Source organism: Manihot esculenta, chromosome 12, assembly GCF_001659605.2.
Source record: "Manihot esculenta cultivar AM560-2 chromosome 12, M.esculenta_v8, whole genome shotgun sequence".
In the NCBI taxonomy this organism is placed as follows: domain Eukaryota; kingdom Viridiplantae; phylum Streptophyta; class Magnoliopsida; order Malpighiales; family Euphorbiaceae; genus Manihot; species Manihot esculenta.
In genome coordinates this window covers 3,828,878-3,973,056 of record NC_035172.2, presented here as the reverse complement: position 1 = coordinate 3,973,056, position 144,179 = coordinate 3,828,878, and the positions used below count along the sequence as shown (strand labels likewise).

Here is a 144,179-nt window from a genome sequence, read left to right as displayed (position 1 = left end):
ACATGCTCATGCTGTTGGTATCAAACTGCAGTGTGCTTTGTAATGGATCATACCATAAAAGGTGAAGTGAAGGAACTGTCACTGCAGATCGTACCCTTTACTATGCTGCTTCCTGCAAATCCGGAGCTCTGCTTTGCTTTGCTTTTGCTGATAAAAGGTCTAAAAAAAAAGGAACAAAATGAGTTTTTTTTCCCCTTTTTATTATGGACATTTTGGTTCACATTCACTTTATTCTCTCTGCCTTCCTTACGGTTAAAGCAATTTGCTTTTGCCAATAATTTCCATAGCAATGATAGCATGCTACAAAGTACCAAGCATTGGACTAAATCTAAAATAGTGGGCTGACGTTAAAATCCTAAATAAATGAAAAATTACTATTATATCTCTAGAGTAAAAACAAAAGTCATTAATTATTTTCTTTATTTTAAAAAATACATTAAATTTTAATAATTTAAAAATTTTATTAATTAATCTTTTCATTACATTTAGCGATTAAATATTATAAAAAAATTTAAACATTCTCAATACAAAAAAATTAATTAATAAATTTTTATAAAATTAATAGATTAATTAATAAATTTTTTAAAATTATATAGATTAAATAATAAAATATTTAATTGTTAAAATTACCAGAATAATTAATTAATAAATTTTAAAAAATTTTAAAAATTTTTTTAATATATTTTTTAAAATTAAATGACTATTTAATGAGTTTCAGAATATAAAAATTAAATAATAAATTTTCTTAAATAATTGTAGTTATAAAATATTTAAGGATATAAATTCAGTTTTTTTAGTTTAATTTTTATTAATTTTTAATCAAGAAAAACTTCACCAAATTAAGTCCAAACTAAATCCATTATAGCAAGTAATAAAAAAAAATAATTTAGTATAATTATATTAAATTTAAATTTATTAAATATGTATTTTACTCTATTAAATGTAAATACTATATTAATAAATACGTTAACTATTAAATATAAATACTGTATTTATTATTGTATGCTGCACAGTTTACCAAATGGAGACCTAAGTTTAAACTCTATTCCACATCAAGTTTAAAAGCAGTTTTTAACTGATTATTTAGTGGTTGAAATCTGTATAATATTAATCAAAATAATTTTTCACTAATACAACAATGGTTAACCGTCAGTTGCTAATTATATTCATAATTTACTATAAAAAAAAAAAAAAAATCACCACTAACTTGATGAGAAAGCTGGTCGGGGATGATAGTCACATCCAGTTAAGATGGATATGACACAAATACTCCCCCTTTGTCTTTTCAATAACAATCATATTATATTTTTTTCAGGAAATTAATATAAAGTAAGGTTTGATTCAAAATACTTTATTTTTTTAAAATATATTTTAAATATCTTCATTCTGGATAGATCATAATAAGATCAATGGAAGAATTTTTCTATTTGATTTCAATAGCACCTTAAATTTGGATTAATCAAAATCAATTATTAAAAAATATATATATATTTAATATAAATAAAAAATAAATTAATCTCTTATTCCACTACAGAATCCATGATTAACAGCTACTAAGCAAATAGAGATAAGCATGCATTGCAGAAATAATTGAATGGCATTATATATCAAACAAAACAAAAATAATGAATAGTTTTGCTTTAAACATGGGTTTGTGAAAGTATCATCACTTTCCTCTCCTTGAAGAAAAGCAAAGAGAAATATAGGGAGATGGTCAAAACATTGGAAAGGGAAAGTGGATAGGAAGATAAGAGAGTGGGAGGAGGTGTGGGTAGTGCCTACTTTACAATAATTTTATATGATTACCCACCACCCTTACCTTAATGTAGGTGGGCTCCACCTTTGAATTTAATTATTTTAATAACATATTATATCAATGATATGATATCTTCCACTCCACCCCCATTCCTTTCATGTAGATAGGAACAAAAATATTTTGAGTCAAAATCTTTAGGTCATGTCTGCCTCACATTACCATGCATTTATACTTTTTCCCCCAAATGTATAAAGTGTAGATAAATTTTAAAAATTAAATTACTAAATTTTATGGAGTATATTATAAACTGACTTTTTTAAAGTACATCAATGCATATTGTAAAGTATTAGAAAAAAAGGGCAAAAGAAAACGGCGGTGGATAGTTGAGGGGAAAAACATAAAAGTCCAACAAAAAAATGGGCCAAAAAGTGTGGATAGGCCCAAATGTACTGACGAGGGATGTCCAAGGTAATAGTACAACATAGTACTTACTACACAGAACGTAATAGGTTTCGAAATCCTGCAATTACCTGCCAATGCCACTGTGCTCAGGGACTGATTTTCGACTTGGACGCATTAAAAACACCAAATCAAATCTAATTTCATTGGAATCGATTTTCAATATTATAAAATTTAGAATTTAAATTTTAATTAGAGTTAATTATATTTATAAAAAATCTTGTTAGCTGAGAAAGAGGGAGCTAGTGGAGCTACTTTTAGTGATGAAATTCTGAGCTTCCGCTGCTGCCTGCAATTGCATCCGGCCTCGGCTCAGGAGATCACCCCGAAATTTTTATAGTGTAATACTAATTTGAATATTTAATATTTTTAAGGGTAATAAAATAAATATATATTTATAATAATTTACGTTTTAAATTTTGATGATAAAATTAAATTTTTTTAATTTATCATAATTATAATTAAAAAAATAAATTTAATCTGAAAAATTAATAATAACTTATAATATAATCTTTAAAGTTTTATATTATTAATAAAAAAAATATTTTTTTAATTTAAATTTTATATTAAAATTAAAAATATTTTATATTTATTATATGTAATATTAAACATATTATATTAAATAAATATTTATTATAAATAAATCTCTATTATATATACTATTATATATAAATAATATATATATATTAAAGTATTTTATTAAAAGTTTATATTAAATATTATAAATTATGTGTGTAATATATATTTTAAATTATAAAGTTTTGTTTTTTTATATTTTAAGTTTTTATTAATATCTAAGCGAAAATAAAAAGTGAATAATGAAATAAATAAAAAATAATATTATTGTAATAAAAATATGTATTTAATGATTATTTTATTATTTAAATAATATTTTAAAAATTATATTATAATTTATCGTTTGTTTATTTTTTTCGTAGCAAATTGAAAGATTTATTATTAATATCAAGATTTAAAGTGAAGCAAATGAAATATCGTAAATATTTTGATTTTTTTATTAAATAACTCTATTTTTAATATACAGCTCATATCAAATTTAATGAGACATTTGACGCTCCAGCATTTAATTCTTAGGAATTTATTACTGATTTTACATGAAAAAAACACTAGAAATTCAACATAATGATGCTAAGTGTGAAATGTCACATCCTCTTATTAAAACACCAAAAAAAATCAAGCCGCCTTTGGGCATTGGCTCTTGACTCTTCTTCCTCATTAATTCCTCTTTACTATCTCCTATTCCAGTGAATTCACAATTACCAACTCTTATTATTTCAAATTTAAATTGTTGGACAAAATTATGAAATGGAGGTCTATCATAGTTTTCATAATTTTTTTCAGTTTAAAATATTAATGGTTTTATTCTAATGATCTCATTGTTATTTTTGAAATCACCTCCTTAGAACAAGAAATTTCATATATAATAATAAAAAAATTTTTAAAAAAATCTCTTTAAGAATTTCTTATTCTTTACTTTTTCTTTAAAAAGAAATAAATGGATGTACAACAGTACATATCAAAAAGTGAAATCATTTCTGAAAACTTGCTTTATCAGGCAACTCATTCAGTAATTCAAAAGTGTTCATCTCATACTGCATTAAGTTCTGATTTTTAAAAAAAAATTGCATGAAGTTAGATTTTTTTTTAAATTCAAATTAAAAAGGAATTTAAAAAAAAAAAAAAAAAGACTTGCACCCAAACATATACCCACAATAAAATCATTATGATCATTCTCACAGGAGAATGAATCTTTGTCATGAGCACTTGTTTACTTTCAGAAGAAATCGAGCCAAAAATAATCAAAATTCAAGTAATAAAGAAGCAAATGGCCTGAGAAGAAGAGAAAAGTTTTCAGGCAACTTGCAGTCATGAACAAAAACCCATAAGCAAAAAATTGAAAAAACAAAGAAAGAATACAGTGAAAACTCAAGAATAGAAGAAAGAAAAAGACACTATATAATCTATGTTGAAAATGTTGTCTTCAACCTCCGATGCAAAACTTTGCAGAACCGTACAATGTTCCCATGTGAATAGGCAAATTCACCAATGCAAAGGTCTGTCCATTAATGCAAATTCAATAAATGCTCCATTGACAAGCTCAACAAAATTACCACCACTAGTAACAGAGATAGGGAGAGATAAAAAAGAAAACCCAACAAATTTTAAACAAATATAAATATAATGAAAAAGTATGCTGCCAAAAAGAACCTGAACCTCTGAAGTAAGATTCTACAGAACAATCCAAGGCTGCAACCTGCAAAAACCCCACCACCACCATCTCTACCACCTGTGAGTTTGAAATCTAAATGTCCATAGCATGATGGGGCCAGTTTCCTGTTCAACTAACGGAGACCATGATGAAAAATAATAATGAAATTTTAAGTGAAGGAGAAAAGGGGAAAATAAAGTAAAATTAAATAAAAAGTTTATGCAAAATTATGATTTTCCCTGTCCATAAAGAAAGACATAAATAGATATAAAGAAGGGAGAGAGAGGATATAGTACTGTCAAGCCTAGAGCTTTTGGACAGGTAGTTGAATAGTGTGGTCCTGTACAGAATAAATTTATGAACAAGGAAAATTTTCAAGTACTTAACTACTTAAACTAACAATTAGTCCAAATTAATCTATCAAAGCAACTGTCATTGACAACATAGAGCCATAGACCACCGCAGTTCAGCACCACACATAAGGTCGAGTGGGACAAAAAATGATCTTACTCAGATTTACAGGCTTGGAGACATCACAATCAAAACTTAAAATTGAATACTTATGATGTTTTCTTGCATAATATGTATAATGGAAAATCTAGGGAACAAAACAAAGAAAAAGACGAGCATGTGTAATGAGAAATGAGTTACATTTATTTCCAAAAAGAACATTCATAGTTCATCCCTACGTATGGACAAAAGTAAAATTTCATAATTTAATAATAATAAAAAAAAGAAAATAAAATCTAGCAATTAGATATACCTCCTAAAAATTACAATAGTGAACATCTAATCCTAAATTATCAGTTGTTCTCCATTCTCCTTTTAAATGATTCCTTTGCCTCTCAATTTAAGCAAATAATCTTGATTTGGCATCTGGCTAATGTGTAATTCATCAGCACTGTTACAAATTCAGAACTTCTAATTTTGCATCTTCCATGTCTCCAATTCTCTTCACATAAGCTTGGAAAGATGACAGAACATACCCCACCAACCAATATTACTACCTCCTTCAAAACCCTTTAGCATAAAATCAAAGGAGTCAGGGATATCCTAGTGATAAGATGCTTATTTTGGAATCACTTGGACCCATTCGTAGCGTCCAGGAAGGGGCAAATCATTTACAACATCAAAGTTGTACCTGCAAAATTCCAGTAAACAAATTAGAATACTAACCTAAGTTAGTTGGAAGTGCAATCTGGTTGAAATAATCAGTTTCATTTTTCATTTCCTTGGATCACTAAAACTGAAATGTACCTATAAGAACAAATATGCATGAACTATAGCATAATTTTGATGGGGAAAAAGCATAAGATCATACTTCTCAATGAACAGTCTCTGCTGCTTCTGTTCTGCACAGGCAAAAAATTCCTCCATGTCTTCTGTTGTTGGGTTATTTCTCTGTATGACATTCCTAACTCTTCGGTTAGTTGTAGTTGAGCTGCCCTGCCTTGTGGTGGAACCTGGGGTTCCAATGGTATTTGAATCCCTTATCAAGCTGCATGGTGTGCTTTCTCTAGTGCTTCTGCTTATCAAAATATCACAAAAAATAACCCCATTAAATACAATTAACGGTAATGGGAAATTCAGATACTCATTTTGTGGTACATTAAATAGCTTCATCAAATTTCTTTCCAATGAATAATTGAAAATGTTAAGATATAAATACAGTATTAAACTAAAATAAATTGACATCACCATTATTTTGGAAAAGGAACTTATGCAAAGAAAGTAAGTCGCACTATTTACAAGGACAACATCCAATTTGAAAGTCAGGAGCCATACAGTGAAAGAAAGAAAGAAAACTGAAACTTTTTGTCACCTACTATAGCCCTAAAACAGAGTCTCCCAAATAAATGCATCAGTCTGTAAATAGGCCCCATGAATATGATATATCATTATCCTCTAATATGCTAAACCCAAAAGAGGCTGAAGAGTTATTGGAACTGGCATTGCACTTAAAAAAAATTAAAAATAAAAAATGAAATCCAGCTTGAGTCATAGCAGTTAGCACCCTTTTTTTTTGTGATAAAGCTCTTAAAAAGAAAAGGATTCATAAAGTTATATTGCCAACAAACCAAAAATACCAAGATCATTCACAGACTAGTGATATTTAAGGAAAACTGAGATGATAAATCAGAAAAAGAAAATCTTTATTCAAGTTCTGTGTACCCTTGAAAAAGAAAAGGCTTAAACTAAATTTTCACAGTAGACAGAAACGCAAAGTTGAAACATTAATAACTCTGCTGATGGGCACATGTTGCATAATGGAAACCTGTGTAAAATATAAATTAAAGGAACCACATCTCACAAGTCACACACATCACTAACCTTTTGTGAAAGCAATGCAATAATATTAATGTATCACATGAAAATGAAAGCTCGGAAAGAAATAAATAAACAATAGAGCACCCCCCACCGCCTCAAAAATTCGACCAAAAAAGCCCTAAAAAATAAATAAATAATAAAGACTTCTTTTACATATATACCCTTTCTCGTTGCAGAAAAAAAAATGAACCATATAAACACCCATCATCTCTGCACAAGTTCTCAGCTCGTGTTGTACTAGTAGCCCAGTTACCAAACTAAAGCTATGCAGACAGCACAATTAATCACCAAGACAAGACACCCCATTGACCAAGCAAAAATATGAAGGAAAAACCAACAAAATTTGAAATTTCTTTGAGGGGAGACTTGTAAAAAACAAAGAATTAAGCATGCATGGTTTTCTATTTAACCCTTCATACAAGTTAGGGAAGTGGCAAAATCAGCATCTCAGTACAATGAAATTTACTTTTCTTCCTCCTCTTTTGGAGAAAGGAAAGCACTTTACTGCTTCTTCTTTCCGTTTTTCCTGATAAAAAGGAAAATAAAAGAAAACAAATATATTAAGGTATCCTTTCTGGAGTAGCAGTCACATAGGCAGCTTGCTAGGCGAAAAGGAAGCTGCTTAGCTTATTACTTGAGAAAAGAAAAGAAAACAGAGGACATAAAAAAGGGGAGAAATCCCAAAATAAAAATCATAGAACAAACCCAAAGAAACGGCTACAAGTAGCAGCAGAAGAACATTACAGAATGAACAATAATATAAAAACCCAAATACAAAAAAATAAAATACAATAAAACTCAAAAAATTGGATAACTAAAAGGAAAGGGACCAGAAAACAGAGCTATATTGAAAATCCATACCCAAAAAAAAAAATTGGGGGGTATCGAAAAAGGAAACCATTCTGGATGAAGCAAAAGAGCAAGACAAGATCATACCTCTCTCTGGGTTCAAAGTCCAGATAGTTATCTCCAAAAGAACCCTCAAGACCCAAATCCTCTGCTTCACACTTCAAACCCAACACTTCCCCTTTGTTACTAAAACACACCTCTTCTTCTCCACCGTCACAATCACCGACAACCTTCATCGAACTCTTACTCAACCTAGAACTCCCCTTGGAGTTCAATTTTTTGCCAGAGCTAGAGTCTGGGTTCCGTTTAGCTTCTTGTAACAGTTGCGGCTTTTCAAGGCGGCGACTCCTGAGCTGAAGGTAAGAAAACGAAGAGGTATCAAGGTTAGGAGAAGCAGAAGGAGAAGGGGGTTGAAGACGCTGAAGAGCTAGGGTTTTAGCTCGAGTACGGACACCCAAGGTGGTGGATTGAGAGAGGTCCATGAGGGCAACGTCTCCAGTGATTTTAGACTTGTTCATGTACTTACCCATGAATGTGAAGCTTTGATTCTGATACTATAACTACGTAAGAGAGTGAGTAGGTGTCTAAGGTTTCATGGGGAAAGGGGACAGTGATGGTGGTGGTGCAGAAGAAAGAGTAGCAGAAAAGAGAGGGACCAGGCCAATTTTGTATCTGAAAGCCGAGGGGCGAGCCCTGGATTATAGAGAGGGAAAAAAATAAAATAAAAATAGAAATTTAGGGTTGGGATTAGGGAAACATTTCTCCCCCTTTTTATTTCATTTTCTTCGTTATGATAATTTTGAATTCCCACCTGTTTCTTTTTTTCAAAAAAAAATAATACACATGCAATTTTCGATTGGCTAAATACTTAAATCCGATGCCGTTTGTCAATTTCTAAAACATCCCTGCGAAAACTTAAATTTCATTAAATTCAATTTATAATTAAAAACTTTATAACAATATAATTCAATTAATTGTTTTATAATTTTTCACTCAAAATAAAATAAATTAATTTTTTAATTTAAACAATTTTATTTTAAAATAATTTGAAATTATATATAATTTTATATTAATTTATTTAAACTTTTTCTTACAAATTAAATTATAAACTAAGGCTAAGTGAAATTAATACAATCTTATGATCATTTTTGCAAGTATGCTGACATCAACTAATTACTCCATTTTTAAATGAGCATTTTTTAGATGATTAAAAACATTAATTATTTTTGTATTTTTTGAAATTATATTTTTTTAATTTTACTATTTATTAAACACCATAATTACTTTTATAATTATTTTTTATCATTTCAAGTTTTTGTTGGTAAATTAATAGAGGAATAATTATTGAATTTTAAATAATTAACTGAGATAAAATGATATGTAAGTTGGTTTGTTTTATATAAAACATTTTTTTTAAAAAAAATATTTTCTCATTTTTTGATATTTAGAGTATTTAAAAATTTTAATTAATAAAAATATTTTCTTAATTAAAGAAAAAAAATAAAAATGACTTGCTCACCTTGACATTTTTATTAATGTTTCACCATATAAATTTTTTAATAAAATTTATTTTTAAATTAAAATTAAGCAATAAAAAATAAATTATTTTATTAAAAAAATATTTTTATATTTTTAAATATAAATTATTTTCAGTGAAACCAATAAACCATATTATAATTATTTTATTAATTATTACAAAAAATTGTTACCTGAAGGGAGAGAATGTTAATTAATTTGTGTATATGAATATATATGATCTTTTCTCCTCCCATTTACTGTTTAATTATTATTTTTTGTATGATATGTGCAATGTCTCATCATTTTAAAATTAAGATTTTATTTATTTTATGAAAAATGTTTTTATATTTTTCAATATTTAGAATATTAAAAAAAATAATCAATATGATAAAAAAATAATATTCTCCTTAAAAAATAAAAAATTATTTTTCACACATTAAAATTTTTATTAAAATCTCCATATATAAATTTATTAATAAATTTTATTTTTTAAATTAAAATTAAATTACCGGTTTAGAAAAAAAAGTGGGAATTATAGAAAATAAAATTAAAATTAAAAAAGATGAGTCTCGTCCTAGAGTGATAAATTCATATTAATAATGTGTGTACTTCATCTCACTGCTATTGGTCTAGGCAAATATAGACCATTAATTAGAAATTTATAGTGTATGCTTCATTTAGTTGAGTTTTAGTTTTTTTTTATATTTTTTAAATTAAAATATAAAATTATCTCTAAATTTTATATTAAAATAAAAAAAATTATTTTATAATATAAATTTACTTTTAAATTATAAAAAAAAAAATTACACTGCCAACTTTTTCAACAATCATTTGCTCTATTGTTCGTTTGTCTATGCATATGGGTACTTAGAATAGTAAATTCAATTTATTTTAAAAACGTGAAAAATTTTCCCTTAGTTTTATAATAAATAAATTTATTATTTTTTTATTTATAGTTTTCTCACGTTATGCATATTTTTCTTTCTTCTGCCTTTGATAATCAAGCCTCCGCTGCCAATAGTAATGTAGTAGGGATTCCCTGCCAACAGAAATATTTTTATCAAAATGTTTAAAAAATTAACTACATATACATTTTTTAAAATATGAAAAAAGAAAAAATCAGAGTAATAGTAGAAGGGAAAATTGATGGAAACAAAAAGATTAGACGGTGTCAGAGGGAGAGTGTGCACTGTCACATCCTTTTACTTTCTCTTATAATTACTACTTTAAGCTAATTGATTCCACCCTTATCTCCACTTTTACTGATTTGAAATTTCATTCACTTCCCAACAATCATTGGCTTCTCTTTTTCCTTTTTTCTTTTTCTTTTTTTTTAATCACATAAATATATTAAAAAATATATGGTTAGCAATACGATTATTTTAATAAAATTAATATTAAATTATAAAAAAATTTTAATTTAATTTTTAATTATTATTATAATTAACAAATTAATTTTCATATTTTAAAAATCTATTAAATTTTTTTTTCATCAATAAAATAATCTTTCCATATATTTTTATCATAAAAAATATGATAAAAAATTAAATTACTCCATGTTTTTTTCTCCACCATCTCTTCTTTCGTCATTAATTTTTCATTAATTTTTCATCCTCTTATTTTTCTTTGGTTCTTTTTTATTCTTCTTTTTAATTCTACTTTGAATTTTTTTTGTTTTCAGGTGGAGGAAAAGGAATAAGAGATTTTTCTTTTTATTCTTCTTCATCTTCTATTCTTATTCTCCTTTGCTTTTTTTTCTTCTTCTTCTCCTTCATCGTCGTCATCATCTTTTTTTTTTTGTTTTAAGTAGGAAAAGAGGTGAGACTATTTTGTTAATAGAAAAAAAATTATAAGAATATTTTAATAGATATAAAAAAATATAAAAATATTTTAATAAATATGAAAAAAAATAATAATATTTTAATAAATTTTTAGAAACTTACTTATTAATAATAGTAATATATAATAATTAAATAAAGAGTTTTATTTGAGGGCAAAATTAGATTTTAAATTTTTTTTCTCTCATCTTTTATCTATTTTTAATGCAAAAGAGAACGGAATGACTATTTCGTTGACAGAAAAAAATGATAAAAACGTTTTAATAGATATAAGAAAATATAAGGATATTTTAATAAATATGAGAAAAATAATGATATTTTAATAGATTTTTAGAAATTGACTTGTTAATAATAATAATATATAATAACTAAATAAATAATTTTATTTGAGGGCAAATTTGAATTTTAAAATTTTTTTCTCTCATATTTTATTTACTTTTAATACAAAAGAAACGGAATAATTATTTCATTAACAGAAAAAAATAATAAAAATATTTTAATAGATATAGAAAAATATAAGGATATTTTAATAAATACGAAAAAAAATAATTATGTTTTAATAGATTTTTAGAGACTGACTTATTAATAATAGAAATGTATAAAAATTAAATAAAAAATTTTATTTGAGAGCAAAATTGGATTTAAAAATTTTTTTTTTCATTTTTTATCTATTTTTAATGCAAAAGAGAACGAAAATGGTTATTTCAATGAAAAAAAAATATAATTATATTTTAATAAATTTCTAAAAATGTAGAGATTGACTTGTTGATAATGATAATATATAGAAATTAAATTATAAATCTTTTAAATTATAATATAAAAATAATATTTTAAATTTAAAAGAAATAATTAATGGATCACACGACCATCAGGGCCTGCGGTTGAAAGGCTGCTTAATTCCTCATCTAATCTTAAGCCTTTGTTTGGATGTTCATGGAGGGAGATCCATTTTGTACATTAGAGCATGAACATTTTTAGGTATTTAATTAATTAAATTTGATTGATAAAAAAATTTGAAGAGAATTTTAAATTTATTTATTTTGATTGACTTTAGTATTAATTAAATATCTAAAGATAAAAAAATATGTAATTAACTATATATTAATTAAATTAAAACATTTATATTAATTTAAGAATTTTTTTTCTCTCACCTTTTTCTTTATTGCAGATAAATCAGAGGAGAAATTAAAAAAAAATATTTTAGTGGGCAGTTAAAATAAATAATATCATAAATGACATGTTTATCTCAATTTTTATTTTTTTAAATATTATATATTATTGAACCACAATTGAGGAAAAGTGAAAAATTAGATGCAATTAAATTCATACCATGTGTATCAAATACACAATTTAAAAATCAAATATTAAGTAGAGAAACCTGTAGATGCATCAACAAATAAAAATAATTAAAAAAATAGGGTAATTTTTACAAAGAAAATAAAATACAAAAATTAGAAATAATATATATATATATTATTTTTCTCCACTTTTTAATTTGTGTATATTGTTCTATGTGAAATTCATCTATGATCTTATTTGTACTAAAATTTCCATAAATTTTATTTAGATAGATAATTAATAATTGAAATATAAGATTTAATATGGAGTACTGAAATAAAAATTTTTCTAAAATATTCAAATGAATAATTAGTTTATTATTTTGTAATTTTTTATTAAAATTACTATAATTATTTTGTAATTTTTTATTAAAATTTTATTTTTAATATTTAAAATTTTAACATAATTTTTTAAAATTATTTATTTATTACGTAATTTAATTTTATACACTATTTTTATTATTAAAAAATAATTATCTCACTCAATTAGTTTTTAATTTATTCATATAATTAATTTATTGAACTATTTAAATTTAGAGAAATAAATTTTAAAATTTTATAAATAAAAGTATTTTATAAATAATATTTTATTAATTAATAGTTTTATGAATTATTTAAATTTTAAAAATATAAATTTAATAGATAATAAGTTAGATATTTTAAATTTAAAATTATTTAAATATAAATCAAGTATTATTTTTTTAGATAATTGATTAGATTATTTAAATTTTTAAAAAAATAAATGAAAATATTATTTTTATAACTAATGAATTAAATAATTTAATTTTAAAAAATTATAATAAATATAATATTAAATTATTATGTCACTTTAATAGTATTATTTTTTTTATAATTTCGTACATCACAGTCATATTTAATTATAATATTTTATTATTATTTTTTTAAATATTTAAATATATATTTTTTATTTTATATATATTTTATTTCCATTCACCTTTTATTAAAATTAAATCCTGAATAAAATTTTTAAATCATGCATAGCAGCTCTGTTTATATAAGGCGAGCTAAAAAAAAGCCTTGCTACCATAATAGTTGTATCAGAGCGAAAATAAAACCAGTAAAGTGAACTATGGATATAAATATATTTTATTTAAAAGGAAAGAAAAAAATAAATGTATATATAAAATTTCGACTTATTTCAAATAAAAAATTTCAAGTTAAAAAAAATTCTTTTATTTTAAACAGAAAATAATTAAAAAAATTATTTAAATTAAATTATTATAAAAATTTTTATTTTAAAAGATAAAAATAATTAGGTGATTTGTTTGGAGTCGACATTTTGTCTGTCTTCTTTAATATGCTTGCTTAATTAATTATGTGGGTTCTAGATTGGAAATTTGGTATTCAATTAATTCACCGAAATTGTTAGCATTAGGGATAAAATTGTACTTTTATACTATAAAATTATAAAATAAAAAATAAATATTTAAATAATTTACAAAAATATCAAATTTAAATGTTGAAATCTTAAAACTTTAGAGCTTATTGATTTTTAGAAAAATATCAAATTAGTTAGTGACTCATGTATTAAGACTTCTTAAGGAAAATATTTTTCTTATTTTTTAATATTTAAAAAATTAATTAATGAAAAATAATTTTTTATCAAAAAAAGTTAAATCATTTCTCATGTTTTTACAATTTTATTAATATTTTTATATATAAATTTGTTGATATATTTTTATTTTTAAATTAAAATTAAATAATAAAAATAAATTATTTTATTAAAAATATTTTTCCCATCAAACACAAATTATTTTCAGAAATAAATGGAACTTCTAAAAGTTATTATGTAAATAATGTCAAGAATAATTTGAAGGCTAATTAACTTAAATAATCTAAACATTTTCCTTATTTATATTTATATTTATATTTTAAATAACTAAATCAAATATTTAAAATTTATCATGATCTTACTAAAAACTCAAATTAATTTTTACCAAAATATGATATTGCTATTTTATCATCCTAATTGGTATTATTATTATTTTTATTTTTAACTTATTTACTAAAATTATTTAAATATTTTTATAATTTACATTTATATTTTAATATTTTTATTAGATAAAATAAATTCAAATCTTTTAAAAAATTTATATTTCTCACTATCTTTTGATATTGAATAGTGAACAAAATAATTATCAATGTACCTAGAAAAATAATGATTTGCATCATTAATCAATGAATTGGTCAAATACTTTTCTAAAATTTTGAAAAAAAATAATAAAAAAATTAATTTAAAGAATAACATTTATAGATTTAGTCTCATGATAGATGTATCTGAATAATATATGAGAGATGTCAGTTTTTACTCTACCAATTCTCAATTCTCATTTCCAAAAAAAAAATTTAATTTTCAATATTAAATTCCATTACTCATTATTTATTTATTCATTGTTATTCTATTTATTTAAATCCTATAATTTTCTTTTGTGGTTAGAATTATAAAGAAAGTTATTGATTAATGTTTTTTTTTCTCCATTTTTTTTTCATTTATTTTCATGTGGTCTTAGCATGCAGTCTCCACTATTTTGTCCCTGGAGTTTCCACTATTCAATATCTGAATATTGGAATACAAAGATGAGTTTAAGAAAAATGTTTAAATTATTTTATTTAATAAATAAGAAAAATTAGAATATAAATGTTAATTAATTAAAGAATTTGAATTATTTTATTAAATAAATTAAAAAATAATTAATTAAAAAATAATAAAAAAATTACATAGGATGAAAATTGATTATCAAATGAAGACGTTTGAATTATTTTAATAAGTAGACATTAAAGTTCTTTAGATGGAAAGAGTAAATAATTTGATTTTATAAAATGTTAATAGTTTAGTTGAGTAATTTTTTAATTAGAATGAGCTAATAAATTTTTAATGATATTGTAGATAATTCTTACTTTTAATTTTGATTCAATATTATTTTATAGATTTAAATAAGCTATTTCTTTTTTTAATTAATTTCTAGACTTTTATTTAAGTTTAAATTTGCCATGTTTCCATTTAAGTTTTAAAATTATTTATTATTTTTATTTAAAATAAAGTTATGAAAGAAGATAAAATAAATATATTTTACAAGTATGATGGCAACCCGACCGCTGGGTATTTTGAAGAATTTTATCCGACTGAATTTTAATATAGATTTTGATAATTATAATTTAGTTCGGGTGAATTTTCGGATTGAAATTCGTAAGTTTGAATTTAGAATATATATATATATTTTATTGTAATTTATTAATATATAAATTAAAAATCACGAAATATCCTTAATTTTTATATTCCTTACAATATCAAAAGCTATCTAATTTTCAAAAATCAATTTATGATATTTACAGAACTAAATCTGTTTATAAAAAAATTCATAATATGTTTCCAATAATAAATATGCTTAAATTTGGCCAACTTCCGTAAAATGTTTAGAATTCTTTTTTATAATTTTATATTGTGTTTGGCCAATTTCCATAAAGGTGTGAAATTACGTTTGGATCTCTAATTTATTATATTTTTATGTCTTTAGAAAAGTAAATTTAATTAATTAATTGATTTGGTATGTAGAAATACTGAAATTCATATAATTACTTTAATATCACATCAAATATAATGTATATTAAGCTTTTTTAAAATATATTTATTTATATATAATTTATTTATTTTAAAAATCAAAATTTTATTTATTATAAAAAATAAAATATTTAAAAATAAAATATTTTTCATATATAATTTATTTATTTTAAAAATAAAAATTTTATAAATTATAAAAAATAAATTATTTTATTTCAAACAATAAAATTAAAAGAAGAAGAATTAAATTAAATTATTTTAAAAAATTCAAATAAAAGGTAATATCAAAATTTCATAAAAATTTAATTCATTAGATTTATATATATTTTTTATCAATTTTTTAATTTGAAATGAGAGTTTTTTTTTAATTGTTAAAAAATTCATTTTAAAAATAGTTTAAATCATACATAATTTTGTAATTATTTATTTAAATTTTCTTTCTAATATCTAAATATACTCTTCATTTTGGAACAATTAATTAAAAAAAAAAACTACGAGAAATAGTAAAGATTTTATTTTTTTGTTTGGAAAGGGAAGAGAAAATAAAGGGAGAAATGAAAATAAATTTTATTTTTCTTTTATTATTTTTCATTTAATTTACTTAAGTAAATAAAAAAAATTATTATATGACCGCATAATCATCCTCAAAATTAAATTATGAATTGTGATTATAAAATAAAATAAAATGAATTCATCTAATATGCGGTTCCATTCATGAATATAAAAATTCAAATAATATAATATTTTATTTTTTATCAAGATTTATTCTTTTTTGAACAATATGAAATTTTACAAACAATTACCATTAGCATCAAATTCTATATTATTCATAACCAACTCCACTCCTTTACGATATAAAATTTAATGAACACAAAAATTAAAATACATATTTTTACATAATTATTAATATTAAATAATTTATTATATTTACCTATTTTTCTAATTTACTAATTATTAAAATAATTACCATATATATCATCTACCTCAAATTTCCTGAAATATATTTTTTACAAGCTAACTAATTACAGCTCAATTATATTTTAATCAAATCAATATAAATATCTACATCAGTAATAAAAAAATAAAAAGAATATGATGATAAATTTCTTGATGTAGGATTATTTTTCATTCATTTTTTTTATCTCTTATTATAAAATAAAAATAAAAATAAAAATATTTTATATTTTATATTTTATATTTTATTTTTCTATTTATTTAAATAAAAATTAAAAAAATAATCTCCTGTTATCTCTCTTTAAGTTTCCTTCCACTTTAAGGAATTTTTCAAAAGGAGTCACTAGCAAGTTGTTTCAACGTGCTTTCTTTAATTTATATAATAAAATTAGCCAGATATCAATTTTTTATTATATGGGCGGAAAAAAATATAGATAATATTAAAGATGTGTAACTTTTTACACTCTTAAGAATTTATATTTAATAATATGGTAATAGGTTGAAATTATTCGATGTTATAAAAAATTTTAAATAAATTATTATAAAATAATATAATTTTAATTTCCCTTTAAAATAAAATTTTTACAATAGCGAATGCCTGTTGGAGTGTGCGAGGGGTTGACGGTAGTGGGTCCACTTCTTCCTGCAAGCACACCCAACAAACAGTAGGAGCATCCACATTGGATTCTTATCATTTTACAAAATACCCACAGCTTTTTTAAAAGGAATCTCCTGAAACCCTGATATAATCCTAGGGACCCTACTCTACACTCACATATGAATTACTGTAAATTATTTAATTAATTAATTAATCACTATCTTTTTAACCTCTAAGTTATTATTATTTTTTAAAATTTCTCTAGTCCCTAGGCTTATAACGACCCGTACAAATGGCTAACGTGTGAATAATGATCTTCGCCCAATCATCACGCAGCTCAGATATCAACCATTTTTATTACTATTTAACTTAATACAATCGTTTTTTCACGTCCTCCCGCTTTTTTCTGTTCTGTTTTATTTTATTTTGTCTTTTTCAGGTGACTAAACTTTAATCACCGCGCGAGTTTCATCGGTTCAATACAAGTACATCGGTATTATAATAGTTGGCTAAAAAGTTTTTTTAATTATTTTTTAAATACTCACATTAACTTATATTTTAAATTTTAATTAATAAATTAAAATATTTTAATTTTATTACAATTATTTTTTTATCAAATGCAAAGTAAATTACATTTAAACATGATCTATTGAGCAAAAGTTACAGACCTATAAAAGAAATCCACATAAAACTCAAAGTCCAATAATAACCCCAAATTCAACCACATCACGCGGCCTACCTACAACTGCCGAAAATCAAAACCTGTGAAATTAAAGACCAGGAGTCTATAGTCTCAATCTGTTCATGAACAATACTCATCTGTGGTTTTTTATAAAAATACTTGGAACAATTTTAATAATTGAGATTAACACTTGATCATAAATCTGACGGATATTCGCCTTATAATTTTGTTATACAAACATTTTTAAAAATTTTTAATAAATAGAACTAACGCTTGGTTATCGAATTGGCGAAAACTCACCTTGTGGCCTAAAATTAAATAACTAAAATTATTAACAGGACTTAATATTTGATAATCAGTCCGCCAATTATTGGCTTTATAGCATTCGCATAAAATAATCTTAAAAATAATTTAATTAATAGGACTAACACCTAATTACAAGTCTGATGGACACTCACCTTATGGTTTAAATTTAAGTATAAAGTGGTTTGGATAATTTTATTAATAGAACTAACACCCGGTCATGAGTCTGGTGGATATCCGCCTTTTACCTGCATTGTAGCGTCAACATAAAATGCATTAAATAATTTTATTAGTGGAACTAACACTCGATCGCTTGCGATTACCCGTTTTATAGCTCGCCTAACGGTTATCTGCTTTGTGGCATCGGCATAAAATGTTTTGAATAATTTCATTAGCGGGACAAATACCTGATGTCTTAGATAATTTTATTAGCGGAGCAAATACCTGATCAAATGCCTGGCAGTTACTCACCTCGTGGTTTCAGCATAAAATACCTTAGATAATTTTATTAGTGAGACTAACATCGGTTTAAATGCCTAGCGGTTACCCGCTTTATGGCGATTTTTCTTTTCCCCACACTTTCATCAATTTTTCGATTTTGATAATTTTATTTAAACAACAAAAGACTTAAAAAAATAAATCATAATTTTATTGATAACATGTTTTTGAATTACAAAATACTCCAAAGAGTAAAAAGTAACTCAGCTATCTTATTCAATCAATTTATAAGAACCAGGACAAATAACCTTATGAATCTTAGGGTCCCTTTCAGTTCGCATCCAACTCACCAATTTTGGCATCTTCATTTTTATCATACTCTACGTTTAAAGACTTGGGGTTTGACTCAAGAGCTGAATATCTGTAACATTCTATTTCTGTAGACCCTTGTTACCACTTGGTCCTTTTGCAATTACGTGAATAACCCCTACGGGTTTATTTTCATCAGAATTGATGGATACTCTTATCTTAGATTCTGACCTCTTTTTTTTTCTCTATATTTTAAAGCAAACCTCCTTAGAATTCCATATCTAATGAGTCTTTCAGTTTTGTCCTTTAGTTGCCTGCATTCTTCTGTAGTGTGTCCATGATCTTCACACAATCGATAATGCTTTGTGCTATCTCGCATGCTTGATTTGTCCGAGTTAAGTTTGGCAGGCCATTTAACCTCTATGCTCTTTTTCTTGATCCATATAAGTATGTATGTTTGTGAGTAATTTAGTGGAGTATAATTTCTAAACTTACCTCAGTCATTCCTACTCCGTGACAAACTCATTTTACTTTCATACCATTGCTTATTTGACTTATGAGTCTTACTCTGACCCAACTTCTCGTCCTTTCTCAACACTTGAACTTCATCATCCAGCTGTATGTATTTCTAAGCCTTATCCATCAGTTGTTGATAAGTAGCAGTATGGTTATTGATCAAGGAGTCCATAAACTTGATGTTGCAAGTTTCATTTTTCAATGATTCGCACGCTATTTCATGATTTAGGTCTTCAATTTATATCGCTTTAGCATTAAAACATGAGATAAAGTCCCTTAAAGACTCACCCTCTCATTGGCGAAGCTTTTTAGGAGGTATGCATGCAATAAATCTATATTAAAACATCATAGTAAACTGTGTAAAATTTTGAATAGAACCTGAACTCAGATGTTGGTACAACTTCTAAAACAAACTTGTAAGTATGGACGAGAACACTCGGCCAACGCAAAATCATTGATGTCCTGAAGTTGCATCATTGTTTGGAAAATAGTCAGGTGGCTCCTAGGGTCTGGTGTCCCGTTGTACTTATTTAAACTGGGCAGCTTGAATTTGGTAGGAAATGTCTCTGTAAAGATTTCCTTTGACAAGGGTGAGGCATCGTCTAGGACGAGGCATCATTCAGGCTATAGTCCTCATCTTGCTCCTTTGGTATTTCTGTATAGCACAGACCAGCTTCTAGTCGACGTCTTTTGAGATCTTGTCCAACGATTCCTCATCCTCTAACTTGGCTTTTCCTTTGGACTGTGTTTGAATCAATTTCGTCCGAGTTCTTAGGGTCTCAATGGAAGCCTCCTCCCTTATTGTAGGAGTCATAAATGAGGCCTCCTCCCGAGGTTTATATTTCTCGAGAGTTGCTTGTAGCTTTTTAATGTATTGGAGTATCTGTTCATTATTCAGGTTGTTAAGCTCCGCCTCATTGACCATGGATAGAGTATTTTGCCCATTGCTAGGGGTGGAAGAAATGATAGTCTCTTTGTTAGAAGTGGACTTAGCAGCTCATGCATTGTCAGCCATTTGAAGAATAAAGAAAGGGTTTTTTAGGGTAAAGCGATTTAGAAAACTAGATTTAATCCAAATGAATAGAAATAATTTAATGCAATTTTCGGCAACGAAACTAAATGATGTGACTGGAAATAGAGCTGAACTATGATTGGTCAATCTGCAAAAGAGAAAAAATCAGATGGTTGACGCTTATAGACAGCCACTTCGATACTCAAGTTAGTAAATTAATAGAATAGGCGAATGTAATAGATTGCATTGAGCTTATAATGAGTGTGTAATAATGCGTACTTTGAACTATGTATCTATTTGTTTTTATACTGTAAGAGAATGAAGTTGCTTATTGAGTCTCCTGAAAATCTGACTGATACCGACTAGCAAATATAGTAGATAGGGGATCTCGCGTTTATAGATGTAATGGAGATCTGTTATATTATATCAATTAACGGTAACTTTCCATGAATATTCAACCTCCTCAGGAAAGGGCGAGTCTTGGCGAAACACCGAGTGTTACGATATGCTGATCTTCCTTTTTAAGAGTGAGACCTCTGCGATCACGTTTCAAATTATTAGACCATTGCCATATGACATTATGTCGTATCAATACTATTTTTTATTACATTATTAAAATTAATAAGGTGTATATTTTCATTATGTATTAAATAAAATATATTTAAAAAATAATAAATAAATTATTTATATTTGTGAAATAAATGAAGTATTACTTTAATTAGTAATAAAAATAATCTTATTGTTGTTACGATATCTTTAGTTTTAAGTTACTTTTTAATATATATAAGATCTAGTAACAAGTAAAAATGCACTGGCGATTCAAGAGTAGACTGATAAAGGCGGAGACATGCAACGCAGCGTTGCAACAAAGGAAGTTACCAATAAGCCTCATTAGTCATTATATTTACCGGCTAGCATGATATTTTTAGAGTTTTAAAATATCCAAAAGCTTCACTTTTTAACCTACCATAGAAAATATATCTTAATTTTTGAAAAACTTCTCTACACTCTGTTCAACTATACAAAATTCTAATATATTGCAAGATGTCTTGACACAACCTCTTCTGTTCTCCTATATTTCTCTATCACTACGTATCCACTGTCGTAGGAACGGAGAATTCATTACTGCCTTAGCTATACTATCGAAGATTTTGGAAAAGTTGAAATAAAAAAGCACTTATCCTAGAGTTTAAAGTTTAAGTCCTAAGATTTAGGACTTGTTTACCATAATTTTTACTTTAGCTTTTATAAAAAGCAATATGAAATCTTTCTTATAAGACCTTCTAAAACATAAAAACTTTTTTATAATTTTTTGAATATAATTTATTAATTTGAAAAGTCACTTTTTAAACATTATAAAAGTCTTATCAAACAGAGCCTTAGCATCATTTAAAACCTCTATGTCATGTCCCTGTAATTTATAATAGCCTTTTTGCAATTAGGGTTGCAAGTGCTCTGTGAATATAGGACTTTTGTGTGAAGACAATGGCAACACAAATTTGATGCTAATTAATAATTTTTAACTGCTCTTTATAAAATAAATAAATAAAATTCTGAGGCATTTAACTAGATTTCTATGGCATATTTTTTTTAGAAATTAAGATTTTATTGGTTCAGTCTAAAGGGTCGAGGCCTACAATGCCAATACAAACAAGAAGTGTCTAAGATCCAAGTTATACAGGCCCCCTTTTTGATCTAGATCTAACATAGGTAGCATCACAACCATCTTCTAAAATTTGTTTCTCTTCCTCTGGAATAGCGACCACTAAGAAGGCTACACTTATGGTGGCTTCATAAAACTCCACCAGTTGTACCCATGAAGGTTGTATGCCGACTGACCCAAGTGCAAGAAGTAAAGGAAAATCGCATGCAACCATCTCCACACAAAAATTTAGAGTCAGTTGATAGATAATGTAACAATCTGATAACCGAACTCCTACTAATATTAAAGTTTAAATCGATTTAAAGTCGTCGAAATCCGTAACGAACCTTCGGTACATAATATATATTTGATATAATTTCAATATAATCTATAAATCATAGATAAAACGTTTTCATAATATAAACCAAACTTAATATGTGCATAAATATAAACATATACTAAAGCTTTTATCAAATATAAATCTATATTAGGGAAAAAACTATAAATTACTATAATCTAGTGAGTAGAAATATAGCAAAAAACAGTTTAATAAAATATATGCTCGTATGTATGTATTACAATACAAATAAATCACAATAAGATGGACTTATCACTAAGATACTACTCAGAACTTTTTATTAAACATAACGTATTCATAGTGTCAGGGGCATTGAATGGGCACCCTAAACTTTCTCTTACATATGTCTCGACCTGAACTTTTATATCCGTTATAAATAAACATATAATATCATATCATGAGAACTAGTGGGTCAATCAATATTCATCCATAATAACAATTAAAAATGCAATACATTATATTCGTGATTCTAATGCAAAATAACGTGTTCAATATACATGGCATCCGTAATGCATGAACATATTTAAAACATTTGATTAGATTATTATAAAAATTCTAATTTAGTCCTACTCACTTCTTACTGACATGAGCCATGCTTTCCGACGATTATTTCACTGTTGGCTTTTACAGTCTACCAAATTTGATTTTATACAAATGGACTTAAATGAGAAATCAAACATAACTTTTACGACTCTTAAAACTACTTCAAGAAACCCCTTAAGGCATACTAGAAAACACATGAGAAATAAACTGAAAACAACTGAATAAGGAATTTTCAACGGCAGGTTGGACAGCCTAAAGTCTCCGAAAGTTCATTCCTTTAGGGCAGGTTAGACTACCAAAGGTGGTAGCCTACACGGGTAGGTTCAACAGTCAAATTTGGATTCTTTTATAATGCAGAATACAATTTTGCCTCTTCTTTACGGCCTCCAAACCACACTCAAAACTATAAACAACGGCCAACAATCATATTATATTAACTAAGGAGCCCTTAAACGATACAAATAATATATAAACATTAACATGTATCAATAAAATAGAAAATCATCCCAACATACTTTGAATTTACATTTTCAACCCTTGCATGCATTCTAATCAAATCCTAAAAATGACATACATTCACAGAAAGAGGTATAAAACTGTAGATTATCCAAGGAGAAATAAACTTACCTTAGAGAAATCTACCCTTAAAAGAGAAACTAAAGGTGAGAAAAGACGATTAGATAAACTTAAAAAAAAAATCTTAAATTTAATATCAAAACTTTAAAATAATATTAGTTTCTCTTAAATGCGAGTAAATTTAATACGGGAAAGGAAGAAAATATAAAAATGACTCATTCTCTCTCCATTTTGAGTTGACTATTTATAATTATATTGTAAAGATCATTTTTGATGGTCGAAGGTGAGATTTTAATAGAAAATCATTTCATTTATTCACTTTTATTTTTATATTCAAGATGTATTTTTAAAAGTACTTAGAATTTTTTTGTAAAAACTCCATTTTACCCTTCTTTAATTTACGGTTCCAAATTCTGATATCCAACTAAGATTTTTTTGAAATTTGAATTTCCAACACCAAAATTTAGTAAGTATTATAGAAAGTTTCGTTGCCATTAGATTGAGTTGAAACACAAAATTTTCATTAAAACTTTAAACAAGCATATCCTTTATCGAAATTAAGAGACACCCACATACAAAGAAATTACAAACTAAAAGTGAAGGTGTACTCTTCCTGTAGGGGTAGAGAAAGACCAACATAATGGTAAACGAAGGGAAACCAAGTTCCTAGAGAAGAAAAAACAAAGAAAACTGACTTTCTTATAGTTCAATGAGAAAAAACACAGATTAAAAAGGGTAGGGTTTTAATTTTCTTAGATAAAGAGTCTAAAGTTGTTATCTTTTTGCTTAAGTTTGGAGCTGTCAATAAATCAGAAAGGAAGACCTAACAGAAAGAGAGGCCGAAATTTGGTCATTAAGATTTGATGGTGGACAGTTAATAATTTTCATTGAAATTGATACTGAAGAAATAGTATGGCATGAAAAATTGATAATAAAACACATTTGTCCTTTGTTATCTTTCTCTTTTAGGGCTTTGACTTCATGCGTAAAAATTAGTTTATAAATATTTAATACGCATAAGTTAATTTAAATTTTTATATTAAAATAAAATAAAAAAGGCCGAGTTATGAGCTTGAAAAATACTACCACCATAAACAAACCACCATATTTTTAGTAAGCACCTATTTTTTAAAAAATAAAATTTTCTTTTAAAATTTAAAATTAAAAAATTATTGAGAACAATAAAATTCAATCTATTAAGTACTTTGTATTTTTCAATAACTTTTATTATTAAAATTATTAAGTTTTATTTAGATAATTCTCACCAAAGTAATTAATAATAATAATAATAATAGAAGAAGAAGAAGACGACGACGGCATTCTGCCAGCCCACTTCACTTGCCACGTCCAGTATCATTAAACTACTGTATACAATAAAAGGGCTCCATAATCTTAGACAGCAAATACACAAGCAAAACAATAATATATATAGCAAATCTACAAGCCCTGGTCTTCCAAATACATAAACCATGCATAAAGAATGAATGTTTACTAATTTAATTCACGACGATGCAAATGCCAATACTTGAAATGTTTATCAAGGATTCAGTTAGAGCTAGAAAGCAAGCAACATTCGATCAACTCTATTTATAGGAATTGCGAATATATGAGACAGCCAGAGCAGAATGCACCAAAATATACATTGAAAAATGCAACCCTTTTTCTTCTTCGGGTATAATTTGATAAACCAGCCCAATGCAATTGCACATATGGGGAAATTTAACTTCTTGATTCGGTCTCATTTTGATCATCTGCACTCTCAGTTTGGATAACAGAAGTATCCGAACTATTTCTGGTACTCTCATGAGTCTCAGGAGACAAAGTGGAGGTAGGGGATTCATTTTCTGAAACTTCTGAAGGATCCTCGTAGTCTGTGAACCCAACAGAAACATCCTCAAACTGGTCACTCACCAGCCTCAACAATACATGACGAAAGTTGGAGGATTTTACACGCTCAAGCCTGTGTTGCGGCGTATGCTGTTGATTGAACCTCCCAGGACGCTTGGAGCGAGTATTATAACAGTCTCCACAAAGGTCAAAACCGATTTTTTCAACACAATCTTTGCACTGGTATCTGTCCCCGACTATAGGATACATCTGTTGATACATGCATAGTGTTACAGTTCTGTGGATAATATTAAGCTAACAAAACAAAATACCAATTAGAAGTACCGCTATTTTTTATATTTGGAAAGATCCACACCACAGTTGTGGTATCTATCCCCGTTTGTACTGCTTTACAATTTGTAACAGGTAATATTCATTTTGAATACATAAAGAACAATCCAATAAGATTCAAATTATTACTGTGATAGAGTGAAGGACACAAGACTTTCGGCAACATGCAGTTTGCTTAAGCCACAAAGCAACAAGCACAACAGAGAGAGAGCGAGTGAGAAATTGAGGGAGAGAGAGATCCATCAATACTAAAGATTTCTATTGGCTCTCATGCCAATATACTGCAATCTTGATATGCTTATTAGACATTCCATATAATAAATGATAAAGTAATGAATAGTCCTAGCTAAACAAAAGCATCAATCACAGACATCATGCTGTGTCTAGAAATTCATCAAACATGGATAACTTCAACATTCTAGTTGATTGACACCTAAACGTCTCCACCTTGCAAAGACCATATTTGGCTAAAATTAAGTCAAATAGCCAAGTTGAGGTGCAATTGATGCAGAGTATGTCATGTCACTAAAACAAGGAAATCACCACAAAATCATGAAATGGACTAGAAATTACCCCACAATAATCGCAGCCAACGTTAATATGAACTTTTAACTCAGCAGGCGTAGCCCCCTGCTGCAAATGCTCTTCCTTTGGCACTGATGAAATAAGAGAAATTTTTTACTAGCTCCTCTAGAAACTGAAGCAGAGTATAACTCATAATGTTTCAAAAATTTAGAAATTAACAATACTTAGACATTGGGGTGAAGTAGCACTATAGAATAATGTTCTATTTTTATAATTAGACAAATTCTAGAAAAAAAAAATTAACAAAGTAGATGCCTTCTTGACTATTAATGAATGCAATTTTTCTTAGCAGGCATGTGAACCACTAGAAATGCATTCCGCCTCCCTAATATGTACTTTTCTTAGATTGGTAATCCAGCTTTTACACATTAAGTTAAGCATGTATCCAAGAAAAAATGACTGGAAGAAACATCATTGACGTATTAAAATCAAAGGGACCAACTGAGCAGATAGTTTTAGGATGGAAGGGGCAGACATACAGTCAGTCTGGTTCTCAATCTCCATGCATGCTTGTTTGAGCTGAACAACATCTCTTCTTGAGGCATACTCTTTAGGGAATTGCCTCTCCAAAAAACAATCAAGCTCCAAACAGACTTTTGGAGAAGTAGTTGGGTGTAAAAACTGACACATCTGACATTTAAGCCCCTTGTCAACTGAAGCCATGATGCAAGCCTCACAATACCCTCAAACAAGATAAAAACAGAAAAAGAAATATTTAATAAAGATCAATCCCAAAGATTTGTGATGTTAGGTGACAATACCTGATAGCATTTTAGGGGCTAATCGAAGTCCAAAAAGTTACCATGGCCACAATTGAGAACAACTGGACGAAAAAGCAGTTGCTTGCATGCAGTGCACTGTACATCAGTGATCGACACCATCTTGAAATTTCCATTTGGCACCTGTTGGCTGCTGAAGCAAGAATCTGAGACTGAGGTGGACTCCAAACTAGTAATTGATGGATGTTCAGTATCCTTGAGGGGATTATGTTCTTGATTGGCATTAGATCCACATGCACTGAAATCAAACTGTGGTGAAAAATAGCCTATTGCTTTTTCTTCCGCTGAAACATGCAAAGGCAACAATGTGATATCATTGAATTTTAATGATATTCCTGTTATTTGTAGAGAAACTTAGGTCTTTAGTACTCAAAACCCATGTTAGAGACACTAGCAGAATAAATACTACATGTGCCCACTATAGAAACTATTAAGAGTGAAATATCAGTAATTATTAAATGGAAAGACCTTTATTGAGGAATTAATGCTTAATATCATGTCAATCAAAAAATCATTACAATTTTATAAAGTTCTATGAATCGTTCCTGCCTATCAACAATAGGTAAGTATTGCCAATAGACTAGGGATGGCAACAAGGTAGGTCCCAACTAATGAACTAAAACTTGATTAGTATTTATCCTGAACTAACCAATCCTATAATAAACCCTATTACTATTACCTGAAAAATCTCCAGCTTGTTTAATTTATTGTATTTTAACTAATATTGTACATACACATCTTTAGTGATATTTTATATTTTATTTTAATAATTCTACAAATTTTATTTAAAATGTAATATATGAAATATAAATACCATTGTAAATAGTACATTCCTATATTTAATTATTTTACCCACTCACACCCTTGAATAGTCTGATTTTCCTCCACAACAATATATGACTAGCTTTGAGTCTCTCTTGACCCAAACCCAATAACAAAGCTTTAAATGAGTAACGCCGCACATGGGCTGCTCGAGGGCTTAGCAAAAGCCCAGCTCAACTCATTTTTTTGAACAAGCCAAAGTCAAGCTTATTAATAAGCTTTAGGACTTGCAAGCTAGCTCGTATAATGAACTCATAAGCTATTCTGTTAAACAAGTTCGCAAGTATGATCATAAATTAGGCTGGTGAACTATCTCGTTTACAAGTTCATTTATATTAATTTTTTACATTTTATACTATTGCAAATATATTAAACATTAGTTCACAGTTCTATAAAATTAATAACAAATATTTAAAACTATGATATAATTAAGTTATATAGAACATAGTTATTTATAATTTAAATTTAATTAATTTCATAAAAAACAATATATTTTTTAAATGACAAATAGAGTTATTAAACAAGTTACTAATTTAATTCGTATCATTTATTAATTTTATTATTAAATGAGTTTCAAATAATTATTATTTTTCTTGTGATCTAAAACAAGTCAAGCTTGAGTTTACAATCTTAATGAACAAGCTACATAGAGTTGAGAACGCAAGCTTGATAAATGAACCAAATACAAGCTGAGCCTCAAACACGATAAACAAGCTAATTGGAATCGAGACTGAACATGATAAACTCTAAAAGAGCAAAGCCTGAGCTTCAAATTTGATTTTGAGCTCAAGCTCAAAACAGATTTAATGAATCAAGCTTGAACTCTTCAAAACTTGACTTGGCTTGATGATGCACTAACAGATATGGGTACTATATGCTAAATGTGAACCCATGCCAAACCCACTATCCAAACATACTAATAGGCTTTTGCCGGATAAGTACCCTATACTTGACTGGCTGCCATTCCTATAATGCCTTCATTATTTAAAAAAAGTAATCATTTAATATAGAATTGAGACCACTAATCATTAACCAAGAGTTGTGTTCATTGTGTACTGCGCATCAGCACAAAGTAAAGAACTACACAAAGAATATGAAGCTTACCCAGAATTTGTTCTTCCCTTCTCTTATAGGTAATGGGATACATCTTCAAAAGCAAGAAGTGCAGCATCTCACAGATGGTTGGGAAGTGATTATATGGATGCCTACAAATTGGACAATGGGATTCACGTAGACAATTCATGGATTTATGGACGCACCAGAAACAGGACATGTGACCACAAGCTACAACCACAAAAAGATAATTAAGAAAAAAAGAAGTCTGAAACATATCGAAGTATTGTATTTTTCAAGCAGAAACAATGACTTACAGAGCACTATGGGTTTGTATAGAAGATCCCTGAAAACCAAAAAAAGAAAAAAAAAAATCAAATTTAGCATCAATTTAAAGAAATAATAATAAATAAATCATACATATCATAAAACAACAAATAGAAAGGACAATCAAGACTACAAGTCATCCACAACCCTCATCAAGCCATAGCGTTAAAGCTACATATATAAAGCTACGAAAATTCACATAATCGATCTAATCACAAAGCCAACATAAAAAAAAAAACCTTCGGTTTTCGATTATGAGGAATTCATTATTCATTTACAATTATATCATTACCCAGGACTTTATATTTGTCACAGATTTCATACAAATTTAGAGAGTTATCCAAACACTTGCGCAAAATTCCCCCCCAAAAAAAAAGATAATAATGTCCAAATCTATAATTCAATTTCCATGGACAAAAAAGGTCTCGTGAACGCTTTGAATAAACTCAGATCCACGACCCACAGCCTTAGTTATCGAGTAATATACATATATCCTCTAAATTAAGAGGAAAAATCAAGAAAGCAGCGAAAATTAAAGGAATGGAAGAGGAGGAGAGGGAAACTTACAGACAAATGCAACAGAGAAAAGAATCGGGAATGTCCTCCAATTTTTCAGCCATCTTGAAATGGTGGATTTGACTTTTGAGAAGAAACGGAGGATGGTGGTGCTTGAGATAATGTCCCAAAGAAACCCTGACCTTGAGAAAGGGGCAAGGCTGCAGGGTTGACGGCGACGGTAGCTTTAGAGCATCCGACTGCTTTGAGTCGGTTCGTGCAGGAATAGAATTACTTCCTGCGTCTCTTATGTTTTCTTTTATTATTATTATTATTATCAACATTTTTTAATATTATTTTAATTAAAATAATATTTAAAATTATGAAGATTATATTTTATCATTAAAATTATTTTATTTTACAAAATGCAAAACTGCGTTGCATTTTTTTAATGAAGCGGGCTTAGTTAGAAAAGTCCAGCTCAAATAAAGTCCAATAAGCCTAACCCAGAAGAAAAGACACTCCAGAATCAACTATCCATCGACTAGAAGTGTACCGCCCTACCCCCCTGAATTCGGCTGAATCGTTGTTTATCCTCCATCTAAATATGCCTCAGAACACAGCGAAATCGCCGCCATCACACGATGAAGCATTCGTTGAGATAGACACAAGGGAAGTAAGAAAATTAAAAACAACAATCTGCGTAAAAAACCCAACAAAAATAAACATGTAAAAGTCAAAAATACTTCTCCTATCAGAGTTTATCAAAAAGCAAATTAGTTCTGACATTTTCAATCTCATATAATTACAAAATCATTTTAAAAAAATTAAATACAAAACTCTGATATTATCACTTAAATATGATATAGTTGGATTTAGACTATGAATTGAATTAAAATTGAATTGATAATTAATTTTAATTTTTGAATTGGACCAAAATTTTAAATTAAAGAATCGATTATAGTTAAAACTCTCTTATATGAATTAATTTTTTAAATCAGCAATCTAATTTAATTTTAATTTAATTTTTTATTTTTAAATAAATTATTTTATAAAATTATGTGATTTAAAATTGATGTATAGATAAATTAAATTATTAAATAATTTATTTAAATGTATATATTATATGTAATATCATTTTATTTTTTATCATATAAATAAAAATATTTTATATAATTTACTTATTTAATAAAAATATATATTTAATAATATTTAAGATTTATATTTATTTTTATATTTTATTTAAATTTTTTATTTTTAAATATTTTTCAAATTGAAATTGGTCGTTCGTAATTTGAACTTGATAAAAATTAAAATTATAAAAAATCAGAATTATAACCGCTTCAAAATCCAACCGAAATTATTAAAAAAATTAAAATTACCTCCATCTATTTTAAATTAGACAATTAAACTGATTACGGCTCAATTTGAAAAATAAATTGAATCACCCATGCCCACGTCTATTATCACTAGCTTGCAACTATTCCGATCAGCATCAACCAGAGAAAATAGGAGAAAAACAAAATTCTACTCAACAAAAACCAAATAAAAATTTCTCAAACAAAATATTAAAAGGAACACAAGAAACCAAAGACCCATGTACTGCGAGGCAACTCCAACCGAAAGGCACAGGAGCCTCGTCCCACCGACTCAGGCTCCTTCTCGAATTGTTACCTCTCATTTTTTTTCTCCTTTCTCAACTCACTTGTTGTACAACCTTATTAATATTTTAATATGACATAACTTATTTTGCTTTTAACCTAAAGATAATGATTTATTTGATAAAAAAATTGAAATTAAAATCAATGTATTTCACTCTTAATAAATAAATATAAAAGTGAATTTAAATTTATTTTTTAATACAAAATATTATTAAGATTTATAATTTGTAAAAATATTATTATATAATGATGATATGAGATCCAGAAAATAAAATTTTACAAGATTTATGCGAACTTAGAAAAAATTTAGTCCATGAGAAGAGTGTTTCTCCTTTTATTCATTTCCTTTTGTCTGCTAGCGACGTGTAACAAAGTTTTTGTAATTAGACTACGTGTCTCTGCCATACGGATCTGGACGTACGAGAATATCAGATTCCTGCTACATGCGTAACGGCCACTTAATTTTTCTCTGACACGTGGACCTACCAGTCAGATGGGCTAGCCACTTTCCTTCTTCTGGGCCGGGATGGAAGATGTGGTTAAGGTTGAGTCTAGAGGAGGCCTGATCATTGGGCCGAAAAGGCTGGGCCGACCGGATTGAGGAATCTAGGTGGAGTCCGGTCCTACAACTGAGCGGGCTGGACTTGACTCTTACAGGAGATTTAGAAGTCTTCAGATTATGGGCTGTTTTTATGGGTCTGACCTTAGACCGAAGTGAAAAAATCTAGCGATCATAATGTAATATCATATATTTTGAATATATAAAGCTATTTTTTTTTACCATACAATAGAGCTTGGATTAGTTAGATTCATTGAGCAAAAAGGATATTACATGAAAACAAGAGCTTAGAAAAATAAAACAAAGAAATAACCACAAATCAAACCACTCAAATAATAAAAAGACAAAATAAACTATTCAGATCCAAATCAAATAAGACCCAAACGGTAAGAAAAGAAATGACTACCTCTTGAGAAACCCTCCACTAGTATCACTGCCACACAGAACAATAAAAATAGACATAAAAAATCCAATAGCAACCAACAACGATTTCAGAAAAATATAAATAAAAATAAACAAGTGATCAAGAAAACAAACAAGAATAGAATATAAAAATAAACAAGCGACCTAGAAAACAAACAAGAATAGAATGTTCACTGAACAACCACAAAGAACAGAATCTAACAACCGAAACAAACTCAGCAGCAACGAACTACAACATCAAACAGATGATAAAGAGCAAACATGCAATTCAGAAAAAACCCTTGGCAACAAGAAAAGCGAGAGTGTGGACCGATAGCTAGGAAGAGGCTGGCGATAGCTCTCATGGGAGCATTAGTCACCGAGCATCGTGGTGCGGTTCCGAGATATTGACATCTGTCGAAGAATTTCTCTAGATGGTAGAGCCGAGCAAATTCTCGGAGCAGAACCAAAAAAACCCTCCATTGAAAGCCACAAGGATCCGCAAAAAAGAAAAGGAAAACAAACAATGCAAAGAAAATTAAAAGAAAAAAAGAAAAAGAAAAATGAAACATCACTGCCCTAACAGGATCGATAAGGGACTCAAGCCAGAGCAAGAACAAAACCGAAAAACCATCAGAAGACCTTCCCTTGCCTAGAGATAGGGGAAGGCAGAAGCCAACCAAATGGGAAGCCTGCAACAACTGATGCAAAAAGACCCAAAGCAAAAGCCCTACCCTCATCCGATTACCACTTCCACTTCTCCAACCTCTTTTTTCGCTCTTTCTTTTTCTCTCTTCACATCGATATAATTACTTTTTAATATATAAAGCTATGCTAAGAAAAAAAAAAAAAAACCTTCATTCCCATGGAACTCTAACATTTTATTTCTTATATTTTTTTAATTTTTATTTTTTTTCCCGAAAGAGATTTTTCAAGTCAAAGTTTTTGATTTCTTTAGTATTAATCATAATTTTAAAAAGACTAAATTCATTGCATCCAGGTCCACGTCTACTAAAAAATTAATAGTCAATCTAAAGTTTAACAATACCTAGCGCTTACCAAAGAATTTGATTGATGATTTTGAAATAATTTTTCTAAATATAAAATAAGTCTTAATTTTTAAAAATTAGAATTAACTGATCGAAGAGTGTGTAAAAAATAGTGGTGATATTGATTACTTGTCCAATACTTATGTATTAATAATATATAATTTTTAATTTTCTCCTTTCTTTAATTGTTTCTCTTTCTTATACCCATAATCAAGCCTTCACTTTCTTTATTTTCTTTGTCTAGTTGCAGGAATCAAAATTATAAATTGCATCCTAATCATTTCTGATGACCGCCGGACTTCATTTGCCCTGAGCAAGACCGGGTCAAAGAGGAGAATAATAACCCAAAACCCATCAAGCCCTCCTTAAATAAGATCGACCCAGCGTTTCAAGTCTCGACCCGACGCGGGGGTAGGCTAGGTCCACCCTGAACCCGGATCCAATAAGAAGAAGTCCAGCCCAGTGAAGTGAGGTGGGAAAGAATAGTAGGCCCAAACATCTGGCAACCCTACCTGCATGTTCGCTGGAGAGAATTAAATGACCGTCTGGCATGGGAAGGAGTCCTGACACACCCGTACGTACGGTAGTATTGTAACAGAGAGGCAGATATACATAAGGGACAAAAAAAGAAAGGGCTCTGCTCTTTTTCCTTCTCCTTCCTGGACTCCATTTTTATTTTCTCTCTGCAACTCTTGCCTAAATATACTACTCTAATTCATAAAATCTGACTTGAACGTCGGAGGGTCTCCACCGGAGCATATTCGGTAGACCCTGACCTTTTTTTGTATTTTGCAGGTCCTTTCATTAAATAGAACATTAAGAGATCCATTTGATGGACTCATATGATGGAGCAAGAAAAAAGTCATCAGATCTATCATGCAGTAGGAGGAAAAAAAGATTTATCAATTTCCTCCTATCAACTTGATCCCTCAACTTCTTTGCTCTATAAAATAAATTAAAAAACAAAAGAACACAGTCCGGATGAAGTTTTTAAGCACTGAAAACGACAATACCCACAAAACTCAGTAAACACACAAAAATCGCTGAGTTGAGGGAGGCCGTATGATCATCAAATGAAAGGTTTTCTCATAATGGAATATGTGAGAGATGGTGAGTTATTTGCCAAAATTGAGAAGGAAATGCTCAAGGAAGATTTGCCCTAGCCATGGGGTTTCTCACCATGATTGAAGGCTTGAAAGTCTTCTTCTAAATGATAACGATAACTTGGAAGCTTGTAATATAAGAAACATGCACTTACGTTTTAGCTGAAAAGGCGAGATAAAAAATTTTGATTCCCTGGAGATACGGGATTTTAAATCCATAAGCAAGAGAAGATATAAGGAATTTTTTTTTTTTTTTTAAAATGGAGAAGATATAAGGAATTTGAAGAGTTTTTAATATTATTTTTTAATTTATCAATGCCCTGTCATCATTTATTTGCGTCTCACCTCGCTCAACATCAGGTTCATTCACGTACTTTACGTCGTACTAAGATAATAGAGATCTAACGATAAAAAATATAAATTGATTCAATTCAAAATCAAAGATATTTTTAAATTTATTAAGCTATTTTCAAATCTATTTAATTGAGAGAGTATATTTTATTCACACAAAATCGAATCATTAAAAAATAAAGTATGTTAATAAATTTTTATTTAATTTTTATATTTAATTTTATTTAAAAAAGATATTAAATCATTCATTTTAATATTTATTATGGAAATTGAATGGGCTGTATTCCCTGGGCTTCCTTTTTAGAATCGTGCGGTCGTATTTTTTTTTAATACATGTATGGGCCTGATATAAATACTATTTTTAGAGGTTGTCAAGGAACCATTTTAAGAAAGCTTATGGAAAATAGTTTAAATCAATAAATATTTTATTAATTAAATAAAATTTTAAAGATTATATTATAATTTATTATTAAATAATATTTTATAATATCAAATTATTATATGATATGATGAGATGATACAAACTCATCATTTACATTATAATATATAATTAAAAATATCTATTAAATTACTAGTTTTTTTTAATTGACACATTATAATATGTAATAGTTTGAGAGTAGCAGATAATTCTAATACTTTTTATGCTAAAGATTGATAAATGAAATTTTTTGAAGTTATTTGCAAAAGAAAGCATAATTTAGACGTAGAAAAATTATTTATCATATTTAACAAGAACGATACCATAAATATAATTTTAAATAAAGTTGAAAAATTAAAAAACACAATTGTCAATTTAAGGTTTTATTTGATTTAAATGTATTGACTTTTTAAAAATAATTTAATTAAATTAAAGGAAATCTCATACACCAAAATAAGAAATATCTTTAATTTTCAAGAAATGAATTAACAGATAAAATTTCAACGTTTTCTGACAATTTGAAATTTTCAATTGAATTACCCAATTAAATAAGATTTTAAACTAAAGTGGTATTTTCTCTTTATTTTCTTTCAATCTGGTGAGAAAATAACTAAAACCTTTTTGTCACTTTTCAAACAGAGAAACTGGCATTTATTTTTCTTAATTTATTATTTTTTTCTCATAACTTTCGTCCAAGCAGGAAAATTAAAAAAATAATAATAATAAAAGGACCGCCAAGAAAAGGAATGTACATAATTGACACGTGGCAAAATACAATTGGATCCATTGTTCTAGAAGGTCATAGAAGAAAAATGGGAATTCAGGCTTTTGGCAGCGGACCCGCGGTGCCGATGTCGTTGTAGCCTTGTAGAGAACCTTTTGGATCTCATTTCCCAACTATAAAAGGCGAAGGTTACGTTTTTCTTGGCCACCGTTTACGCGAACAGTTCTGAAGGTTGCTGAAGCCAAAGGCCATAATTTATTCTCTGAGTGCGTTTTGCTCCTTATTAATTTTTTTTTCCTACTGGAAATGATTGTTTATATTGCATTCTATTTAGGTTTCTCAATCGATTAAATGCTGACCTTTTTGTTGAGGTTATTTTAGTTTTGTGCAATTTGGAGGGTATAGATTCTCTGGTGGTTAGAATTCGGGGTGGAAACCGTGTTTCTTGTTCACGCGGATGGGAATTGATTTAGATCTACTTGATTTGGAGTGACTGTTTATGATTATATTTGCTTTAACGGGACTGCCTAATTTCATTGTAAATTGTGATTTTGAATTTTTGATTTTTGGGATAAATTTATGCAACCTCTGGAATTTTGAGGTTTTTATTCGCTAGAAAGTCTCGGGAGGAAAATGTTAATGTTACTTTTGAATATCTTTCCCTATGAAACAGTTCCCTTATTATGCTAACTGAAGTTGCTTTTGCTTATTGTGATTTTGTGATCTGATATTGATAGCTTGATCTCTTTTTTGCTTAGATTTGGAGGGACTATCGTTATCTGTTGATTGATCTTTGCGGTGCTAAGGACTTTTAGTTGAACTTTATTTATTAGGGGATGGCTGAGGTATGCAATGCTGTTACATCCTAAAATTTTTAGTCTCTGCATGATTGAATAGCAATCTATTCCCAGCGGCATTTTTCAGTAATGCATTGATTACTGCTTATAAATTTTAAACTGGTGGCAGGAGGGTCACAGGGTTGCCTTGAATGTGTATGATCTCAGCCAAGGATTGGCACGCCAGCTTTCAACAACATTTTTGGGGAAAGCAATTGAGGGAATTTGGTAAGTTTTCTGTGAAGGGAGGGATATAAAGGCCTAGTGCCTGGATATGGTATCTCTGCATCTAGTAATCTGGAAATCCAAACCTATGCCAGTTGCCATCATAATTTCTGCTTCCATTCAATATTCTTATTTTGTTGAAAGATTGATGAAATGAATAAGTGTAAAGAGGAGCACTCGACTTAAATAAACCTTGGTAACTACAGTTACAGGTGTCAGATCCTGAAACTTCAAAGCTTAAATTTGAGAAAGAAGTGTATTATCAATCATCACTTTAAAACATCCCAAATTATATATTTATAGAATTGCAAAGAAATTTGTAGGGTAAGCTAATAACTTAATAGAAACACGCGTAGCACTTGTATATGTGCACAACATCCCAAATAGTGTTACACACTTGCACTGTTAGAAATTCTTAAACAAATAAATGACTCATCTCACCTTTTTAGCACCTGAATATGTGAAACAACATGCCAAATAGTGTTAGACACTTGCACTCTCAGAAATTCTCAAACGGATAAATGAGTCAAATGCACTAATTGAGGCTTGGTTAAGGACTTCTAGATGAAAAGTTTATTTTAGGCAGAGATTGGCAGATTGGTTAACTGTATGTTGGTTAGCCTCGTACAAAACTGAGAACATGTACCATTGCTATGCAATGCCAATAGGGCTAATATGTCCTATTATTAGCTGGACAAGCTTTTATCTAAATCGAGTATGGAAATGCTAATCTGTGTAAATGGGGGGCTAAAACTGTGATGTTAACTACAATTACACGTTCTAGGAATATTGACATCTCTTAATATATACCTTAAGCATGGGGTTGATGAAGTGCATGAAGGCTTTGGTGGAAAATGCACTGTTTTAGTTGGCTAACTTGTATGTTCCTGAATTATCTATGGCAGTGTCTTACATCAACATCCCACTTTTTGTACAACGATGAATTCTATTCACCAAACCATGGTTCTCATTCACTTAGCAGTTGCCTTTCTTCAACATGGGTGCCACACATGAGCTGTCAATCTCCAAAATAATTCTTCTACCATTCTTTTTCCCATGCAAGATACAAGCATTGAAAGACCCTCACATCAATCTCCAAAATCATGATTCTCATACCCAACTACAGTCCTTGAGTAAACTTGCATATGATCTCGCCAGCGGTGGCTATTCCCAAATCAACCTCAAAAGCACCATCTGTGTTGAGTTTACAAGAACCACGTTGAGGGATGTTCCGACTAATTAGCTTCTCTACTTATAGGAACATGCATTCAGTCAAGGGCCCTCTCATTGCCTTGCAGCACTGCAAGAGTAACCTCCTCAGCTCTTGCCAAAATTATACTAACTGGGTATCTTGATTGTTTATGAGCATGTTCTACTCTTTCCTTTTCTTTTCGTATCAAACTAGGAAGTGTTTTCTGGCATTTATTTGAGATGTGTAGTTTTTATGAGCTTAATTTTATTTTTGGTGGCCCTTTGCTTTATGAAGATATATTGGGGCAAAGTAATTTATCAATAGGACCAATATGATATCATAGTGTGTCGATGGTTGATACGGGTAAATTCCAACTTTTATTACTGGAAGTCACTAAGACTATTACTTGCAAAGGTTGTTAACCCGTTTCCTTCTTGTGTGCCATTAAACCTACAAGATTCATAGCATTCAATTATTGTATATTCCTTTTTCTTATTTGCAATCTGATTATTTTGTTCTTGTATGGTAGGCACACAGGAGTAGTGGTATATGGTAACGAATACTATTTTGGGGGAGGCATACAACATGACCCTGCTGGAAGAACCCCATATGGAACACCAATTAAAGTGGTAGATTTGGGTATCACACATGTACCGCAAGATGTATTTGAAGTGTATTTGCAGGAAATTAGTCCCCGTTATACTGCCGAAACATACAGTTTGCTTTCTCATAACTGCAACAACTTCAGTAATGAGGTTGCACAATTTTTGGTGGGTGTGACCATTCCAGAATATATTCTTCAGCTTCCTAATGAAGTTATGAGCAGTCCAATGGGTGCTCTTATAAGTGAGTTACTGCTTACCTTTATTCTTCGCCTACTTTGCTCCCCCCCCCCCACCAACCAAAATCCCCCTTCTCTTCTTTTTTTAATGCTGTAATATGGAAATATAGATTATCTTTTGAATGCTTTTTAACTGTGTTCTAGTCTTTTTATGATTTGAAATGAATAATCCTGATTCTGAAATTTTTCTTGATGACTGATCAAAGGCAATCAAATGCTTCCCTTACCTATTAAAAAAAAAGGACACTTATTTCGCTGGGGTGGGGTGGGGTGGGGGTTACATAGAGCAATTGGTTTTTGTTGTTTAAAATAGGCAAATTGGCTGATTGATTTCTCAGTTCTGTTGTATATTCTCGAAGTGAAAATTTCATCAAATTATATGTGCATTGTCATCATGAGTGCCTGATAAATTGTTGATTGGCTTGGTTAATTCCAGTGATTAACAGTCATGCTTCTTTTCTTATCGTTTGTTTTAGTGGTTGATCATCTAATGCCTGCTCTTCTGAATTGTAGTGCCTATGATACAAAATCTGGAGACAACATTAAGAGCCGGAGCTGTCCCTCAAGCTCCACAATTCAGGCCTCAGCCTTCAACAGTTATTAATAAATCCTTAGTTAACGGTCCTACTGCATCCGCAAACACAGTTGTCGGAGCGGCCAATAAAGCAGTGAAATCTGAAGACACCAAGTCTGAGGAGCCAACAGTATCAGAGAAGCCAGTAGCTGTCAAACCTTCAGGAGTAGAAAAGCAATCAGTGAATGGGATTGCAGGAGACCCTCTTGGGGATGCTAGGGGCAAGGTGCAGGAGGAGATAAGTCGTGAATTTGCAGCTATAATGGCTACTGGTACATTGCGTGCGAGTGAAGCTGCAGCCCTTGCGACTAGGAGAGTGATGCAAAGATATGGGAATCTGAATGTTGCAGTGAATCAGAGTTAGAAATTGGGACTGGAATTCGTAGTCAGCATTATTTTGGCTTGTTGCATGTAAAAGCCCTTGTACTTTTGGGAAACTTGCAATTTAGCCCTTCATGTTTTATTTTATTTAATTAAATACAATTCTGATTTTATGTTCCACCTTTAAAGAAATAATTTCAGGAAAGAAAACCTTTAAGAAAGAAGTCTTTCAACGCACGTGTCTCAGGTTTCCATAAATTGTTATGATTATATTTATATAAATAAATAAATTTTATTATAGTAAAAATTTATTTTAAAGGTTTAATTTAAAAAACTTTAAATTTAAATAATTCAAGCCAAAATTTTGAATTTTGGTATAATTTTATCCAATTGATCAAATTAGTATAAGATTTAGATTATTAATAATGATATAATTAAATTAAAAAATAAAAATGTTAATTAAATATCATTCTGATAAAATTGAACAGCCCAACAAATATGTATTGATTATAGTTAATATCACCAACCAATTGTATGGTTTGTTCGAGAGAAAGCGAGAGCGAAGTGAGAGGAGAGAGAAAGGAAACGGCAGCGTCAGCCGTTGGTCCTTCCTGCCCGAAAGGGAAGGTATTTTGTTGTTTTTGTACAGTTTTGGTACTTCAGTCTGGGGTTCGCTTTCAAACGAGATATGTTTGTGTTTCTTTCGATTTTTGGTGGTAGTGTTTTTGGGGGTTTGTTTCCAGGTCTGTGTTGTTACTCGGCGAAGGTTTTGCAGATTTGGTGTTGTGCTGTGGGAGTGGGCTCTGCTTCTTTTGCTCGGGAGGTCCATGCATGGTGTAGGTGATGCTATTTCCGGGGAGTGATCGGCCAAATCGGCCAAATGTTGTCGTTTTGGCTTCCCTCAGGCTACATGAGATTGAGACGCCGGTGAGATTTGCCCGCCGCCTCCTGGAGTTGGTCTTTGATGCTTCCTTGTCTGGAAATCTTATAACATCCTGTTTCGTTGATGCCGTTTTCTTGGTTTTTCGGGTTCTTCAACGCGTCTTGTTGGGTGCCTTGTTTTTTGCGGTTTCGACGTTTTTTCAGCCTTCTCTTCTTTTGGCGGTAATCGGCGTAGCAAGACGGTGGTCGGCGGTGCTGCTGGAATTCTGGAAGTATCTAGTTTCTGGATTTCTTGGTGGATGGTTCTGGTTGGATCGGGTCTGATTTGAGGAGTTTTTGGGTTGGATTTCTGGGCTTTTCTGGGTTGGGACGGGTTGTTTGTTTTGGGCTTTTGGGCTTATTTGCTTCGTAATTTTCCCTTGTGGGCCTTGATCAATGCAATCTGCCGGTAAAAAAAAAAATATAGTTAGTATCAAGGCTTAAATGGTGGACATGACATAAATATTAATATTTTATTTAATATTATCTACTAATTTAAAAGTTTTATAATAAAAAATTTAAAATTTTTTGATATTTGTTAATTATATTTTAATTTTAAATTATTAATTTAATTATAACTAATTGATTAATCTTTATTTAAATTATTTAAAATTAATATTTTCTTATTCAGTAAAATAAAAAATTAATATGTTTATTTACTTTATTTAGTATAATTTATAATTTTTTTATTTAATGTGTATTTTTAATATATTTATGAATAAAATAGATATAATATTTTATAATTAACAATATTATATTATTTGAAGTAATGTTTGAGATAATTTTTTATTTTTTAAATTAATTATTTTTTTAAAAAATTTAAGTAAGTATGTATAATTAATATTTTGAAAATATTAAATATTCTTTAGTGTGGATTGTAATTATGTAAAAAAAGTTAATTTTTATGGTGATATAAAAATATCTAAGTAAATATATATAAAAATTGTTTAATATAAAAGAATATAAAAAAATTTCTTAATATTTTTATTTTTTATATTTTTTAAAGAAATGGTAGCAATTATGTATTTTATTATTATTATTATTAATTATTTAGTGTTAATTATTATATTTTATACATTTTTTTAGAAATATTACTTATTACCATAAAAAAATATCTAAGTAAATATATAACAATGTCTTAATATTTTTATTTTTTTAATATTTTTTAAAGAAATAGTAATAATTATGTATTTTTTTTATTATAGGTAGTTATTTAGTATTAATTATTATATGTTATATATTTTTAAAAAAATTACTTATTATAATAAGTATAATAATTTTAACAATAATAAACAGACATAATTGGGTAGGGATTAATATTCGCCCGAAGTGAATTTCATTCTGCACTTAACTGTACAAATTATACCATTTAAAATATTTATATTTAAATATTTTTTAGAAAAATAAGCAGAAATTATGATCATTAATTAATATAATTAAATAAAAATATTATATTAAAATTGAATCGTATCAATAAAAATAATTTATTATGTGGTGATAAATTATATTTACTTATGTATCATATATAAAAATATATATATATTAAAATTTTATTATATTAAGTAATAAAATATTAATTTTAATTAATTTAAATTAAAATTAATCAGTTAGTTATAGTTAAAATAAAACTTTAAAATTAAATTAATAAAAATCTAAAAATTTTAGATTTTTTATTATAAAACTTTTATTTACGTCAGCAATATAATTAAAATATTAATATTCAATCAGTTGTTATACCAGTAATTCTCGATCTCAATTTTAACTTAAAATCAACATCAAAATTTTAAATTAGGTTAAAATTAATTAAAAAAAATCACTAAAATTAATAAAACACTAAAGTTTTAGAATTTTTAAACATTTAATCCTAAAATCAACGCCAAAATTTTAAATTAGGTTAAAATTAATAAAAAAATTGACTAAAATTAATAAAACACTAAAGGTTTAGAATTTCTTAACATTTAATCCTAAAATCAAATGCCCTATACAGAAAAGAAAAATGAAATACGCTTATTTTAATACTTAGTAGTATAATAAATAATTTTTTAAATCAATTATATATATAATACTGGTCCCTTAAGAAAAAGTTCTCCGTTCCGGATTTAAAAAAAAAAAAAAAAAAACTCTGAGAGAAATGTTGCATTGAGTTAATGGTAAATTATTATGGAGTACCTTAATTTTAGTAAAATTAACTAATTAGTTTTTATAACTTTTAATATCAATTAAAATATTATTTATTATTTTAAAATACAACCATTTAATCACCTTGAATGAAAAAATCATAAATGCCCTTGTTAATTGAGAAATTTAACTAGAAGTGAGTAATTAAATTGAAAATCTAACTGAATGAATTAAACTAATCGAATCAAACTGATTATATATATGTACAATCTTGAACAAATCCTATCTATCTCACTAACTAAATTTTCTCTCATCTCTTTTACCCTTCATTTTCTTTTTAATTTTATCTTCTCTCTCAATTTTCAATTTTCATGTGTCGTGTTGTTTTTTCTTTCTTTGCCTTTTAGCTATTTTAGTTTTCTTCGTCTTCATTGTTCGATGGTTGTTTCCTTTACTACTTGTCTCTCTTTTGCTGACGGACACTTCGTCGATGACCACTCTCTCCATCAATTGGATCGATGGGTGATGGTTATTTTTTTTGCTATTTTGATTTTCAAGATTTTTCGGTCTTTAAAACTTTAGAGATGTAGGATTATTTAGTTGAGTTGTTTGGATGTACAATAAATTTATGAGTTTATTGTTTGTAGAAGATTTCAATTATAGTTGTTTCCATATTTTATGTGTGCAGAATTTTATGGATTTAACTTGTATTTAAATTATTTATAAAATTTGGACGCTTAAACATAACATACATATCCATAATGTCCGGGCCGTAGAATGGGCAAGTCCTGATCTTTCCATATCCGTCATAACATATCATACTAGAGGGCTAGTGGATCATCCAATATCCATCCACATCAACAGTAAATTATGCAATGATCATATTCGTGAGTTCTAATGCAAACAGCCTAATACATAAACATGACATTCATGATGCGTGAACATGCTTAAAAAGTTTAGTTACTTTAAAAAAATAGTTCAGTTCTACTCACCTCTAGCTGACGCTCGCCTAAAACTAGTGCAGTTATCTCACTGCAGGCCTCTATGGTCTCCTAGGTCTGATCCTACACAGATGAACTCAAATGAGGGACCAAACATAACTATTACATGACTCTAAACAATTTCCCAAAAACTCCCCTAAAACATAACAAAACATGCACATAAAACAAGTAAAGGAAAGCTGGGCAGGGGACTTTCGGCGGCAGGTTTGGCGGCCAAAGGTCCCTCACAAATCCGAAAGTGAGGGACTTTCGAGGGCAGGTTCGGCGGCCTAAACGCCTTCACAAATTCGAAAGTCCATGCTTTTAGGGGCAGGTTAGATGGCCAAAAGGTTCTTAGATTATTGATCATATTGAATATAAGACGAGTGATGAGAAAGCACATCATAAAACCTGTGAATTAGAGAAATCTGAGCAAAAGGTTGATTATAACCCATTAAGACTGCTAGTTATGAGTCTCAAATCAAAGAGAAGAGGTGGAGGGTCTGCTCATTTTGGATTGGTGGGTTTCATAGAGGATAAACAAGTGAAGATTTTCAAGGAGAAGGTTTTTGGAATTTGAAAGTATTCTCTCTTTTTACCAACGGAATTCTTCAACGGAAGGACTAAATGGTTATAATAATAATAGACATTTTAATTAATTTTAAGAATTATAAAAATTAACTAATTAATTTCATTAAAATTTAGAGATTTATATAGTAATTTTTTCTTTTAAGTAATTTTCATAAACTTCATTCACTATTTCTATTTTCTTCACTATCTTTGGCGAGCAAGCGTTTCAGTTGGGTGAAGGATGTTAAGCTCCACTCTCTTGACACATGAATGCAACAACAATTAATTGAATCGTGACAAATTGAAATGATATTCCAATTAGAAATTTCCATAGTAACTTCATAGAATTTCTGAGGATTGGAAAAACAAGTGCAGAAGACAATAATATATTTCTAGAGAAAAACTATTTAGTTTTTATATTTTAATAAATTTTGAATATTTTTTATCTCTTCATTTCAAAAATTAATTTCTATTTTTTCAAAATTTTAACTATTTATTCATTTATTTATTTAAACTATGCATACTAAGAATGAAGATGGAGAGACAAGAGATTTTATTAAATTCGAATTGGGATAGAGACAATGTGCGGTTTTAAGCATTTCTCTTTTAATATGAATTAGTGCTGCACTCAAATTTAACATGTTTCAGACTCTTCTGATATTGAGCTTTTCATAAATATTTTTCGTTTTAATGTAATTCTGGATACGAAAAAAATGTATGTTGAATCCTTTGGGATATGAATAATGTGTTCCTTAAAACTGCGCCTCCTTCGGTTAGTCTTAGATAGTTAGTTTGGTTCAAATTTAATATATTTGAGAAGTTTAATGTAAAATTCATCAAGCTTCTGAGAGCAGAATAAGTGAAACCAACCAAAACTTTGGTCTTTCTGTAGTTCATATCTTATTTGATAGAACATTGATGAAGCATCCAATGAATGCTTGTAAAACATTATGCTTTTTCTCAGGTCTTCATCCTCATTTCATCTTTTTTCCTTTTTTTTTTTCAGCTCATGTTCCATTCTCTTCCCATCATCAGTAACTTCTTTACAAGTGGGTTAATTACATAGAACAATATATAAAAAATTTCTCCAAGCAAAACCCATATTCCATCCATATATTCGACAGACATATAATTAATTACAATGAAGAAGAACTTCCATACTGAGACCTTGCATGCCTTGAGTTTGAGCCCCATTCCATGGCTTCTGCCACTGCTAGTTGACGTTCTCGTGTGCTGTCTTCATCATCTCCGACATGTTCTGATGGCGGTGAAGGTAAAGAATCATGTGTAACAGCTCCTGCTTCAGCTGGACTTCCTCCAAGGCAACTCAGAGCACTAACTACATCGCTCATCAATGGCCGAACTCCTGCTTCCTCTTGTAGACACATTGCTGCTACTGCAACTGCTTGATTTAGCCCTTTAACTGGGAATTCTCCTAGCAGAAGTGGATCAGCGATTTCTGAGTATCTGTTTGGTTCCTTGAACAATGGTTGTGCCTGTTCACGTAAATAAATCACACAACCCCTAAATAACTTTTGGCTCAATTTCTACTTAAATTAACCGTTATTTAGTATTTCTGAACTAGGCGACTAGACAATGACAGATCTAAAAGGGAGGGTAAATTTAAGTTTTATGTTTAGTTACCCAGGCGACTAGATTTTGCTCGTCTGTCGGTCTGGTGGTGTCAATAACTCTTCTTCCTGTAATCAATTCCAGTAAAACAACTCCAAAGCTGTATACATCTGATTTAGTTGTCAATTTGCCTGTTCTTTGATACTCCGGAGCACAATAACCATATGTTCCCATTACTCTGGAAGAAACATGTGTGCTATCTCCGACAGGTCCCAGCTTGGCTAGTCCGAAATCAGACAGTTTCGCATTGTAGTTCTCGTCCAGCAAAATGTTTGATGATTTCATGTCCCGATATATCACTGGAGGGTTGGCATTATCATGCAAATACTCTAATCCCTTAGCAGCACCTAATGCGATTCTCATTCTTGAGAACCAATCCAATGCCTTTTGCTCTGGGAGAAGATCTGAAAATCAAATGACAACCGGTGATCCATTAACCCAGGCAGTGTTATACAGGAAAAGCATACCTACACCGGAGTTATATAAACTCACAGCTTAAATTGATAGTGTGATCCATATAAAACCTTATTCAAACTATGGATTTATTTACGCCGGATCTAAGTGGAATATGTAATATTCAGTTGAAATTAAAATAATTGACCAGATTGAATTAATTCAAAATTTTAAATCAATTTTATATTTTTTTTCAATTTGATTCGTTTTTAATTGTTAAAAAATTTGATTCTTTCGGTTTGGATCGATTTTGATCAGAAAAATTCGATAAAATTAAACTGAACTGATAATTTAGCAATACTACGTAGTTTGGATAATATAGGGAGATCAAACCCTAATCAAACTTGAAATAATTCAATTAAACCATAGAATTGTAAAAAATAAAAGGCCCATTAGAAATTTTAACTAATCGAACTGGACTGAATTGAATTAGATTGGTTCGATTCAAATTGATTTCTTTTCTTTTTGTGTTCGATTTTCATGAATATTTAAACCGATCAACCAAATGCACACCCTAGTTCTACGCAAGAAATGCTCGTGTTAACCCTAGTTCTAGGCAAGAAATGCTCGTGTTATATATATATATATATAGGTTTTGTGTGCACGTGTTATCTCATGTGGTTTGTATACCTAATAGATGGTCTTCAACGGATCCATATGCCATGTACTCGTATACCAGTAGCCTTTGATCTCCATCAGCACAATATCCAATAAGATTTACAAGATTCTGATGATGCAAGAGACTCAACATCAACACTTCTACCAGAAATTCTCTGTTTCCTTGCAACCCATTTCTATCAAGTTGCTTCACAGCCACTACCTGAATTAACCATTTACAAGAACTGACACCTTCAGGACAAGAATATTAATTATTTGTTAAAGAATAGACATGAAGCAAAGATTTGTCCTAATTACCTGGTTGCTCGTCTCAAGTTTTCCCTTATAAACTCTTCCAAACCCACCTTCTCCAATTAGACATTCTTGTCGGAAATTCTTTGTAGCAGTGGCCAGTTCACGGAAAGTAAAAGTCTCAGCTGCGATATTGTTGTTGCCACCTTCTTTGCTGTTATTATGTGGTTGATCAGCTTGAGGCTTTGGTTTAGGATTCTCTGTATATAAGCAAATAATCAATTAATCACTGATCTAGCTTATTATGCACGCTTATTTTCCAACAAGGATTCATAGCACGTATCGTCTAATAAGAGATAAATCGATCACTTTTAAATTTTAAAAGTGCTCTGCAACTCGGTTCAAATTCGATACATCTCGATCGAATACGATAAAAGAGAAGGGAGTTCATGCTAATTTTTCTTAATAAATTAAATAAATTTTATAGGGAAATACTTGATTGTACCAGTCTACCATGAATTAAGTAAAAATAAATGAGACCCACTTAAATAACTCTTGAATCCACGATGTGGAGGTTTATCTAAGAATTTTTCAAACTTTGTAAATGATAAGGGACCTGCATTACTGCTTTCTTTTTTACGAGGAGTAGATGCCGGAGGCAGGGACCGCGATCTTCTACTGCTACCCGAACTTCTGGCTGCTTTCTTGTCTTGAGAAGAGAGGCAAGAAAAGCAACTCATTTTTCAAGAGTGAAATATATCGAAATTTAATTGCCTTACGTTCCTCAAACTCAATTTGTTTTTATAGATTAACCCTCAAAAGATGAAGATACGTTAGAAACAAGCAAGTTCCTACAGAACAGAAAATTATTTTCTATTCGTAGGAACTTGCAAAACAAAGTGTGTCAACTTTGTTCAAATACCATGAAATGAGAATTCAATCAAATGAGCAAACCCAAGAAAAAGCTTCTGGTTTAAAAAAGCATCAAAAGAATGCCATGCACGTTCTATGACATCTGAAAGCAAGAAGAAGAAGGAGGAGGAGGAGGTTTTAGGAACAGCTTGGTCAAGAAACACCAGGCTAACCAAAAACCTAGAAACTAAAACGATCACGGAGGAATTTAATACCATGATTAAGAGAAAATTCAACCAAAGAAAATCAAAAACCGGGAAATGGGTACCGTTGAAATAGGACAGCAAGGTCAGCGAGTAATAAATTGGGTGTGATTTGTGTGGAGTCACCGTGGAATTTGCAGAAGAAAGTGATGAATGAGAGATTTTGAAGGGTTTTCTATTTCTAGGGGTTGTGATAACGTTCTGCATGTGTATGGTCATTTAATTTTAAGGTTGTATTAACAGCTGAATATTAATTTATTTTGTTTTTAACGGCCAATCCAAGTGGTGTCAATATTTCAATTTTGACTTACATATTTTTTTATTAAAAAATAAAAGCGAAACACTAATTTAATACAAGGAAAAATTTAAGGTTGTATTACGTAATTTTTTTTTAACTCACCGATCTATAAATATATAAATGATCAAGACACAGAGATTGATCAAGACCCCATAAAAATACAATATTTGCTGTAATTTTCTATATAGAAAGCAGTAATGGCAATCTTCAAGCCCCCATCACAGTGACCAGGAATGCTGCAGATGTAGTAATTTTCCCCCTTGTTCCATTTGACGCTATCTTTTCCACTGGAGTAAGTGATGGATCTTGGAGAAGCACTGCAGCTGTTGTAGCCATTAATATCTACAATTGCCACATTATGCAACGAAGGATCATAGTTGAAAACTGTTCCAAGGAAAGATTCTAAACATAACTAACGATCATAATTAATTAGACCAAAATTTGATAAAGAAAAAAGAAATAGAATAATGGGTTTTGGCCAGTTAATTACTTAGTGTGTCACCGGCCTTGAATTTTTCCCAGTTGTCCAGCTTTGGATGTTGAAAGTCCAGCCGGAAGTATCACCCACTGTGTAAGTAGCTGCTTGGGTGGCCTTGAAATGGAGCTTCAAGACTAAAAAGAGAAGGGTGGTAGCCATTAATGTACCTTGTTTTGCACTGAATCTTCCCTGGCGAGCCATTCTTGTACTGATAATACACAAATGGGATGCAGAAGCAGGGGAAATTTGCTCAGGGGAGCAGCTGCATGTGAAGGGAATGAGAATGGTAGATTTATCCTTTAATTTATTATATTTAAAATTATATTACGAATATTATTGTCTTTTATGAATTTATAAATAAAAAAAAATTTATACTCAATAATTATTCTCTCACAAATTTTTAGTTGCTTTAATTTTTTTGAAGTAAGTTTAAATTTAATCACAAAAGTAAATTAAAATTGATCGATGGAATACTGAATGAAGAGTCTGACTGCTGAACTTTTGAACTCTGAGCTTTGAGGCTCTGAAAATGATTCACAAATTTAAATTGAGGTTGAGATATTCTCAAAAACAATTCTACTCTTTTTAATTCATCACACAGACCAAGAAAATAATCGCTTTATTTTATTTTTACAAACTTTTAATTGTAAATTTATCTCAATACATTTGACATTAATTAATAAAATTTCATACTGCTTGATATTTATAATGTAAAATATTGATGACATCTAATATTAATAAAACAAAATAATAAAAAATTAATTGCTATTACAATTATCAACAATTTCGGATTGAATGAGTGGAACCAATGGAGGAATTAAACTATTAAAACTTGTGAAATGCATGAAAGAAATTAGTATTGTGGGACTTATTATATATAATTTTATTTAATTTATTATTTATTTATTAATCGAGAATATATACACTCCAAATGCTTGTATCGATTATAATAATTAATTATAGTATAAATTTTATGTACACTCAAAAGCTATTTTCCATAATTGATAAAAATTATTTTTTTAATTAGACGAAAATTAAATAATCTCTCCATTATATTTTTATTTATAGTTTTAAATCTTTATTTTAATTTAATTAATAATTTTATTATTTAAAAATAATATATTTTTTTAAAAAAAAAAACAAAACTGCTAGTTGTAAATTTTATCAAATAAAAAGGGATGTCATACCAAATAAAGAGACGATCATACCTAATAGATTCTCTAATCAAAATATAGTTAGACTGGCATTACGATAAATTCATCTAACAGAAATATCAGTTCTAAATTTTAATAAAAATTTACAATCATTCAAAATCAAACCTAGTTCATAAATGTTTAAATGTGAAGATTGAAGAGCTTAAATCACGTGCAAACAGTTCATAAGAATGCAGTCATTAAAAAGTAAAAATTCCGTCGCAAAAAATAAACAGTTACGAAAAATTAAAGTTTCAACAATTACCGACATACCATTATATTTGTAATAAAAAAATAATATATTTTATTTATCCATTTAACTATTTTTTTTATTTTAATTGGGAAAGAGTTTATTAATTATTAGGATTATTAGCCATCAATAAAACTGAGAATTTCATGTAAACATTATGCACCCATAATTAAATGAGAAAATATAATCAAAGAAAATCTTTAGGTACTTTCCTTGGAGTATTGTTGATCAAATCGAAAATGTCTAGATCTGTCCAAAAATCCATATTATAATGATATGATATGGGTAAATGCTAGACGGTTGTCATCAAATAAATAATATTCTTTTCATTTTCTATTTTTATTTATTTTATTTTCTCATTATATATTAAAAAAACATTTTTTATTAATTTTTTAATTATATTTCTCATTTCATTAAACAAACTTTTCAATTATTTTTTTAAAATTTTATTAAATATTAAAAAATATATTGAAAAAATTTTTAAAAATTAAATAAAATTATAATAATCAATTTATATGTGATTATTATATAAAAAATAAAAATAAAATAAAAAAGTTAAACAAAATTTATAAAATGAAATGATTATATATTATTAAATTAACTGTATACTTTTGTATTTATATTTTAATATTTTTTTATTATCAAATGCTTTAATTTTAATTATGATTTAATAAATATTTAAATTTTAAAAGATATTATTTTTAAATATTTACTAAAAAATAAAAATATATCAATAAAAATACCAACGATACAAAATTTGTTGGTAATTTTCTACTATTCACCGATATTTTTTTGACAAAGTGGAAAAATAAAATTTAATAAAAATAATTGCGATGACTTACCCACGATATATTGACGCCTATTTTAACGATGACAGACATTCATTGGTAAATCAGGCAACAGATATTAGCGATCAAAATAGCGACAAACTAATAAACATTTTCAACGTTTTGTGTTGTGCGTAAAATAAATAATAATTTCAATTAAAAAATATTTATTATATAACATCTACTGGCGATAATTTTTTTAGGTATTTTTTAGGCGTATTTTTATAATTTTATAAAAATAAATAATAAATATACCAATACAATATTTTTTATCAGTAAATTAAATTTTAAAAATAAATAATAATTTTATTAATAAAAGTGATCGTCGATAAATTAAATTAATATTTTAAATAAAAATTAAATAATTTTAATTATATATATTAATGAACATTTATTGTCGATAATATTAAAAATAGTTTAGAATATTTAATAGCTTATTTATTTTTATTTTAAATATTTATCGATAATAATTAATTGTTGGTAAAATAAAAAAATTAATAAAAATAAAAATAAAAAAGCTAATAATATGTACCAACTCATTTTTTGTTGATACCTTGTAAGGCTTATTTTAAGTTAAAATTTTATCAATGACAAATTTTGTCAGTAAAATAAATTTATAATTTAAATAAAAAATAAAAATATTTTAATAAATTAGACTGACGATCACTCCTGGGGCCAGCAAAGTCGGAGTCTGGACATGCGTTACGCGTCAGGGTCATAAAATTTCAGGGATCAAAACTATAATTTTCTAATATTGGAATTTTCATAAAGTAATTTTGAGATAAATTAATAGAAATTAATAGTAAAAAAAGAACCGTATCAGTTTTTTATAATTCATTTTTACCTATTTATTAAAGAGAGGTGTTACCTCAGACATATTAATGTCTCCTCCCACCATAATTCTACTTGTTCTTAAGGCTCTTTAGGGGGAGTGGCTAGTTTGCCACCAGTAAGAGCTGGGCCCGATTGGCCACCGTAGGCTTGTTGAGTTCTTAAATTGTACCTTCTCTCCTTGCATGCGTTTTTTCTGTTTGCAAGTTGGGAGATGATCATTGACATGATTGTGCAATGACTATTTTGTTCGTGTAATGACTATTTTATCTCTGTAATAAAATAAGTAGTCCATTCAATAAATTTTTGTGCCTAGTTGCTTGTTGATGTGCTTATATTGCTATAATTCTCTGATCATGATATTTTCACATGATAACTGTGGCTTTTCCCGTTTTTATGGGAATAGGGCTGGAGGTCCTAACTTTTATATTCGTTTGTTCAAGTGAACGCGTGAGAGTTTGGCGGAAGCCAAAGAGTTCAAACAAAGTATCACACAGTTTCAGACCGGTGTTAAAATCTAAAACTATGGATAAATTAAATAGATAATTTAAAGTAAAAATTAAAAAAAATATAAAATATAAAGGTATTTTTTAATACTTGTTATAATTAAACTTTAAAAATAAATTTAAAGTTACCAATAAAATTGTTTTGTTGATAAATTAAATTAATAATTTAAAATAAAAAATTAAATAATTTTTATTAAATAGTTTGAATTTGAAGTAAATAATACGAGTACAAAAAAATATATTTGAAATTCATGAAGCAAACTACATAGTTACAAAAACCAACGTAGTATTAAATTCAATTCAGCGCAATCCGTTCCCAATCCCACTCTCTATTCTTTGAGCTCCATCTCCGAGCCCTAGCCGCATCAACATGTTCCCTGAGTTTCATCGCCGCTTTCCCTGCATGCATCTAAAGCCTCTTGCCACTCCTTCCCCGCATTCCCTGAACAGATTGCATTTCTAGTGTCGCACGCCTCCTTCGATGAATGCAAGGATTGGAATTCATTCATAAAAATAGCATCATTGTGGGTGTAGGGCCAACATCTTCTCCACCACTCTCTTATTCGCTTCCATGTCTTGTCTAATCTAATTAAGGGTTGATTCTTTTTTTATCTCCTTAATTCCATTTCTCATCTATGGTTTATGAATTCTGATTTAAGGATTAAAATAATAGAGATTAGATGGGTATGATATTCGGGTTGTGAAATTTTATAGATATTCTGTTTCTTCAATTTCTGTTGAGGAAAGAAAAGTGGCATTTAACCATGTCGTTGAACAATTGATTTTTGTACATTCGTGGTTAATTCATGTACTCTCATGGTGAATCATTTTTGTAAATTGCTATTCTTAAGAACTGATTAATTGTGATACCGTGATTAATTGTTACAGATCAATTATCCGTTGATGGATATCGATTCTCTGTAGAAGCTAGCTCTTCCTCAACCTTTCTATAATTTAGCAGTATATGGTTTTTCTGTCAAAATTGTTACGGTTAATTTATTGAGTATCTCATTTCATTTTGAGATTTTATTAAACAGATGTTAATTTATTACACATGCAAATGAGAGAACAAAATTTCTCCAATACTGCTGAAGCATATCCATCCAATCTGATGAAGATAATAAAACGCCACTAAATATAGTTGAATTTTTATATACTTTTATAATTACTCTAAGAGACCTTATCTGTATTTATTTTGTTATATTTATTGTAGCATATTAAAATTAAGTAGATTTTATATTAACAACTTTGTTATTGAATATTTGATGGTATAATGATTAAATTTCATAATAATTATAATTTTTAAAATATTCATTGAACATTTGTTGATATAGATTAAAATTTTTTAAAATTTATATTGTAATTTTTTTAAAAAATAACCGACGTCTAAACACCGTTGGTAAAATTATAATTTAGAAAAATACTATGAATTATTACTGACAAAATATTTCGTCGCTGTTTCTAACCATATAAAAAAAGGTATCAAGGACAATTTTAATCGGTAAGAGCTGTCGCTATTTTGTCAATTATAAAATTATTCTGTGGAAGACGAAAGCTTTGCGTCGGTAAACATTCTGACACTCTGTCATCATTGATAAATTTTAGCGACGAGAGGAATACCAACATTGCTTTAATCGTCGCAATGCATCAATAAAATTAATTATCAATGAAATTTTAATTTTTAACTATGAAATAATTTATTGATTTTTTTATTTTCTTATAATCACCTAAACTTTAAAAAATATATATTTTAAACACCTAAATTTTTTATAAATCGTACTTTTAAACACAATTTTAAAACTATAAATTTAAAAAATTATTTTTAAATATAACTTTAAAAACTATAAATTTAACCATAAATTTAAAATTTTACTTTCAACGTAATTTTAAAAAAGATAAATTTAACCATGAATTAAAAATTTTACTTTAAATGTAATTTTAAAATTATAAATTAATAAAATTATGTGTAAAAATAAAAAATTTGCGATGAAAACTTTGCGTCGGTAAACATACCAATGCTCTGTGCGATGAGAGAAATACCAACAATGATTTTATCACCGCAAATGCATTGATAAAATTAATTATCAGTGAAATTTTAATTTTTATTAAGGAAATAATTTGTGAATATTTTTTAATTTTATCTAAACTTTAAGAAATATATATATTTTAAACGCTTAAATTTTTTTAAAAACTTACTTTTAAACATAACTGTAAAACTATAAATTTAAAAAATTATTTTAAATATAATTTTAAAAACTATAGATTTAATCATAAATTTTAAAAATTATTTTAAATATAATTTTAAAACTATAGATTAATAAAATTATGTGCAAAAATAATATTTTTAAAAAAAATTTAGATATTTATTAAATTACAATTAAAAATAAAATGTCTGATCAATAAAAATACTAAAATAAAAATATGCAAGTATGCATTTAATTATCTATATCATTATGATGAACAATTAATGAAATTAGGTAACAGTAAAGAGACAGCATAATCGTTATATGATTCTGATTAGGAATTAAATAACCTACTACTTTATGCAAGTTAAATCTACTTTATTGATAGGACAACTACACTAAATTCAGTAAAATCTAGGAAACAATTTGCAAGTGTGCTCCAGCAAACCCATATATTGATTGACATGACTAAATGTGTCCATGTGCTGCTGGAATTCAAATCCCCTCTTTTTCTTTCCATTATGTTCCTTAATAATTCTTAAAATAGTGTTGAATATTTTTTATGATTTGAGATTCAGAAAATATGGTTTTATCAGGATTCTGTAAACGTAGCAAAAAATTTAAGTTTAGAGGAGGGCAATCCTCCTTTTATATGTTTTCTTTTGTCTGCTAGTGACGTATAACAAACTGTCTATCATTGGACCACCTGTCCTGCCATGCTGATTCGGGCGTACGAAAATATCATATTCCTGCTACACGCGTAACGGCCTTTGATTCTCTATGGGCATGCATGCTGAGGGACCCACCAGACGGATGGGTCGGTCTCCTTCTAGGTTCTGAGCCGGGCCGGAAGATAAGATTTAAAACTGGGCCCAAAGAGGATCCGTTTGGTGAGCCGTACGGACTGGGCGAGCCTGATTGAGAAACTTAGGTAAAGCCCGGTCTCAAAGCTGAGTGGGCCGAACTGGGTCCATGTGGGAGATTTGAGAGCCTCCAAATAATGGACTATTGTCATGGGTTTGGTCCAGACCGAGTGAAAAAATTCAGCGGTCATCAATTTTAATTTAATTGAAACAGAGTGAATTATGACTATCAATTAATCACTATCAAAATAATTATCGAAAGTTATTAACTTATTAAAATAATTAACAATTATTAATAGCGAATAGGATATTTTTCTTCATATTTTCACTTTCCTCTATGTCTATAGGTAATTAGGTATTTGCTGCCTCCTAGCTTTCCTCGCCTCTGCTTATAGTCTTTCTTCTGGTTTCCATTATTTCCATGGAGATGGATGCAAGCTGGATGAGTTAAAATCCTCCCATGTTTCATTGACCCTAGGTAAGGTATTAGCTTCTCATAATTTAGGCTATGACATCATTGAGTATTTGGTTCACAGAGTCTTAGTTAAGATTATGAGTCGATATCTTTTCACCGAATGAGTAATTTAATAAAAATAAATAAATAATAAATAATATAAATAGTGTTTTAATTTAATTTCAATAATAAATACGATTAAATATATTGTGATTAAAAGAGAAAAAAATTAAATAAAATAATTTTTAAAAAGCCACAAAAGAAAATAGGTATTTCAAGTACCATGCATGTGACAATTATTTTCTAGCTTTTGATAGACATTTTTGCTTGCCATCCCATTATTAATTAATTAAAATTTATTTACAGAAATAAATTAAATGCAAAATCTGCCTTTTTTAGGAAGCATGATTTGCGGTTGAAAGTTTGAAAGTCTCAGTCTATGGATGAAATAAACTGAAGCAAGTCAAAAGTATAGCTCTTTGCACCTAGCCAGCTACTAGCTAAATGGTTGAATGAAGAACAAAATATAATTAATGAGGTGGATCTTGACAGGAGACACAACACCATCATAAAATCATATGATTGGTTGGTGGTGGTATGGCACACTGTTATTATTACCAAATCATTCTGATGAGTTGGTTGTGGTTTTGGCATCTCAGCTTTAATTTCTTGGATGACATGTGTTTCAGAAGACAAAAGCTAAGTCCAACGAGGGATCAAATAATTTCTCAGCCCAAAACAAAATGTCCCTCTTCCTTCTCTTCTTATCATCTATCTATCTATTTGCTTTTCCCTTGTTGCCTCAGCTTTTACAGCTAATTAGAATCAAAGCAAATCCATGTATTTACTAGCTAGCCTTCTTTTCCTTTTCTTGAATTAAAGTTTCCTTTGTTATTACATTCTTGAAGTCCAAGCTAAGACACTCATTTACACCTGTAAGGCTTAGAGGATATAACTTTTTCTGCTAAATTTCAAGACTATTAAAGGAGTAAAAAAGCAATCCCTTCAAGGGAAAAAAAAAATACCAAATTAAATCACTCTTCAAAATTTTATTCTATTCCAATTAAAACATTATTATTTATTGATTAAAGTAATAAATTATAAAAAAATATATTTTATTACGTTTAGCTAATTACTATTAAAATAACTAATATCCTCGAATAAAGTTTTAATTGCGGATAAAATAGAGTTTTAATTGCAAATCAATTTCAAATTGGGAAAAAATGTAAATCTAAGCAACTAAACACATTAAATTCTTGAAAACTTGAAATTATTGAGTCAACTGGCAAAGGAGAAGTAAGCCAATAAGTAAAGCATATGAACAGATTCACCAGCCAGATTTTCCAGTAAATAGATTCTCAATTAAGCTGCAAAAATTGAAACCCTTCAAGCAAACCTATGAACCAACTTAAAAAAGAAAAAGGCACATATCTAAGCTAAGGGGATTTGGGTTTTCAAGATTTTTGACCATATCTTGAGAAAAGCTCATCCACTAACAAATAATATATGAATCAAATCAAACCAAACCACTCTGATCTTTGAGATTATATTACCCACATCATCATCTTATCTCTATATATAATAATATAATAATAGAGTGTCTCTCTTGCTATACATTTCTAGTAATAAAAAAGAAATTCATCCTTCATTACCCCCCAAAACAAGAACCCAAAAAAAAAAAAAAAAAAAAAAACAAAGAAGGCTAAAGATGATGACATAACAGCAAACTTAACAAACTTCTCACTGAGGACAAGTAGTAGTAATTGGTGCACTAGAAACTATAACCATAAAGAAGACAAATTCGTAATAAATTCACCGTTACAACTCTAGCATCTTCATCGGCGGTGGTCTCTTGGTGCAGGTGCAAATCTATGATCACTTCCATACAACTTAACTTACCTGTTTGATATAGGGTTTGGCCCGCTAGGAACTTCATGAGCCTCTGCACCGAACTCTGAACCCTTAGATTTTGTTGAAGAAGAAGAAGAAGCACGCGAGGTTTGTGATTGTTTTGGGTGCAAGTTGTTCATGGTAGTTGAGGTTGATTCAGATGAGAATTCAAAGAGAACCCTTTTGATGGAAATTGAAGAGGATTGATTTATGGGTTTTGTAGGGATAATGAGTAAAAGAAAAATGAAGATGAGAAGAGCAAAGAAGAGAAAGAAATGGTGTGATTTGGTGTAATTGGTTTCAGAAATTGATGATTTTGAGTTTGGTTTTGCCATGCAAATAGAAAAAAGTAACCACCCCCCAAGAGCCCACAAGGGTTCAATATCCATGAACCAGCACCAAGGCTATTAAGAAGAAGGAGAGAGAGGGGAGAATAGGAGGAGAAGCTTCAGCAAAAGTTTGAAAGGAAAGGAAGTTTTGAAATTCGATACACACATTAGTTGAAGAACCAAAGGAACCAACTTAGCATGGAAATATATGAAAGGTGCTGCAAATCACTTTGTGTATTGACCAAGCAGCCCCTTCTTCAAGATTTCAAATTATTAGCATGGCCTAGGTTTAGATGGAAAAGTTATTTTGAATTATTATTCACCATCACCAATAAACTTTCAATTTTTTAATGTAATTATTAAGTGAAAAAAAAGAGCACTCACAGATTTAATCTGGTGGTAAATGCATCTGAATAAATCTAAAATATCTCATATTCTGCTTTTCGATCTCTAATTTTCATTTCAAAAAAAAATTAAAAAAAAATTAATTTTTAATATGGTGAAAGATATGTTTTTTTTTTTCCTTAACTAGATTGACTAATAAGATTCATGTGTGGAATAATTAATCAAATCCTAGGACATGTACATACATTCTATGTTTATATATATATAATTGAGAAGTTTTACGATTATATTTTAGAGTTTAAATAATATATTAATACTACTAAGGAAAAGTTCAAGATTTTTGTAAATAAATTTTTTTATTATATATAATAATATGTTTTAATAAATAATTTATTATTTAATAAAGTATAGTTTTAATAATAATTTTTTATTCTTTATAAAAAAATAAATAATTAAACTATTATGTTATATTATGCATCCAATACAAATGTAGTTTAAGTATATACAACAATAATTTGAGCATTTACATCAATAATTTACAGTAGTTGTGTTTTAAATGTATTTTATAATAAAATTTTAACTTTTAAATTAGCGATATTTTTGCATTAATTCATATACAATTATTACGTTAAGATCCAACACTCAGTTATTATAGTTCGTTAATATCTTGAATGATTTTATCCCGTTCCGCAAAAATAGCCCATTTCATTCCTTAGTTCTACATAATTTAATGATCCAGATGGCTTTAATATTCATTATAATAGTTTAGTTTAAATTAATTTAAATAATTTTTAAATTTATTTTTTATTTAAATTAAAATAATTAATTTAAATTATTTAGTAATTTTTTATTTTTTATTATATGTAATTTTAATTTTAGTAAATTTTTAATGTGAAACGTGATAAAAAAAAATTTAATAAAATAAAAATAATTCAGTGAAAAACAGAATCCAAGATAAATGGGTCAATCATTTTTAATAAATAAAAACAAATACCCGTGGATCAATGAAATCAAATATCCAATTTAAACATTTTTTTTAATAAAAAATTTCATAAAAATTTAATTTAGTTTTTAATAATTTTTTATTTAAAATAAAAAATTTAATTTTTTTAATTTAAAAAATATTTTAAAAAGATTTAAATCTTACACTACTTAATAAAAATTCATTTAAATTATTTTTTTTTCAAAATAAGTCATGTCAAAGGAAAAATATTAAAAAAATTAAATAAGAAGGATAAAAAATTGAATTATTGGTTCTGTTTGTCTTACCAATTCTATTTGGTGACAAGATCATTTATAAGGAAATTATGAGGTGAAATCTATAGGGGTATTATAGTCTTATTATGAAAAAGAAAAATAAAAATTATATTATTGCATGATTTATTAGTGATGGGGCCATGTTTTGTAAATCAAATATTAAAGAATCTTGAATGCTAAAGTCGACGGCACCAAACACAGAGGGAGAGAGAGAGTGGTGCTGCCTTTTTCTTGCTTGGCCGGTTCCCCAAGAAATCTTTTTTTTGACTTAGAGAACCATATGTGATTTAATTACTATTTTGTGTGCATTTTCTGCCAAGACTTTGCTTTCATAGCCCTTTTCTGGCGCGTTGCTAATGCTTCTAAGAATTAATTACTATGATTAAGCAGAATGGAAGAAGAAGAAGAATATACAGAAGAAGAGAGTGAGAGAAAGGAGGTGAAGAAGAGAGTGGGTCTAAGGTGAAAGCTAAGAAAGGCAATGTGAATTAATTGTTTTAGGGAAACGAAAATGAGAAAAGACACAAGAAAAGAAAAGAAAAGCATCCTATTCTCTTTAAAAAAATGAACACACTGCTGCTTCCCTCATTGTGAAAGGCCATTACATGTATTTGTCTCCCATGATGGGGGATGCATGGGCCACCACTACCTCAGTACTCATATATTTATATGTTTTAGATGAGAGAGAGAGAGAGATGGTACGTTAAGGCTAAGCTTGGAATTTCATCGAACACCTAATATTCAACTTTACAACAATGAATGGGTTGCCTCCCTCCTCCTTAACTATATGTGTGGGAGTGCCTCCTCCTTAATTTGGCAAAAATGGTTGAATTTAATTCTAAATTAAAAGATTTTGATATATAAATTGAATAAAAAATTTAATTTTAAATAAAATTAAATATCATCCCAGAATTTAGAGATAAAAAATAAGATTTATTCCAATTTTTTAAATATAATCTTTGTTTGGAATATGAGACATGCAAAAAGGTGGTAGAAAGAAAAAAAAAAGCATATAAATGTGAAGAATCAAATTTAATAGAAATGACAAAAAGCTATATAGCTATAAGGAGGCAATAACACTTGGTAGGAGTGATTGGACCTCGTTGAAGTAAGCTTCCTACCTACTCTCCTTCCTTTGTCTTGTAAAACCAACCAAAAATTAAAAAAAAGCTAGTTTTTTACTTACCCATAAATGCAAAGGTCATACATTATAGGAAAAATTAGAAATAATGATTTTCATTATTTATATTTTTTAAAAAAATAATTCTTCAACAGTAATATAAAATAAAATGTTTTGGAATCAATTAAAATGTGATAGAATCAATGTCCAAAGAAGCAAAGGGCGGTTCCAAGACAATTGGTACACAAAGTCAAAGGACGACCCAAAAAATTAGGATAATGATTTCAAAATTTTCAAACAAGAGTGTATTAAGTGCCATCTTTTCCTCTATTAGGTAAATTGTAACGGATTTGCACTCTGTGTTGTAATAAAATCTTTTGCGACTTCCAATTATGTAATATAATTATTTTTTATAAATAAATAAAAAAGGTTGTAACCTATGGTTGCGGTCACATATAATCATATTATAATGATTATGAAATTTATCGATACGCAGATATTAACAAAAAAAAAACTTATCAAACTTTTATAAATATATTCTACATTAAAATTTTTTATTAATATATGAAGATTTTTGGAAGAATATTGAGTATTCTTGTATTTCACTCTTAATTTGTACAATATGTCTACATGGCTATTTATACACAAAGAATCATATCTAAACAGGAAGCAAATAATCAAATAATAATTACAGAGATAATTAAGGATCCTAATCAAATCAAATCAAATCCCTAGAATCAATTAGGATTAGCAAATAAGTCAACACTCCCCCTCAAGTTGGTGCAAAGATGTCACACATGCCCAACTTGCAAATCAGATTATGATAGATCTTGTTGTTAAGCCCTTTAGTAAACACATCCGCAAGTTGCTCAGTAGAAGTCACATGAACTAGGCTCAAGACACCGTCTGTTAATTTTTCTTTAATGAAGTGCCGATCAATTTCAATGTGCTTCGTTCGGTCATGTTGGACTGGGTTTTGTGCTATACTTATAGCAGCTTTATTGTCACAATACAAGGTTATCTTGTCTCTCTCGGACAATCTCAACTCTTCCAATAACTTCTGCAACCATAAGAGTTCACACACTCCTTGGGCCATTGCTCTGTATTCTGCTTCCGCACTTGACCGAGCAACAACACTTTGTTTTTTGCTCCTCCAAGTGACAAGGTTTCCCCCCACAACTGTGCAGTAGCCAGATGTGGATCTCCTGTCATCGAGAGATCCTGCCCAATCTGCATCTGTAAAACTTTCAATTCGGAGATGACCATGTTTGGAATAAAGAAGCCCTTTCCCTGGCGCAGACTTTAGGTATCTCAAGATGCGAAGTACAGCTTGCATATGAGTCTCGCGAGGGTCATGCATGAATTGGCTGACTAAGCTAACAGCATAGGCTATATCCGGTCGAGTGTGTGAGAGATAAATCAACCTTCCTACCAATCTCTGATATCTTCCAATATCCACGGACTCACCAGTTCCTGCTTTCAGCTTGTGGTTACTTTCAATGGGAGATTCTGCTGGCTTACACCCCATCATACCAGTTTCTTTCAAAAGATCCAGAATGTACTTTCTTTGAGAGATGAAAATTCCTTTTTCTGATCTGGCCACCTCGATACCTAGAAAATATTGCAGTTTTCCCAGATCTTTGATTTCAAATTCCTGAGCTAACAACCTCTTTAGTTGAGCCATTTCCTCTTTGTCATCACCTGTCACCACTATATCATCAACATACACAATAAGAAGGGTGATCTTACCCTTATGATGTTTGATAAACAGAGTGTGATCAGCATTGCTTTGTTGGTAACCGAAGGACATCATGGCTCTGCTAAACCTGTCAAACCAAGCTCTGGGAGATTGTTTTAGCCCATACAAAGCCTTTTTTAACTTGCACACCTTTCCTTGTGTCTTCTCATCAGCGAACCCAGGAGGAATTTCCATGAATACTTCTTCCTCTAAATCTCCATGGAGGAAAGCATTCTTCACATCAAACTGTTGCAAGTCCCAGTCCAAGTTGGCCGCGCAAGATAACAGAACTCTGATTGAATTCATTTTTGCAACTGGGGCAAATGTCTCTTGATAATCCACTCCATAGGTTTGGGTGAAACCTTTAGCAACCAATCTGGCCTTAAATCGTTCAATTGTGCCATCAGCTTTATGTTTCACTGTGAATACCCATTTACAGCCAACGAGTTTCTTCTCAGGTGGAAGAGTGACAAGCTCCCAAGTTTCATTTTTAGCCAATGCTTTCATCTCTTCAATCATTGCTTTCTTCCATTTAGGATCTGCAAGAGCTTTCTTCCAATCCTGTGGAATAGACACAGAGGAAATAGACAAGGCAAAGGCTCTATAGGAAGGTGATAAAGATTCATAAGAAACAAAGTTAGAAATAGGGTGTTTAGTGCAAGATCTGACCCCTTTTCTTTGTGCAATAGGTTTATCTAAGTCATTGAAACATTCAAGAGTTGTGGGTAACTCACCAGAAGAAAGAGTTGTGGGTAACTCACCAGAAGAAGATTCATGACTAGGTAACTCACCAGGAGAAGATTCTTGACTCTGAGTAGACTGCATAATAGCTTCTTCTGCCTTGTCTCTTCTTGAATACCTTCTCAAATCTGGCTTGTCCAAACGACCAGTTCTCTCTCCCTGATTGGACATCTCCCCCTGTCTACTAGAACTCAAACTTTCTGGTTGAACCATATCACTCAAAATCACAGAATTCGGGATCACCTCTTCTTGCTCATTATTCTCCCCCTGAAGAGGTGAGGGGTTGGTACTGAAGTAGGGTTCAGTTTCTCGGAAGGTAACATCCATACTAACGAAGTATTTCCTAGAGGGAGGATGATAACACTTGTATCCTTTCTGTGTTGGAGAATATCCAACAAACACACATTTAAGGGCCTTGGGATCCAGTTTTCCTGCCGTCCTAGTATGGACAAAGCAAACACACCCAAATACTTTTGGTGGAACAATGTATGAATTCTTCCCTTGTAAAACCGCCAAAGGACTCATAAAGTCAAGGTTCTTGAGAGGCATTCTATTGATAAGATAAGCAGATGCAAGAATTGCATCTCCCCAATATGCTTTGGGTAGATTCATGGTGAACATAAGAGATCGAGCTACCTCCAATAGATGCCTATTTTTCCTCTCAGCAACGCCATTTTGAGCACTAGTATAAGGACAACTAGTCTGGTGTATTATCCCATTATTCTCCAAATAAGCAGAAAAGCTACTATCCATGTATTCTCTTCCATTGTCAGTTCTCAAAATTTTCACCTTAGTATTAAATTGAGTACAAACCATCTTATGAAAGGATTGAAAACAAGAAAAGACATCACTTTTAGCTTTAATCAAATAGACCCAAGTCATTCGAGTACAACAATCAATAAAGGTGACAAACCATCGATTACCAGACAATGAGACAGTTTGAGTAGGCCCCCAAACATCAGAATGAATAGTCGCAAAAGGAATTTGACTTTTATTATGACTCAAAGGATAGGATGTTCTAGTGTGTTTAGCATACTCACAAGCATCACAAAATAGAGAATCAAACTGAGTTCTAGCAAACAAATTAGGATAAAGTTTTTCTAAGGCAAAGAATGATGGATGTCCTAACCGTCTGTGCCACTGTATTATTTCCTGATTGACATCTTTATTTTCTCCAAAACAGGCTTGAGATATCGAAGAACCTGGATCACCCTCCAACATATATAAGCCATCATGCAGTCTACCATTGCCAATCCTCTTTCCTGTGTGAAGATCCTGAATAACACAATGATCAGGAAAGAATTCAATTTTACAATTAAGGGCATTGGTGATAGCACTAACAGATAAAAGGTTGACAGGAAAGTGGGGAACATGGAGGACAGATGATAATTTAATATTCGATGTGCAAATAACAGAACCTGTTCCGGATATGGGAGTAAAAGAGCCATCAGCAATTTTGACACTATCTTTGGTTAGGGAAGGAAAATAATTGAGAAGGCCTTTAGACGAACCTGTCATGTGTCTATTCGCACCAGAATCGATAATCCATGGAATATTATGGAGAGATGAAGTATTACCTGACTTTACAACGTCAGATGTGGCACTAAAGAATGAGGAATCAGAGTTAGGAATCGAGATTCTTGTACCTTCTGCTATCGACACCCTTTTACCTTCTGCCATTGACACCCTTTTACCTTCTGTCATGGTAAAGGTTTATAAACGGTGACAGAATAGGAGGTATTCAAGGGTGTACACACAAGAGAGCCCAATCGATTCACCAAAAGGACCGGGTAGCAGCACGGGAAGGCCGGAAAGATGATCGGAATCGTCGCCGGAGTGATCGGAGCAGCAAAGCAGTGGCAGATGATGGGTCACGCGCCGGGAAGCGCCAGGTCACGCGCCGGGAAGAGGTGGCGCGTGAGCCTCACGCGCAAGCTTTTCCGGCGTCGGGGCTGGTCGATCGGCCGGCGGCAGTCCGGCGGTTCTTCTGGTGCCGGCGGTGAGAGAGTGAAGGGCTCCTAAATGGGTTAGTACCAAAAAAGTAAATTTAGGGTTTTGAAACCCTGAAGAGGAAAAATTGAATTTGAACCCAAAAAATCAGGAAAAAGGCTCTGATACCATGAAGATTTTTGGAAGAATATTGAGTATTCTTGTATTTCACTCTTGATTTGTACAATATGTCTACATGGCTATTTATACACAAAGAATCATATCTAAACAGGAAGCAAATAATCAAATAATAATTACAGAGATAATTAAGGATCCTAATCAAATCAAATCAAATCCCTAGAATCAATTAGGATTAGCAAATAAGTCAACAATATATTTTATATTAAACATATAAATTTATTTTATATTTTATTATTAATTTAAACTATTAAATTTAATAAAAATGACATATTATTATTCTAATCAATATTTTAAATTAATATTTTAATATAATATAAAAGCAATAATTATAAAAAAATATAAATATTATCAGTTTCAATACTTATATTTTAATTTTTTTAATAAATATATTTTAAAGTTAATTTTTCAATTTAATTTGATTTGATTTACTTATAACCATTAACTTATTTTTTGATTTTTTTTTTGCATTATTATAAGTAATAGGTAGTATGATAATACTATCAATTAAAAATAAAGAATTATGATTCTTTTTATTTAAAAAATTAATTATATTTATCATAATTATTAAATTACTGAAATGGTTAAATACAGTTATAGTGAATATTATAAGTGTAATTAATTTTTTTATTATATAAAATTATAATTCTTGATTTTCTAAAAATATTATCATCATAACATTTATAAACTATAATAATATAAAAAATATTAAAAAAATTTATTGGCTTATAAATATATCATTCGAAATTATAAGTAAATCGAATTAAATTGAAAAATTAAATTAAATTAAAAAATTAATTTTAAAATATATTTATTAAAAAAATTACAATATAATAGTTAAAAATAATAAAATTAAGTTTTTATTTTTAAAAATTTTATATTAAATTTTATTAAAATATTAATTTAAAGTGTTGATCAAAATAATTTTCATTATATTTAACGGTATCAGTTAACGGTATATTATAAATAAATTTAAATAATTTGAAATATATATGTTACAATGAGAAAAGTTGATATAACGGCAGGCTCCACAATCATAATAAATAAATAAATTCATATAGTTTAGAAAGGGAAAGGGATAGTTTTATTCACATTCTGTTTCCACTTGCATGATTACTAATTACCAAAATAGAATGAATATACATGGGTAAATTACTGTAAAACCTTTAAATTTTTAAAAATTTATTAATTTTTTTTTATTTTAAAATTATTTAATTAAAATATTTCAATATTTTATAATATTTAACTCTTTAATTATTATATTAAAAAAATATTAATCACTTTAAAATATTTATAATATTTAATTTTTTATAGTTTTAATTATATGTATTATTTAATTTCTATAATTTTAAATATTCATGCTATTTAAATATTTATTTAATATTATATAGAATGAATATAAAATTAATGTATTTTTAATATAAAATTTTAAAGACTGTATTATAATTTTTTTTATTAATTTTTCTAGATTTAATTTAATTTTTTGATTTTAATTGTGATAAATTAAAATAAATAATTTTATTATTTAAAATTTAAAATTTAAAATATAAATATGAATTAACATAAAATTTTAAATTTTTTAATTAAATAAATTTTTTTAAAAATAATTTATAACACTGGATTATAATTTTTTTATTAAAATTAAGATAAACATAAAAATATTAATTTTATTATTTAAAAAATTAAAATTAAAATATAAATATAAAAAATTGTAAACGCGGTTTTTGAGAATAGAATTTTACCCATAACGAGCTTAGCAAAAGGCAGAACTGAAAAGTGGAAATAGGAGTTAGATATAGTGTAGCTGTATCCAACAACATCACCAAAAATCATAAGGTTGTAGGTAATGGATGACATCAACCTCTGTCTGTCAGACACTCCCTCTATCTGACTGTCTCCTCTACCTTCTCCTTTTTCCCCCCTTTGCATTTCTGTTTCAGATTTTGGGACCCATAATTTCTTCATCTTTAACATGCATGCCCCTCAAATAATCTCAATTTCTGGATTATACTTCAATTATTGATGGAAATCAAGCTATAGGCTATTAGTTGCACAAAATTCTTACCTACATGAACCCACGTGTTTATATAGTAACCAACAAGCTATTAATAATGGTGTTCTGAAATTTAGAGAATAGAATTTATAATAGTTATGTAAATTTTTTTTTTCCTCTCTTTAGAGAGGAAGGTGCTCCTCTCCTTTTATCTGCTAGTGATACTAACGGCCTCTTCTTATAGTGTCACTTATCATTTGTCTATCATGTAGGTCCGTAAGTATGGGAGTATCAGATGCTTTTTTCATGCCAGACGGCCATTTAACTCATTTCCGCGCTCTTGCGGATAGGGTTGCGAGGGGACCGAGCCTGCTGTCCCTCCTCATATCACGTCACCTGACTGGACTTCTTCTTGATGGACCTGGGCTTATGAGCCATCCGGTCCGCTCCACGAATCTGGATCAGAGTTGAAAATATTGAACCCATCTATCATGAAAGTTTCATGAGTTTTGAGCTAATGCCTGCTTTTATAAATCCGGCCTCCTCCTGAAACGCGTAAAATTCGCCGGACATCAAATATATTTTGAACAGACTCAGAAATAAAACTAAATAAATGAAGGAATATTTTGAGAATTAATAGTAACAGACTTTTATTTATTAGAATAAATAATTTATAAATTAATTATTATAATTTAATTTAATTTTTAAAATTTTTTAATATTTAATATATTTAAAATAAAAATAATTAAAAAAATTATTATAATAAATTATATTTTTAACATGTGTGAAAAAAGTATTATGTGACGGGACAATATAAGTTTATGTAGAATGGTTTAATAGAAGTACGGTTATACACTATAATTAATTCACAAAATAGCGCATGCACGTGCTGCACGCTGCCACACACTTGAAATGAAAATTTCTTTGGAAAATTATAAATGAATTCAACCACTTGAAATTCTAACTTAAACTTTTTGAAATCATGATTACTCATAATCAGACTACCAATAGTAAAATTGAGTTAAAAATGGGTAATTGAGATTCTATATTAGCTAGCTAGCTTTCATGCACTAATAAGATATTGAATTAGAAAATCCACAAAACAACCAATCAAACTGATGATCTGAGATCCAATAGAATAGGGTTTTTCAAGGGTTTTGTGTTACAGAATAAGGCTTAAAACTTTGGGACTCCTCTTTTATACATTGTCTTGCTTGCTGGTGACGTGTAAAGGTCTCTCCAGGATTGGGCCACGCGTCTCTGCCATACAGATTCGGGTGTACTAGGGTATCAGCTGCCTGTTACCTGCCTGTTACATGCGTAACGGTCTCTAATTCTCCTCATGCGTACGTTCGAGCGGATCTGCCAGGCTGTCTGGTGAGTACTGTTCTGGATCCCGGGCTGGGCCGAGAGTTGGGCTGGACGCTGGGCCTGAGAGGGGTCTGCTGGTCAGGGATCAGGCTGGACTGAGTGAGGAAGCTTGGTCGAGCCCGACCCGAAAGCTGGAATGAGCCAGGCTTGTTGGGGGTATCAAGTACGTGGGCCTCTGTGTCATGGGCCTTTGGCTGTGGTCAAGCCCCTGTTCTGGGGTGAAGAAATCCAGCGGTCATCACAAACACTTTTTGCATATATTCCTTCACCCCATAAAAATGGACTTCATCAAATTACTTTTGAATTTAATAAAATTATATTTTGGTTAAATTTAATATGTTTAATAATAAAATAATACGATTAATGGATATTATTAAAAACATTTAACTATATTTTATTAATCTATATGAAAAGAATCCTGGATGGAAGAAGTATTAAATAAAAATATTAGAAAGTTAATAAAAATGAATCACTATTTAAGAAAAAAAAAAGTAACTTATGATATAAAATGGATGAAATGAAAAATAAACATATTTTTATTTTTTTATAAAAACAGTTATTTAGAATTAAGAACCATTAGTAAGGTTTGGATAGTTTTTATCAATTAAATGAAACAGTTCACCAGGTGATTTCTTTAACAGTTAAAATAGATGTCCTGAGGCAGCAGCGACTATCTTGGTTAGTTCATCGGCACACTGGTTTACACTAGTTAAATCCTTGGAGTATCATGAATAAATAAAAAACTATCACCGAGCTAAAGCGAATTCCATATAGCACAAATAATACTGTTATAGTTATTGTGCACCTCCTATACTGCATTTAGCATGTTAATAACTTCTAAGTTGTTTCTTTTAACTATCACTTTCCTAAATTCATATTGTTTTGCAACTCTAACTTCATGCAGGATAGCTTCTAGCTCAACACTTACTATAGACGCTTTACCAAGCCCAGTGGTAAAGCTGTACAACCACTTGCCCATAGAATCTTGAAAAATGCTTCCTCCATAAGCAATGTTGTTCCTTTGGAAAATATATAGCAGTATCAATGTTGATTTTAACAATTCCATCAGTTGGTTTAGACCAATTTTCATCTCGTGATGATTTCACTCTGTTTTGACTCGACACTTGTAACTTTTTGAGTATAACAAAATTCAAGTGAGTTTTATTAAGCAAAAAATGAATAAAAGTCTCTAAATTAGAAAATCAGTACTCAAAGATAAAGGCATTCCTGTGTTGCCAAAATTTTCAACAATTCAGGCCGAAGACAAAAGTCCAAAAAATTCTATATATCTGGTTCCCATTATCATGCTGATGCAGTCACTCTTATAAAAAAACATAAAATTAGCTAGAAAATGTATAATTTAGTATCAATAATAATAAGAAAAATGTGCCTAATTTATGTTTGATTACTAACCCTCACACTTAAACCATACTTATCCTCATGCATTCAAATAATTTAAATAATCAATTTCACTTTTTCATCTAAACTTTTGGATTGAAGCACAACAATAATCCCAAAAAAATCTTTAACATAAATAGCAGAGTTCAAGCTATTTACACTCAATCATACAAATATATGACCAACTCTTCCACATTCATAACATATTTGCAGAATCCTTTCATATTCAATAAGTTGAACTTGCTCTTTTATATCCAATTTCGATATTAATGGCTTATTGAGGTTGATCGAGACAACTCTTACAAATTTTCTGTGCATCAACCTTGACCACTTTCCCTGCGTGGATGCAACCCTTCTTAGCATTTTTTTATGATACAAGTGTAAGGGAGACCCGGGAGCCTAACCCACGCCACCGCCATGTTCATGCATGTGGATTTTAAGTTAAAGGAAGATTTTCACGCCAAGAACAATCCAGGGGCCTTCAAGAATGTCCTTGTAATAACCTGCATCGCTATAAAAGTTAACAAGAAAAAAGTCATTACCTAAATTAAGAAGACTAAACCTTTCCTCTTTCCATAGGATTAGAAGGCGTGTTTCTGGAGTTTTAAACCCTATTTTGCGTCTCAAAAGGCGAACAACGAAGGCATTTTTCACTTTCTTGCTAACTCGTTTTCCAGAGCATCTGAAAAAGAGATGACAGGAACCGAACCAGACATGGTGATTGTAACCTCAGAATCATCAAAATCAATTTCCTCCGCCGGGATTTCAGTATGCTCAAAATCCATGATTGTGGCTCCGATTACATTGTCTTTGAAGGAAATATCCGCTTGTACAAAGGATGTGCTATTATCCCTGTGTTTTACCTTCTTTGTCGCCTGGATCGTTCTCAATTTCTAGTTCTTCAGAGCATGGAGAGAAGTTTTTCAATTTTCTTTCTTGAAAAATCTTGCAGAATCTTGGAGAGTTCTTTCACGTTAGCAAAAATAACTTGAATGGAGAAGGAATGAAATAAGCAAGTGTCACTATCGCCGGTCAGGGAAGGAAAACGGCGTCAATCAGAGGTGCGAGAAGAACGGCGCGAGACGGATCTGCTCGGAGAGGACTGTTGACGCAATCTGAAAATAGAGCCTGACGTTGCGATTTAGTTGTGGAGGCTGGACGGCGTTGCGATGTTAAAGACTGCTAGCCGTCTTTACCTCCTTTTTAAAATCAATAAATTTATAAAAATTCGTTTCGAATTAAAAAAAAAATTAATTAATTATTTTTAATTTCTAAAAATTTTTCATTTTAGAAGAAATAAAAATCATGGATGATTATCTGTAATCTCTTCATACAAATAATTTATTTTTAATAAAAATTATGGAATGAAATGAATAATTAATTAAGTAGAAAACTAATCAGAGTGAATATTGGGAGGTAGTGGCTCCTCCTGTTTACCTCTAATTAAAATGATTAAATTAATAGAGTCAAACAATCATATTGCAATCTCCTGTATGCCTTTTGCTTAATTCTATTCCTCTTTTAGTTTAATAATGAAATCTCCAAAGTGGAGATTACTAAAATGCAAAATGAAAAAGAGAGAATAGGGGGGTCCTTGTTTATTGTAAGCTTCTTTATTTCCACTATTTATCTAGATAGCTTTAATTTCAGAATATTCATGCACTGCATTCACACTAGAACCTCCAGTTTAGTTTTGGACTTTTTACTAAATAGAGGATCCCAAATATCCATCTTATCTCTGTATTTTAACAAATAAAATGTTTCTGAATTTAATTTAATTTAACTCTTGGTTGAAGTTCAGAATGAATCAGCCAAATATAAAAAATAATACAAATTCTCCATAATAATAATTACAAAAAAAAAAAACATGGGAAGATGGATATGATAAAGTAAAGGCCTATTAGTTATTAAAAAGTAAATATTTGCTTGTTTTAGTGATGTAACTCAATACTTTTAAATTTTGCCACAAATCGTTAATATTTTCAAAATTAGTTGCAATTTTATTTAATTTTGAAATTCAATTTGGAAAAAGTGTATGTAACAATACACATTTTTACCAAACTTTGTCGAATTCAATTAAATTAGATAAAATTGCAACCCATTTTGAAAGTTATGTCAAGATTTAATAATTAGATTAAATTGTTAAAACATATAAATATTTAGCTTTTTAATGCCAAATAAAGGTGGTTGGGTTATGGAATGATACATAGCTCCATGTATATATGCTTCATTACTATTAGTAATATTATGCAATTAAAAGATATTTCCTGCTATCATCACACACACCAACACGCGACACAAGCACATCTTACATTTTCATTTCTTATTAAGCAATGAAGGCAAAGCAAAATGCAAGAATTCTATGACATGATAGAAGAGAAGGCCCATTCCATCTACCTTACATAATTCTTCCACTAACTAGATTCCAACTTCAAATTTTCCTCATGAAGATCTTTTAACTTTATTATATCTTCTATTATTCTTTTGGGTACATGGCACAGATTAGACTGACTTTAACTAAATGCCAATCCAACTCAAAATTCTCCTTTTCTCCTGAATGACAAAAGATCTGGTTAAAAATGGATTTATATGCACAAATCACCTTGCCAGATAGGAAAAAGATATTATCCAAATTTACAACTATTCATGGCCAAAAACACCAAGCATCCCTCTAGCAAACTAAAAGAAATTGAAGTAGCAGCAAATAGATACAAGTGTGGAATACTAGTAAAGGGAAAATGATATTGGCATATATATCAAAAATAGAATAAAGTATAGATTTCCTACTCTATTTCTTAAGTTTTTCCCCTATGTTTTCTTTACCCTTCACGAATCATTTTTCAAAAAAAAAAAAATTAAATAAATTCTTATAAAATCATTCATGATTTCATTATTTTTTACCATTTTAAAAAAAATAAAAATTTTGAGTTAAAATAAAAATAAATTCTTACATTCTAAACAAAAAATTCGATAAAAAAAGAAATAAAATAAATTTTTGTGAAATCTTTTTGAAATCAAAAAGGGTAATGAAATCACAAACACTAGAAAATTCACTATTAATTATAAAATCAATATTGTCGCATGATATCTACCTGACCAGTCCCCATTCAGGGTCCTTTCCCCAGCCAAAACAATGAAATGAATAAAAGAATGTTAACGGGACAAAGAACAGAGTGGTCCACCCACACACAATAATAATATTTCACATCCTTTATGATTCCCTAATCATAAAATGCAAAAGGTAATGCTTGCTCAATTGGATAGTGAAGAAATGTGCATCATTATTAAAAACGGAATTTAAGCTTTTCTTTTCTTTTCTTGGGTCTGGATAGCCATGCTTCATCACTATAGCCCTTCAAACATGAATTCTTTTTTCCTCTTTTCAACAAGTAAATTTAATCCCTTATTGCAATTGAAGGACAGTACACTAATAGTCCCCCATGACTTTTCTCCACCTGGGTCACATTTTCTTGTCTACTCAAGGAACCACTTTTATAAGTGACGCTAAGAACAATCCCTGGCAAAGGCTAAGGGTTCAAAATTAAAACTGCGCATAAAAACATTAAACTTTGCAATAAGAAAACAGTTGTAGGAAAACTCCAAGCAAGGTATTCACCGGAGCTAATAGAACTTGCTTGATGACCCCAAGAACTCCAAATAACATCATTCCTCGTAACCAGGACAGTAAAAAAGTGGCAGTATCAAAGTGGGAAACCATCTTTACAAAAAGACGTGGACACCATGAATTGACCAATGCATAATAAGAAGTTCCTCTGCAAAAAGAGATAATCGTGTAAAGATGGTAGGACGCAAGGATTATCTTGAGAAATGCACTTTTACTTTTGCAAGATCTTTTAAAAAGTATTTTCCATCTGATGCCAGTCGCTATCTCATGTTTATGTGTTCCCACCATCATCTTCATGAGCACTTAAAAAGGATCAAACATGCAAAAAAAATATCCACCACACAATGCTATTGAGACACAGAGAGACATGTACAGAGAGTAATTAATCTTTGATCAATACCCCACTACATTATAATATCAAAGCATGTTGTGAAATGCTTGAAGGAAAGTTAGAAAATTGAATTTCAGGCTGGTTGGTATAAGGTACAGCCTTTCATGTGACCATCTGGATGTTGGGGGCAGTTTTGTACAATCTGAAATACAAAATCAGTCACAAAGGTAGACAAAAGACAAGTCACCTCTTAACCTTATCAGGAGATAATCGAGTCCCACTCCCCACCCCCTTCTCTCTCTCTCTCTCTCTCTCACACACACACACACACACACACACAGCGCCCTAAACTGCCTATATTTCACTAGCTATCTAACACGTCCTTGTTCCCTCCAGAAATGAGAACCCAAGGCCCTATATGCATGTAAACATTCCCAACAAAGCAGTAAGAATAATCAGATGCCTTTCTCCCCCATCAAGCAATTCTAAGCCCACGAAAGGATATGAGTGGTTCAGCACTAAAGCCTAGTCTTAATCTCACCTTAGGCCACATTCCAAATAAATTCAATTCAAAGAGTAACCAAGAGATAGAAGAAAGAAAAAAGTTTGGGTGAAAATGGATCCAAGCATCTACTGGTAGATGTATAGTGCCTTTGCAAGAGGCATATGTTGATTTCTGTGTTTCAATGCGTACTTGAAAACTCAATATGGTTTGTTTTCCATTAGTTAAGTTGAGACCAGACTCAAGGTTTTAGCAACAAACTGATGATGCTACTGAGGTTTATAACAAATAAGCCGAAGCCTCAAGCAACTCTGGCAAAATTGAAGGTTTCTTACTGCTTTAATTTAAAGTCATATTCTTCTTGTAGCTACTGCTAAATCAAGCAAAAAAGAAAAGGGCAAAGCAAGCAAAATAAAAAAGGAAACAAAAAATATACCCATGACATCTCACTTCCATCGCAGGGACTGCCTAATTCCAGTGTAGATGAGTCCTAATGATCTGCCAATCAAGGTACGTAGAAAGAATGATACTGCACTGCCAACTTTGTCAATGACAGCTCTAATCAGTGGCATGGAAATATCTGATAACTCAAGGTATAGACTAAAGTAGTATCTCCTGCAAATCAATTAAAGAAAATTTAGAAAAGACAGCAGAAAATTTTCAGTTTATAATCACTAGAAATCCTATAATAGTTGACGAATGCAGCAAAATGTATTATGGATGGTATGGGAAAAAACCTCAGCTCTACAGAAACAATTCTCGCAATAAGATTAAATTGCTAACAAAAACACTCAGCAAACTTCACCCAGATCTAAGAGAAGAGTGCGTAGGTACAAGGGGCTGGTGAATTTAAGCATACTTGTAAAGGATAAAAGAAAATAAGTTAGAATGCCTCTTCTCAAGGAGATCATAAGATGTATATAATTTTAGCAATTTTAAAACATGTCAAACCAATTTCTAAATCCAAGTGGTCTAAACCACTACTTGTTGACAGCATTAGTCCAGATCCAAAAGTATTACCTAACTGTGGCAAGCCATGTCCTATTAGCAACTCGTTACCTATAACTACTACTACTATCATTGTCCAGCTGTAGCGTGATCAAACTTACAGGATCAGCTAAATAATTACAGATCACCTCAAGATACTAACCTTTGCACCATTTTTCAGATGTAACGAGAAGTATTTTATCAGTTCCACTTCCATCCATCCACTTTGGTAAAAGTATTAAGTCCTACTATCCAAAATTCCCCAAAAAAGTTTCCACAAATATAGCCAAAAGTATAGTTGACTGAAACACTCCACTTCAGCCACCATCCGGTTTTGATCCCATAGGAAACAACATATTGAACAAAATACAGCATGGTTTTTACAATTTAAAGTTCAAGCCAGAATATTTTCTGGAGACATAATTTAATATAAAATAAAAGAGATATTTCACCATTATCTACTCAGTTCCACAACAAACTGGCAAACATTTTTATGTCATATGCAAGGGAAAAAAAAAGGCAGGTCAAAGATTAAAGACATACCACCCTGTCAAAGCCTTTAATTCCTTGGTCCGTTTTACAGAAATCGGAAACTGGCTTATGACAACATAACAGAATGAAGATGGCATCATTCCAGATTTTCTCCGAGTAAGATTCTTCCACCAACTAGGATTTCCAGTCTGATTCTGGCTTGTTTCCTCAATTATCATCGACTGTAGAGTGCATAGATCAAATCGATCCTCATACATTGAAACAACTGCCTCCACATTTTGATACAACCATTGATTTAAAGCCACCTGTTATCGAAATTTACAATGTCTCAACTCTCAACTACATTAGTGCTAAAATTACACACAACCTGGAATACCATATATAAACTGCACATCAAAAAATTCAACTTCGAACTTCTAGGACCAGTATTTTCCTTTTTTTTTGCTAAACCCCAAAAGGAGAATAGGACAAGGAAAAGAATAGGGAAAATGTATAAGCAATGTAAGATCTTTCCTTGGAGGATAAAGGAGGAATTCCTTGTTGAATTTCCTCTTTCAATCACCCAAACCAGTCTTGGGTAATTCTACTAAAAAAGTAAGCATTATCGTGTGAGAAGCAAACTCTAATATTTTTAATAGTATATTGTTAGCATTTTATGTAAATTATCAAATTTATCGGCATTTTTCTCTTGTATTCACACAATTCGGCGCAGTTGAAATCTAATAGTGAAACAGGAATAAAAATTTTTGAGTGAAAACAAAGGTTTTCATCTTATTTAAATACTTAACCTGCAACTTTCCATACGCATAGACATATAGATTTTGCAGGTTATAATATAAATCCATCTAAGAAAAGCTCCAACCAGCTGCAATGGGAAAATAAAAGGTAAAAGTCAAATATAATGACTGTCATACGTAATTAAGGCCAAACCACAACAGCAAGAAGCAATTAAATTAAAGAAACAAGAAACGATCTCATAAATTCAAGGACAAAATGAACCCTAACAATCATTCCACTTAAAGAACCAATTATGCATGAGGACAGTTGAGCAAATCATGGACAAAGACTACTATACCTCATTTCGCAATCTCTGGAGTGCTCGGGTTGACAAACTACACATGATCATTCCCAGGTTGTTCATTTCATTTGTCAAATTACCATCAACAGAAATAAGCTCCAAATACATACTGGCAATGCCATCTGCTAAAGTTATTACCAAATCTTCCAATATAGAATCTCCATGCAAAGTAAACAAAACCTGGTTGTAACAGCAATTCTTCCTGCTAAAACAAAGACAGTAATAAAGTGAATATGCATTGACAGAAAGATTAGGTTGGTCCAGAATGTAATATAAAGTAAAATTAGAAACAAGATATAGATGTGCCATTAGACATCCAAAAAAGCCTACCAAGCTCCTCTTTTATGTTGAACCTACTAAACCCTGGCCTGGACTTTGTTATTAGGCCAACTAAGTCCAACTCATACACGTCTGCACATGCATGTGGACATGCTCTGCCAAACAGACAATGGCTGCTTATTTGGTCAAAAAATACATAGATAAGCATTGCATGCCAGTGTGTGATGTGAAATTCCATTGCTGCCCCTTATCTCTCTCTGATCAAAACACTGATCTCCGTTTTACCACTAAATGTTATCATTAGCATGGCTTTGGCTTAGAAAGTTAGAAGCATAAACAAACACATTTAGAGTAATCTATCTCAAGTATAATTATTAACAGTTTTCATTCTTCAGATACAAATTAGTTGCCACCTCAAATTCATTCTCTTTGAATTTTCTTAACTTTTCCTAGCCATATAATTTAAAACAAACTATGAATTCAGATTTCAGAAAGAAATAATAATAAAAAACACAAGCAACAGAAAAGGAGGCATAGTCATCTATGATCAACTGTTGTCTTTGCTTTGAGAAGCAAAGTAAATAAATCAATAAACAAACAAACAAAACAAACTTCCTTAATTTTAGAAGTAGAGTTGCAACTTGCAACTGCTACGAGAGACCCCTCTAAGGGACTGATGAAAGAGAAATAGAGAGTTTAAGATAGGTTACTCAAAAGAAAAGGCATGTATAGTGTGGAAATTGATGGACTTCTTATGACTGATGGAACTCAAGGAAACAATTCAAATTGGCTTTCAAAGTTTTCAATTGACTGACAAGAAGATGATGGAAATTTAAAAATAAGAGAAAGAGGCCTTAGCTTTTTTTTTCTTTTATCAGAGGAGGAATGCTTCTTTTAAACTGCTGCGTGTCTACCACATCAGCAGTATTTACATTCAAGCTTTGACAAGTGTCACTAACAATAACATGTCCACAGCATACTAGGCTGGAGAACAGAAATCAAGCATCTAATTTCTGATCACAAGCGCTGTCTGGAATCTTGATAAAATTGATGACTAGATGATCAATGTTCACTAAGCAACCCTCATTACAACAAAATAAGTACATTATCCACTTTACCAACTACCTGCATTGCTGTATCTGCCTAGCAAATCTTTGCAATACAAAGAAAGCACAAAGCAGAATCAGTTTGAAAGTTAACCTCACTTTTAAATGACCAGCTTCCAAAGCTCACCAACTAGGGGTGAGCACTCATTGGTTTAAACTACAAACAACCAAACCGATTAATTTGATTTTTCAGTAAACTGGTTTGGTTCAGTTATTATTTGTTAAAGTAAAAAAACCAAAATAACTAAATGATAGAGCATAATTTAGTCCTTTTTATCTTGATATTATTGATGATAATTTGCATGTTTTCTGCTTAATTTAGTGCTTTTGATATTATTTTGCAGAAAATGGTGTAAAAGTGCAATTTGGAGAAAATAGCCCTAAAACTGCCTTAAATGGAGCAAAGGAGAGCAAGCCTGCCAAGTTGAAATCAAGTGAAGCTAAATAAGGAAAGTTCTAAATAAGGAAAGTGGCAAATAAGAAAAGAACATTCAGCTAAAGCAATTTGAAATTCAAATTTCAAATCTCCAAGTAGCATTTTCCTTATTCAAGAAGCCAAATCTCAAGTTGCCATAAATGAAGAGCCAAATAAGGAAAGTATTTTGAAATTCAAATCTCCAAGATTCACATTCAAATTTTGAATTTCAAAATCCAGTTATATAGGAAGCTAAATCCAAAGATCACATGCTTGCCACCTCATGCTTTGCACATTCAAAATTCAAATTGCAAAGAGAGGCTCCACTTCCTTATTTGTGCATGGGCGGCAAGGAATGTGTGAAGGGCAGCAACTTAATTCTTGGGCAGCCTTTTGAAAGCATATGGGCAGCCAAGAGACACTTGGGCAGCAAGTAAGAGAAGGGCAGCCCCACACTTTGCACATAAGGACCAAGCCACACGCCTCACTCTTCACATGTGCATGGGTGGCATGGAGACACATGCGCATGGGCAGCCGCTCAAGATTCACGTGGATAGCAACTTGAAGACCTAGGGCAAGCACCTAAATTCCTATATAAGGGCCCCTTAAGTGGCCGGCCACAAGGACACACAACTTCCCATTCTTCAAGTTCGGCCAGCGCGCAAGGAAGGATTCTCCAAGCTCCAATCGGTTCTTCATCCTCTTTTTTTTGTTTTCTTGTTTTGGTTCAGCCATGAGTGGCTGAAACCTTTTATTCTAGTTGAAGTTTGGTTGAAACTTTGATTGTTTAATAGATTGTGAGATCTGAACATAAATTGTTATTTTTGGTTATTTCAATATTTATGCAATCTCATGCTTGATTCCATTATTGCTTTGTTATTATAATCAATGTGGCCACTTGATTCTTGATTGCAAGATAATATATTGTTGTTTGGATAATTTTAAGTCCGTAATTGCTTGGATTGTTCAAACATAAGAACACTTGGTGCAAAAGCCAAGGAGATTGCATGATCTAGCAATATCACCATACGTTTGGATAGCTAGGATTAGATCTCTCTATCTCTTAATGCAATTGACAGTTGTTTGTTGTCTGAGGCCCAAGGACGTTCCTTGGCAACTTGTTGATTATTAATTAATTAGAGGACGTTCCCTAATTGGTTTATTCCTAAGGAGAGATAATGGTGGTGAGAAGCTTCTTCCATCTCCATAACTAATCTATTGAATCAATCAAAAGAAACTAAGTTTCAATGATCAATCCCAACAACTGAAGTGGATCCAATTCTTCGACTAGACCTTTCTCATAATTGTTTACTCTTTTATTTCATTATTGCTTTACTTTAATTGTTCTCAATATTAGTTTACTACAATCAATCTCAAAACCTCCCCCCTTTTTACTTTCAGTTATTCTACTTTCAGTTTATCTCGTTTCTGTTTACTTCTCTTTCAGTTTATTTTTGTTTCAATTCGTTCTCTTAGTCTTAATAAGGAAAATAGGTAAGTATTCAATTCTCTGTGGATTCGATCCTTTCACCACTATCTACAGTTGTAAATTGTTGATAACCAGAAAGGTTATTTTTGACCGGTTTCGACAACCGCGAGTCACTAAACCGAACCAATGTTACAAGTGTAACCTTAACCCATGTATCTAGCTGATCGATTGGTAACAGCTCTTCTTCCCTTTCTTCTTCTTCATCCATTCTACCTCTCTTCTCTTACTTCTTATCTATTCACCTTTTTTCTTTTCCTCCTTTTTCGTCTTCTTCTTCAATTCCTCTCTAGCTCTCCCTACTGACTGTAATAATCAGCTCCTCTCCAGCGTGGTTGATCGATTGCCATCACAAGTGATGTGAATTTAGCAAACGACAATCATGCTACTCTATGATGATCTTAATTGCCAGCACGTGAATCGCCTGTTTTCCAAGTCCTCTGCCATGATGACCATTCTGCCAAGTCCTCTTCCATCACAAAAGGATCGTGCTACCCTCTTCCATCATAGATAGACCAGCCAACTGCTATCCTTCCTCTCTTGAACTACTTGCATGTTCAAGTTTCAAACTTGATTTGTTATATATTATATATTTGGTAATTGAAACCCTTTCTTTTGTAATTGAACATTAGGTATTTGAATGTTGGGCAATTGAAATCTGAAACCCTTTGGATGTTAATCTCATTATATGTGTTAATCTTTTGCTTATTTTCCACATCAATTTAGTTTAAAGGTTCGGTATTCTGTGTTTATTGTGTGTGTGTTGATGAAATGAGAATTTGGGGAAAGGGTTTGGCTGAGGATTTGGGAGAGAGGGTTCAGCTTGTACTCATGGAGTGGGAGTGCTTTGGAACCAATTGACCAAACCGATTCTATTGTTATTTCAGTTTGATTTGATTTGGTCTCATTGTTATTTCAGTTTGGTTTGGTTGACAAAAATAAGTTATTTGGTTGTTCAATTTTCTATTTCAGTCCAATTCAGAGTCGAACCAACAGATGCAACCCTATCACCAACTACATTGATCAATTGATTTGAATGTGTTCCACTGTTGTGCCTCTTTTACAATATGTGAATTGTGATTGGCTTCCAAACACCATCAAAATCATTTGTATTCTCTCTATTTACTTCCAAACAGTAGAAAGCCAAACCCTATAAATAGTAATGCACTTTTAAGGCATGTAGTAAACCTTGCTTAGAAATAATTAGAAATCAGCCATAATAAAACTGTTTTTGTACATTTGTTTTACTCCTTTGTATTTCGTTTGTCTACCACAATTAGTCAATTTATTATATACACCTGTATACAAAATCCATTTTAAATCTAGAGAAATCAATAGAAGAGAGACCAAAAAAAATTAAAAAAAAGGGAATCATCTTAAAACACAAGTACATAAAATGTTAATAAGATAAGAAGCAATATATCACCAAGCAATACCAAGGGTTGTTCAACTTGTTATCGTTGACCATATTAATTGCAATCTGGAAACTCAATTGTAAAAAAACCTTAGAAGTAATCTTTCTTATATCTATTTCTACTTAGAAGCCAAAAATTTCCTTATAACAGCTTCCAACCAACAAGCAACTCATGAGCACATTTAAAAATACTCATACCAAGGCACTCACACAAAGTATCCAAATACAAAACAATCCTTAGAATTACACTTTCCTCTCCAAAGGCAATACTGGCGAGTAAACATCAACACAAAAATTTCTCTCCGAAGACAACACCGGCGAGAAAATATCACCACAAAACAACTCTTAGGATTGAACAAAACACACCAATCGAACACAAACGTAGGTGTGAATAGTGCCCATAAACAGTACTAATGAATAATGCCCATGAACAGTATCCGTGAACAGCACCCAAACAAAAATCTCAAAAAATTGAAGGCTCTGAGACCATGTAGAGAAATAATATTTCTTGTGTCTGTTACAATGGAGATCATAATATATTTATACATAAAAAATCTATCTAGAAAGGAAAGGGAATCCCTTTATCAAGTCTATAATTAAGCAATTCCTAAAATCAGGCAACTAACTGATTTATCCATATTTACTTTCTATATCAATATATTTACTTCCTATGACAATTCTAAATGCAACCAATATGAGAACATAAAGTGGTTTAGAAACATCAGACTAACTGAATTTACCTGAGAGAACCAAATCTAAGAAAGTACAATAATTCTCCATAAAGACCTTCCTTGCCTGACTTTCTTATAGTCTGTAAAACAGTTTCATCTCCTTTTAACTTCTGAATAATTAAAGAGAGAAGTTCCTGAAAAAGAGATAGAGAGAGAGCAGTATTTATCAAACCCAGTACTGTTTAATAAAATTCATATAAAAGAACGTTAAGCTTTTCCACTCTATAGTCTATACCTTATCCAGTTTCTTGTTTTCAAGACGAAGTTCCTCTACTAGCCAAGCCATGCAAATACAGTTACAAGATTTTAGAATAATTTCAGGAAAAACAGTCGGCCAATCATCCAAATTAAAATCCTCACAATCGCCAAAAATGGTATTCACCTGCAAAGAACAATTATTAAACTCTTAGCTTCCAAAACTAATGAATGGTAGTTAGATTAGATGCATACTTGAGTTGTATCAAACAGTCCCAGTCAAATATTTAACATGCCCTGTTTCGAGAGACCATTGCAAATAGACCAGATTCATGAGATATTGTTTGGCCCTAACATATTATGTAATACTTTCATGCTCCTGATGCCTGACTACAAGCAATTATATTCCATTGGCTTACCAAACTACTATTAGGAGTAGAGTGGTTTAAACCCCGCCCCCGCCCCTGCCCCCCCCCCCCCCACAAAGAAAAAAAAAAGGGAGAGGGAGAGAGAAAATAGTGACAGTGCCTGCCTCATCCTCAAGTTGTTTAAAAGAAGCCCAAAGTAGTCGAAACTTGGGACCCTCGGATATAGCATACAAACTTAAGGGTTGTTTTGCTCGCTGCTGCTCAATTTCACGGATTCTGTTTCCTATATTGCTTTTGTGTTCTATAGAATGAAGAGCATCCAAGAGTTTTTCCTTTACTGAATCCCAAGCATATTTTACGTTAGCATGGTCTTGATTCTTCTTAGCACTGGGAATAGAGAAAAATACCTTCATCAGGTAGAGAAAAAGAGAAAAAACAATAATAATAAAATCTCATACAAATAAAGAGATTTGCATTATTATCTTCAAAAGCAAAAAAACCTGTCATCTGTGGAAAGAAAAACCCTGAAACTGATTGTTTTTTTTCCATCTTCTTACCCTTACCTACCAGAAGAAGCTGCAGTTTCATGGACCACATTGTCATCTGCCATATTCCTCCAAGAATTCAAATTGGGCCTATCAGTAGGAATTACGCCGGCCATATATGTAAGAGCTATGCTGGCCATCAGAAGCAACTGGTCGCTAATAGAAACCAAACCAGATGCAGTTGCACCATCAGGGTCCACCAGAGCTCCCAAGCAACTACACCTCGAGGAAATTTCCCTTTTACAACGACTTGGTTTCAAATTTGAGAGTCCAGTGCTGGAAGTTTTCCAAAAAGGGAGCTTGACAACTTTACAACTGCCACAGGAATATTTTCTGCAGCCAAAACATACATGTAGAATATCATCTATAATACTGACAATGGTGATAATACGGTGGCAAGCAAACTCATATTTAAAAAACATTATTATCAAACTGGTTACAGCAACACCAATTTTATTGTTGACAAAATAGTACATTGTTCATCCAAGAGAAGCAAGAGTGCATATGACGCGTGTTAGTGAGCTAACCTCCTCGGTGATGTGTGATCATTGGGATTCCAAGAAAACAAACAAGTTGATCTCAACAGGGCCAATCAGATGTAGAATTAGATTTTCGCTTTTTTAGGTAATTTAGATTTCCACCAAAACGAAAGCCCATGTCATTTAACAATGCTAGTAATACCAAACAACCAAATGTTGCAAACGATCACTAGGCATTTGGCCAGTTGAATTACTCCTATTTCTAATTCAACCAAAAATCAAAATCCACCATATAACGTCAGAGAGACGGGAGTTCAAAATGAAGCAAAGAGGAGACCTCTGTGACGTCCTAAAATGTGAATCTCGGATTAAATAGCTCTTCTCTCTGACACAAGTAGTCCACATATGCAACTTAACACACGATGTTGAAGGTGCATACTCTGCCATAGCTAAAACTTTCTAGTCCACAAATCAACACATTGCTTGGCTATCAAATGTTCTGCAGCAAAATGGAAATCCAGAAGCGTTCAGCTGAGACACAAATATAACAACTACATTGAAAGAAGGGAAGTGAGAAGGAGGAAGTTAGGGTTAGGGTTGATGAAGTGGTTGAAAATGGAGAAGGATGAAGATTCGGATTGGAAATGTGCGTACCTGGTTTACGAAGCCGAAAAAGAATGTTGAATCGGTGGCTGGTCGTTATCGCTTATCACTATCAGTAGTACAAACCAGAGAGAGTCTGGTCCATAGTTATAACAAGAAGACAAACGTTAGCCTCAACAAAGAGCGAGGGGCTTGGCTCGCCCACTCACCTGGCTGCTCCTTTTTAAATATCGATCAGCGAGGTTTTGAAGTTTTTTCCCCTTTTTCTGTCGGAGAAAACGAGGATTTGAAGTTGCTTAAACATACGCTTCAATTCTTAAAATCTTATATAATTTAATCGATTTGATATTTTATATTATGATTTCAGCCATCACGGGGTGGTGGCGCAGTTGGCTAGCGCGTAGGTCTCATAGCTTCTGAGTTATCCTGAGGTCGAGAGTTCGAGCCTCTCTCACCCCATTTTCAACTTTTTTCTCCCCTTGCTTGGCTTCGACCCAGCCCCAGTCGGGTTTCAGCATTCTCACCTTGGCTCTCCATATGCCACACGCCACTGTACTCAAACCTGTCCCCTCCAAAAACCCTAGAAATTAATCCAAACTACTCCTCTCCTTCATCTGTACTTCCCCTCCATCTCTAGCATTCTCTCAATTGAATATCTCCTTTTCTTATCTTCTGTTTTTCCAATTGCAGGTTTCTCTAGTCACGGGGTGGTGGCGCAGTTGGCTAGCGCGTAGGTCTCATAGCTTCTGAGTTATCCTGAGGTCGAGAGTTCGAGCCTCTCTCACCCCATTTTTATTTTTTCCCCCCTTTGCTTGGCTTCGACCCAGCCCCAGTCGGGTTTCAGCATTCTCACCTTGGCTCTCCATATGCCACACGCCACTGTACTCAAACCTGTCCCCTCCAAAAACCCTAGAAATTAATCCAAACTACTCCTCTCCTTCACTACTTTCTCTGTTCTTCCCCTCCATCTATCTAGCATTCTCTCAATTCAATATCTCCTTTTATTAACTTCCGTTTTTCCAATTGCAGGTTTCTCTATTCATGGGGTGGTGGCGCAGTTGGCTAGCGCGTAGGTCTCATAGCTTCTGAGTTATCCTGAGGTCGAGAGTTCGAGCCTCTCTCACCCCATTTTTATTTTTTTCCCCCTTTGCTAGGCTTTCGACCCAGCCCCAGTCGGGTTTCAGCTAGGGCTGTAAATGAGCCAAACTATTCGTGAGCTACTCGAGACTCGACTCGATAAAAGCTCGACCGAGTTCGGCTTGTTTTTTAAACGAGCCAAGCTCGAGCTCAATTTTGAGGCTCATCACTTAAACGAGCTGAGCTTGAGCTCCATAGTATTCGGCTCGCGAGCAGGCTCGTTGAGAAGGCTCGCGAGCAGGCTCGTTGAGAAGGCTCGCGAGCAGGCTCGTTGAGAAGGCTCGTGAGTAATATTGTTTAAATAAATTGGTGAACCAATTCGTTAAATAAATTTATGAACAAATTCATATATTATTAAAAAAATAAAAATAACTATAAAGTTATAAAATTTAAACTATTATAAATATTTGAAAATTATAGTATTGAAAATTATAAATAATTAAGATTAATTATTATAATTAATATTCTTTAAAATTAAATTATAAAAATCTTTTGTATATAATTATTATAATAAGATTTCATAAAATTAATGTATAATCACAAATAATTAATATTAATTATTATAATAAGTATTCTTTAAAATTATAGTACTACATGATAAATTGAGTTGTAAAAATTATATACATTTTAAAATTAAAGTATAATTATAAAAAAAATTTTGTATATAATTAAGCATACAATATAAAAGATGATAATAATTATCAAAGTATATTAATAATAATTAATTAAGGTTATATGGATGTTGAAGTTGAAATTCAAGTTAACTAATTGAACAAGCATGAAGATGATTATGAAAATAATTAAATTATATTAGCTTGTTTCAACTGTTGGAAGTTGGAATCAACTTTATTCGTTTGATATTAAACTTTGTGTGTAATCTAATTTTATTATGTTGTTGAATTTATATTTATTTGTGTTATTTTAGTTATAAATTGTGTTACGTAATTTTTTTTATGTACACTCTCTTTTTTTTATATTATTTAAATTAATGATGATTAAAAACTGATTAAAGTGTAATTATTAATTCGTGCTCGAGCCTGAACTTGAGCTCAAACTAAACTTTTTAATTTTAAGCTCGGTCTCGAGCTTTTTTAATGAGTTTCTTAATCGAGTTTTTCGAGTTCGAGCTCGAGTTTTATTAACGAGTTTCTTAATCGAGCTTTTCGAGCTCGAGCTCGAATTAGGCTCGTTATTAAATCGAACGAGTCTTTCACGAGTCGAGCTCGATTATAATATTTAATTCTCGAGCCGAGCTCGAATCAAATATTAGAGCTCGAGTCGAGCTCGAGCTCGGCTCGGCTCCATTACACCCCTAGTTTCAGCATTCTCACCTTGGCTCTCCATATGCCACACGCCACTATACTCAAACCTGTCCCCTCCAAAAACCCTAGAAATTAATCCAAACTAATCCTCTCCTTCACTACTTTCTCTGTTCTTCCCCTCCATCTATCTAGCATTCTCTCAATTCAATATCTCCTTTTCTTAACACCCGTTTCTCCAATTGCAGGTTTCTCTATTGTATATTTAGTTTGGTGCGTTTGTAATCTGTTTTGTGTTTTCTCACCCCATTATGATGATGGGTAGAGAGTAAGAGTAAGAGAATTCCATTGAGGCAGAAGTATAAGGTTTTAAGGAAGGTCAGGCAGCATCACAAAAAGAAGGCCAAGGAGGCGAAGAAGCTTGGATTGAATAAAAATCGTAAGCTCGAGAAGGATCCTGGTATTGCTAATGACTGGCCTTCCAAGGAACAGGAGCTCAAGGCTCTTGAAGCCCGCTGGACTCGTGTTCTTGAGTAATTGGAGGAAAAAAACTCTGCTCGCAATGAAAGGGTATTGACTCACTTTGCTTAATTTTTGGTATTGCTGTTACTGCATTTAAGAATTGATTTTGTTGCAGTGGTGGTTTATTCTTATAGATTCTATATCTCAGGTAGATTGAATTGTGTTACTAGTGGAGCATTTTTAGTCGTATAATTTAAATATCCCTTTCCCTTTCTTTTAGTCCTATAGTTTTGCCAAATGCGATCCATGCATGATCACAATTGAGTAATAGCCTTAGTTTCAAGGGAGGTAGATGGATTCAAAAAATGCAAAAGTGTTATTTTTCACGGTAGATAGATCATTTTGCATTTTCTAGGTGATTTTTCTTTTTTTGTCAACTTCCTGCTGTATGGATGCAAATATTTGCTCTTGCTGTCCTTATCTTTGGTCTCGCAATGGTAATGGATCTCCATGCACTTTTCCAGGATAAAAAGAGGAAATTGGGATTGCTCGAGGATGAGGGTATCTCTAATTTTGCTGATGTAGCTTCAGCAAAAAATCAAAATTTTGAAGCGCAAAATAGCAATGATGATTTTGGTGGAATTTCCAGAACCCGAGGTATTGCTGGTATTTATTGGTAGATTTGTTCTCTGTGAAAAGTATTTGAGTGTGTATATGCATTTCATCCTAATATATACTTGCATGTTTTCTTTTTCGTGCAGATAATGCAGATCGGACATTCTATAAGGAATTGGTTAAAGTCATTGAAGTATCAGATGTCATATTGGAAGTCCTTGACGCTCGAGATCCCCTTGTATCCGTTGTATTGTATTAGGTCCCAGTCAAAGCCAAGAAAAGAACAGAAATAGAATAAAAAGTTTCTTATAATTTTTTTCATTTCCTCAATGCTGCAGATACAAGTAATAAATAGAAAGGAGAAACAACCACTAAGTCCTATTCTCTTGGCCACAACTCGGCACTAAGAGATATTATTGTATGATTTTCTGCCAACCATTTGACTAGGAAAATAAATAAAATAAATAAATAAAATAAATAATATCAGCACTAATCCAAATACTTTCTATTTTTGAAAATGACTCTACTGGTACGTCGTAGTGGCCTATCAGTACCTTCCCCTTCAGAATGAACCTTGTCCTCAAGGTTCAAGTGTGGAAAACGGGCGGACAAATCAGCTGTAACTTCCCAAGTGGCATCTTCTTTCGGCAAATGCGTCCATTGGACCAAGCTTTCTTCAGTGAAGCGATTACCAAGTCGCACCCATCTCGTATCCAAAATTGCAGCAGGCTCAAAAACAAAGTACCTATCATCAGTAAGCTGTGGAATATCTGAAGAAATTGGAGCAGCATCGCCTACATATTTTTTTAGTAGTGAGACATGAAAAACTGGGTGAACTCTGGATTCAACTCTGGATTCTGCAGGCAACTGTAAGCGATAAGCCAATTTTCCAATCTTTTCTTCGACCAGATACGGTCCATAAAAACGACAAGCCAACTTCTGAAAGGCACATTTTAAAACAGATTGTTGCCTATAAGGCTGTAACTTAAGATAAACAAAGTCTCCAGGAAAGAACTCCACATCCCTGCGTTTTTTGTCTGCAACATGTTTCATTTGATGAACAGACCGAGAAAGATGGATTTTCAGATCACGCAGAATTGCATCCCGGGTAGCCAAGTTACGATCAACTTCGTTAACCAAAGAAGAACCAGGTTCATAACGAGGAATCGTTGGTGGATCCCTGCCATAAAGAGCTAAAAAGGGTGTCATTCCAATAGAGCTATGGAAGGACGTATTGTACCAAAATTCTGCCCATGGTAAATACGAACACCACTTTCGCGGTTGTTGGCTTGCAAAGCAACGAAGATACTGTTCCAGACACCTGTTTGTGACTTCGGATTGGCCATCCGTTTGAGGGTGATAGGAAGAGCTCATATTAAGTTTAGTACCAGAAAGCTTGAAGAACTCCCGCCAAAAATGACTCATGAAAATCGGATCACGGTCACTAACAATTGACCTTGGTAAGCCATGGTATTTAACAACTCCAGTAACAAATAGTGCAGCAACCACTTTAGCAGAATAAGGATGTGCTAAAGGCAGAAAGTGAGCATACTTACTCAACCTATCAATGACAACAAGAATTGAATCTTTACCCGTTGAAACTGGAAGGCCATCAATAAAATCCATTGCTATATCGTCCCAAACTTGGTGAGGAATGGATAGCGGCTGGAGAAGACCAGCAGGAGAAGTAGTTGCCGATTTATTTTTTTGGCAAACAGTACAAGCAGCAACATATTTCTTAATCTGAAGTTGCATAGAGGGCCAATAGAATTGCTGGGCAATTCTTTTAAAAGTGCGAAGGACTCCAGAGTGGCCACCACAGGGTGAGTCATGAAATTCCTGCAAAAGCTGAATAGGCAAATCAGTGTTAGGAGGAATTACCACCCGATTCTTATAAAACAGCAAGTCGTTCTTCCAAGAGTAAGGCTTTTCCGGATTAGCAGATGCAAGCTGGCCAATTTTAATCATATACGGATCTGAAGAGAGAGTAGCTTTAATACGATCCCACAGAGAAGATTGCGGCAAAAACAGAGAATTGAGACTAGGACTGCCAGAGACGCGTGATAACGCATCTGCAACATGATTTTCTTTGCCTGGTTTGTACACAATCTCGTAATCATAACCCAGGAGTTTTGAAACCCAATTCTGCTGCTCTGGGGTAACAATCCGTTGTTCGACCAAATATTTGAGACTTCTTTGGTCTGTTTGAATAATGAATTTGCGGCCCAGGATGTAGGGGCGCCAGGTACGGATTGCCTGTAAAATGGCCAGCATCTCCTTAGCATAAGTTGACCAAGATTGTTTGGAAGAGCCCAGGGCGTGACTCATGAACGCGATGGGTTGATCATTCTGAGATAGGACCACACCAATACCCGTATTTGAAGCATCAGTAGTAATAATAAAAGGCTCATTAAAATTAGGTACAGCTAGTATAGGTGTTGTTGTCATTGCATTTTTTAAGGCTATAAAAGCAGCCTCTGCCTCTGCAGACCAGAAAAAATGACCCTTCTTTAACAAGGTGGTCAAGGGCTGAGCCAATATTCCATAATTTCGAACAAACTTTCTGTAGTATCCAGTGAGTCCCAGAAACCCACGCAATTCTGTGACAGAAGATGGAGAAGGCCAGTCAAGAATTGCGTTGATTTTGGATTGATCCACCTGTATACCCGCGCCGGAAACAACATGCCCCAAATACTCTATTTGCCGTTGTCCAAAGGCACATTTGCTGAGCTTGATAAAAAATCTGTGTTGCCGCAATAATTCAAAGGCCAATTGAACATGCTCAAGATGAGACTCCCATGTAGGACTGTATATGAGAACATCATCGAAGAAGACAAGCATAAACTTCCGCAAGTAGGGGCGAAATACAGTATTCATAAGTGCCTGTAAGGTGGAGGGCGCATTGCAAAGCCCAAAGGGCATCACCAAGTACTCGTAATGTCCATTGTGAGTGCGGAATGTCGTTTTATGAATATCAGGAGGGTGTACCCTGACTTGGTGGAATCCTGCAATAAAATCAAGTTTAGTAAAATATATAGCACCATGGAGCTCATCCAGCATATCTTCGACAGTCGGAATCGGGAATCGATCTCTGACAGTAACTTGATTCAGAGCTCGATAATCTGTGCAGAACCTCCAAGAGCCATCTTTCTTTTTTACTAATAAAACAGGAGATGAGAAAGGACTAGTACTGGGTCGAATCAGTCCCTTTGTCAACATGTCATGGAACTGTTTCTCAATTTCATCCTTCTGAAAGTGGGCATATCGGTAAGGGCGAACATTTACTAGATCAGCACCTTCTTGGAGATTAATGTGATGGTCAATATCCCGCTGTGGGGGAAGCTGGCTGGGTTTCTGATATACATCTGAAAATTTAGTTAATAAGTGCAGCATATCAGGATGGAGATCCGTAGGAAGAGTGATAGTGGGCGATTCAAGGTAAAGAGCAAAGACTGCAGAGTTATGACGCAATTCCTTGGAGATGGCTTTCAAGGAGAGCGATTCAATTTGCTGTGTTTGAATCCCCTGCAGGTGGCGTTGTTTTCCTTCCCAGAAGAAGTCCATCGTCAATAACTTCCAGTTGCAGGCCACTGTACCCAACTGTTGTAACCACTGTATTCCCAAAACAACATCGAGACCCATTATAGGAAGAAAATAAAATGTGGCAGTGAATGGTATACCTTGGAGAGAGAACGGAATATCCTTGAACTTGCCAGTACACCGCAAAGGGCTACCATTAGCTACTTTGACATTGAACGGTGTTGTAGGTATGGTCGGCAGCTTGAGCAATCCGGCGATTCTCTCATTGACGAAGTTATGAGTTGATCCACTGTCAATGAGAACAATTAATTCGACCGAATTAATTTGGATCACAACCCTTATAGTATTTGCTGAAGACCACCCTGTTAAGGCATGTAAGGAAATCTCCACTTCTGTATCATCTTCGTCCTCCAATTCACAACCGCCATCCAAAAGTAGTAACTGAGGTTTGGTGCATCTGTGTCCTGGCGTAAATTTGTCATCACAATTAAAACACAACCCTTGAGCTCTTCGTTTTTGCATCTCATCCCAGGTCAGACGTTTAACTGGAGTTGTCTGTTTAATTTTGGTTGGAGAAAAAGAACTCGATTGGAGAGATGGGCGAATTGCTTTTCTATTACGCAGCAATTGCTCATCCTTCATTCGAGCCAAACTTATGGCGTCTTTCAAAGTCTTGGGTTTAAACATCCGAATCCCCTCTGCAATCTCAGTTTTTAGACCTCCCATGAAAGTTCCAACCAATGCCTTTTGAGTCCATCCCTTCACTCGATTTCCCAGGCGTTCAAACTCCCTCTGATAATCACGCAGATCACCTATTTGACGGATTTTGGAAAGTGATTCATCAAAATCCTCACTGTCTATAGGCCCAAAACGCGCCCACAATTCTTCGGAGAAGACTTCCCACGAAACAACCTTTCCTGCCTCTGTATGTGTTCGTCGGAGCCACTGCCACCACTCGTTTGCTTCACCACGGAGGTGGTAAGAGGCTAAAGAAACTTTTTCGGTCTCTGGAGTTCCCTGGTATTCGAAGAACTGATCTACTCTGGTAAACCACTCAGTCGGATCGTCCCCTGTGTACTTGGGGAATTCCAATTTTGCGAGCTTAGCCGAAAATAGCGGTCTCCCTCCATCTTTAGAGACTTCAGGAGTAGCACGTATTTGACTAACTCGATCATTCGCGGCACTGGATTCTTCCTTATTAGATAAGGAGTTTTCTGATAACTTTGAAATTGCTGCTTTAATAAATTGCAAGTCTTCGCCAATCCCTTTCTCCATTCGTGACAGATTGTCTTGGAGTTGGCCAAGCCCCGCTTCAAGGTTTTCGATCCTTTCCTTATTAGTAGCCATTGAAAGAAGGAAAGAAAGGAAAAAATAAATACGGCTCTGATACCAATATTAGGTCCCAGTCAAAGCCAAGAAAAGAACAGAAATAGAATAAGAAGTTTCTGATAATTTTTTTTCATTTCCTCAGTGCTGCAGATACAAGTAATAAATAGAAAGGAGAAACAACCACTAAGTCCTATTCTCTTGGCCACAACTCGGCACTAAGAGATATTATTCCATGATTTTCTGCCAACCATTTGACTAGGAAAATAAATAAAACAAATAAATAAAATAAATAATATCAGCACTAATCCAAATACTTTCTATTTTTGATAATGACTCTGCTGGTAGGTCGTAGTGGCCTATCATATTGATATAGAAAAGATGGTGATGAAATCAGGTCATGATAAGCGTCTAGTTTTACTTCTAAATAAAATAGGTAATCTCTCTTTCTCTGTCACTTTATCTTATCCGTTCAACAATTTCATTTTGTTTTTTTAAAGGGTGCGCTGGTGGGGGGGGCTTGTACTTAGATGTATCAAGTGCAAGTTTACAACGTGGCAGATATAAATTGAGAATTTTGTAGCTAACTGTGCAAAGGCAGGCGCAGATTTATAAATAGGAGATGTTCTGCGAGTATCTGGTTTATATTTTGTTGAGCACAATCCGTATTTCTAACTTCTGTAAGGCGTGCTTTCTGATTTTATTATAGATCTTATCCCTCGAGAAGCTGTTGAAAAATGGCTCAAGTATCTTAGAGAAGAGTTACCTGCAGTTGCCTTCAAGTGTAATACCCAAGAACAGAGGTCAAACTTGGGTGGAAATTTTCCTCAAAAACAGCAAAGACTAGCAATGTGCTGCAAAAAAGTGATTGTCTTGGAGCTGAAACTCTGATTAAATTGCTGGAAAAATACTCAAGAAGTCATGATGTACCTTGAGCTTCACCCCACCCCCCCCCCCCCCACCCGAACCCCAAAAAAAAAAAAAAAAACTCCCTTTCTTGAGCTATTCTGTTTCTTTCTATTTGCAAGGGAATTTGAAGGTTGAAATCTAAGTTTATAACTTTTTCTTATTGATTGTTTTCTCTTATCTACCGGATTTTCCTCTTTTTTGGCATTATTATGTGTAAAGACGGGCTTCCGTATAAATATATTACTCCAACACTTCATAATTTTTGTCCACCTTGCTTTTTCACACGTACTAAGCAATATAATTTCTTTTATTAATTTTTCAATTATATTCATCTTAAACACATTTAATTTTATTAAATACTTATGGATGTTTTAAGAGGTTTCTTGCAAATAATATAAAATTAAATAGGGTTATAATAGATAATTGATATGTTACTATAGTCTAAAAAAGAAAAGTGTGCAATAATTTTGGGATAACTAAAAAAGGAAATATGCATAAAAATAACGGGACAGAGGGAGTCTATTTTTTAACATACCCTAGTTTACTTCAGATTAAAAGGTCTATTACAGTTGGTGTAATTGGCCTGCCTAATGTTGGCAAGAGTAGTCTAATTAACAGCTTGAAGAGATCTCATGTTGTAAATGTTGGTGCTGCACCTGGGCTAACAAGATCAATGCAAGAAGTTCAGCTAGACAAGAATGTTTAACTGCTAGATTGTCCTGGTGTTGTAATGCTCAAATCAGGGGAGAGTGATGCATCTATAGCTCTTCGTAATTGCAAAAGGATTGAAAAGCTAGATGATCCAATTGGCCCTGACCATTTTTATTTTTTGTTTTTTGTTTTCTCTCTTTTATTTTAGACCCATTGACCTGCTTTGGGGCCTTTATTTTTCCTGACATTTATTTCCTCAGATATTTGTCTAGTTTTATTATGCAAAACAAGTTCTTCCACTTTTTTATGATCATCATCCTCATTATTATTGTTAAACTGGAAGATATTTTTATTCTTGCTTTCTTGCTGACATCCTTCTTTTGTGCTGACTTGTTCGAAGAAGATATGAATTGTGCATGTTCGCAATGTTAAATTTGGTGTTCTATACCACTTGGATAGCTTAACTGATGCTCACTGTGTTTCTTTTACAAAACAGTAAAGGAAATTCTCAAGCTCTGCCCAGCCAGACTATTGATGGCCCTATACAAGATACCAAGCTTTGAATCAGTTGATGACTTTCGGCAAAAGGTGGCTAGTGTTAGGGGTAGGCTCAAAAAGGGTGGAGTTGTGGATGTTGAAGCTGCTACTAGAGTTGTCCTGCATGACTGGAATTAGGGTGTGCTTACTCGGAACTTTGATTCTTAAGTATAGACATAAGCATGATGTCAATGATAATTTATAAAAGAAAACTTCAATTCTGATTTAAAGGACATTACTTGTGATGTTTTTCACGTAAAATCCCATATTACACTATGCCTCCAACTAGGAATCAAGACAAACATTCTGAGGCTAAGATTGTTTCAGAGCTTGGGAAGGAATTTAATGTTGATGAAGTTTACAGTGGTGAATCCTCGTTCATTGGAAGTCTCAAGTCAGTTAATGACTTCCATCCTGTTGAAGTTCCTCCTAGTTGCCCTATCAATTTCGATGAAACTATGCTAGAGGTTTGTGATCTCTCTTACTGTTAAGTATGCACATGGGAGATAATCCTCTCATCAATATCAAGGTCTCTGATTGATACACAAGTCGGAAGTTCTTCTGGAAAATCCCTGGCTTCCCTTTTTTTTTTACCCTGTTGTAAAAGATATTAGTTCTCCAATAACCTAATTTAGCATTCTTTTGTTCAGTTTATTTCTTTTAAAATCTTTATTTTCTTTGTAATTATTCATTTTTCACTGATCAGGAAGATGTGGAAACCCATCCACCAACTCAAGGTGATAAAATTTCAGAAGATACAAATGATGATGGTGAAGACCAGCATATGGGTTCTGAAGAAGAGGATGCAAACAAGAACAAGTCAAAAACAACAACTAGCAGACAAAACGAGAAGCTATATGCAGTAGAAGGTATGCTCAACATGAAAATAAAACGAGCAGAGAAGAAAAGGAGAAAAAAAGCAGCTTAAGTGGATGCAATGGATGATGACTATGACTTTAAGGTGGACTTCATCAAGAAAAAGGATTCTGCAATTGATGTGGAAGAAGAAAGAGGGAAAAAAGATTATGATAATTAAATTATTGGCAAGGTGCCAATGTCTGGTGTTGAGTTTGATGATGAATGATGCACCTTCATATTAGCAGAGTGAGTTACTGTTTTGTTCTTGGAGTTTTACAGTAATTATTTTTAGTGCCCAACAGACTCATCCAAATATGAATGCTTGGTTAAGTAAATTTTGTTAGGAAGAAGCAGAGCTATTCATTTTTATCAGCATTGCTCGCTGATGGCTCGGCAGTTGCCGTTAGAATATAAATTTCATAAATTTGAAGAATATCTTGAGTTTGTCAAATGTCTATTTCCAGAAACGATTCGTCAACATTGAAAATTTGACAAAATAACAAAATACCAACTCCACCAGGTATTCATTTCTCACCTCCTATTGTATGTTATTTTGTAGACCACCTGAAAGCCATCACAATTAATAAGATATTATCATCCAACGAGCAACCTTTTTGCTTAGATTGAAGTAACAGCCTCCAACTTTCACATGCCATAATATTTATGTATAGGATATGCAGGGTATGAAGATGCAAATTCAGCCCCCAGAAGCAGGGCCCTCTGCAGCAGGATCTCGACCCCTCTCAGCAGTTGGGACAACAGTTGAATTTGGTGAGGGTGGATTTGCAGGAGTGACACTATTAATGCTTGAAGATGAAGTCTTTGAGTTCATGCCATTTGTAGCTGATTTTGGATCAACTCTAGTAGCATTTGAAACTAGTCCTTGTGCCTCTATGGCCTCACGTGCTGCATTTTCCTTGGCTCTTCTGGCCCTCTCCAACACATCAACCTGCACAAGGCCAATGGACTAAGAATATACAGCTAACAGAGTAACGCACAATAAACCCTCAAACATCAGCTTAAAGCGATGGATCCTGTCTTGATTTGCAGTAATTTACTTATATCTTATCTGTTATTATACATATGAATACAAAAGCTAACATGCATAACCCTTGATGAAGGAATAGATTCCATCTGGTGTGTAGAAAATAGAATCTTTGTAGTTCACAGCACTGATGAAAGAATCAATTTTACACAAACCAAACCTTTGTTGCAAGAACCCCCAAAACAAAGGTTTCCAAGTAAAAAAAAAAAAAAAAAAGACTTCCAAGACTGTTGTTAGAACTTAAAATTTTGAAATGACACGTTTCAAACAGTTTCAAGCTTAGATCTTTCCTAAATTTGGACGTAACCTAGAGGAACACCATCAAATATGTTGTAAAAATAATACAACCTTCCCTTAAAAAAATTTTAAAAAATTTCTAATAAGCTACCTGGAAGTCCTGTATTTGCCTCTGTTGCTCAGCTTGCAGCCTTCCCACTATATTCAAAAAATCCCCAACTGTAGACTCAATACGCTCACTAAGCGCTTCTGCTAGAGCCTTTCCAACGAAAAATGCATCCAGAACATTCCTGCTCTCATTATCACCTGCAGAATTTAAATCAGAAATGAAGCCAAATCAACCAGAAAACGATTTAAAATTCTCAGCATCACTACTACGCATGAGAAGATAAGGGAGGCGACAATTGTACCGGAACCAGGTCCGCCGGGTCTGGTGCTGCTATTGCATCGAACGCTGATTCCATGAGGGGTTCTCGTCGGAGTCCAAAATCGAAGACCCAATTGTTTCTTGAGATTCGTATCTGGTAAAGACGAGAGTCTGGGATTAACTGAGCAAAATCCACGAGTAAAACTGGTAGAATGGTTCTTGGATTGAAGAGAAGAGAAGCTGAAAGATGGGGAAACTGAAACCCTACTCATGGTGGAACCGTACTTTGTTTGTCTTACTGGGTTGTCTCTATTAGAGTTGTGTGTGTCGACATCGATTATATCGCTTAAGAAACTGTTCCTCTGATGGCTGAAGCTGTACTTGGGACTCCACTCCGGAGTCGGGATTCGGGACACAGGTGTTAGATGGGCTTGGTTATATCCGATTACCGCCTTATTCGGGTTTGGGTGTGACCCGATATCTTTAATGGATCTTGAATTTGAGCTCCTCTGGGCTTGTTTTCTTTCTGATTGCTGAGGATGGATTAGCTGTCAGAATCGGACCAGCTGGGCTGAGGGAAATATCTCCGAGTCCGATATTTTTGCCATTGGATCAACCGAGTACTTGAGGCCATGAACCATAGTACGATGTTGTCATTTTGTCTCAAATTGAATTAATTAAAATTTAAATTTAAATATTTTAAAATTAAATTGATTTAAATCGAATTATGAGAAAAATCAATCTAAATTAAATAGATTTATTTCAATTTAATTAATTAGTTTAATTTTTCTAATAAATTTTTTATGTTTTTATATTTTCAATTTAATTGAAATATTTTAAATTTTAATTAAAGTCTAATTATTTATATTATAAAATAATTAATCTTTAATTTTATATTAATAATTAATCTTTAATTTTATTTTTGTTAAAATTAAATCGCACTGAAATTATTAAATTTTATAAAAGTTAAAATTAAATCAAACTAAAATTATAAAATAAAAAATTAATTCAATTCAATAAATTATTTTAATTTTTATAATAATTAAATTTGAAGTCAATTGTAATGTTTAATATTAATTATTTATGATAAAATCTGATGATCAGCAAGTAAAATTTTATAAGAATGAAAATAGATTTATTTCAATAAGATCCCGATGAAAATGAATAAATTTAATAACTGTTTTTTTTTTACTTATAATTTTATTAAAATAATCAGGTAAAAATTAAATTAAAAACTTTTCGACCTGAAAGCGATTTCACAGCCAATAAACTGAAACCCATTTATTTATTTATTTTCATTGGACTGTTGTGACAGATAAAATTGGTACGATTATTTAGATATGACAAGCTGACAGCCACTCCTAGGGCACTTGTACTCCCACTCTGTCGAATTCGTAATCCTAAGCCCATCAACCGCAGGCATTGCATTAACGGTCCACCTCCGTTAGATATGACATCTCAACGAACTAATCCAACTGCTAATTATTTTCTTTTTTTTAATATATTTTATTACATGTAATTAATCTATTCTTATTAGGAGACCTACGATTCAAAGCTGGGACGTGACCCACTTCATCAATGCATATAAAAGTATTCTTCTAACAGTAACCTAGCTTTCACCTTACATTTAAACCAGTTGTACTTTCAGCTTTTAGTCTGTTGGATTGAAGATATGTCACTCGATCTGAAAATTTTGAATTTGATTCTTGCCTCATTATATTTAAGTGAATTTTAAATGTTATTAACATGGTTAAGAAATATAGAACTAGTATTTTAAGCAGCAATGTGCATCGGAACAATCGAAAGTAACTACTGGCTCTGTTACATTTTTTTAATCACTAATAGTTCAGTTCACAGCTCATGCTGAGATGTTAGAGGGAAAGAGAAGAGAATGAAAGAATATTATCAAACACCTAAGAATCATTAATAAGAAGTGTTTAAAAATAAATAAATAAAGCAATAGGGAAGAAAGGCATATGAAAAAAATAATGTTGTCTCTGCAGCAACTACCATCCTTCCTCTGTCTTGTTATTTTGCCAACTAAAGTGCCTCTCTAATTGTCCTTAGCCAGCCTTTTTAAAGCTTTTGATCCCTGTGCATGCCAAGTTGCCAACTGTACCTATTCCACAGCCAAGCAAACTGTCTCTGTAACATCAGTTCCTTTTTTTTTTTTTTCAAAATATAGAGAATTGTACTACTAACATTATCTCAAAATTCAATTAAGATTTACATTCAGTATACATTAAAGTATATATTTAACAAGTAAAATCAACCTTTTAATATTTTATTAAACATAACAGCCTATTAAAAATAAACTGACGTTTAATCTATTTTCACTTAAAATATTAAAATTTCAGAGTGAAAATTCTATGGGAAGATTGAAAGCTGTCAGTGGTTAAATTTAGCACCCGGAAAAGCACAAACACAAGGTGGCAGGCAGAGACAATGAATGGAACAAAGCACATAAAACCAGCATTGATCAAGTAGCTAGTACAACACTGTCTAAAAGGGCATTATAGTCTTCTTGGGCACGTGGGTGTTACTAAGGGACCAGTTGGCAGTGGACCCAACTCAATCTTAAAGTCACGTGATAATATGATTCTCGTCCACATTGACTAAGGTTAGGTTGGACTGAGCATATGTTTCCATGTGATGCCGATTGCCACCACACAAAGCTATTATACAGTCATCGTCATCATGTTAGAAAATAATGTGTTACCTGTGTTAGGAGCTATTGACGGAGGTTTTGACATTATGGTAGGGACTGTCGTGATGGGGCTTGCTGTTGCTGGTGGGTAAATATGGGCAGGTAGGCCCATCGTCTGTGATTGATGGAAGTGATAAAACGGGTACATGGGCATCACTGCATTCGCACCCATAATAGGCTGCCCCGGATACACCTGAGAGAAATGTCCGTTCATGTAGGACCCGCCTGTGTAGCTCAGCTTCTGCGGACCCATTACACCATTCAGTCACCCAACAGTTATATTTTATTTCTTCGAATAAACGTATGTAACGGTTTTTTTTCTGATTATATTGCATTATTATTATGTAATGTAGCAATAATTGCATATTGAATCACTCACATGATTGTAACTGATGTCAGTTGCTACATAAGTTGGAGAGGTGTACCTGCACAAGAGAAGGAGCATATCATAAGACGCGAGTGTATAAATTTCCATAAATTGCCAACTACCATAATAGAGATTAGTAAAGCTTGGGTTACCCATAAAAGGGAACGGGCTGCTGGTGATGGTGATGGTGGTGGTGATATGGGGATGCAGCCGGATAGTACCACTGCACGTGATTTGCTGGTGATGTGGATTTCTGCCCAACGTTGGATGCTTCAATTCATGATTAAAAAAATTTGATTAGCTCCTAATATTCATAAAAATATCATCATTATTTCGTGGGGATTGATGACGATATGATAATTTATAGCAATAGAAACCCTTTTTTCACTTCATACTACAATTTTTTGAAGAGAAGGAGAATCATAAATATTTTTAATTTTTTACATTAATAAATGAATGCTATAAAGTTTAAATATATTTATATAAGTAATTAAATTATATACTATAACCACTAATTCATACAATATAATATATAAAATGTTAAATCAATTACAATTTTTTTAAATGTAAAATGCTATGGAGCAGGTTTTTTATTATTATTAATCACTGTTATATATAGTTACTAATTTATGGAGCCTATTTATAAAATTTCTATTTATATACTAGAAATATTTTCTTTTACATGATCAATAAAATATAAATTGAAGACAGTTGACTTTAAATTGAGAAAATATGTTTAAAAAAGGAAAAACAGAATGAACGATGTATATATATATATTGTAAATATATATATATATAATATATTAAATTTATGCAAGTGAAATGCTGAAAAGAGCAAATATTCACAAGTATTTCATAATTTTCTAAGTATATATGCATACCTTGTTGAGGAGGAGCCGGAGTGGCGGACCTTGGACGGCGTGCACCGAGAGAAGCCAAATTACAGTTGGCTCGGCGACCGTTGATGATAGGAGCAGCGTCTTCGCAAGCCTTCTTTGCTGCTTCAGCATCCTTAAACGTGACCTAACAGAAACAAATTAAGAAGAAGAGAAATAAGCAACATTACTATTAGAACAAAATATTGTTGTAGGATTAATTAAACGGAAGTGAACTTACAAATCCATAGCCCTTGGATCTGCCAGTGACCTTATCGGAGATAATAACAGCCTCCAAGATCTCACCATATTTCTCAAAGTGCTCTCTCATGGCTTCCTTAGGTGTCTCCCATGCTAATCCTCCAACAAACACTTTGGTCAGTGTCGTATCTCCAAAAGGCCCAGCAGTGCTGCTCATCGTCATCTCTCCTTCTTCTTCTTCGTTATGCTAATTTCTCCGATCGAAAAGCTTCACGATAGAAACTCCGGCGTGGAGAGCAGAGAGAGAAGAGAAAGAGAAGAAGGTTTCTGGGAGGGAAATAGGAGGGAGAGGTATATATAAGGGGAAAGGATAAGGAATAAAGAATTTGGATACAGCAGGGAGAGTGTGGTGATGGGCCCTGCTATTTTTGGTGGGAAGATATGGGCAGGTGGGCCCGTCGTCTGTGATTGGTGGATGTTATGAAGCAGCTACATTGGCCTTGCTGCATTGGCACCTCATAATAGCCTACCCCTCGTACACCTGGATGAGAGAAATGCCTGTGCAGCTAGCTCATCTTCCGTGGATCCAACACAGCATTCAGCTAACCAAAATAACGTTTCTCTCTCTCTCTCTCTCTCTCTCTCTCTCTCTCTTTCCCTTTAAAGAAAAAAATATATATTGCATTATTTGTATAGCAAAAAATAATTACTATATTAACTCAAACGTTTTTATTATTAATATAACTTTAATAACACGTAAATATTTAAGAATAAATATAAATTATAGATAAGATAAGTTAAATGCAATAATTAAAACAATATAACACTATAAAAAATAAAAAAAATAGTTTTAATATTTTATTAATAAATTATCAATAATTTAAATAGTTAATAAATTATTAATAATTTATTTTATTAAATATTTTTTACACAATTTTATCAGTAAATTTTTTTATTTTTCTCGTAATATAAATTGTTCATACAAAATATATCTTTTAAGTTATTTATTTGATGTAAATAATAATAATAATAATAATTACATAATGGATCACTTAAATTACGGTAACGGACGTTAATTAGTAGCAACACAAGTAGGAGTGTAAATGCACAAGAGAAAGAGTATCCCATAAGACACAAGTGCCCATTAATATAGATAAATATATCATTTCTCTTCTAGTTTGATTTAGTAGTTAAAATATATCTACTCATTTAAAAAACTCTGTTTAAATTCCTCAATTTCCTATTTCCTATTGAAAAAACATATAAATGTATTATTTTAATGATAATGTGTTTATTCATCCACTAAAAAAAATATTTATGATATTTAATATCTTCAATTTCCAATTTCGTAATTCACTATTTTGATCTTTAAATATTAGCAGTTAATTAATTCAAAATTATTACCAACTAAATCATGTATTAAAAAGATTCTTGATTGCTTATCCATTTAGCAATATTTAAATAAAACTAAAATGATTTAAATAAAATTTTAATTTCAAGAACAGCAATTTTAAATTATTTTTTATCTTAAGATAATTTTAAAATAATAAATTAAAATTCAACATATATTATTATTGGTGGGTCTGGTGGAGCCATTTTATGAGAGGCCCACATTGGATGATGAATGAAAGTGGTCATCCAATGAGCATGAGGTTGACTAATTTGGTTGGTGAATCTAATAGTCAAACATGATTGGATGCTGCAAACAGAACTTGTTGCTTCATTTCTTCGCCGTCTACGTGATTAATGGATGCTCACAGTGAATAATTTAGGCGATAATCATGCAATAATTATATAATAAATTTTGAGAAATTGTCGTATTTTAATTATTAATTTTGAAAAAGATAATGGTAAAAAAAAAATTCTAAGTTACTGGGTTTAAAAATTATTGTTTTCAACTTTCTAAATGTACTAATTGAATTAATTGTATTATGTCATTATTGATAATTGTTAAATTTATTTGGAGTTAAATATTTTTTTTATTAAAAAAAAATAAATTCTGATTATTTTATATATATATTATCAATTTATTTAGTGAGTGTTATAATTGTTAGAAGTAAATAAAAAATTTTACTTCTTTATTTTTTTCTTTTGAAATTTGAATCCATTATAATTTTTTTTACTCTTTTTATGTCAATTTTTTTAAGAAAATAACTTTATTATTATATATTTTTAATTTTTAATTTTTCATTAGATCATAAAAAAAGATAATAAAGGAATAGTATATTTCTATAATTTTTTAAGAAAAGTAATTTATATTTCAATTAAAATTTTACATTAACATATTTTTCTATATCATTTTCAAATTAAGGAAAAATATATATGGCTCATTATTTCAAGACATTTCTTCAAAAAAATTATTTTAATTACTTATCAAAATATATTTTTATTGTTATTATTTTCAAAATATTCATTATTAATGAAATATAATAATTTTAAATTTCAAAATAAAATTTTAATTATTGTATAATTAAGAGGTTTTTAAACTTATTGTTTTTTATTGTTTTTTTTTTTTCCTTTGAGTAGGGAATTGGGAATGTGAGTCTCCTATATGAGTGATACGCCTTTTATCACGACTATGCTTTTTAAACTTATTTTTTTCTAAAAAAAACTTTTTTTAAAGGAATCAAATAAATTTTTAAACTATTATTTTCAAAATCTAGTGAAGTTTTAATTATTGTATAATTAAGAGGTTTTTATCTTATTCATAAATTGGTCAAATTAAATTATAAATTATAAAAATAAACTGATTTATTTATTTATAATATTTTATAAGCTTGTAAGTTAAAAAAATATGATAAAAAATTAATTTTTTATTTTGATAATTATAATTATTAAATTTATAAATTCGTTGAACTAAATAAATTATTATATTTTTCTCATTTAGTTTTAAAATTTTACCACATATTTTATTTAGTATTATTTTAAATACTTTTAACAATAAAAATGCGTATATACTTATTTATTAATAAAAATATTAAAGAGTTTATCATCAATAAATACATAATTATTTAAAATTTTAAATAATTATAAAGTTTACTCTTATAAATTAAGTTAAACGTATAAATAATTTAATAAATATATAATTTATAATATTTTAATAATTTCTCATATAATTAACAAAAAAATAAAACGTAAACATCTTTAGTTTCATAGGGTAAAAACAGAAAAGAAAACATATATATTAATGTTAAATACAATTAAAAATTAAAAAAATAATTATTCTTGAAATTTTTTTCTTCAAAATAAATTTTTTATTTAAAAAAAAATAACTTGCCAATTTTTCTTTTCAAGTCAAGAGGAGATACGATTGTTTCTGGTGAGCCCACGTGTAAGCTTAACATTTCATATCTCTCTGCCATAAAATAACGTGTGACAGCTGGAGAGCAAAGGACCAAAATCTTATACTAATATTATACTGTAATTTATTTTTTAAATATATTTTTTGCTAATTAACGTGCGGTTATGAGTTAGGGCTTAACAACAAATAAGGGATGGCAGTGGTCTGAGCTGGATCTTCCCTCACTCTTGGTTGGCTTACATAAATTTGGTCCCTCTCACCATCATTAATTCTTGTATTATACTATTGTTCCTGCTTTTTTTTTTTTTCTTAAAAATATTATATTTATTAAAGGATAAATATAAAAGAAAATATTTAATAGAGTATTAAAATTATAAAATAATACTTATTTAAAAATTAAAAAAATTACTTTCTCTATTTTTTATTATATGGTATTTAAGATTTTTGCATGCAAATTAAGAATACTAATAAATATATTAAATTTTAATAAAAATAGAGAAAAAATTATCAAATCACCCATTTATATCTGTAAAATAAGTATTTATATAAAAGAATTATGAATACTAAAATTTATATATAAATATTTAATTTAATAAATATGAAATTTATTCTTATGTAAACTTAATTTTGCATAGCTTTACCCAACACTCCATTATTTTTGTTTTTATTTGAATTAATGTGGACTACCTTCCAAAACCAACACACCAGAGTACGGCTCTCCTGTGAAATCATGACAATTCACGTGCTTCTAATACCGTATTACACTCAACATCACGTGCCACCGTGCTGCATTCGTTTTCAGATGAGACTTGAGTTTTTGAATTGGTGGAAAATGACATCACAACCACCCTGTCTTTGGAACTCACTGTATAGATTTTTCTCCATCACCTGCTAGAAAACATAACTGAATAGGTCCATGGCCTAAAACCTTAAACCTCATACCCAGGCAGGTATTGTCGGGAAGGAGATCAACAAACCTAGACACTAGGCACTTGAGCAAGAAGAAATGGGAAAATGTCCAGTCGGCCCAAATCCTCCACTTAACCTCCCCTCAGGGTATCTATCATCAAGGCAACCCAATACAATAGGAGTTTGGGCTCCTAGTGAAGCCCAATTCCATGGCTCAAAGGCATATTATATATATTTTTTTTGTTAAAAAAAAATAAAAATAAAAATTTTATTTAATAAATTTGAAACGTTGAGTCTCACATTGATTTAAGAATTGAAGTTTCAAGTTTGAGAATATTAATTTAATATTATTAAATAAAACTTAATGATTAATAATAATATGTTAATGTACTAACAAACAATTTTAGGACAAAAAAAATGTCAACTTTTCCAAATTCGATGAGAAAAAACAGAGCCTTCGATTGTGTGGTTCACCAATGCACAACGCAACCTTGCATGTGAAATTTCCTGGAAAAAGACTAACCACAATTTCCTAACTTTTCTCGGAAAATACAAAACTAACTTCAACAATACACAAGCAACTTAACATATGATGTTACATCATATTTATGATGACTTACCGTTTTATTTATTGTTAAATCAAATATATTTTATTAGTTTTTTAAATAATATATATAAAGAATTTATTTTAACTAAACCAAAAGGTATTTCTAAAATATCTCGTACTAAAGAATAGAAAAAATGTTAGATACAAGAAAATTATAAATAAAGTTTGAGAATTCCAATGACTATTTTTCAAAAAATAGAGTTATTTTATATATTTTGATAAAATATTATTAATGTTTCAATATAAATTTGTTAATATATTGTATTTTTTAAATTAAAATTAAATAAAAGAAAATAAATTATTTTTTAAAGAATATTTTCTAAATACATGAAACAAATGAAGCTAAATAACAATACAAATGGTCTAAAAGGTTTTCCTAATGTGAGAAAGAGACTAAGAAACAGAAATGCATTTCTATTTCACTTCAAATAAGTTTTTTTTTCTTTTCAAAAAATCATATTTTGAAATCGACTTTTCCTTCCGCTTCTAATTTGTAAGTAAAAAAATTAACAAAAACAGAATAAATAATAAATTCTATATGAAAAATAAATTACTTCTAAAATATTTTTTAAAATATTACTACTGATGTCATTCAAAAAACAACTGCAAATAAATTTAATTAAAAAAATATTAATATATTATAACAAGAAAGTAAAATTATTTAAAAATAAATTGCTAATAGAATAGAAATGGAAGAAAGAGTTTATAAATAATAATAATAATAATGAGATCAGAAAAAAAAATTGAAGGAGGATATGAATGTTTTTTTCTTTTTATCTTGTTTTACATGGATTCTCTCTTTGTACTCCCTTAATCCAAAGGATTTATTTAATGCAATTCTTATTTGCATAGTAAATAAATAAATAAATAAATTGTAGGAAGATTAAGAAAAGAAAAGGAGGCAGCTTCCGGCAAATCATAGAAAATGAAAACCGGCGTTGTCTTCTAGAACAAGATTTGCACTTTCTTCCTATTTTTTCACGCGAACCTTCCCACAACTTTGACCTTTCTAGCAAAACCTTTTCTTAATTTTAATGTATTTTCTATTATTTTTTCACATAAATTAAAAAAAATATATTACATTTATCTCATAATTTTAGTTATTTTATTTTTTATACATATTAAAAACATATTTTTTATTAATTTTTTAATTATATTTTTAAAAATAAAGTAAAATTAAATAGAGTTATAATAATTAATTTATATATTAATCATATATAAAAAATGAAAAAAATATAAAAGAAAGGGAAAAAGTATAATTAGTTTAAATAATAGATTTTATTGTATTTTTAACATCCTTTCATTCATATTTTTACTATTAAATTATTTTTATAAATTATTAAATATGAATATATTTAAAAAATTAATGAATAAAATTATCATTAAAAAAGGCTTATATATATTTATTTTATATAATTTTATAAAAAATTATTTAAAATTTTTATTATAAAATAAATCATGATAAACCTAAAGAAAGTCAAAATCAGAAAAGAAAAGGAGAGAAACAAAATATTAGCGAGAAAGATTTCGATATTTTAATTTTTATTAATTTATTTTACTATATTAGAAAAAACTTTATACAGAATCTCTCTTTCTATATATAAGTAGTTTCATGACTTTACTAAGGGTGGTTGCTTGATAAAATTTATTTCATAAGAAAAAAAATTAATTAGAAAATAAATTTTAAAAAATTATAAAGCTAATAATTGCATTTTACATAAATAAAATAAAATAAAAAAATAATTAATACCCTTAATTTTTTTTAAAAAGAAAGATAATTTAAATAAATCAATTTATAAAAAAAAAAAATCAAAGTCAAGTCAGAATTTAGGGAGCAGATGAGTTTAACTTAAATTGCAATTTATCAAATTCAAAAACGTAGACACATCTTGAAGAAAAAGAGCGTGGCATTTTCGTTATTAACTGAGAAATTGGAGGGTAGCAAATCAATTCTTTGCCAAGCCTACGCCTCGCTACTTTGCCTCCAATCAAAGCGAGATGGGAACTCTCTCTCTCTCTCCACAATAAAGCCACTCATTTCTTTGATTCATCTCTGCTCTGCGACAGCAAGAGCTCATCAGTTCCCTCTCTCTCCCTCTGTAGCGTTAGGGTTTTGTTGACGGAGTAGATGGGGCAGCAATCGTTGATCTACAGCTTTGTGGCCCGAGGGACGGTGATATTGGCAGAGTACACGGAGTTTACTGGAAACTTCACCAGCATAGCAGCTCAGTGCCTTCAGAAACTTCCGGCGACCAACAACAAGTTCACCTACAACTGCGATGGTCACACCTTCAACTACCTCGTCGATAACGGCTTTAGTATCCCCTCTAACCTTCTTCTCCTTTTTTAAAAAATTTGTTTTATTCTGTTTGTTTTATCTCTTTAGTTCTTTCTATGATCTGATCCGTTTCCCCTCTGTGCTTGACTGCGTTTGTGATCTCTTTTCATATGATTTGATCTGCGTGCTTCTGTGCGTATTTGCGGGGGTTAGTGTGTTTTTGGGAGATGTTTTGAGCCGTGATTGTTATAGCATATTAGGTTAAGCTGATAAAAGTGTGCTGTCAGTTGATCTTATTATTTTCCCTCTGATTCTGCTGAAGGTTGTACAAACGAACACGCTCATTTGATTAATGGTTTAGTTGCTGAATTAGGTCGGTATAGGGTACTAGGACACTTGTGCTGGTGCGATGACCTTCAGTTTTTCACGTCTGCCTCTCTGAAAATAATGGGGTTGGAGCTCTAATTATTTGGTTTTCTGTTTGTTTTTGAAGAAAAGTGTCTCAACCATGCTGATGATATTTTATCACCTATATAATAATTTGTTTTTATCACGTCCACATTATACAATTTTGAGTTGTCTTTACATCTAAATAATTAGGGAGGATCTGCAGCTACTTACTTTCTTTTGTTGGGACTGATTGTTGGCTCAACTTATTTGCTTGCTTGCTGGGAATTTGGAAGAAGTTAGGAAATATTCAAGACCATGAGAACTTAATTAGGAAAAAATATTGTAGATATGGAAATACATTGGCATGTTAACACTTTCCAACGTTTGTTGGATTTGCTTGGTTAGTTTTGAATGAAAAGCAATAATCATAACGTATCTGGTGACTATTATTCACTTTTGGCTTTAATTGTTGCAGATAAATGATTGTAATTCAGGTTTCTAAAGCTTTTATAAATGAGTTGAAAAGGGAAAAGTTTCTCTTGATAGGCCAAATCTTAATTTGAGTTTCATCTTAATGTTTTAAAGAGAAATTGAGGAGAATGGATATTTACATGAGGTAGCCGAATTAGGCACTGTGGCTAAAATAATGGGTATGTGGGACTACACACACACACACACACACATATATATATGTACAGTTCCTTGTTAAAATATTTTGCCAGTGTTGTTACAATCATATACGATCCATATTGAGTCATTAGCCTAATGATACGAACAGTGGGTGAATCCTAAGTAGCAAAAAATTGGACAAGAATCACGGTGAATCGTGAGGACCACAAATCGGTTGATTCATCGATTCATAAATAGAAGGGCAGTACATGGCCAAATTCAAAAATAAAAAGGGTGGATAAACAGAAAACCCAAGAGAAGTACAACAAATTAATGAAAAAAAGGCAAACAGCCCATGTAGTTTTTGTTATTTTTGTTTCAAATTTGACTTGCTAGTTTGATATTTTGAGGCTGGCCAGAACTAAGTCATTAGGTTCATTTTGATTTTATGTTTGGTACATGATTTGGAATATGTATGTATGAATATATATAAAATGCAATTAATAGGAAATACATATTAGTTTCAATTGATTTTTCAAAAGCCGTGCGGAACCTTACAATTCGATTTGATTCTCAATTGAAGAAAATTGGGATTTTGATTCTCAATTTGCCAACTTTGATTTTGGCACATTTGATTAACTTTTTTTTTTAAACATTTTTAATCAAGTCTTTACTTTTTTTGGGAAGTCACCATTATTTTGCATTTATACAAATGATTTTAAAAAGTTCAAATTATTAGTGACCCACTCAAGCTAGGTGCGTGCTTTATGGTGGACTGTTGTTCAAACAAGGATTATTGCCACTCCTGGATAATGGAATTGCAAAATTGATTCATTTAGATAATTCTCTATGTCAATTATCCAACTGATGGTTTTAGCGCTTACTCGTATAAGCTTACTTCTGCAAGTGCTTTTTAGGGTTAGGCGGGAAGGAGCCAGTTCTGATTAGGAGTTCCCTCGATCGTTCAGTTATGAGAAAAGCCTTATCTGAATGGGGCTATGAGAAGTCCTGTACTTAAGATGTACAAGCTGCATAAAATCGTCAAACTTGTTGGTTTATCCATAAGATGATTAGCCTCTAGGAAAGTCTGAGTGTCAGTAATATTGAAATCGATGAAAATCTGAAACACCAAATAAAATCCTGGGAAACTAATATTCTCAACTCCTATCAATCTGTCCTTGGAAAATTTTGTTTACTTATCATTTCAAAGATTGGATGAAAGCATCCGTGAACTTAAATTATAAGCATCTGGGTACTGCCTAATGAACTCTATCCATTGATAACCCTACTGCAGTCCAAACAGTTTTGGGTCTTGTTCAAGACCTGTATATGGAATATGTGATTAAAAAATTTTACATTTCTGCAATACTTTAAGTAATAATATCTGCTTATTTCTTGCCATTCCAGGGTTTCATCAACTTGACAACATATTTGGCTTTGTATGCTGGAGTTCTCCTTTTCGATTATCATCTTAGTGGCTACCGAGTATTTTATGTTAAAAAACTAACGTCTGCTTCTTTTTTCTCAACCCCCCCACAACCCCACCCTTCTCCCTTTTTTTTCCTTTTGGGGGGTGGGGGAGAGAGCTAAGGTAGAATTGGCACATGAAGAGGAGAAATATTGGAGATGAAATACATATATTTGTTGTGTGATATTTGATGAAACTGTTAGGATTCAGTTCATTCACTTATCTGAATAGGATCCTCCATGCTTGCATAATATTTTAATATGTGATCTCCTTTTTGGATGTTGTCCTATTTCTAGGTTGTACTAACTGAATTTTGTAAATTTTGCAGCATACTGTGTAGTTGCAGTTGAGTCTGTTGGCCGACAGGTTCCAATTGCCTTCCTTGAGCGGGTCAAGGAGGATTTCAGCAATAGATATGGTGGAGGAAAAGCTGCAACAGCAGTTGCTAATAGCCTGAACAAGGAATTTGGGTAACTTCTTTCATTCAGCAACATATGGAACTCATGGCATGCTTGTATTCTATAGATCATATTGATATTGCAAATCTGTCCCTTGATATAGGCCCAAGTTGAAAGAGCAAATGCAATATTGTGTGGATCATCCTGAGGAGGTCAGTAAGCTTGCTAAAGTGAAAGCTCAGGTTTCAGAAGTCAAAGGGGTTATGATGGAAAATATAGAGAAGGTGAGGCACTACTGCTTCAGTTCATAAATGTAACTGCAAAACAAAGTTTTCATTGTCTGTATGGTTTGAGCAAGTTTTAGTTTTATTGTTTTAAGTGTGTAAGGTTTGTGCTGTGTGCTAGTATTTCAGTCATGGATCATAAAAATGGTGTTTGCTGTGTAAGGTTGATTAATAAAATTTTGTTCCACAGGTTCTTGACCGAGGAGAGAAAATTGAGCTTCTGGTTGACAAAACTGAAAATCTACGCTCCCAGGTTAGTGGGTGAATGTCTTTTGGCCTATTCCCCCCAAAAAAATTAGGTGTTTTTTTAGCTTAATTGGAAATGGATTATAGAGCAGGTGTCTGGATAGTGAAGGGGCTGACTAGCTCAATCCTTTCAGTGAAGAAAATATACCTACACATGTTGGGTACGCCACAATTAAGCAACTTGCATACCATATTTGAACAGCAAATATGTTTGCATCAAAGCATGAAGATAATGCTGCAGGCCTAAATAATTCAGTTTTGTGATATTATTTCCTCAATTCATCAAGCTTTTCTTTTCCCAAAGCATGAGATGCCGCCATTTTCAAAATTTTAACTTGCCAATTGAAATGAGGTTCCAGAAATCTGATACTTCTGATGGTAAACTTTTCTTCCATTCATAAACGTAGCAATAGTGGGGTAAGACCTGGTAATCAGGCATGATTAGGATCACTAGTTTCTTGGCACATGTGTGGGTGCCCTCTCCTCTTCTCTCTCTCTCTCTCTCTCTCTCTGTCTCTCTCTCTTTAATAACTTAAAAAGGGAAAAAAAAAAAAAAAACTAACAACTCTGAAAAAGTGAATATTTATTGGGATTGATTTTCAATTACATTGGCCATTTCTTATTACTTTCTTGTGGTACAACATACCTACAAAATGAGTGGTAGAAATGTGGAGGTTATGACGTGTGATAATTCAATGATGGACAAGATTAAGAATGACCAAATTATATAGCAAATAAAATGAGTGAAGGTCGTTTAAGCTGCTTTGGTCATGTCTAACATAAAGCATTGAATGCCCCAATGTGGAAGTTTGACAAGTTAGTGATGGAAGGAGAGAAAAATAAAAGGGGAAAGACCTAAAATGACATAAGGGAATGGTATCAAAAGATTTACAATGTTTAGATATTGACGTGTAATTGTTTTCAAACAGAGTTGAATGACTAAAAAAGTCATATAACTGATCCCAACTAGTATGGAATTTAGCGCTGTTAGTTTGTTCTTAATTTGTTGGCATGGCTCTCTTTCCTTTGACAGATTGAATTATTCTGTTATTGCAGGCGCAAGATTTTAGACAACAGGGAACCAAAATGAGGAGGAAAATGTGGTTCCAAAACATGAAAATTAAGCTGATAGTACTGGGCATCTTGATTGCTTTGATTCTCATCATAGTATTGTCCGTTTGTAAAGGCTTCAAATGCAACTAGTTTCAGCGGTGATGATTTACGTATGATACTTTCTTTGTGTTGCCACTTTCAGCTATAGTCTATATCGTGAGAACTGCATGTATAGTTAGTGTTTTTGAATTCTTTTGATGATGTGTGGAAGTTTGTCATTCCTTGTATGATTTTGTTGTCACTCTTATTTCGGCTGATGAATGCCAATCGAATTAATTTGAAAGAAGATAAAGGCATCACAGATATTGCATCATGTTTCAGGTGAATTCATTGTTTTTTAGAGGTATTAAGCCGTGACAAAAACCCGCCTATGACCCGAGTTCCTTTATTTTTTATTCTAATTGTTGCTCTCGAGCTTCAAAATCTGACGCCGGTCCTTTCCAAGAAGTCAGTCCCCTCTCTGGGAAGTAGGATTGCCAAGGATTTGTTTTTTTTTCTTTTTTTCTTTTTCTCTCTAGTACTTTTGGAGATGCAATTAATTTTAGAAAAAGGGACAGGTTAAAGAAAGCAAGCACTGCTGATATGAGTATTAACTTTTTAATCAATGGTGAAAATATTTTTTAATTTTAATCAATGGCTAGAGTATGAGCTTTTCTAAGCCGCTCTTCAGGAAAATTCAATTTGATGGAACTATCATTAGCTCATTGCTCATAGGATTGCTCCATTTCAGTGATTATTATTATCCATTAAACTTGTGCATTTCAAATTCGCAACTAGCAGCAGTAGACGAGTTATTAAGGTGTACGTAATTGAAATACTATCTTAGGCCGGCGCGTCTGTCCAATTCTGAATTTAACTTTTGATAACCAAAAATTTAAACTAAAAAACAATATAATCAAACTGAAGCTAAAGAATATTAATTGAATGAAACCGAACTATGAGTCAAATCGAATAATTCAGCTTCGTTTATGGCTTAAGTTTTCCAATTGGCCTAAGTTTTATATTTTTACTCTTTGGCTTATCACTTCCATTAATTTTATATTTTAGAAAGTAAATGAAAAATCATTCCTGAAAAACAATAATTGAACTGAATCTAACCCAAAAACTGAAATTAACTAGGTTCAATTTCAGTTACGACCAATTTTTTCTCATCACTAAAATAAGAGGACTTTGGTTAGGAATCTTAATGTTCTTATCCATTGCAACACAAATCTCCTCTCACACAAGTTATTCACTTGCATCTTAAAGCCAAGTTCATGAGCATTGGAAAAATTTTTTAAGCTCACTCTTCTCAGGTTGCATGAGTTAAATCTGAAACGTTCAAAACAACCAACAAGAAAGAATCTAATCTACTCCCTATTTCTTTTACTAAATCTAGTAAATCCCCTCATTGCCAGGAATAGTTTCTTGAGTCACTTGTGGACAATTAACAAGAATAGAAATTTCATGCTGCTTGTCTTGAGTTGGAATCATAAAGAATCATCACATGTTGATTTCAACATTATCTATCAGCCTGACTTTCCCAAACCAGGCAGCAACACAGAATACAACAGGGCTCTTAATCTCTTCTGCAGCCTCCAAACTTTCTTGGTCTACAATCTACGCAGCAAGAACAGTTTTGTAATTGATATAGATGTTAGATTCTTATTATATTATCTAATATGAACCGACGTATGACAAACAAAAAACAATAAAGGAAAGGTTCCACAAGCATATATGGCAGAGGTAAAAAATTGGGTCTTCACTCTTCAGGGCATTGGATCAGATTTCACAATAAAGTAGGACAATAATGGTTTTTCCAACGGGTGTTATGGGAAGAGTCACTGGACAAAATTCAAGTAGTTTCAGAAAGCCAAAGGGAGAAAACTATGTTATATGTCGAACAAACATATTATATCGAACTATTGTAGTATAGATCTCCAAGATATAAAAATAAACATAAATAAATTTCGCAAAGGAAGATGTTTCTCACCTCAGCATAATCAACTTTTCCTCCAGCTTCATCTATTGCTTGGATGACCAAGTTTCTTAACTCTCTACAATTTCTTTGGCCCTTTTCTGCACATGATTTAGCTTTCAACAATGATCTGTTTATAGACAAAGCCTGCAGGACAGATAGAAGATGAGTTTATAATTTCAATTACAGAGACTTGTATCAAGTAAAGAGTACACACTTCTTTAGTTACTTTGGATATTTAGGTGTGACCAGCACTTCAAATAAGACGTATATGCTAATGGTAGAACTTATACACTCCAAAAAGTGAGAGAGAATCAAATGTTGGCTAGTTTGCATCGGGAAAAAAAAAAGGGAAGCAAATTTTGTGCTGTAAACAGTACATATTCATTTGAATAGCCAAGTTCTGCAGTTAAGAGTAAAATCAGAAGGATTTCTTTTATTATATATATATTATTCTTTAGCTAGAATCATAATTGAGGAACAAACAGGAATACAAGATTTCTCCAGCAGGTGGTGAAACTATCTGCAATAGATCAGTTGGTAATTTGTGAAAATTTGAAGTTACAAGTACGATTGGTAGGACCTTTTCCCTTTCTTCAGCAGAAAGATGCACATTTCGCGAACTCATTGCAAGACCATCAGTTTCACGCATTACTTCAGAACCTATTATTCTTATTGAAAAATCAAGATCACGAACCTGCAGAAATTCAACCAAAGAATAAACCAATAAAACAAGAATTCCACAAATGTAATAAAGGAACACTAAGTGTAAACTTCACAAGAAAAACAAACCAAAGTAAAGCACACCAAAAACTTAAACTCTTTAAAGCTGAAAGCTGCACCAGCACTAGGCTTAACAACTTGATTAATGAATCATGTCACTAGATTTGTGAATTCAATTTGAATGCATTAGCATTTGTTATATAAAAATTTTGTAGATTGAATAAAGTTCAACAAGTTTCTACGCGTATGCAAACATCTTGCAGAATATAAATATAAAGCATCTAGGGATCCTCTTAGCTTGCAGAACAAATAGAAGCAAATTGTCTGATTTTAATCCAAAACGTTCAAAATTAGTCCTGGGCATCTGAAAACATGAAAAGAAGAATTGAACAATCATCTGATAAACAATTCATCCGTTTTCCAAAAAATGGAAGCATTTCCCAATTTAGTCCCTATGCATCTGAAAACATGCAAGAAGGATTGAACAATCATCAGAGAAACAATTGATCCTTTTTCCAAAAAATGGAAGCATTTCCCAATTTTCATTCTATCCAGAACAAAATCAATTGGTGAAGGAGAAAAGGATCAAATTAATTCTCACCATTCGCTGAATAATTCTCCACTGCTGGTAATCCTTCTTCCCAAACACAGCAAAATCAGGCTCCACTATATTAAACAACTTGGTGACAATAGTAGCAACTCCTCTAAAGAACACCGGCCTACTCTTCCCACACAGACCCTTCTCTAATCTCTCCACTCTCACCCATGTCTCATGTCCCGTCCCCTTTTCCTCCACACACGATACCACACCTTCACCCTCTAAATTCTTGCAACTATTACTACAATCAACACTGTAATTCTTGTTTTCATTATCAGTTCTATAGTCGTAAAGATTATGGGGATGGAAAACAACATCCACACCACCAGGGATTGTCACGAGCTTGAGGATATCGCCATGAAAATCAGATGGGTATGTGGAGAGATCCTCAGAGGGAGAGAACTGACCTGGATTTACATAGATTGATACTACAATTAAATTGGCGTGATTGTGAGCTTCTTTGACGAGTGATAAGTGACCTTGATGGAGGTAACCCATAGTGGGTACAAGGGCTATGGTCTTGCCTTGAGATCTCGCGGACCTAGACCAATTTCTCATTTGAGTTTTGTCTGTAATAATCAGCGGCTGCTTTCTTGACTCCATTTTTAGAAACTGTGAATATTGGGGAAGTGAATATTGGTTTTATCTGTTGGCTCTTAGAGACTGGCACCGCGAGAACGAAGAAGGAATTAAGGGGAAGTAAGACTTCGAGAAGCGAGACAGACAGACCGGAGATTTGTAAGAACTTTGGAATTCGAAATCGAAAGCGGCGATAATTAGATTTTTATGCGGCGGGTTGGTTGTACTTCTGACCAACCACCTCACTCCCCATAACTATACATTTTTGGTGATTTACAAATTACAATATCCTCGTCCTCCCAAAACAATACAGTTGCTTATTTTTTTATTAAAAAGAATATTGATCACCGCCGGATTTCTTCACTCCAGTATGGGTCAGGCCCATGGTATCAGCTCATTATTTGGAGGCTTTCAAGTCTCCCGCATGAACCTGGTCCGGTCCGCTCAGCTTTAAGACCGGGCTTCAGTTATCTTTCTCAATCAGACCGACTCAGTCCATACGGCCCATCAAACAGATCCTATCTGGGCTCAGCTTTAATCCTATCTTCAGGCCTAGTTCGGAATCAGGAAGGGGATCAACCCATCTGTCTTGTGGGTCCATCTGCATGCGCGTCCGGGGGGAATCAGAGGCCGTTACGCATGGGGTAGGGATCTGATATCCTCGTACGATCGTATCAGTATGGCAGAGACAGGTGGCCTAATAGAAGCCAGACCGTTATACGTCACTGACAGACAATGAAAACAGATAAAAGGAGGAATGCTCTCCTCTGAAGAAAAAGCTTTTTCTAAGTTCACAAAACCCCTGTAAAACTCTACTTTCTGGATCTCAGATCATCAATTGGCGCCGTCTGTGGGAACGAAGGAGACCTTTTCGTCACCGGAGTTTCACTCTAAACACACCCACTGAGATCCACGATGGCTAACCACAATGAAAACAACAATCTTAACACTCCCAATGACCTGAGCTCTGCCCAAGAGGGGCAACAGTTCTCTTTTTCCAGTCCAACAACTCCAACCAATCAACCACCCATCTCTTTCAACCCCTCGCAAAGCCTGGCAGGGAATGTGCCCGCCACTGCCTTGTTCAATCAAGACCTACAAACCATCGCCCTTCAATTACAAAACACTGCCCACTGGCTAGGACAGATGATGCAACAACGGGGCCTCAGTACCCCAATAAATGTGTTGCCGGTGGTAGAAGAGCCCCGGACCAATGAACCTCAGCCTACCTTCAACCATCTCCAAACCGTCAGCCGAAAAACCGGAGACGGGGGAAGAAGAGCCGGAGAAGAGGAAGAGCCGGAAGCTTGAGTTCATGGAAGGAAGGTGAGGGAAATGATTGAGAATAATGAGGCCGACAGTTATTTTGTCGGAACAACCAAGCGGACGAGAAGCGAAGCGGAGGAAGAGGAGTACTGCCGGGAGAGGAAACCCAGGCAGGAGGAGGAGAGTGTAGACCGAAAGCTACAAAAGATGAGAGAGCAACTCTTGGCCGAGTTGGGAACGAAAGATCAGAATCAAACTCTCCTGCCCACCTCTTCACCCTTCTCGACGTGGGTGCAGCAGGAGATCGTTCCCAAAAACATTATGATGCCGTTTATGGCCACATATGGCGGAGCTGGGAACCCCCGGGAGCACGTCTTGAACTATAAAACTTTCATGGAACTGCAGACTTTATTAGATGCCTTGATGTGCAAGGTGTTCCCAACGACGCTCTCGGGGCCAGCACGGGCATGGTTTAACAGCCTTGAGACCGGAAGCATCAGAAGCTTTGGAGATCTGGCCACTCGCTTCATCAGTCGGTTCATTGCCGGGGTGCCTGCAGACAGAAAAACAAGTTATCTAGAGACAGTCAGGCAGAGAAGGGATGAATCGCTCAGGGAATACGTTGTCCGTTTCAATACGGAGGCCTTGCAGATTTCCGAGCTGGATGAGGGTAGAGCAGTGGAGGCCATGCAGAAAGGGATGACTTCACCCGAGTTCTTTGGCTCGTTGAGTAGGAAGCCCCCTACCTCATTGGCCAAGCTGATGAAGAGGGCAAATAAATACATAAGGCAGGATGATGCCTTGATGACGAGCAGGTTCGCCAAAGGAGTGGCAGATAAGGGGAAAGCCCGGAGGAAAGGAGGCCGGAAAGGCAGAAGGCTTGAGCCCTACAGACAGCCCTGGGAGCGAAGGGACCAAAGACCCCTCCCTCCTAGGGTCCCAGAACAGAAATCACTTCCGCCGTGGGTTTCAGAGAAGTCGACCCCACTCAATGCCTCCAGAGCCGAAGTGCTCATGGCCGTCCAAGACAAGGAGTTCTTACAATGGCCTAGACCTATGAGAACGGAAGTAGACCAGCGAGATCCTGACAATACTGTCAGTATCATCGCACACATGGCCACGACACCAATAACTGCTTCCAGTTGATTACTGAGATAAAGAGGCTGATAAAGAGGGGACACCTCAAGAACTTTGTGAAGAAACCGGAGGGACAAAGGCCTCAGCCGAACCTAGCAGCGCAAACACTCAGGAGAATGGGAGCGAGGCCAGTGAATGATGGGTCCAGTGGGACCATCAACATGATCATTGGAGGAACAGGAGGTCGAATGAGCCGGTAAAGCAGAAGAAAAGGATGGTAGGAAGGGAAAAGCAACAGGCCACCAGGGAGGAGGTACGAAAGCTAGAGGAGGCCGGGTTTATTAGGGAAGTGGTATACCTACAATGGTTAGCAAATCCTGTATTAGTCAAGAAAGCCAATGACAAATATAGGATGTGTATAGACTTCACTGACCTAAATCAAGCATGTCTTAAGGATTGTTACCCCCCCCTGATATTAATAAAATGGTCGACTCTACGGCCGGTTTTGATTACATGTCTTCTTTGGATGATATGTCTGGTTATCACCAAATCCCAATGGACAGGTCGAATGAAGAAAAGACCTCATCCATAACAGAAGATGGGACTTATTGTTATAAAGCCATGCCCTTCGAGCTGAAGAACGTCGGGGCGACATACCAAAGACTGATGGATAAAATCTTCAAAAGTCAGATCGACAGGAACGTAGAAGTTTATGTAGATGATATGGTGGTCAAAAGCCCAACTTTCCAACAGCACATGGTAGATCTAAGGGAGGCATTCGAGGTGTTAGAACAGTACAGAACAAGGCTGAACCCAGCGAAATGTGCCTTCTTCATCAGGGGAGGAAAATTCCCGGGATACATGGTAAGTGGGAAAGGCATTGAGTGTAACAGCCCGGATACCGAACCGCTACCGGCGCTAGGATCCAGATCGGCTTAAGGCCGCCGGGACCCGTAGCAAGCATGTCATACTGTCTGTGTACCTGTGAAATCCCATACATGATCATACATTTTCTGTAAAAAAAAATTTAAAACTTTTCCCTGTACCAAGACTCAACCTGTGCATGCACCATCTCAACACTATAAAACCCCAACTAGAGTTCACATCCTTGCTCTAGGCGGGTCAATTCATAAAAGTTAAGCCTGGTTTTCAAACTTATCAAAAACATTTACATAAAAAGACCATGTACATAAAAAGGAATTACAACATATATGGGTCAAGCACAATTCTATACATAGATCAATACTATACATCTCTTTAATATTACATGTCCACACTAACTATTACAAACTCTTCTCTCTTTCTGTACCCTGCTGGACTCCCCCTGAACTCAGAACCTGCAAGACTGGGGTTAAGGGAGAGGGATGAGCTATACTAGCCCAGTGAGTAGAACTATAAAGACATATTACCAAAACATGCTCACATGAAATGCATCATAACTCAGACAATCCACATCAAAGGTAAACCTGTCACCAAATAGTCCCAGCATCCTTTCTGTGCCAGGCCGTAGCATGGGGTCCTGGTCTTCCTGTCATATCATATCATTACTTACCATTGCCCCAGGGCCCAACTGGACACCTGGTCTTCGAGTCCTTTATCCGTGCCAGGCCGTAGAATGGGTCCTGGTCTTTCCTCAGGGACTAAGTGGATCATTCAACATTCACCCACATCAACAACAAAAGATGCAATGCACATATTCGTGAATTCTAATGCAGTCAACCTGTTGCATACTCATGATGCATGAAACATACTAAAAACATTTAATTTCTCATATTAAAAGATTTAGTTTAGTTCCACTCACCTCTGGGCTGACTCTGTACTGACTCTGCAGGCTCTGAAGCAATGCTCACTGCTGACCTCCCTGGTTCCTCTGGTCCGTTCCTACACAGGTGGACTCAAATGAGGGACCAAACTAGCTCAAGAACAACTCTATACAACTCCCCAAAAGCCTTCTAAAACATCCTAAAATAATCACATAAAACATGCAAAAGAAGGCTGGATAGGGCACTTTCGGCGGCTGGTTCGGCGGCCGAAACCCCCCTCCAGAGACGAAACTCGGGTTCTTTCGGCGGCACCTTCGGCGGCCGAAAGTCCCCTCCAGAGACGAAAGTCCCCTCCAGAGACGAAATTCCCCTCCAGAGACGAAAGTCCAATCCTTCGGCGGCACTTTCGGCGGCCGAAACCCTCTTCCAGAGACGAAAGTCCAATCCTTCGGGGGCAAGGTTTGGCAGCCGAAACCACCTCCTAAGCATGTTCGACGGCCGAACCTTCCTTCGGCGGCCGAACCTGGGTTCTCCAGTTAGGCAGAACCCTGTTTTGCTTCATGCAAAACTCCCCAAAACACAACTCAACATGCAACCAACTACTCCCAACTAGCACATACTATATATCATGCATAAAAGGGGTCCAAAACTAACCTAAAACCCCCAACAAACATAACAACACATCTCTTATACATAACATCACCAAAAACCCTCAAAACTACCACTAAACCTACACATGCATATCTACCCTTAAAACTCCATAAAACCTTCATAAAACAAGAAAGGAAGTTCAGGATCTTCACTTACCTCTTCCAAACGAGAAAATAAACGATCCCAACGTGGAGATATGGAGAAACCCTCTCTCAAAGTCTCCAAGCTTCCAAACTTAGATCTTTTGCTCAAAAACTTCAAAACCACATAAAAACTCATCAAAACTTTGAAAGATTTGAGAAAACATGAAAATCACCCAAGGAAGATCATGGTCTCACCTCTGCTGGTGCAAATGGAAAGCAAACTTATCCATTTGACCGACATAGGGCCTTTTATAGGTGGCTGGCCAGACCATCTACGGCGGCCGAACATGAAACCGAATGCCATGCAAGTTCGGCGGCCGAAACTCACTTTCGGCGGCCGAACCTGGCCTTTCTCCCTTGGTTATTTTCTTTCAAAAACTCAGTTCCTTTATACTTAAAAACATTAAAACATATGAAAAACCTTTGGAAAAACACAATTCTTACCCTTCAAGAGGGTTCCAACACCCGAAATTCCACCGGACGGTAGGATTTCCGATGCCGGACTCTAGCCGGGTATTACATTGAGCCCAATCCTGAGAAACCTAGAAGCTACAGAAAAAAGAGCGGCAGTAGGCAAGTGGGCACCGACCTAGGAGGGCCCATTCAAAATAGCAAAAGTGGTCAAGCTAGGGGTATATCGAATTGAAGATATGCAGGGAAACCCTGAGCCCCAGGCCTGAAATATCCAGCACTTGAAAAGGTACTTCCCCTGAGGTATTATCAAATGTAAAAGACCTATCGTATTTTAAAGCATGATAATAAAACAGATGTTGATTACCGTCTCAATTCATTATTTGTCTCTACTCACATTGCTTTCATGAAAGAAACAAAAAAGAAAAAAAATGAAACAGGTATAAATGCCCAGGGCCTCAGAGAGGTAGAAGACCGGGATCTCCAAGATCTTCCGGAGCTACAAGTAACCGAACTGAGACATAGAGACCTCAGGGAGGTGGAAGACCGGGATCCCCAAGATCTCCCGGCACGAACACCAATCGAACTGAGACATAGAGACCTCAGGGAGGTGGAAGACCGGGATCCCCAAGATCTCCTGGCACCAACACCAACCGAACTGAGACATAGAGACCTCAGGGAGGTGGAAGACCGGGATCCCCAAGATCTCCCGGCACCAACATAAACCTAACTGAGACATCGAGACCTCAGGGAGGTAGAACACCAGGATCCCCAAGATCTCCTAGCATAACAAGACTGGGATCCCCAAGATCTCCCAGTGCGAGAAACCAAGCTCAGAAAGCTCAAAGACAAACTGAAGACAACAAACCTCCTATAAACTAAAAGGAAATCTAATGGCGTGAGCAGATAAGGCCCCAACCTCAATTCCTATCAGAACAGAACTAAAAACAAAAGGCCAGCCTTGCTCATCACCGTAAAAGGTACATGATCTGACTTATTGTTACTCTGCAAAGGCTATGTGCCTGAGACCATAGTAATAAAGTAATAAGAGAAAAATGAGGATGTCTTTGCAGGAATCATAAAAACTCATAAGTTGAAAGTTCAGCTCACTATTAAAAACTGAGTTCACGGGTAAGGCTAGTCCAGCTCGGAAAGAACGTACAGATAAGAATGCCTTAGTGAAATGGATAAATTTATAAGTGAAAAGTTCAGTCAATTGATAGAATTTTAGTTCTGATGGCTTGAAGGCAAAAAGGAAAAATAGTATAGTGGATTCCTTAGAAAAATTACGAAGCACATAGTTTAAGTGTTTCATTCTTGACAAGTTAGATTGTTTAACAGAATAAGTAGCCCAATGAAGCTGAAAAAGCAAGCAAAGTAAATGAAAATGAAATTTCATTAAAAGAAAAGTACATTACAGCCTATTCTAATTATCTACACGGGATGGAGGGGAAACTGTCCTTAAAGGACTTACACGCCTAGGGGCATTATCATCTACCCTAGCACCTGCACTGTCTACACCTACATTATTTACACTGCTGCTCATGGGAGGCCCAGCACCCTCCTGCTCAGACCCTCCAGTGCCTACGAAAGTCACGATCTCCTGCCCCTGAGGACCACCATCTTCATCTTCTAGCTCGGGTTCTGCCCCAGAAGACCCGACTGCGGTGTGAGAGGCCGCTTTGGGCAAGGGCCTGTCGTCTTCCCCGTAAAGCACCTCCTCGCCATCAGAGTCTACCTCTGCAGCTTGGAGTTTAGCTAGCGGGGTGGAGGGAGTGTATCTGGCTGTCCTTAAGCCCCGGTTGTATCCGGAGACAAACATGCGTGTTATAGATTATAGGAAGTAAATATATTAATATAGGAAGTAAATATTGATAAATGGGTTAGTTGCTTAATCTTAGGGATTGTATAATTATAGACTTGATTTTCTTTCCTGTTTAGATACCGTTTTTTATATATAAATAGGTTGTAATCTTTATTATGAAATACAACATCAAATATTATATTTCTACATGGTATCAGAGCCAGGTTTGTAGAGATTTATTTTCTCTCTCGTCAAGTTTTAAATTTTTTTAGACTCAGGACTCCTGTTCTTTTGTGTTATCCATCTAGGATAATATTTGTCTCTCACCGTTCCGTCTTTTATATATAAATAGGTTGTAATCTTTATTATGAAATACAACATCAAATATTATATTTCTACAATGCGGAAGCTTTTATTCCATACGGTTGCCTTCATCTCGTCAGAAGCTTTAAACTCCGCAAGTCGCTCCTCGCAGGCCTCAGCTACCTTGGCTTTAAATTCAGAAGAACTCTTGTAATCCTAGAGGCGAGCTTCACAGGCCTGCTTGATCTCTTTTTTCAGCTCGGGGGACTCCTTATACTCCATCAAGCGCCTCTCACACTCTAGTTGAATCCTGTCTTCAACGAGTCTAGCATCCTCGAGCAGGGCTGAGCATTTGTGCTGCAAAGTCTTGACCTCATGACAGAGCGATTGATTGTGAAGTTTAGACTCCTCTGCCACCGAGGCCAGATCTCTGATACGGTCAGAACTCTTACTCAGCTCCTACTCGAGAATCTCAACCCGAGCTAGTGCTCCCTCCATCTGAATCTTCACCTTGGCAAGATGAGCCTGAGCTCCGTCGATATCAGCCTTCAGGGCCTCGTACTGACGACGGACCCCGTCCCTCTGGCTCACAGCCTCGTCCCTTTCACGAAGGGTCTCCACCATGGAGGACATCTGCTTTAAGAATTCTTCACAGCGGACCTCAGCTGCAGCTGTCCTCTCGTCAGATTCCTTAAGAACCCTCCGGGTGTGAGACAACTCCGCTTCCAGGGACTTGGCATGCTCATGGGCCGCGACTAGGTTACTCCGGGCATCGCTAGTTGCCGACAAGTTTTCTTCGAGACACGCCTCCTCAATACGGCGGTCCACGGAGTCCCGGAGAGCACGATCCCGGGCATCCATCTCCATAAAAATGCTCGTTGCCTGGCCAAAGAGAAGAACAAATATAATCAGAAAGAGAACATAGGAAGAAACCAATTAAAACAAAAAAGAAATGAGGGCGAAATACCATCAAGAGCAGTTCCCGGGCAGTGTCCCCAAGCCGATCTCTGGACTGAGCCCGGAAGGCCACCTGTTCTCGAGTAGAGCTGGCCAAGAGGCCAGAGAGAGCCAGCAGGCGAGGATCTGAAGCCTCCGCGACTCCACCAAACATCCGCTCTTGAATTATTTTCGTGACCACGCTCGCGAGTGATTGATGGGTGATGTCCTCTGCGTTAAGAACATCATTATCGGGGGCAGAGAGCAGAGGCACCACCGAGGTCTTCTTCTTCTCGAGCAGAGGCAAAGCTGGGGCAGTATGTCTGGAGGCCCGAGGTCTCTTTGGAACTAGGGCTGGAGCGTTGGAGAGAGAAGGACGCTTGCTCCCAGCCCCTTTTGCCATGCCCTCCGAGGCAACCAACGACTTCCCCTGAGGGAGGACTTCATCCACAGGCTCAGACTCAGCCCTCTCAATGACAGGAGTATCCTCAGTAGCAACTTCTTGATCATCCCCATCCACAAGGATGACCTCCATTCCCCCTCTCGAAGCCTTCTTTTCAATAACGGAGACCTCCAGCCTCACCTTGGGAACCTCTTCTTCAGCGAAGGGGGCCTCAAGCCTCACTTCTGGAGCTTCCTCAGAAGGAAAGGCGGGATCCGACCTCGCCGGCCTAGTGTCTTCTGCTAGCTCAGAAATGATCCTGGGAGCCTCTTCCGTCCCCTCGTTAGAGGCACGTCGAGGCCTGGAGGCTTGAGAGGACTGATCAGCCGAACTAGATCTGTTGCGGCGGGAGGGTCGAAACGACCTGCTACGTCGAGAGCTTGGCCTAGGAGCTTGTGAGGGGACCAGAGGAGAAGGAGGTCGGATGGCCGACCTGGAAGAGATAACTTCGACCACCCTTTGAGTAGCCTCTCCCACTGATTGCCCAGCCAGGAGGGCATCTAGAGCTGCGTCCATGCTCTCCCGGGACAGTATGAGATTCTTAGGAGGCTTGATTTGATCCATCTTCACCTCGGAGGCTGCAAAATTAAAAATCAAAGCAAGTCAGAACAGTTCTCAGCAAAGATCGCGTAAGCAAAAACTAAAGCAGGCAAATGGGATAGGATACCCGCGTCCTTAATATCCCGAAGATTGGACGCGAACAAACATTTTTCGACGTCATACTTCTTCTCCACAGAAGTCAGTCGAAGAAATCCGACCTGGTCGGTGAGGCTCAGCTGGGGCAGGTCGTTGCAACCCAGAGAGACATCCTCCCAGGGGAGATCGAGCTCCCAAGCCAACCCCGTCTACTTCTTCAATTCTACCACCAGAAACCCCTCTACCCAGCCCTTGATGGAGTCCTTATAGCCCGTAAAAATAGATAACCCTTCGCGGGGGGCAAAGTAGTAAAATTTTTGGCTCGCCTTGACCAGCCTAAAGAAGGAAACGAATAGGTGCATCATGGGCTTGAACCCCCATCTCAGGCACACGGATTCAAAGCAAGACATGAAAAGAATAGAGTTAAGGGTTAGCATTCGAGGGGTGATCTCGAAATACCGGAAGACCTCATTGAAGAACGGAGAAAAGGGGAAAGACAAACCATACTCCCTCTGCTTGATGAAGAAGACTAGACTGACGTCTCTTTAAGGGTCGACTAGGCCAGGGGGAGAAGGATCAGGAAGAACGATCCTCTCATTCCGGTAAGGAGCCCGGATGTGAAAAAGAGGGGTATCCAGGTATTCCCTAGAGATGAAGCTCCTAATGTTGGACGGATTGATGCTAGACTCTAGATTGACAACATCGGGAAGACTAGAGCTGTCCATGATGAAAGGAGAGGCGTACCTGGAAGGCAGTTAGAGCAGAGGAGCAGAGGAAATCGAAGAAGAACAGAGAACAGGAGAGAGCAAGTGTTCCGAGAAGACAGAGAGAATTCAAAATGAAAAACAATAATGAGACGAAGAGTTGTTCTAAGCAGTTTTGTCTTGGGGCGGCACGGTCATTATTACTCTCGAGGTTTACCCCCTCATCAGTCGGACAATAACTGACGAGAAGGTAAAGGGGCAATTGATGACCGCTGGATTTCTTCATCCCGGTCTGGGGTCAGTCCCATGGTACCAGCCCATTATTTGGAGGCCTTCAAGTCTCCGCATGAACCAGGTCCGGTCCGCTCAGCTTTAAGACCAGGCTCCAATTATCTTCCTCAATCAGGCCAACCCAGTCCATACGGCCCATCAAACAGATCCTATCTGGGCTCAGCTTTAATCCTATCTTCAGGCCCAGCTCGGAATCAGGAAGGGGATCAACCCATCTGTCTTGTGGGTCCATCCGCATGTGCGTCCGGGAGAATCAGAGGCCGTTACGCATGGGGCAGGAATCTGATATCCTCGTACGATCGTATCAGTATGGCAGAGATAGGTGGCCCAATGGAAGCCAGGCCGTCACACGTCACTGACAGACAATGGAAACAGATAAAAGGATGAATGCTCTCCTTTAAAGAAAAAATTTTTTCTAAGTTCACACAACCCCTGTAATACCCTACTTTTTGGATCTCAGATCATCAAATGTAATTAATATATATTTTTATTCCTTAAAAAATGTGATTAAAAAAATTTATTAAACAAAAAATTTAATATTTACATCATTCATCGAAAATTTAATTTATCATAACTATAATTAATATGAAATTTTAAAATAAATTATAATATAATTTTTAAAATTTTTATTAATAAAATATATAGCTCTATTCAACAAGAAAAAAAAAACTGTCTAATTTAAAACGAATTCTTAATTACATAAAACATTATTTATAATTATTATATATTAAAATATTTTATTAAATTATATGGGAATAAAATGAAATACTTTATTTCATATTAATAATTTTTTTAAAATAATATTTCATATCAATAAAATATTTTAAATAAAATAAGATATCATGTGCTTTAGTGTGAAGTTTCATTTTGTTTAGTATTTTAAATTTTATTAACATATAATTTACATATATCTGTTTTTGAAATAAGGATTAAAATTGGAAGAGTGAAATCTAAAATCTCTCAAATTTATTTGGATGCACTTATTTTAGATTAAGTATGTGAGTATTATAGGTATATAAAAGTTCAAAGGAGAAATAAATTAAGAATATATTGATAAAAAAAATATTATTAAAATAAAAATATATATTTTATAAACTATTTTAGTTAAATAAAATTATTATAGTATGATTTACTGGTAATTTTTTAAATTCAATTTAATTTTTTTAATTATAATAGTGATAAATTGAAAATATTTGATTTAATTATCTATGCAACTAAAAAACATATAACTTATCCTTGGTCATGAAATAACATTGCTATTGCATTAGATTCAGAAACCCAAAAGCTTGTTTGATTCTTCTATACACATTTTCTTACAAGCAGTCTACATTATTCTTATACACCTCAACTCCCAAAGAAAACCAAAAGCCAACTCTTATTACCAGAGACAGACAGCCACATATCTCACACACCCACAATTTCAAATTAAAAGAAACAACTTAACATGCTATCTGATCTCTAAATGAAGAGATCTGTTCAAAGATTGGCAGTCTTTTTGATCTTGATGGAGCCCATTGCCATTCATTCATCATTCTTTCAAGCCCTTCCACAAAATCATCATCAACATCAAAGCCTAATATTTCTGTTATTTCAGGCAGTGGTTGTCTAGATTCTACTTCCACTAGCAATTCTTCAGCCCTTTTCCTAGACTTACAATCTTCTGATCCTGGAAATTTTCCTTCCAACACATTCTCGAGAACCAAACGAGCCTCGTCGTATCTGGCTTGCTTGATCAGACAAAGCCCCAAGTTGCAGGCCTTGTTGGCGTCGGGATCGATCATTTGAGTTTTCTGATACACCACCTCTGCTGCCAGGAAGTTGGATTTCTGCATGTAAGCCCACCCCAAGTTTCCCTGCAGGTTTCACCAGCAACTTTCAGATTTACGAGAAATGTTACGATACAACCTATATATAATAATTTTAGAAAAATGTATTATTAAAAAATTCATTAGTTAATCTTTTAATTTTAAAAAACATAGTAAAAAATATATCTAAAATATTAAAAATTTTGATAATTAGTTCATCTGTTAATTTTATGAGGAAAAAGTTATACCAGTAATCTGGAGATTTCTTGCTTGACAGAAACCTGAAACTTCTTGCCATGGGAGCGAGCAGTTTTTGTGGGTTTGCCATTGAAGGCTTCTCCTTGATATATCAATCTTAGCTTTCGCTTTAGCAAATCTATCTGCTCCTCTACCTTGCCACATTTCTGGAGAAAGGATCATCAAATATACATTTGTTAATCATAAAGCAAGAAGTTGAGCATTAGATGAGGAGAGAAATTGAAGAGATGTACCTTGTACAAGTCAATGAGGACGTTGTCGAGAGATTCTTGAGCTTGTTTAGAGCAACGACCTCTGAAAGACTTAATAGCTTCAATGGCTTCTTCAGTTCTGTCAACTTGTTTCATCACCACTGCCATGTCTTTTAGTGCACTATCTACTCGATCTCCTGCATTTATTGCCTTCCAAAACCATACTATTGCTGTTTCTGGATCCTTTTCCACCAGCTGATCATCATATCAAATGCACAAATATTTATAAAAAGAAAAAGTTGGCAACCGAGTATATATATACACTCAATTAATAAAAAATTATCATAAAGTTTCTGTTTTTGAACAAGATAGAAAATCTCTTAGAATCTCAAAACCCCTAATTCTAAAACAATGATTATTTTTTTTCTTAAATATTATTTAAATTCATAATTCAAATTTAAGGCTTTTTAATTAGAATATATAAGAACATAGTTCAATATCTCAATAATTAAGTAAAAGAAGCAATAATGGTGGCAGATGTATTTGCAGGTATCAAATTATTATTCTCTTTAATACATGACGTACAAAAGGCATAAGAGGTGTCTGAATTTGGACAAGAAAAAAGGGATGATTCAATCCATCTGAACCAGCAAAACGACAAAGAAATGTGACGTTTCGCTCTTATCCTTCATATTATACAGCAACGAAATGGATCCAGTCCAGCAATTCTGTCTACCAAATGCCATTGATAGCTTTAATTATGCATTTTCAGATTTATTGAAATTAGATGTGTAGACATTAAGCACTCAAGGGGAAAAATTAGGGTTTTGCCTCACAACTAAAAGAGGGAGTTGATTGAGACATCTTTCACTAGTTAATAGGAGATTAATTAACTAAATAAGGGAGGAAAAAGAAAATAAATATAATAAAAGAGAAAATTAAATACATAAACTTTCACTTAGTTGATCGAGTGTCGATGCGTAAAAATTGAGTCAACTTTTTTTTTTTTTGAAATATCATTTAGAAAAGATATTTAATTTCAATTTACGAGTAGTAATCCTAAATTTAGGTTAGAGAAAATAATTAGAAACTATGTAAAAGCAAGTAAGATGAAGGTACAAAAAGAGAAAAAGGGGGAAGAAATTAACCTGAGCATGCTTGGCCTTAACATAAGGACCATCTCCACAAGGAACCTTGTGAATGACATGAAAAAGATCCTTCTCTTTCTCTTTCTTGCTGCAAGAAGAAGCAGCAGCAGCTATTTTTCTTTTTGAGCTCTTCTCCATTCTCTCTCTCTTTCTTTCTCTCCTGAGGCTGGAGAAATAAAAGTGGGGAGGGGGAAGAGAGAAAGAGAGAGAGAGGAGTTAGGAGGAGCCGGGACGCCAGAGAGCTTCTCAGGGAGAGAGATGGGAATTATATGTAAAATGAACTTGGACAACCTTGTCGTCTATGTGCATTCATTTGAGGTTTTCTTTTTGTGTAAAACTTGATTGTCAAATCACCTGCAACACCACGTGTCATCTTCTGATAGCTGTCTTTATTGTTTTTTTCTTCGAAGATAAAACTCACGCATAACCTAGCGCAATGTGAAATCCCTAGAGACTAGTTTACAGACTAGCGCAATGTCAAAAATTAAAAAATTATATTTTTATAAAATTTAATATTAAAATTTAATAATGTAAAAGTGAGAGAATCAGATTTAACGACTCAATTTCCATCCACCTATTAAAAAAAAAAACATGCATTGAGCTGGTTTCCATTAACAAAATGTAATAACGAGTAGTGAGAATTTTGTGCAAGCTTTGGAAAATTCATTATATTAATTATAAACTTTAAAGTTTATCCATAGCGAAGATGAGTATCACTAAAGCCAGAATCCATAACAAAATCTACAAGGTCTCGGAAGAATTAATGAGAATTTTATGCAAGCTTTGGACACTATGAATCTGGTCTTAAATTGTAATAAGGTTCTGTTGAATTCTCTAATATACACTTTAAAATTTTGTTGGATTTAGATAAATTTAGAATTAAACTAAAATAAAACGATGCATCATTGTATTATTTTGAAATTTACTGTTTTAATTAATATTCGAATATATAAAAAGTACATTTATTAAAAAATAAAATATTTTTTAAAATTTTAAAGATGTTTTATATTTAAAATTTAAATATAAAATTATTGATTAAAATTTTTTTATTTGTGAAAAATAATTTATATTTATAAAATATTTTTTAGAAAAATATTTTTTAGAAAAATATTTTTAATAATATAATTTATTTTTTATTATTTAATTTTAATTTAAAAAATAAAATTTATTAATAAATTTATATATTAAATTTTAAAAGTGTAGAAAATATTTTTTTATGAAAAAAGAAAGTATTTTTTTATTAATTAAATTTTTTTAAAATATTTTAAAGAAAATATTTTACTTGAAACAGCTAGAAAAATCTATCAATATCCATCAAAACAAGCAGATTATTCAAGTCAAATTTCAGTTAAAAAGCAGACAAAGTACCAATATGAAGCTTTAGACAAAGTAATTAGCGCTTAACAATCGCCATTTTCCAAGCTATTAAATAATAATAAGAAGAAATTATATTTATACAAGTAATTACTAATTTAAATTTATATTTTATAAATTTTTACAATTTCACCTTTATTTTAAAAATAATTAAATTTTGTAATTTACACTATAAAAATTTATCAAAATAGTAATGATTATTAGTAATGGATTTAAATTCATTGCAAATTTGTAATGAATTAATAACGAATTTTGTACTTCGTTACTAATTTTTTATTATTTAGTAACGGATTAATAAATCCGTTACTAAACCTGATACTTAATAAAATTATATACAAATTTAATAATAATTTTGAAATTCATTATAAATTTATTATTAAATTAACTAAAAATTAAATTTATTACTAAATCGATTACTAAATAAATTAAATAAATAAAATAGTAACGAATTTAATAATAGAATGCAATTTATTACATAATTGTAAGAAATTTAATTCATTATTATTATTTTAATAAAAAATCAACTTTTTACTTTTTAAAATTTTATTTTTTTTAGTTAGTAACGGATATAATCCGTTACTAAATACGTTACTCATTCAAAAGTTAATAACGAATTTTATAATTCGTTACTAAATTTTAAAAAATAAAATACCGCGCTTTTATTTTAAAATTTCATCTTTTTATTTTTAATTTAGTAATAAAAAAATATATTATTAAATTCATTACTAATCTAAAAATTAGTAACGGATTAAAAAATTCATTATTAAAATTTGAAAAATAATATCGCTTTTTTATTTTAATTTATCCGTGTTTTTTTTAAATTTAATAACGGATTCAATCCCTTATTACTAATTCGAATATTTATAATTCAAATATTTATATACGCACCAATTTTATCTTCTTTCATTTCATTTATTTTCTTTCTCCTTTTCTCTCTTTATTCTTTTATTTTTTCCTTATCTTATTTTCTTCTCTTAATTATTAGCTCCATTTTCTTTCATTTCCTTTAATTTCCTTTTTAATTTTCTTTTATTATTAATCTTCCTTTTTATCTCTTAATTTTTATTTTATTTTCTTTATTTTTTTCTCATATTTTTTTTCTTTCATTTATTGTATTTTCTTTCATTTTCTATTATTTTCTCTTTTCTTTTCCTTCTTTATTCATTCATTTGCTTTCTTTTCTCTAGTATATATACACTAAATTTTTTCTTTCACTCTTTTTTATATCATAATTTTCTCTTTATTTTTTTTCATTTTTTCTTTATCATTCTCTTATTTTCTTTTATTTTTTCTCTTTTTTCTTTCTTTTTTCTCATTTTCTTTAATTTTCTCCTTTTTCCTTGTTTTCTCTTCATTTTTATGATTATTTTCTTCTATTTGTTTTCTTTTCTTATTTTCTCTTTTGTATCTCATTTTTTTCCATTCTCTCACATTTTTTTCATTTTTAAAGATTTTTCTCATGTAATTTTATGATAATTTTCTCATAAAATTAATAAAATTTAAAATATTAAAATTAATATTTAATATAAAATATAATAAAAAAATTAATAGTTTATCATAATTAAATTATTATTTAATGTAAAATAAAATAAAATAAATTAATAATTTACTATAATTTTTTAAAAATTAATAATAAATTTAATAACAAAATATAAAATTAATATATTTTTTATTTTATTAAATTAATAATAGATTTCGGTTACTAAATTTAGTAATAGATTTAATATATATATTTTAAATTTTTATTAAATTAGCAAATCCGTTACGAAATTTTATTACAAATTCGTTATTAAATCGATTACAAAATTAATAACGAATTGCTAAATGATTACTATTATATTAACAGCAAGATTCATATTACATTAGCAACGAAATTTATAGTAATGAATATAAATCCATTACTAATCTATTACTAAACCTGGTAGTAATGAATTTTTTTATTAATTAGTAACGGAAAAATCCGTTACTAATCAGAAAAATCCTGTAGTGTTAAATATTTAACTAATTACATTTTACCATTTACTTAACCGTTAATACAATAATGATAGTCCCATTTTAATTCCATGTAATACAATATGATTTTCAAGAAATTTATATTTTTCAAATTTTTATAATTTTATTTTATATTTTAAAAATAATTAATTAAATCTATACTTTGAATATTTAACTTTTTAAAAAAAATTAATATATCAATAATAGAAACACCATATATTTACATTAAATAAATTTCAATCAATTTTTAAATTTATTTTTTAAATCTCATTAAAATAGTAAAATATAAAATATTGAGTGAAAAGTGAATTATAAATTGTTTTAAAGTTAAATTAATACAAATAATTAAAATTATATATTTTTTTAATTTTTATTATTCTAACCAATACTATAAAATTATACCAGCTTAATTTTAAAATAATTATCTAAATTTTCATTCCATAAAAATTATGTATTTTTACATTTATTACAACCACACTATATTATTTATTATTTATTTTTTATTACTTAAATTATGACTTTTTCAAATTATTTCAAATACATCATACTTTTATTTATGTTATTAGAAATTAATAAAATTGACACATCACGTGATGTCACATGCCATGTGAATAAAGTTTAGAGTAAATTATTAAAAAAACTTAATTTTTATTTTTATTATAATTTCATCTTATAATTTATTTTTAATTAAATTATATCATTTTAATATTTCACCAAATACATTATACCATTATCAATATTATTATTAAAATTGTCGAGTTATTATTTTTATTATTAATTATATTTAAAGTTACTTTTTATATTATTATTATTTTAAAATTTTTATTAATAATTTTAAAATAACAATTTATGATGATTTTATTTCGATTAAATAAAATAATTCTTTATCGACTTTTATTGAACTTTTTAATATGCTTACTACTTTTTAAGAAAATAAGCTTATTAAATAAATTAATTATAAAATATTGAATATCAATTTAAAATAATTTTTAATATTGATATAATTTTAAAAATATTAAAATAATAACAAAAATTCTAAATATTTTTAAAATATTTTTTCTAAATTATTTTTTAACTCTTAAATATAATGCCATAAAAAAAAATACTTTTTCTAAATTATGCTAGTAATCATAGTGGGGTTCAAAGAATTGATAGATATGAATTAAGTTAAAATTTAATAATATAATATATATGGCCAGAAAAACTTACCCATTTAGTTTTCTTCCAATTTTGCTCTGCATTTTTTTAAAATTAAACTATATTCTATCAAAAAATTAATAATTTCATCTTAAAATTTTAAATTATGATTAATTTTAGTCTAAAATTTACTAATATAATATGATGACATGGCAGGCATACGTGATAAGTCTATTACTTTCTAATGGTACAAATTACGGTAGTTTATATTTAAAATAATTTTAAAAAATTAAAATATAATTAAAAAAATAATATTGAATGTAATTATAATAAAATTTAAAATATAGAATCTTTTTTAATATTATGTCACTTTTAAGAAAATGATTAAATCTCTAATGGAAACATATATAACTATACTATATAAGTTTTGTCAATTTTTAAATTTTATTCTTTAAAATATCCCTAAATTACTTTTTATAAGATATTAAATATTAAATGAGAAGTAAATTATATATAATTTCAGTAAATAAAATTTAAAAAATTACTGAAATTATTTATATTTTATTTATTAAAATTTATTCAATATATATATTGATATAATATTATATTGTTTTGTAAAATTTTTGTTAAAATATTAATTTATTAAATATTAAACTCACCTTTTAATATTAAATAATTAAATTTTATATTTTAATATATTACTAATTAAATTATAAATGTTAAAAATAAATATGTAAATTTATATAATATATTATATAAAAATATTAAAATATATCAAATAGCATTATATCATGTTAAATATATTAAGCGTGTCAAAACGAGTTAATAAATTTATCATGTTAAATCATACCATATCAATTCAATAAAATTTTTCATACTAAATTTTATACAATTCATTGATAGTGTCGAATTGAATACAACCTACGAACTTCGTACTCACCCGAATTGCCACCCCTAAAAATTCATATGATAGAAACCTCGAGCTCTCATAAGAATTAAGAATCGTGAGGGTCGTCAAGGATACTCGGTCTCAACACCTTATAGACCCTATTATTTTAAACCAATTCCACACCCTCATAATTCTCCAATTTCAGCTCTAGCTACCATTGTTGTTGCTTTAGTTTGTCAAGGACAAGGAATTTATCAAAGGTCGCTCACTGGTTGTTCTAAATGCATGTACAGGAGTTGCCAAAATCAACAGGGCAGAGAGAACATTTTAAAGGAATAAAGAAATATGATAACCAAATATGAACATAGTAACTGCAACCACAAGGGTAAAAATAAATTACAGAAAATTGCAACCCTCTTGCTATTGGCTAAACGCAAAAAATGAACATAAAAACCTTGCCCACATCCATATGATTGAGAAAATTATAAACACAACCGACCGATGATGATAAGCCACATTTTACGCTACTAAAAAAATCAGTTCAAGATAAATTTAGCCCACTGGCCAAGGCAAGCATTTAGCTAAAGCAAAAAGAGAAACTCATTTCCCTACTTATCCCTGGTTTCTACCACCACCACCACCCCTTGAACGACCGCCCATCCAGCCACGCCCACGGCTGTAGCCTCTACCCCCTCCACCTCTGCCTCTTTCATACCCAGGACCTACAAAAAGTCATAAGCTTCATTTAGCAAAATACTTCACATTTCACTTGCATGTGCAACACGACTTGGATAGTGCTTTTATTCGAGAAGAGATCCACCTGGATCAGCAGGATATGAAGCACATATATAATTATGCAAATGCATGAATGATATATACACTTCCAACAGTACATACAAGCAGAGCCATGTCCACATTTTTCATTGCATATATACATCAAAGGTATTCAACATGTTATGAAACAGACAGAATGTCAAACCCAAAATCTGACAATTTTTTTTTTTTAAAAAAAAAAAGCATATATACATGACCCCAACTTCGGACAAAAATGTATATGCAGTTGAAGTAGCAAACTTACCACGATAACCCCAACTTCTGCCACGCCCACCACCACGACCCCAGTTTGAATAACCACCATTATCTGCCAGAAGTGTAAAATAAAGAGTTACACTCAACAAAGCATATATACAATCTGCAACCATAAAATTTTAGGGCAACTTGATACCCTTAATTTTGTATACCTTGATAGTCTCCTTGATAATTCCCCTGATAATTTCCATAATTGTATCCACCTCTGCCCCAATTTCGCCCTCTACCTCTACTAAGACCACGTCCTCGGCCATATGAATCTTAGAATTAAAAAGCATAATTCTGTTAGGCTAAAAGCATGTTTAATCACTGTGTATTAACATCTGGTTGAACAATTTACCATCACGAATAGCATTATAGGGAACTCGTGATTGTTTGGGTTGCTTCTGCTGATACTGTTCCTTTGGTTGTTCCACAGACTGTGGAGCTTGATACCTAGAGACACATTTTTGACATCACCTCATAGTAATTAAATAGAAATTCGAATCGAGTCTTGAGAACCAAATTGAATTGTAAGTTTCGACAGAAGTCTCAAAATTAATTAAAATAATATATGATCTAAAAGATAATAGAAAAAATATCACAATAACATATTTTGATATATAGAATTATCATTTAGCTAATAAAGATGCTTTATAACAAAACCACATGTCCTTATAATATTATATGGTTTATATTATAAATTATGAATTGTAGACAATGATTATCATTGTGCATGTGATGAGAATCCCATTTAACTTTAATCAAACAATTAAATAATAAAAAATGATAGCAAGTTGAATTACAATTAGAGAAGTAAATTAATAAAACAAGAAAAAAAATGAAAACAGAAAAAGTGAAAGAGAAAAAGAAAGGCTACTGAAAAGAAAAGGCTAAAGAAGGGTTTTTATGTGCACTTTGCACAGTTAAAGTGAAACGTTAAATTTTGATGCTATACGGTCTAACAATTCTCAAGAAAAAAATTGGCCCAATTGATAGATTCATATCGAATCATAAGATTCAGTTTTGAATTGTATGATTCTGTCACGATTAAGATACATTTAAGATTCAAATTGTAAGATTCAGTTTTGAATTGTATGATTCCGTCACGATTAAGATACATTTAAGATTCAAATTGTTAGGGTGAAAAATTCAATCAAATAAAAAATAAGTAAGATTCTAACAACAGTGCATCATCCAACTAGATCATCATCAAACAGTGTGCACAGCATGCATTTGTTGGTACAGTCCACCGAAAGATACAAAAATCAGGTCATGATCCCATTATGAATCTCAGCTGACAAGCACAGTGAAAAAGACTTCTGAAAAATGCAGTTGAACAACCAACCATCACATCTTACTCCCCAAATCTGAGTTTGGCAAACAACAATATGTCAAAAAAAAAATTCAAAAGTGGACTTACCCAGGTGAGTTTTTGTTTAGCTCTCTGAATGACAAGGTGATTGTGATCATTGAGACTTGGCGAGTCTGTTCCACACTGCATCAAGATTTTACTACTAAGATGTCTACAATATGATACCACGAGATTTGTACACCCACATGCATACAAAAAAGTTTGGAAATTATAAAACAAATTCCGAAAACTTACGGTAAAAGACCTTCTTCAATAGGTTCCCAAACATCAGTTATGCTCACTGAACTGATGGCAGTATCTTGATGCAAACGAGGATTTCTTCTCTGTATTAGGACAAAAAGTTAGAGTATGTTCACCCCCCCCCCCCCCCCAAAACCAATTTCTCTCTAAAAATGTCAACTTGAAGAGCATACCAACCTTTATACCCTCTGAAATGGATACTGTCTTGCTAATTGCCTGTCCCATTGCCTTCAAGACAATCTCTCTTACATGTTTCTCCTAGTATATATATATATATAAAAAAAAAAATAACAGTGCATGGTGTCAGAATTTCATCAAATTGGAAAAGGACAACATGCAAAGATATGATGGAAAATATTTGACCCATTGCAATATTTATGATCATGTGAAACCAGCTGCTGAAATATTGTAAGAAGTCATCCAAATCAAAGAAAATAAACCAGAAATGGAATATGGACATAATAAATGGCTATCACAGTTTCACAATGTGCAGAATGAAGCTAAAACAAATTAATTATATTAAAAAAATAATGCTCTACGTCAGCAACAATTCATGACCTAATCTCCACAACTCTCACAGTATGTCCATGCTAGTTCTTTTTGAATTTCAAAATCCATTTCTTAATGGATTTATACTGGTTTTTCATAGATAAACTCATGTAATATGTTCACCATATAAAACTTTCAATATATCTCATGTCAAAATTAGCATTTCCAGATGCTCTTTTCTTCTTCTTCTTCTTCTTTTTCTTAGTCTTCCTGTTTTTTGGTGGTGGGACATTTTCTCTTTTGATCAACCACGCATAACCCTCTAATCAGGATAATCAACTCCACTACAAAAATCTTTAGGATTGTGCTAAACATATTACAGCATGTAATGAGCCATTACAATAGTCTAATGCAAGTTTCCAGCCACCCATTTCACATTGCATCAAATTCTAAAACACAAAGTACAAAAGAGAAGTCACTATTCACCCACTATGTTGAAGAGGTTTAATACACCATTATTGAGAATATAGAACAAACAGAAACAAAATTTCCTGGAAAACTAAGTTTACTTTTTTCCTAAGGTTTCTTCCATATAAGAGTAGCTAAAGCTAATCCTCATCCAAAATATAGGCTTGCTAGTAATCCCAATGAATGCCACTTACGGATAAAGAAAGAAAAAAACACACCGAATGAAATGGCAAACAATCTAAAGAACGATTCAGCCATTGTAGAGAAATCCAATCACCAACCAAAAACCATGGAAGAGAAGTCCTAATGACTCCTGAATCCGGCCTACAAAAACCCACCAAATCCCCAATAATTACAGACTACACTCTAAGAATCAGTGAAAAACTCACACTACCTAATCAATGCCAAAGCAAAGACAATGTGAAATATAAGTAAATGCTCAAAATCACTCAAAAACCATTACAATAACGCATATGGACAAACCTTTGAAATCAAACAAGGCATAATCTGGCAGAAAGCAAAATCACAACCTATAAAAGGCAACCCAATACAACACTAAAAAGGCGACAAAAACCCAAAAATAGCAAAATCCACTCATTTATTACCATCTTAAAAATAGAGAGAAAGAGAAACGAGTACCTGAAGAAGGGAAGTAGCATAGCTAATATAGTTTCTGACGGGACCACCGGAGGTGATGCGGATCTCGTTCTCGTTTATCGGAGACTCAGGCTTTGGTTTTTCGACCCTGGTGTATCTATCCATGGCCTTTCGTCTTTCTCTTCCTGGAATAGAGTATTTTCAATCGGGAGAGAGATAGAGTGGAAGTGATATGGAGATAGAAACCCTTCTTTAAAACCCTAATAGCACGGAACCAAAAGCAGAGATGCTTGAGAGAGTAAGAAAAGAAAAGGTAAATATTGCTATTTAGCCCTTGCATTATAGTGAAACTAGTGATTTGGTCATATTATTTTGAAAAGCACATTAACCACTCCCTATATGTTTAATTTTTGGGAAAATTACTTTATAGTCCCTGAGGTTTAACGTAATTAACACTTCTGTCCCTCTATTTTGGCGACCCAACACTTAAGTCCCTCACTTTCTTTTCTGTCCAAATTCGTAGTCCTTCCGTCCAAAATAGCCGTTTGGAACACGTGAATTGACAAAATTAACCCTCTTCTTCTTCTTTCTCCTCTTCCTCTTCCTACCCTTTCTGCAACTTCTTCTTCTTCTTCCTTCTTCTGCAAGTTCTTCTTCTTCTTCTTTCTTCTTTCTTCTTTCTTCTTTCTTCTTTCTGCAGCTTCTTCTTCTTCTTTCTTCTTTCTTCTTTCTGCAACTTCTTCTTCTTCCTTCTTCTGCAAGTTCTTCCTCTTCTTCTTCTTTTTCTTCTTCTTTCTTCTTCTTCTTCTTTCTTCTTCTTCTTTCTTCTTCTTCTTCTTCTTTCTTCTTCTTTCTTCTTCTTTCTTCTTCTTCTTCTGGGATTTCACATGGAGAGAAGGACATTTTTGGAAAAAATTATCACATCTCACCTTTGACTTTTTGACCAAACGGTTTAAATGGACGGAAGGACTACGAATTTGGACGGAAGAGAAAGTGAGGGACTTAAGTGTTGGATCGCCAAAATAGAGGGATAGAAGTGTTAATTACGTTAAATCTCAGGACTACAAAGTAATTTTCCCTTAATTTTATTAATCATTTAGTCCAAAATTATTTTATTAATTAATAGCTATTTTATTCTTCTTTCAAACTTATTTGATTAAAATGTTTCTGTGATTTATAAAATTAATTTTTAAATTTTTTAAAGAAATTATTGACCAATTTAAATATTTATATTATTTAGTGTTTATAATTTTAAATATTTATATTTTTAATTTATTTAATTAAGATTTTAATTAAAATTAAAATAAATTGATTAATAATTTATTTAGTAGAATGAATAAATAGTTTGTTATAAAATATAAAAATATTTTAATAAATAATTTTAAAATATTTATAAGTTAATAAATTTTTTAAAAATTTGGAGAATAAATAGTAATTTTTCTAATTTTTTTTTATCAGTTAATATTCCTTTCTTCATTCCAAAAAATGTCAACCATTATTTTCAAATGTGGTTAATAATTTTTTTTCTAATATACTATATTGCTTTATTATTAAATTGTAACTAAAATTAATAGATTTTATTTCTTAAATAGAGTATTTTAAGAACTTAATAAATAAATTATCGTCTCAAAAGGTACACCCACCTCTACTGAATTAAAAAAAATAAATATATATTTATATTTTACGTTAATCGAGAAAGACAGAAAATTAATTTTGTATCCAAAATGCCCTGCCTCCCTCTCTCTTAGTTCTCACTTTTTTGTCCTTTTATACTTTTTTTTTTTAAAAACCAAACTTTATTCATGAATTAACTAATAAATTACAATTCTTTAAAAGAAATTGATCTCGAAGAAAAAATAAAAATCCAATTTCTAATTGACTTAATCACTCAATTTGCATAAAAATTTACATTTCTATGTGTATGACTGATTTTAATATAAGATTTTATTTCTCAATAGAGCACCGAGATTATGAATAAACGTTTCTAAATTTCAAGACACAGAGCTTAGAGAGAGATAGAGATGAACAATCCGATTTAAATAAGATTCAATAATATAAGGAGCATAATCTCTAGTAATAACAAATTTGATAGTTATTCTTAATGCATGACCTTCAGCTGCTATTCTTAATGCCTAACCTTCAGTTGCTACAGGTCAAAGAGCCTGATTGAAAATAGCACATTCATCCACAAACTGAGCTTGAGAATTACATATTATTACATCAACTCATGTCACAAAATTGTCACTATCAAAAGCAGCATCCACATTTACTTTAAAAGAAGATTGATCAAGAGAGCACCAAACAATATTACTGTAATTGTAAAGGGACTCAGAATGATTTTGCGAAGCTGCTACTTCGAGTAACTCGAGAAATTATAGGATTAG

At 31.9% G+C, this 144,179-nt stretch overlaps 12 protein-coding genes, 3 non-coding genes and 2 pseudogenes across 23 annotated transcripts in view; 6 read left to right on the top strand and 11 right to left on the bottom strand.

Moving 5' to 3' along the window:
• The window catches only part of LOC110628410 (BTB/POZ domain-containing protein At5g48800), a 3,944-nt gene extending 3,775 nt beyond the window's left edge, over positions 1-169 (bottom strand). Inside the window, exon 1 of the mRNA XM_021775053.2 lies at positions 1-169. This exon is cut by the window's left edge and continues 252 nt beyond it. The gene's annotated coding sequence lies outside the window, so the exon portion shown is untranslated.
• Positions 170-5,073: 4,904 nt separating this feature from the next.
• Positions 5,074-8,351, bottom strand: LOC110627810 (cyclin-dependent kinase inhibitor 3). The gene is made up of 3 exons (XM_021774179.1): positions 7,707-8,351; positions 5,764-5,967; positions 5,074-5,583 (listed from the first exon to the last, which is right to left on the bottom strand). The coding sequence occupies exons 1-3, from the start codon at positions 8,147-8,149 to the stop codon at positions 5,511-5,513; spliced, it is 720 nt and encodes a 239-aa protein (XP_021629871.1). The 5' UTR covers positions 8,150-8,351; the 3' UTR covers positions 5,074-5,510.
• Positions 8,352-25,227: 16,876 nt separating this feature from the next.
• LOC110608034 (E3 ubiquitin-protein ligase PRT1) lies at positions 25,228-30,365 on the bottom strand. Its single transcript, XM_043949094.1, is given in 7 exon segments — positions 25,228-25,920; positions 26,575-26,657; positions 27,066-27,269; positions 27,389-27,649; positions 29,292-29,501; positions 29,504-29,586; positions 30,135-30,365. Coding segments are annotated over 7 exon segments (1,272 nt in total). The 5' UTR covers positions 30,188-30,365; the 3' UTR covers positions 25,228-25,542.
• Positions 30,366-36,433: 6,068 nt separating this feature from the next.
• LOC110608035 (desumoylating isopeptidase 1) lies at positions 36,434-40,498 on the top strand. Of its 2 annotated transcripts, none has more exons than XM_021747245.2 (5): positions 36,434-36,595; positions 37,088-37,174; positions 37,296-37,393; positions 39,112-39,428; positions 39,937-40,498. In XM_021747245.2, the coding sequence occupies exons 2-5, from the start codon at positions 37,166-37,168 to the stop codon at positions 40,359-40,361; spliced, it is 849 nt and encodes a 282-aa protein (XP_021602937.1). In that variant the 5' UTR covers positions 36,434-36,595; positions 37,088-37,165; the 3' UTR covers positions 40,362-40,498. The 2 variants fall into 2 exon arrangements, with proteins under 2 accessions (XP_021602937.1, XP_043805060.1); XM_043949125.1 differs by having other exon boundaries at positions 36,457-36,560.
• Positions 40,499-46,043: 5,545 nt separating this feature from the next.
• LOC110608032 (probable serine/threonine-protein kinase PBL26) lies at positions 46,044-48,971 on the bottom strand. Its single transcript, XM_021747240.1, has 5 exons — positions 48,764-48,971; positions 47,908-48,101; positions 47,623-47,812; positions 46,552-46,943; positions 46,044-46,403 (listed from the first exon to the last, which is right to left on the bottom strand). The coding sequence occupies exons 1-5, from the start codon at positions 48,969-48,971 to the stop codon at positions 46,044-46,046; spliced, it is 1,344 nt and encodes a 447-aa protein (XP_021602932.1).
• Positions 48,972-49,396: 425 nt separating this feature from the next.
• On the bottom strand, positions 49,397-49,933 carry LOC110608033 (annotated as a pseudogene).
• Positions 49,934-74,404: 24,471 nt separating this feature from the next.
• On the bottom strand, positions 74,405-85,990 carry LOC110627367. Of its 7 annotated transcripts, none has more exons than XR_006348044.1 (11): positions 85,836-85,990; positions 85,519-85,680; positions 84,721-85,035; positions 84,322-84,544; positions 83,830-83,976; positions 83,604-83,728; positions 78,161-78,368; positions 77,137-77,390; positions 76,043-76,221; positions 74,765-74,921; positions 74,405-74,675 (listed from the first exon to the last, which is right to left on the bottom strand). XR_006348044.1 is itself a non-coding variant. In XM_021773649.2 (10 exons), exons 2-9 carry the CDS (start codon positions 85,626-85,628, stop codon positions 76,053-76,055), a joined length of 1,551 nt encoding a protein of 516 aa, XP_021629341.2. In that variant the 5' UTR covers positions 85,629-85,680; positions 85,836-85,990; the 3' UTR covers positions 74,405-74,921; positions 76,043-76,052. The 7 variants fall into 7 exon arrangements, 5 of the variants coding, with proteins under 5 accessions (XP_021629341.2, XP_043804938.1, XP_043804939.1 ...); XR_006348045.1 differs by having other exon boundaries at positions 74,405-74,665; XM_021773649.2 differs by having other exon boundaries at positions 74,405-74,921.
• A 168-nt stretch (positions 85,991-86,158) lies between these two features.
• Positions 86,159-86,243, top strand: TRNAM-CAU. The gene is given in 2 exon segments: positions 86,159-86,196; positions 86,208-86,243. It is a non-coding gene; the product is annotated as a tRNA-Met (tRNA).
• Positions 86,244-86,488: 245 nt separating this feature from the next.
• On the top strand, positions 86,489-86,573 carry TRNAM-CAU. Its single transcript is given in 2 exon segments — positions 86,489-86,526; positions 86,538-86,573. It is a non-coding gene; the product is annotated as a tRNA-Met (tRNA).
• A 254-nt stretch (positions 86,574-86,827) lies between these two features.
• Positions 86,828-86,912, top strand: TRNAM-CAU. Its single transcript is given in 2 exon segments — positions 86,828-86,865; positions 86,877-86,912. It is a non-coding gene; the product is annotated as a tRNA-Met (tRNA).
• A 1,586-nt stretch (positions 86,913-88,498) lies between these two features.
• On the top strand, positions 88,499-97,379 carry LOC110628404 (annotated as a pseudogene).
• Positions 97,380-97,475: 96 nt separating this feature from the next.
• Positions 97,476-99,251, bottom strand: LOC110627368 (uncharacterized protein At4g13200, chloroplastic). The gene is made up of 3 exons (XM_021773653.2): positions 98,771-99,251; positions 98,512-98,666; positions 97,476-98,027 (listed from the first exon to the last, which is right to left on the bottom strand). Exons 1-3 carry the CDS (start codon positions 98,997-98,999, stop codon positions 97,776-97,778), a joined length of 636 nt encoding a protein of 211 aa, XP_021629345.2. The 5' UTR covers positions 99,000-99,251; the 3' UTR covers positions 97,476-97,775.
• A 1,277-nt stretch (positions 99,252-100,528) lies between these two features.
• LOC110627963 (probable RNA-binding protein ARP1) lies at positions 100,529-103,219 on the bottom strand. 2 transcript variants are annotated; one of them, XM_021774381.2, is made up of 6 exons: positions 102,918-103,219; positions 102,683-102,824; positions 101,954-102,071; positions 101,814-101,859; positions 101,447-101,675; positions 100,529-100,846 (listed from the first exon to the last, which is right to left on the bottom strand). In XM_021774381.2, exons 1-6 carry the CDS (start codon positions 103,098-103,100, stop codon positions 100,791-100,793), a joined length of 774 nt encoding a protein of 257 aa, XP_021630073.2. In that variant the 5' UTR covers positions 103,101-103,219; the 3' UTR covers positions 100,529-100,790. The 2 variants fall into 2 exon arrangements, with proteins under 2 accessions (XP_021630073.2, XP_021630074.1); XM_021774382.2 differs by having other exon boundaries at positions 100,529-100,866; positions 102,918-103,218.
• A 6,459-nt stretch (positions 103,220-109,678) lies between these two features.
• On the top strand, positions 109,679-114,766 carry LOC110628135 (putative vesicle-associated membrane protein 726). Its single transcript, XM_021774643.2, has 5 exons — positions 109,679-110,012; positions 112,768-112,909; positions 113,001-113,121; positions 113,312-113,374; positions 114,424-114,766. Exons 1-5 carry the CDS (start codon positions 109,823-109,825, stop codon positions 114,568-114,570), a joined length of 663 nt encoding a protein of 220 aa, XP_021630335.1. The 5' UTR covers positions 109,679-109,822; the 3' UTR covers positions 114,571-114,766.
• A 1,054-nt stretch (positions 114,767-115,820) lies between these two features.
• Positions 115,821-118,608, bottom strand: LOC110628136 (pantoate--beta-alanine ligase). The gene is made up of 4 exons (XM_021774644.2): positions 117,762-118,608; positions 117,021-117,134; positions 116,453-116,584; positions 115,821-116,079 (listed from the first exon to the last, which is right to left on the bottom strand). The coding sequence occupies exons 1-4, from the start codon at positions 118,359-118,361 to the stop codon at positions 115,963-115,965; spliced, it is 963 nt and encodes a 320-aa protein (XP_021630336.2). The 5' UTR covers positions 118,362-118,608; the 3' UTR covers positions 115,821-115,962.
• Positions 118,609-130,007: 11,399 nt separating this feature from the next.
• LOC122725247 (protein SULFUR DEFICIENCY-INDUCED 1-like) lies at positions 130,008-132,467 on the bottom strand. Its single transcript, XM_043962245.1, has 4 exons — positions 132,167-132,467; positions 131,061-131,273; positions 130,818-130,973; positions 130,008-130,617 (listed from the first exon to the last, which is right to left on the bottom strand). Exons 1-4 carry the CDS (start codon positions 132,302-132,304, stop codon positions 130,204-130,206), a joined length of 921 nt encoding a protein of 306 aa, XP_043818180.1. The 5' UTR covers positions 132,305-132,467; the 3' UTR covers positions 130,008-130,203.
• Positions 132,468-137,883: 5,416 nt separating this feature from the next.
• Positions 137,884-142,085, bottom strand: LOC110627408 (ribonuclease P protein subunit p25-like protein). Its single transcript, XM_021773702.2, has 8 exons — positions 141,838-142,085; positions 140,419-140,499; positions 140,236-140,324; positions 140,050-140,124; positions 138,988-139,082; positions 138,800-138,907; positions 138,637-138,699; positions 137,884-138,280 (listed from the first exon to the last, which is right to left on the bottom strand). Exons 1-8 carry the CDS (start codon positions 141,958-141,960, stop codon positions 138,171-138,173), a joined length of 744 nt encoding a protein of 247 aa, XP_021629394.1. The 5' UTR covers positions 141,961-142,085; the 3' UTR covers positions 137,884-138,170.
• Between the last annotated feature and the right edge of the window lie 2,094 nt (positions 142,086-144,179).

Excerpts from the sequence above, each read along its gene's own strand:
- LOC110627810 (XM_021774179.1), bottom strand. The coding sequence starts at position 8,149 with ATGGGTAAGTACATGAACAAGTCTAAAATCACTGGAGACGTTGCCCTC. Across the intron at positions 5,968-7,706 it reads GACTTTGAACCCAGAGAGAG|AAGCACTAGAGAAAGCACAC; the intron begins GTATGATCTTGT and ends TTTGATAAGCAG. Across the intron at positions 5,584-5,763 it reads CAGAGACTGTTCATTGAGAA|GTACAACTTTGATGTTGTAA; the intron begins GTATGATCTTAT and ends GGAATTTTGCAG.
- LOC110608035 (XM_021747245.2), top strand. Across the intron at positions 37,394-39,111 it reads AAAGCAATTGAGGGAATTTG|GCACACAGGAGTAGTGGTAT; the intron begins GTAAGTTTTCTG and ends CTTGTATGGTAG. Across the intron at positions 39,429-39,936 it reads TCCAATGGGTGCTCTTATAA|TGCCTATGATACAAAATCTG; the intron begins GTGAGTTACTGC and ends TCTGAATTGTAG.
- LOC110608032 (XM_021747240.1), bottom strand. The coding sequence starts at position 48,971 with ATGGTATTAAATTCCTCCGTGATCGTTTTAGTTTCTAGGTTTTTGGTT. Across the intron at positions 47,813-47,907 it reads AACTTGAGACGAGCAACCAG|GTAGTGGCTGTGAAGCAACT; the intron begins GTAATTAGGACA and ends TGGTTAATTCAG. Across the intron at positions 46,404-46,551 it reads AGCAAAATCTAGTCGCCTGG|GCACAACCATTGTTCAAGGA; the intron begins GTAACTAAACAT and ends TTACGTGAACAG.
- LOC110627367 (XM_021773649.2), bottom strand. The coding sequence starts at position 85,628 with ATGGCAGAGTATGCACCTTCAACATCGTGTGTTAAGTTGCATATGTGG. Across the intron at positions 85,036-85,518 it reads CATTTTAGGACGTCACAGAG|AAAATATTCCTGTGGCAGTT; the intron begins GTCTCCTCTTTG and ends TTTTGGCTGCAG. Across the intron at positions 78,369-83,603 it reads CTTAGATTTGGTTCTCTCAG|CAGGAAGAATTGCTGTTACA; the intron begins GTAAATTCAGTT and ends TCTTTGTTTTAG.
- LOC110627368 (XM_021773653.2), bottom strand. The coding sequence starts at position 98,999 with ATGAGTAGGGTTTCAGTTTCCCCATCTTTCAGCTTCTCTTCTCTTCAA. Across the intron at positions 98,667-98,770 it reads ACCCGGCGGACCTGGTTCCG|GTGATAATGAGAGCAGGAAT; the intron begins GTACAATTGTCG and ends TAAATTCTGCAG. Across the intron at positions 98,028-98,511 it reads GGCAAATACAGGACTTCCAG|GTTGATGTGTTGGAGAGGGC; the intron begins GTAGCTTATTAG and ends GGCCTTGTGCAG.
- LOC110627963 (XM_021774381.2), bottom strand. The coding sequence starts at position 103,100 with ATGACGATGAGCAGCACTGCTGGGCCTTTTGGAGATACGACACTGACC. Across the intron at positions 101,860-101,953 it reads CAGCCCGTTCCCTTTTATGG|GTACACCTCTCCAACTTATG; the intron begins GTAACCCAAGCT and ends TCTCTTGTGCAG. Across the intron at positions 101,676-101,813 it reads CTGACATCAGTTACAATCAT|AAGCTGAGCTACACAGGCGG; the intron begins GTGAGTGATTCA and ends ATGGGTCCGCAG.
- LOC110628135 (XM_021774643.2), top strand. The coding sequence starts at position 109,823 with ATGGGGCAGCAATCGTTGATCTACAGCTTTGTGGCCCGAGGGACGGTG. Across the intron at positions 113,122-113,311 it reads TGATGGAAAATATAGAGAAG|GTTCTTGACCGAGGAGAGAA; the intron begins GTGAGGCACTAC and ends TTTGTTCCACAG. Across the intron at positions 113,375-114,423 it reads CTGAAAATCTACGCTCCCAG|GCGCAAGATTTTAGACAACA; the intron begins GTTAGTGGGTGA and ends CTGTTATTGCAG.
- LOC110628136 (XM_021774644.2), bottom strand. The coding sequence starts at position 118,361 with ATGGAGTCAAGAAAGCAGCCGCTGATTATTACAGACAAAACTCAAATG. Across the intron at positions 117,135-117,761 it reads GGAGAATTATTCAGCGAATG|GTTCGTGATCTTGATTTTTC; the intron begins GTGAGAATTAAT and ends GAATTTCTGCAG. Across the intron at positions 116,080-116,452 it reads GAAAAGTTGATTATGCTGAG|ATTGTAGACCAAGAAAGTTT; the intron begins GTGAGAAACATC and ends CTTGCTGCGTAG.
- LOC122725247 (XM_043962245.1), bottom strand. The coding sequence starts at position 132,304 with ATGGAGAAGAGCTCAAAAAGAAAAATAGCTGCTGCTGCTTCTTCTTGC. Across the intron at positions 131,274-132,166 it reads TTAAGGCCAAGCATGCTCAG|CTGGTGGAAAAGGATCCAGA; the intron begins GTTAATTTCTTC and ends TATGATGATCAG. Across the intron at positions 130,974-131,060 it reads TCCTCATTGACTTGTACAAG|AAATGTGGCAAGGTAGAGGA; the intron begins GTACATCTCTTC and ends TCCTTTCTCCAG.
- LOC110627408 (XM_021773702.2), bottom strand. The coding sequence starts at position 141,960 with ATGGATAGATACACCAGGGTCGAAAAACCAAAGCCTGAGTCTCCGATA. Across the intron at positions 138,700-138,799 it reads TTATCAAGGAGACTATCAAG|ATAATGGTGGTTATTCAAAC; the intron begins GTATACAAAATT and ends CACTTCTGGCAG. Across the intron at positions 138,281-138,636 it reads CAGAAGTTGGGGTTATCGTG|GTCCTGGGTATGAAAGAGGC; the intron begins GTAAGTTTGCTA and ends GACTTTTTGTAG.